Source organism: Argopecten irradians, chromosome 11 (genome assembly GCF_041381155.1).
Source record: "Argopecten irradians isolate NY chromosome 11, Ai_NY, whole genome shotgun sequence".
NCBI classification, from domain to species: domain Eukaryota; kingdom Metazoa; phylum Mollusca; class Bivalvia; order Pectinida; family Pectinidae; genus Argopecten; species Argopecten irradians.
In genome coordinates, this window is record NC_091144.1 from 25,274,929 (window position 1) to 25,384,979 (window position 110,051).

Consider the following 110,051-nt stretch of genomic DNA (forward strand, 5'->3'; position numbering starts at 1 on the left):
CACTGAAGTCAAAAAAATTTTTTGACTTAAGTTGAAATCTTTTTGACTTCAGCTGAAAAAAGTGATAATGTAAATAAACCTTATTCAACTTAAGCTAAAACAAGAGGCCCATGGGCCTTAAGGGTCACCTGAGAGAAACAAATAATGAAACAAATTAAAGACATATAAATATAAACACTATGATTTAAAAATTTGACTTTTTAGACTATGAAGAGTATTTGTTTCCATCAAACCTGTGAACTTAGAGGTATTTTTTTAAATTTTAATCATTTTGACCCTGTTTGGTCCTGCCCCTCTGGTCCCCAGGGGATCATCGAGGACGGATATGGATGTTAAAATGCTATATCTTAGGCAAATAATTCTAATCAAGTCTGACTAATTTCCTACGAAAATTGGGAAAAGTGAGACCCCAGGGTCATATAATTCACAACTTTTGTAAAGGACCATAGGACCTTTCTATCTATGAAGAGTATTTAATTCCATCACATCTGTGAGTGGAGAAGAAGATTTTTGAAATTTTAGTCAATTAAACCCCTTTTGGCCCCTCCCATAGCTCCCTGGGGGGTGGGGACCATATAATTCACAATTTTGACTGGCCTTATGCCTTAGAAGGTTTGTGCAAAATTTCATTGAAATTGCTTCAGCAGTTTTGGAGAAGAAGTACGACGGACGACGCACAACGACGGACAAATGGCGATTAGAATACATATGTAGGTCACTTGAGACTTCGTTTCAGGTGACCTAAAAAGCTTTTCAGCTTAAGTTAAAAAAACTTTTCTACTTAAGTAAAAAAAAACTTTTCAGCTTAAGTTAAAAAAACTTTTCTTCTTAAGTTAAAAAAAACTTTTCAGCTTAAGTTAAACAAGAGGCCCAGAGGGCCTGTATCGCTCACCTGGTTGGTTTTTTTTTTGTTATTATCACTGGTTTAAAGACTCTGACAATTAGAAAAATTAGTAAAATTGACTCCAAAATTTGTTTAATTTTGAAACACAACCATATAATGATGCTTTAGATACCATACAAATATGCTATCCAATACAAAGGTTCAGAGAGGAAGTAATTTATATGAAAATAGTAGCCTAATTGACCTTTTTGGCCCCGCGTCTAAGGCCCCAGGGAGTCAGCCCTATATGCTCCCTTTCAACCCCGCCCCTCAGCCCCCGGGGGGGATCAGTCCCATCATTTGTACAATTTTGAATCCCCACCCTATAAGGATGCTACCATTGCATTATGAGTGCTCTCCCATGCTTAGTTGCAGAGAAGAAGTCGTTTAAATGGAAACAGGCAAATTAATCCCTTTTGACCCCACCCCTCAGCCCCCGGGGGGAGAGGGGGGGGGATAAGTCCTATCATTTGTACAATTTTGAATCCTCACCCTAAAAGGATGCTACGATAGCATTATGAGCGTAATGCCATATTTAGTTGCAGAGAAAAAGTTGTTTATATGGAAATAGCCAAATTGACCCTTTTTGACCCCATCCCTCAGGCCCCCGAAGGATCGGCCCCATCATTTGCACAATTTTGAATCCCCACCTTATCAGGATGCTACCATTGCATTATGAGCGTAATCCCATGATTAGTTACAGAGAAGAAGTCGTTTACACGGAAATAGTCATATTGACCATTTTTGACCCCACCCCTCAGGCCCATGAGGGGTCAGCAATATCATTTGCACAATTTTGAATCTTCAACCTATAAGGATGTTACCATTGCATTATGGGTGCTATATATATATATCCCATGCTTAGTTGCAGAGAAGAAGTCATTTATATAGAAATAGCCAAATTGACCCCTTTTGACCTCGCCCCTCAGGCCCCTACGGGGTCAGCCCCATCATTTGTACAATTTTGAATCCCAACCCTATAACGATGCTACAATTGCATCATGAGTGCTATCTCTTGCTTAGTTTCAGAGAAGTTGTTTATATGGAAAAGCCAAATTGACCCCTTTTGACCCCGCCCCTCAGGCTCCCAGGGGGTCAGTCCCATTATTTGCACCCTATGAGGATGCTACCATTGCATTTTGGGTGCTTTCCCATGCTTATTTTCAGAGAAGAAGTCGTTTATATGGAAAAGCCAAATTGACCCCTTTTGACCCCGCTCCTCAGGCCCCCAGGGGGTCAGCCCATCATTTGTACAATTTTGAATCCCCACCCTATAAGGATGCTACCATTGCATTTTGGGTGCTATCCCATGCTTAGTTTCAGAGAAGAAGTTGTTTAAATGGAAATAGCCAAATTGACCCCTTTTGGCCCCAAATCCAGGCCCCCAGGGGGTCAGCCCCATCATTTGTACAATTTTGAATCTCCACCCTATAAGGATGCTACCATTGCATTTTGGGTGCTATCCCATGCTTAGTTTCAGAGAAGAAGTCGTTTAAATGGAAATAGCCTAATTGACCCTTTTTGGCCCTGCCCCTCAGGCCCCTGTGGGGTCAGCCCTATCATTTGTACAATTTTCAGTAAGTAGTCCATAATAATGCTACCAGTCAAATTTTGTTGAAATCCGACCAGCGGTTAAGGAGAAGAAGTCGATTGTTGATGGACGGACGGACGACGGACGACGGACGCCACAGTATGGCATAAGCTCACCTTGGTCCTTCGGACCAGGTGAGCTAAAAAAACTGTTCAGCGTAAGTTAAAAAACTTTTCTGATTGGTTGTGATTAATTGTAGCTTGTCATCACACGCACAGCAGCAACTGTGACTGTGATTGGCTGTTATGTATGGAGTGTTTTCTTTGAATGAGTATATTGGACCACAGGTGTTCGTAACTTATATAAGTATAAGTATAATATTGGACTAGTCAAAAGGCGATTTCACGGTTGACTTCATTTTTTTGCATGATCACAATTTCGATGGAAGTGCGATCGATATATTTTTACACTTAAAGTTAAAATAAGTCTTAAGCTATTATGTATTAAATATCAAAACGGCTTGCCATAGATACATCGACATGGTTATAGAGGTTCTCTTAGATGCAGCTTCAAGTGAAAGTGTCATAGTTCAATTACTCCTCGGCGCCGAGCACTCGAGGTGCTTCAGTCCTGTCGCATATTCACAGGTACGTTTCTACGATACCATTTTGATTGTTAATCATCTTGTCCAAAATTTCTCGGATTAAGGCGTTGACCAAACTCTCACCAAACCCAAACAGCACTCACATTCTGATGTATTTTAAGACATTTTAGTATGTTTTATCCATGAAATAAGATGGTTCCTAGTTATTTACGTCCGTCCCGTCACATAAAGTTGCACCAGGATTCGTTCTGATTCGGTTGAAGTCATGACCATTAATTATTGCAGTTGTCTAGTTCCATATTATTTTTGTACTTTAGTATGTGACGAGATATCGTGGCCATTATCCGTTCAAAATCTGAATATTTTCAGGGACGTTCACATAAATGCTTAAATTTAAACATGGATATATTTGGGAGTATTTAATTTCGCAATTTGCATGTGTACATATATTTTTTCGAGATAGATCTAAACGTTCTTTTTAGCAACACTATATAAGTTTTTTATATGTATTACAAATACTAAATGTATGAGACAAATTACCTGCATTCCCCAATTCTGTCAAATTTTGAAACCTGATATTTAGTGATTAAATTGTTGAATTTCCAAAATCTAGTACATCCCTGGTACAATTAGTATGATGTTTATGTATCTTTGTAGTTGTAATTGCCATGGTAATCATCCAAAATATATCAAGCTAATGTAAAAAGGTCTTTTTTCGCCTATTAGTTTTTCATCTAAGAATCATAGAGCACATACCTGAACAAACTTTATATTTCTCCTAAAGATGAATCTTAAAGTGAATAGTCGGGCAAAGAAAACCAGTCTAAATGCGTTCATTGGCCTTCCAAAAGTTCTCTCATGTTAATATGACGGCCAAGTTCTGCTTACATTTCCCAGTTCTGACCATTAAAGTAAAGGAAAGTTGAAAGCATTGAAAGCGAGGCTGCGTGTAAATGTAACCACGGACATAGTCAGCCGGGAGGACGTTTTAGGATTCCTATACTTTCAATTAATTTCTTCGCACGGAGACAGATTTTGGCGAGAGATTTTATTTTTCTATTTCATAAGAAATTATACTGGATACATTCACACCATTTTTACCGACTTTAGCCATCCTTGCCCGACTGTTCACTTTAAGTGCCTACGTATTTTCAGTAAATATTAAATTTGTTCAAGGTTACGCTCTATAATGTTCCTTAGAGAAAAACTACCAAACAAGAATTCCACGGAAGTAGATGTGTCGCCTGCACAGCAGTTTAAAACATCACAAAAATAGTAACAATATTTACATTTGAAATTATCGTTAATAATTATCACAATTTTAAAGTTTCGAAACTCTTGCAAATATTGACGGGTTTTGAACAGTATCAAACCCATCCTAGGTCTCATTGATATGAAGCAATATATAAATTTTTGTTAAAATCGGATAATAAATATTCAAGTTATCGCACTGAAACCAAGAAATTATCTGTTTTGACGATTTTTAAGTTCCGTAACTCTTGCAAATACAATGGATTTTGACCAGTATCAAACCCGAGATCTCATTGATATAAAGCAATATACATGTACCAAATTTGGTTGAAATCGGACAATAAATACTAAAATTACCAAGCGGAAACCATGGATTTATCTGTTTTGACGATTTTAAAGTCCCGTAACTCTTGCAAATATTGACAGATTTTAAGCAATATCAAACCCATCGAGATCTCATTGATAAAAAACAATATACTAAATCGGACAACAAATACTAAAGTTATCACATGGAAGCCTTTTCCTGGACGTCGCCAACACAGCGATACCTATATGTTGTCCTTGCGTTGCTGGCGACACAAAAATTGGCAAAAAAAGGATCAATTTCCGCATTCGCATAATTTATGCATATTTTGAATGGTTACCATGGCAACTAATGCAGTAATGATAGATAACTACAATCTTAAATAAAACAGGAATGTACTAGATACTTAAGATACAATAGCTAAATTTCGAAACACTTTGTTGAAAATTTGATGAATTTGGGGGCCAATAAGGGCCAAATCATATATAATCCTTTCTCCCAAACTTATTTCTGCCTTTATATATCCAATCAGCATATAATCCCTATAATCAATGTAACAAGTTTTGTAAAAATAACATGAGATAAAAACATATATAAAAATATAATTTATTGCTTATGAAAATGTCCATTTATATTTTCACCGTTCAACAAAATGAAGGTATTGAGTTTAATCCTTAAATTAAACTTAATATTTTAAATTCATTCTACTTAAAGACTCTCTTAGTGTTCCAGTTGCAAAATATGTTTCTCAGTTGGCCAAAATAACTCTGTATCTTGGAGGTTTTCTTTGTCTATCATTTTCTGGCATTCTAAATTTGTGTTTATGCATGGAAGTATAAACAATTGACCTTGAATTTTAGCCACTCAGAGGTTAACCACCAGTGATGAAGTGGGTCACTGAATTACTGAATTTTAGTCACTTTTTTACCAATAGTCACTGAGTACCTGAATTGATATCCCCAGTTTTATAATCCCCAAGTACTTTTGGTACATTGACAGTCGACCAATAACATCATAGTTTACTTTCTTTGATCACAACACTGACCTTGAGTTACAGAGGGATTTATATTGTATGGTTGACCTTAAGTCACACAATATAATTGACCTTGAAACACTGAGCAAGTTTGCTTTCAATCACTGAATTATTGCACTCATGAATTACAGTAATGCTGACTGCAAGTCATGGAAATGTTCGTAATAAATGACTGATTTATTGACCTTGAGACACTAATTGGTTGACCTTTAATCAATAATTGATGAATTTCATTCCTAATGCAGTCACATATATAATATCAGGATCAAGAACTTGTCTTAGATTTAAAAGTTTTTGTCTGTCTTACACTGTTTTATGATCTTGCAGCCAGAAGGTCTTAATTAATGACCCAATTCTTTTACATCATTCGAAGAAAAAAGAATATAATAATGCTTAGCCTTTACAGTGCCTCTAGGCTCTCCTTCATTCACAAATCCTGTAAGGAAAGGACTGGTCATTACATTCTAGTAAAAGCATTCTTCTATCTGATCTAAAGGATTTTCTAGTAACCTTTAAATCTTATCTTTGTAGTATTCAAATGTGTACCTGCCACCTTGAATCATAAATAACATGTGACCTTGAACTTTGTTTTTATGACCTTGCTGTTATTCTATTGAGTCCGTGTTTGGTAGTTGTGAGAGTTTGTAGAGCTGATCTGCATACTCCAAGGCATCTTTAACGCCCTCACAGCCTAACATCCAGTGTTCAGGCAGCTGATCCTCTCCGTAACATGCTCCCGCTATAGCACCAGCCATTGTGGCAATCGTGTCCGAGTCACCACCCAGGGATGTGGCGAACATCACGGTCTTCTCAAACAGGTTCCTGTTCTAACATCGTACAAAAGAACATCTTACTTCTATACAAAGGAGTATGAGAAGACAAAATTTCAAAAATCACATATACAATGATCCACTTTCAACTCATTCACCCCTGAAAGTTCATAATGAACTATTCCAGCCTTTGAGTTACAAGGGTTCAAAGCTGTCTTCAGGGGTAAATAAGTTAACGCAATGAGCATATTTGTTCTACTCCTCCTTTTTGTGACTTCTCAAGAGACTGTTACACTTCCCTGCTAATAATGACCTCATATGTGAGATTGACCAACTTAATGTGCATGACAGCATTTTAAGTCTTTGAAATTCATTTTTAGAGTAATGTCTTCATTTAAGATTGTTTTAATAAGTTACCTCTAAATCTGGAATTTCTTTTGTTGAATAAAGAAAGGCAAAAATTGCAGCAGGAACCGACTCCAAGGCTGATATCTCAGTTCCTACAAGGTTGGGAGAAAATGAAAAATTATTCAAGAGAGACAATAAATACTCATCCAAGGGAGGCAATACATAATTATCCAAGGGAGATAATAAAGAGTTATCCTAAGTCAATCAAGAATTATCTAAGGGAGGTAATAAAGAATTATCCAAGGGAGGCAATAAAGAATTATCTAAGGGATGTAATAAAGAACTATCTAAGGGATGTAATAACGAACTATCCAAGGAAGACATTGAAGAATTATCCAAGAAAGACAATAAAAAAAATATCCCAAGCAGATAACAAACAATCATACATTGCATAAGGGGTGTAATAATGAATTATCCAAGGGAGGTCATAAAGAATTATCCAAGGGAGAAATTACAGAATTATCTATGGGAGGTCATGAAGAATTATCTAAGGGAGATAATACAAAATTATCTAAGGGAGGTCATAAGGAATTATCCAAAGGAGACAATACAGAATTATCTAAGGTAGGTCATAAAGAATTATCCTAGGGAGATAATACAGAATTCTCTAAGGGAGGTCATAAAGAATTATCCAAGGGAGACAATACATAATTATCTAAGGGAGGTCATAAAGAATTATCCAAGGGAGATAATACAGAATTATCTAAGGGAGGTCATAAAGAATTATCCAAGGAAGACATTGAAGAATTATCCAAGAAAGACAATAAAAAATATCCCAGGCAGATATCAAATAATTATATAAGGGAGATAATAGAGAATTATCCAAGGGAGGTCATGAAGAATAGTCCATGGGAGGTAACAAATAATTATATAAGGGAGATAATAAAGATTTATCCAAGGGAGAAGATAAAGAATTATCCAGTAATCTTGTGTTTAATAATCTTTAGAGGCTTGAAGAGTGAGATTATGAGTGAGTCATTGAATATTAGAGAATATAATATGTTAATTTTCAGTTGTTTTCTGCAAAATTTAGTTCCAATTTATGTACCAGTATGTACAAGGTTATCAGGTTATAGAAATAAAGATTTTTTTTTTTCGCTGATAAAATGCCCTATTTCTTGTACATATAGATAATTGTAAATACAGCATACAGTGGCTTCAGTTCATACATAGATATTCCTCATACAAAAAAAAGAACTTTCACAGCAGTTTAATTTGGTAAAGGTACATAGTATGTAGTAGGTAGTCTAGGGACCAAGAGATATAACTCTAACATGATAAAAGAAACTGTCATTCAAACTTTAATCAACCAAGGGACGAAGCTTGCTATAAATAACAAGAGATCCCAGAGGGATCTTGGCGCCCACCAAAGAATGATTTATGTCTGACAATGGAAAGAGGGATCTTTTCTCTGCTTTTCAAACTTTTACTACCTACTATATATGAAACTTGAGAAACATACTTCATATAAAATTTGAGACAGATCGCATCAGTACCTTCTGAGAAATAGCAGTAACAAACTACAACTATCAAAACCCAAGACGGCTCCTTGGCGGCCATCTTGTTAATCGATCGGTCCCAAATCGAAATATGCACATCTAGGGCCCTAGGGGAACCTATATATGAAATTTGAGACAGATTCATTCAATACTTTCTGAGAAATAGCGATAACAATCTTTAACTATCAAAATCCAAGATGGCTGCCTGGCGGCCATATTGTTGACCGATCGATCCAAAAACGCATTATGCACAACTAGAGCCCTAGGGGAACCTACATATGAAATGTGAGACAGATCCCTTCAGTACTTTCTGAGAAATAGCGATAACAAACTTTAACTATCAAAATCCAAGATGGCTGCCTGGCGGCCATCTTGTTGACCGATTGGTCCCAAAATGCAATATGCACAACTAGGGCCATAGGGGAACCTACATATGAAATGTGAGACAGATCCCTTCAGTACATTCTGAGAAATAGCGATAACAAGAATTGTTAACGGACAGACTGACGGAGGGACAGAAGGACGGACGAAGGACCACGGACAAAAAGCGATTTGAATAGCCCACCATCTGATGATGGTGGGCTAAAAACATTTTAATCTCTATAACCCTAAACTCAGCACTTCTCTATGAACTGATAAAATTCTAATATGGTAAGAGGTAAAGAATTGGTAGATACGCATAATTAATTAGCGTATGAGTCATCTGAATACCTAATTCTTCATTTATTTCATCCGCTGTAGGAGGAACATCCTGTTTTAAAAACTTCCTGATTGTTTCCAGCTTGTCACAGTATGGGTGCTCTGATGCAGTGCTACTGGATAATAAAATAAAAATATCTCATTCACACCTGAAAATTCATAATGGACTGTTCCAGTTTTTTAATGAGAACAGTCTAAATGTGCAATTTGGGGTGAAATAGTTAAGAGCAACAAAAACAAAACAAGTGGTGCATTCATAAAAGACAAAAGATATTAAAATACAATCGACACAAATAACTGGAAAATTTATGAAAATAACGAATACAAATACTTTACATCTCTTGACTTTCAGGTATTGAATAAATATTGAAGGAATCTTAGAAAATCAATGGAAACTACTGGATATGGTTATCACTAAACCAACTCCTTAAAAGAACAATAAAAAAAGAGGCCAATTGGCCTTAACGGTCACCCAAGTTTGGATACAAAATGAAACAAAGACATATAAACACTATATATTGGCCCATTAAGCTCTTGGAAGTGCATCAGTGATTTTATCAATTTGAGCTTTTAATCTATGAACAGTATTTGATTTCATTACATCTGAGAATCAAGAAAGTTTGATATTTGGATCCCTTTTGGTCCAAACCCCCTTGCCACTGAAGGTCACACAGGATATATATGGATATGATGTTAAAATGCTATATCTTCAGCTAATAATTATATAGAATATTTAATTATTTCATATTAAAATTGAGTAAACAATACTCATTCATGTATTTTCCCTATATAAACTATAGTAAAATTAATGTGAGCCCCTCTTCAGGGGAAAATCTGACACCCCAGAACCATGAAATTTACAAGTTCTGTAGGTGGCCTTAAGACCTTTCATCCAATGAAAAGTATTTGGTGCTATTACATCTGTGAGTGGAGAAGATTATTTTAGTTAATTTTACCCCTCCCATAGTTTCCTTGGGGGTGGGGACCATATAATACACAAATCTGATGTCTTATGTCTTAGAAAGTTTATGCAAAACATCATTGAATTTGCTTCAGTAAATTTGGAGAAGATGTCAAAAAAGTAAATTGTTTACGAATATATGACAGGCGATGGACAATGACAAAGAATAGTTCACCTAAGACAAGGTCCCAAGGGTTTATAATATTTCAAAAAGGATTTTTTTAATTGAAAAAGTTAAAGTGAAGAGTATAAAAGAAAAGTTTATAATTTAAAGCTACTATTCTTCAGTATTATTTATATCATTGGCTTCAAGATATTCCTATCACCCAAGTCTACATTTTCTTCAGAAAATGCACATGGATTTCCCTAGGCCCCAGACAAATTCCAGTAACTAGTAAATAAAGGGAATCAACTCTGAATACTTCACAGAACCTTGCAAACCAATCTAAACTTATGTATTTCGCAGATAATTAGATTTTGCAAAAAAGATTAAACTAGAAATGCATTTGAGTATTTTTCCTGTAAATTATGAAAATTAATTGACAAGAAAATATTGTTTGGTACGAAAATGTGAAATTGAATTGACATGAAAATGATCTGGTTAACAGCTTGTTTACTTTGCTTCTCCGTGGTCCTTGGCTTTCGTTTCGTTGTTCTCTCTGGTAATCCTTTCAGTTTCTATTTCCATAGTTTTCATTTGTTTTGTGAGGTTGTCTAGAAAATTGTCTGTATCGACGTGTCCTTCAACCCTAAGTGCAAGGTCAATGGCACAAGCCTGGAGCACGGCGCCTTGAATTGCCTGATAGTGGGAATGTGTGATGCTGGTGATATTCGTCACAAGGTCCTTACAATACAAAGAGAAACAAAAGAAACAATATACAATTCCATGATAAGGTCGCCAGAGTGGACGACTAATACCCCCGCTGCACAAATTTAGTAATAACAGGGGACATTTTAGAACCCTACAGAGTCTACTGAACTACTCTTTTTATCAGGGTTCTGTGTAATAAATTTTATCAATGTCAAGTAGTTAAGGAGGAGTTCACCGGAGAATGTTGTGTCTATAGACAAACAGACAGACAAACAACCCAATTTCTACGAGGGATGTTCCGAAATTAATGTTACTTGCACAATATCTCATGGAAATCGTGCTAAATGAGCTTAAAACTACCTCATGGCGATAGCGTGATATCTGAAGCGTGGTATAGGTAAATATCTCACTCAAAATTACACTGACCTTGGTGCTGTGTACATTGTTTTGTAGCGCACTCGTTACACTCTATACAAATATGGTTGGCAAGAGACTTGAAAACGTAACTGAAATTAGGGCCTATATCAACGGTAGGTCTCTACTTGGCTTAAAGCCGGTGAATATTCATCGTGAGGTGTGTGAGATATATGGGAAGGGTCAAATGTCATATATGACTATTTGTAGGTGGGTTGCTCGATTTTAAGTCGGGACACCAGCAGCTTAAAATTGCTGCCCACACAGGTCGCCCTGCAACAACAACAACAAAGCATAACATTGAACTAATTTGGCAAATCCTTGAAAAAGATTCAAGGTACACTGTCCGGCAGTTAGCTAAAATGACAGGCTTGTCTTTAGCACGTATTCATTGCATTTTAAAGAAACATCTTAAGCTGGGCAAGATCAATGCCAGGTGGATACCTCATTTACTAACTGACAACCAAAAGAGGTCCCGGGTTGACAAGGCCAAATCCTTATTGAAGAAATACCAAAATACAGCAAAAAGGCTTTTGATAATTTGGTCACAGGTGATGAAACATGGGTGTATTTTTTCGAACCCAAAAGAAAATGCTCTTATCGAATCTGGGCAAACAAAAACGCCAGGCGCCCTAGCATTGCTAAAAGAATACGCACTGTGAGGAAGGTTTTGTATGTCATATTCTTTGATAACAAGGGTCCAATCATTCAAATCCCTGTTCCATAAGGCAAAACTGTCACAGCGAAGTATTATAGAGACGTTGTACTTCGAAAACTTAAGAAAGTCTACAAACGCCGCCGCCCACAGACAGGTTTGAAGTACTTCAGGCTCTTACATGATAATGCGCCAGCACACAAGGCGTGCATTGTAACGGAGTTTTTGAAGGCAGAAAAGGTCACTGTCCTCCCCCACCCTGCATAATCACCAGACTTGGCCCCCTGTGACTTTTTCTTGTTCTCCAAACTAAAATTTCACCTGTCTGGAACAAAATATAAATCAAGAAATCCCCTTGGCTCTGCCATTTACCAGTATCTTATGAGTATACCAATTCAAGAGTACGAAAACTGTTTCCAAAAGTGGATCGATCGGTTGAAACGATGCATAAATGCAGAGGGGGAGTACTTCGAGGGACAGGGCAAAGTAAAATGATCAGAATTACTTCTATCAAAGAAAAATCACCAAAGTAACAATAATTTTGGAACACCCTTCGTATAGCTATTATCTATGATGTAAACTTTTTCTTGTAAGTAAATTTTGTAGCTGTTTCTCATGATGCAATTTCCTAAAAAAAATCAAGATCAATTTGGCCCCTATTGAGATAATAATCCATATATACTAATGTACCAATGTAACTTATAATGTTACAGCCAGTCAGATCACTAAACAATATATCTAGAGCAATGTAACTTACGTTACAGATACTCATAGAGTTAGCGAAGCAATGTGACATACATAGACTTACTGTACATTTGATCTGGAGCAATGTGACCTGCATAGACTTACCATACATTTGATCGTGAGCAATGTGACCTACATAGACTTACCATACATTTGATCTGGAGCTATGTGACCTACATAGACTTACCATACATTTGATCTGAAGCAATGTAACCTACATAGACTTACCATACATTTGATCTGGAGCTATGTGACCTACATTGACTTACCACACATTTGATCGTGAGCAATGTAACCTACATAGACTTACCATACATTTGATCTGGAGCAATATGTCCTACATAGACTTACCACATATTTGATCTGGAGCAATTTGACCTACATAGACTTACCATACATTTGATCTGGAGCAATGTGACCTACATAGACTTACTGTACATTTGATCTGGAGCAATGTTTGATCTGGAGCAATGTGACCTACATAGACTTACCACACATTTGATCTGGAGCAATGTGACCTACATAGACTTATTGTACATTTGATCTGGAGCAATGTAACCTACATAGACTAACCGTACATTTGATCTGGAGCAATGTGACCTACATAGACTTACCATAAATTTGATCTGGAGCTATGTGACCTACATAGACTTACCACACATTTGATCTGGAGCAATGTGACCTACATAGACTAACTATACATTTGATCTGGAGCAATGTGACCTACATAGACTTAAAACACATTTGATCTGGAGCAATGTGACCTACATAGAAGACTTACCACACATTTGATCTGGAGCAATGTGACCTACATAGACTTACCATACATTTGATCTGGAGCAATGTGACCTACCTTACAGCCAGTCAATATTATGTATCATACTGGAATAGTAACCATACGTTACAGCCAGTATGACAACTCATTTTTTTCTGTGCTAGATGCTATTCTTATTTTGGAAGGATAATAAAATTTTGTTTAAGATACAATTATTATCAGTTTAAAGGGCCACTACCTTTCTGAAACGGCTTTTAATTTTTAAAATGGGAATGAAAAACGAGATCGATAATTTTGTAGAGTCACAAAAGTTATTAACTTACCGATAATACTACACGTATCATCACCTTCTGAACAATTTTATTAAGATAAATTAAATGTTAATTTTCATAACGCGGGTCGTTTTATGTTTCCTGCCGTCGTCCTAAATACCGCACGGTAGTTGACTATCTCTGCGCCAGACGGCAAAACGGCGAAATGACTCTCCACTGTTATCATATATTACGCAGGAAATCTTGCATATGTTTGGTGTTGTAACCTCATCTTAGGCCATCGGTATATATTTTCTGATGTTATTAATGTTTTTTTAAGAAACCTTTATGTTTTGCTCCGGAAAGGTAGTGGGCCTTTAAACTTAAATATACATGTATCGCAAGAGGTGATTTAACCAATAAGAACAGCATCATTTATGATTCGAAATCACTGGATATCAGGCAGAGCTTATGGGATACCCATCATTTGTACAATTTTCAGTAAGTAGCCCATAAGGATGCTACCAGTCAAATTTTGTTGAAATCCGACCATCGGTTATGGAGAAGAAGTCGATTGTTGACGGACGACGGACGACAGACGACGGACGCCGGACGACGGACGCCGGACGCTGCGGTATCCCATAAGCTCACCTCGGTCCTTCGGACCAGGTGAGCTAAAAATGATTTTAAAATCTACCAAATTTATTTCAACTGAACCTCAAATTAACCTCTTTCAATCAGTACATTGCGATAAAACAAACTGTGAACAGCAGTTTCATACCACATTGACTTACCCGTAGTCTATGAAAATCGTTGTTCTTATATCCAAATAGACTAGCTGGTGCTATTCTCATGGCCCCTCCATTTCCAAAGGAACCCTGCCCCTCAAATTGTTGCTTGGCTGGTCCAAAAGGGTCCTTATATTCAGTCTCTTGTAGCTTTTTGAAAACTGCTGTTACTGACCCCCCATATCCACGGTAGGGGTTCTTGAAGTATTCCTCTGAAAACCTAATTATATTATGTTATAGAGTTTATTATTGCTGTGAGTTTGGTTGTATCTTTTTTTATCCTCTTAAACAGTAAATGATCAATTATCATCTTCATCAATTAAAATCATTCATCATCCTTATCGTATTCGACCCAATAAGCGCCCACATCCCTATAAGCACTCCTCCGCTTTTTCAGACTTCAATTTCACTCACTTTGAAATGAAGGCAGACTGAAAATATGAAAGCTTTGTTGGTTTTCCTACTGATTTCTATTGAAAATTGAAAGGCAAGTCCAAATTTGGTTCTATTTAGCGCCCCCTGATTTGCTACTATTTTCAAATCCCTTCGCGCTTATTGGGTCAAATAAGGTATTCATCATCAAAAGATTCATCTTCACCAATCAAAATCAAAACCGTTAATCATCATCATCATCATCATCACCATTATCATCATCATCAATCAAAATAATACATTGTTATCATCATCAATCAAAATAATTGATCATCATAATTATTATCATCATCATCATAATCATGTACCATTAGTCAAAATCAAATTACACTCTTCATCCTAATTATCATCATAATCAATGTTATCATTATCTTCATCATTCATCACTGATATCATTATATATAACCCACTATACCTTAAAGATGCCCCATCGCCGACGAATTTTTTCTCAAACAAAAACATTGACGATTGAGTAATTTTCTTCAGTTACAAAAGTTACTTACACCACTGATTGTGCATGCACCAAAGGCAAAATACATTATTTTATATGTATTTTTGTGTTAATTTGACATTGATTTGCACAATATAACATCAGTTATTGTTCCAGTGTATCGTTTTCCCTCTGGCGGCAGTGGAGCATCTTTAATCAATTGTTCGAGGTTTAAAATTATCATTTGGTTAAAGTTTACCTTGTAGCCATATCAGTGGCATTCAGTCCATTATTCTCAATCAGTGATTTAGCAACATTTCTAGCCATGGCCGTATCATCTGTAAACGTCCATATTCTTTCAATAGAATATGCCTCTTCAGGAGTCTGGCCTTTCTCTTTTTGTTTTTCCGCCGCTAGATGAAACAAGTACAGTATCAGTAATATTGGTTAATACAGCATTCGCCATTAATTAGCGCCCCTCCCCCTATAAGTGCCCCTCTTTTTTTCTGAAGAACAGATGAAGTTGTATAGACGCCCCCTTTCCAATGTTTTACAACATGTGATGCCTCTAACATCAGCATTGTATCCCATATTACATGAACTTGTGAGTCTTTTACATGTGAATCACGACATAATAATAAGTCTCAAAGGATAAAAGGTATATGCATACACAAAATGATATTGCTGACTTTTTTCGCACACAAATTACATTTCGGTTTATTAAGAAACAACCCCTTTGTTAAAATAATTTAAGCGCCCTGGGAACTAATTACGGCGAATACGGTAAACTTGTGGAGATAAGTATACCAGTGATCATTCTCGATACTCCAGGGGTTACTATCACTGTTGGAATATCCACCCCTGGATGTTGTCATAACCAACTGAAGGCTGTTTGTGCAACAACAAATGAGACAGGTAGTATGGTCCTTTGATTATATCAACAAAATTGTATAACAGTACACTATTGTTGAGTGTATGGCTATAAAGTTGGATATCACTCTCTACTAATTTTCAAAAGAAGACTTTGTAAGCCTGTGATTGGTCAGGGTTTTTTCTGCTTAAATACCTTCAGTTTCAATATGGTTTGGTTTTGTTTAGTTTTACGTCTTATTAACAGTCAGGTTCATGTTACGACGTGCCAGTTTGATAGTGGAAGAAAACCTGGCACAGTACCTAGAGATGGGATTCAAACTTGCCATCTAGAGAAAGACCGCTTGTAGTAACATGTCGGGAAATCTGAACTACTCAGCCAATGCAGCCCTGTTTTAATATGACATAGTGCAGGGCTGGATATCATGACAGTAATTATAGTTACCCCTGGAGTATTAAAGATATAGTAACCCCTGGAGTATCAAAGATATAGTAACCCTGGAGTATCAAAGATATAGTACCCCTGGAGTATCAAAGGTATAGTAACCCTGGAGTATCAAAGATATAGTAACCCCTGGAGTATCAAAGATATAGTAACCCCTGGAGTATCAAAGGTATAGTAACCCTGGAGTATCAAAGATATAGTAACCCCTGGAGTATCAAAGATATAGTAACCCTGGAGTATCAAAGATATAGTAACCCCTGATGTATCAAAGATATAGTAACCCCTGGAGTATCAAAGATATAGTAACCCTGGAGTATCAAAGATATAGTAACCCCTGGAGTATCAAAGATATAGTAACCCCTGATGTATCAAAGATATAGTAACCCTGGAGTATCAAAGGTATAGTAACCCCTGGAGTATCAAAGATATAGTAACCCTGGAGTATCAAAGATATAGTAACCCCCTGGAGTATCAAAGATATAGTAACCCTGGAGTATAGAAGGTACAGTAACCCTGGAGTATCAAAGATATAGTAACCCCTGGGGTATCAAAGGTATAGTAACCCCTGGAGTATCAAAAATATAGTAACCTCTGGAGTAGCAAAGATATAGTAACCCCTGAAGTATCAAAAGTATAGTAACCCCTGGAGTATCAAAGATATAGTAACCCCTGGAGTATCAAAGATATAGTTACCCTGGAATATCAAAAGTATAGAAACCCCTGGAATATCAAAGGTATAGTTAACCCCTGGAGTATCAAAGATGTAGTCACCCTTGGAGTATCAAAGATATAGTAACCCCTGGAGTATCAAAGATATAGTAACCCTGGAGTGCTAAAGATATAGTAACCCCTGGAGTATCAAAGATATAGTTACCCCTGGAGTATCAAAGATATAGTAACCCCTGGAGTATCAAAGATATAGTAACCCTGGAGTATCAAAAGTATAGTAACCCCTGGAGTATCAAAAATATAGTAACCCCTAGAGTATCAAAGATATAGTAACCTTGGAGTATCAAAGATACAGTTACCCCTGGAGTATCAAAGATATAGTAACCCTGGAGTATCAAAGATGTAGTAATCCCTGGAGTAACATAGTATAGTAACCCCTGGAGTATCAAAGATATAGTAACCCCTGCAGTATCAAAGATATAGTAACCCCTGGAGTATCAAAGATATAGTTACCCTAGAGTATCAAAGATAGAGTAACCCCTGGAGTATCAAAGATATAGTAACCTTGGAGTATCAAAGATACAGTTACCCCTGGAGTATCAAAGATATAGTAACCCTGGAGTATCAAAGATGTAGTAACCCCTGGAGTATCATAGTATAGTAACCCCTGGAGTATCAAAGATATAGTAACCCCTGGAGTATCAAAGATATAGTAACCCTGGAGTGCTAAAGATATAGTTACCCCTGGAGTATCAAAGATATGGTAACCCTGGAGTATCAAAGATATAGTAACCCCTGGAGTATCAAAGATATAGTAACCCTGGAGTATCAAAAGTATAGTAACCCCTAGAGTATCAAAGATATAGTAACCCTGGAGTATCAAAGATGTAGTAACCCCTGGAGTATCATAGTATAGTAACCCCTGGAGTATCAAAGATATAGTAACCCCTGGAGTATCAAAGATATAGTAACCCCTGGAGTATCAAAGTATAGTAACCCCTGGAGTATCAAAGATATAGTAACCCCTGGAGTATCAAAAGTATAGTAACCCCTGCAGTATCAAAGATATAGTTACCCTAGAATATCAAAAATATAGTAACCCTGGAGTATCAAAGATATAGTAACCCCTGGAGTATCAAAGATACAGCAACCCCTGGAGTATCAAAGATATGGTAACCTTGGAGTATCAAAGATACAGTTACCCCTGGAGTATCAAAGATATAGTAACCCTGGAGTATCAAAGATGTAGTAACCCCTGGAGTAACATAGTATAGTAACCCCTGGAGTATCAAAGATATAGTAACCCCTGCAGTATCAAAGATATAGTATCAAAGATATAGTAACCCCTGGTGTATCAAAGTATAGTAACCCCTGGAGTATCAAAGATATAGTAACCCCTGGAGTATCAAAAGTATAGTAGCCCCTGGAGTATCAAAGATATAGTAACCTCAGGAGTATCAAAGATACAGTAACCCCTGGAGTATCAAAGATACAGTAACCCCTGGAGTATCAAAGATATAGTAACCCCTGGAGTATCAAAGATACAGTTACCTCTGGAGTATCAAAGATACAGTAACCCCTGGAGTATCAAAGATATAGTAACCCTGGAGTATCAAAGATACAGTAACCCATGGAGTATCAAAAGTATAGTAACCCCTAGAGTATCAAAGATATAGTAACCCCTGGAGTATCAAAGATATAGTAACCCCTGGAGTATCAAAGTATAGTAACCCCTGGAGTATCAAAGATATAGTAACCCCTGGAGTATCAAAAGTATAGTAACCCCTGGAGTATCAAAGATATAGTTACCCTAGAATATCAAAAATATAGTAACCCTGGAGTATCAAAGATATAGTAACCCCTGGAGTATCAAAGATACAGCAACCCCTGGAGTATCAAAGATATGGTAACCTTGGAGTATCAAAGATAAAGTTACCCCTGGAGTATCAAAGATATAGTAACCCTGGAGTATCAAAGATGTAGTAACCCCTGGAGTATCAAAGATAGAGTAACCCCTGGAGTATCAAAGATATAGTAACCCTGGAGTATCAAAGATACAGTAACCCTTGAGTATCAAAAGTATAGTAACCCCTGGAGTATCAAAGATATAGTAACCCTGGAGTATCAAAGATACAGTAACCCCTCAAGTATCAAAGATATAGTATCAAATATATAGTTCCCCCAGGAGTATCAAAAATATAGTAACCCATGGAGTATCAAAAGTATAGTAACCCCTGGAGTATCAAAGATATAGTAACCCCTGGAGTTTCAAAGATACAGTAACCCCTGGAGTATCAAAGATACAGTAACCCCTGGAGTATCAAAGATATAGTAACCTCTGGAGTATCAAAGATACAGTAACCCCTGAAGTATCAAAGATATAGTTACCCATGGAGTATCAAAGATATAGTAACCCCTGGAGTATCAAAGATATAGTAACCCCTGGAGTATCAAAGATATAGTAACCTCTGGATAATCAAAGATACAGTAACCCCTGGAGTATCAAAGATACAGTAACCCCTGAAGTATCAAAGATATAGTTGCCCATGGAGTATCAAAGATATAGTAACCCCTGGAGTATCAAAGATATAGTAACCCCTGGAGTATCAAAGATACAGTAACCTCTGGAGTATCAAAGATACAGTAACCCCTGTAGTATCAAAGATATAGTAACCCTGAAGTATCAAAGATACAGTAACCCCTGGAGTATCAAAGATATAGATACCCTTGAGTATCAAAGATACAGTAACCCCTGGAGTATCAAAGATATAGTAACCCCTCAAGTATCAAAGATATAGTATCAAATATATAGTTCCCCCGGGAGTATCAACAAGAGGCCCATGGGCCTTAACGGTCACCTGAGTTAGAATATATAATGAAACAAATTAAAGACATATAAACACTATATGCTGGTCCTTGAAGTTGGTCAGTGATTTATAAATTTCACTTTTTAGACTATGAAGAGTATTTGCTTCCATCAAACCTGTGAACTTAGAGGTATTTTTTGAAATTTTAATAATTTTGACCCTTTTTGGTCCTGCCCCTCTGGCCCCCCAAGGGGTCCTCGAGGACGGATATGAATGTTAAAATGCTATATCTTAGGCTAATAATTCTTATCAAGTTTGACTAATTTCCTACGAAAATTGGGCAAATAATGTTCACAAATATGTTATTCCTATATAAACTAAAGTAAACTGGCCCCTCCCCAGAGGGTAACGTGAGACCCCAAGGTAATATAATTCACAATTTTTATAAAACACCTTAAGACCTTTCCATCTATAATTATTTGATTCCACTATATCCAGAATTTTAGAAGATTTTTGAAGATTTAGCCTATTTGACCCTTTTTTTGCCTATTTGACCCTTTTTTTGCCCCGCCCTCTGCCCCCAGGGGATCGGCCAGGACCAATGTGGATATGATATTAAAATGCTATCTCAGGCTAATAATTCTATCCAAGTTTGACTCGTTTTCAATGAAAATTGAGCAAACCATGCTCATAAATGTGTTTTCCCTATATAAACTATAGTAAACTTGACCCCCTCCCCAGGGGAAACGCGAGACCTCAGGGTCATATAATTCACAATTTTTGTAAAGGACCTTAAGACCTTTCTATTTATGAAAAGTATTTGATTCTACCATTTCCAGAATTTCAGAAGAAGATTTTTGAAGTTTTAGCCTATTTGACCCTTTTTTAGCCCCACCCCTCTGCCCCCAGGGGGTCGGCCAGGACCAATGTGGATATGATATTAAAATGCTATCTCAGGCTAATAATTCTAACCAAGTTTGACTCGTTTCCAATGAAAATTGAGCAAAACATGCTCATAAATGTGTTTTCCCTATATAAACTATGGTAAACTTGACCCCCTCCCCAGGGGGAAACGCGAGACCCCAGGGTGATATAATTCACAATTTTTGTAAAGGACTTTAAGACCTTTCTATTTATGAAAAGTATTTGATTCTACCATTTCCAGAATTTCAGAAGAAGATTTTTGAAGTTTTAGCCTATTTGACCCATTTTGACCCCGCCCCTAAAGTCTCTGGGGGTCAGTCATAGAAAATTTGTTAATAGGATTAAATGGCCATCTCATACTGATAATTCTGACAACATTTGACTCATTTCCTATTACAAATGACCAAATAATCTGCAAAAATGTGTTTTCCCAATATAAACCATAGTAAACTTAACCCCCTCCCCAGGGGGAAACTAGAGACCCCAGGGTCATATAATTCACAATTTTTGTAAAGGACCTTAAGACCTTTCTATCTATGAAGAGTATTTGATTCTACCACATCTGTGAGTAGAGAAGAAGATTTTTGAAATTTTACTCAATTTTATCCCTTTTGGCCCCTCCCACAGCCCCCTGGGGGGTGGGGACCATATAATTCACAATTTTGATTGGCCTTATGCCTAAGAAGGTTTGTGCAAAATTTCATTGAAATTGCTTCAGCAGTTTTGGAGAAGAAGTTGAAAATGTAAATTGTTTACGGACATACGACGCACGACGGACGACGCACGACGGACGACGCACGACGACGGACAAAAGGCGATTAGAATAGGTCACTTGAGACTTCGTCTCAGGTGACCTAAAAATATAGTAACCTCTGGAGTATCAAAGACATCATTGGTTAGCCATGTAATCAGCCTACTTTAGGTCTGATAACATTAAGTGTAGTTAAGACAGTTTGGATTCCGAGGTTGTATTGAAGATGGCCAGTGATTAATCTTCTACATAAAAAGTGTTTCCTTGTTTAACCATAGAACCTACATGTACAACAGTGTAAATCACATGGACAGACTTATATATACCATATCACACATCCTTGATTATACTGGTCACCAGACCCTAAGTCGTTAATAAGACTTTCTGAAACCCAGCAGAGTTATTTACTAGATTATCTCCCCCTAGTTTGAAACTTCGGAAACTAGAATCATACATGTAGTAATAAAGACAAAAATAATTAAGTCAAATTTTTAAAAAAAATCAATATTTTTCAATATTTTTTCAACAATTTCACTGTTGTCATATCCACCCCTGGACTATGTCATAGCAAATCGAAGGCTAACGTCATTGTATCCAAATTGATACCAATACACGTAGATTTCTCTTATATGACATTTGTTGCTTGGTGTGCTTAATTTTTTTCTGTTTTTTTATCAAAAAGAGCATACAAACTTTATTTTGATGCTTTGTTTTTCTTATTACAGTGCTTATTTTCATTGTGAGAACGATTTATATCATGTCTCGAAATTTCTAGTTTTGTCACATGATGTGTACCAAAATTGATATCCAGCAAGAAAAATGTATAAAATTATGAAAAATCAATTTATATAGATTTTTGTGATTTTACTTTAAAAAGGGGACGTAGTTGTGTTTATTATAACGAGTTATACTGAATACAGTTACACATTTTACTGTAAAAATTGTACAAGTGTTTTCACAACAGTACCTGTGCTAATTTGGTACCCCGTAACACCACGTAATGACTTGTGTGATATTTCAATGATTTAAATTCAGTTTTCTGTGGCATTCACCTAAGCCTATATAGTTCCATTGTGGTGTATATGTCATAAGACCACTATCAATTATTTTTAATGATTGTAAAAAAAATCAATGTAAAAAAAACCTACAAACATAATTATGAATCAATCAAGTTACAAAATACTTTAATCTAGTAACAGTTTTAGTAAAAATTAAGACGGAGAAATAAAGCTATACAAAGAGCAATTTGACTAAATAAAAAAATAATATGTGGCAACTATATTTTATCTATTTCTGTTAAGTGTTTATATCTTAAATTTCATTATTTAAGAAAATTTTCTTTGAGGAGGCCTTATACGCTTTGAAAAAAACACTATTATAGTACAAATAGTAATTGTCGCACGGCCACATTCCTAGGGATTAACACGTTTCAGACAGAGTTATCAATTTCAAAGTTATCTTTCAGAGAAAATAACTGAAATAGTTACATAAAACGAAGCATAATTATCAATAAATAATGCATCTTTGGTATCACCATTAGGAAATGAAGTAAACTTTAACAAGACAAATGTTTAAGGTATTTTTTCAATTTGGGTATCAATTAGGGTACAGTATCAATTTGGGTATCAATTTGGGTACAGTATCAATTTGGGTACAGTATCAATTTGGGTATCAATTTGGGTACAGTATCAATTTGGGTACAGTATCAATTTGGGTATCAATTTGGGTACAGTATCAATTTGGGTATCAATTTGGGTACAGTATCAATTTGGGTACAGTATCAATTTGGGTATCAATTTGGGTACAGTATCAATTTGGGTACAGTATCAATTTGGGTATCAATTTGGGTACAGTATCAATTTGGGTATCAATTTGGGTACAGTATCAATTAGGGTACAGTATCAATTTGGGTATCAATTTGGGTACAGTATCAATTTGGGTACAGTATCAATTTGGGTATCAATTTGGGTACAGTATCAATTTGGGTACAGTATCAATTTGGGTATCAATTTGGGTACAGCATCAATTTGGGTATCAATTTGGGTACAGTATCAATTAGGGTACAGTATCAATTTGGGTATCAATTTTGGTACAGTATCAATTTGGGTACAGTATCAATTTGGGTATCAATTTGGGTACAGTATCAATTTGGGTATCAATTTGGGTACAGTATCAATTTGGGTACAGTATCAATTTGGGTATCAATTTGGGTACAGTATCAATTTGGGTACAGTATCAATTTGGGTATCAATTTGGGTACAGTATCAATTTGGGTATCAATTTGGGTACAGTATCAATTAGGGTACAGTATCAATTTGGGTATCAATTTGGGTACAGTATCAATTTGGGTACAGTATCAATTTGGGTATCAATTTGGGTACAGTATCAATTTGGGTATCAATTTGGGTACAGTATCAATTTGGGTATCAATTTGGGTACAGTATCAATTTGGGTACAGTATCAATTTGGGTACAATGATGTTAATGTTTTATGTAACTCATGAGCAGGAAGGTTGGTCATTTGATGTAAAAAAAAAATCGAATAACAGTACACTGTGGTTGACTGACTGTGGCTTTGAAGTTGTAAGTCACTCTGGTAGTTTCAAAGGAAGTCTCTGCAGGCCTGTGACGGGTCAGTTTATATTTTTTTTTAATCAAAAAAGGTATAAAATATACTGTAGGTACATGTAGGTATACTCACTACACCAAAGCTCCAGATAATTTACAATTTTAAGGGTAACTGACAGATTTTCAATGAGTATTTTACTTGTGTACTCATCTTAACTACATAGTACATGTAGCTATATTATAAAGCACTGCAATACTATTACAGCAACTGAGTTGTTCAACGGTCATATCACACAAGTTACATGCAATTACTACGCATTAAAATTCATGTTTTTCGTGAATTTTGACTCCAAAATGTATGTGCATATCATGATAAGACAATGATAATACCAAATATGATGTTAGCACACTGCCAAACAAAATAAAGAAAAGGTTATTCATAATCATACTAAAAACTTTTCTGAAAAATCATGATGTTTAAAAAATCGAATGTATATCGAATGCTAACTGTGGTTGTGATACCATATGGTGCTTATAATCGCAGAACCGAGCCCCTATATATGTTTTAGATCGTTCTTAATTTCTACTTTCATTTTGACTGCATGTGTACTTTTTACTAATACGTTGTAATGTTATCTATAGTATACCTTCATAAATCCGTTTATCTGTCACAAGAATTTTCGTGATCTCGATTGAGTCTGCCCATAACGTCTCAAAATCGGCTCCGAAGCAGTCTCCTATTACAGCACCCGCTAGACACCCACGGAACCGGGAAAGAAGGCTGCAGGCTTTCGCCATTTTTGGAACAAGGGAAATAACTCTAACTTTGTTTGGTTATACTTATACTGTTGCTGGGGGCTTACTAAATGCAAAATACATGTAGAACCAGGCACAAATTCTCGAGATGTCACGAGGATTTGCTGACTAAAAAAATTTATCTGACAGCATGTCTCGATATAATATACATGTATTACTTAAAGAAATACTACCAAGACATTTATATTGTATAAACAAGAGGCCCAAAGGGCCTGTATCACCCACCTGGTTTGTAATGCAAAGTAATGTTCTGGATACAGGTTCATCGTTTCATTTCTGAAGGAATTTGAATATTTACCCCTGATTCCCCTATTGGGCCCAACCCCTCCGGCCCCGGGGGGTCAGAGCCAAAATTTATACAAGTTCTCTTCCCCTTTTACCAAGGATGTTTGTGGCCAAATTTGGACACAATCCATGCAGAACTCTATGACAAGTAGCGCTTTATAGGATTTACCTCTATTTCCTCTATTGGGCCCCGCCCCTCCTGCTCCCGTGGGCTCAGAGCCAAAATTTATATAAGTTCTGTTCCCCTCCCCCAAGGATGTTTGTGGCCAAATTTGGTTACAATCCATGCAGAACTCTGTGACTAGTAGCGATTTAAAGGAAATTTTGACGGACGGTCGGACGGACGGACGAACGGGCGACGGAGAACAGACGATGGACGCCGCGCCATGACAAAAAATGCGCGCGCCTGTGATCAATAGCCTACCTTCAGCTATCTCTACACCCTGGACTATCACATAGCAAAACGGAAGGCAGCTAAGAGGAAAAAATCTGAACCAAACACACTGGTCAGCAAAATACCCTTTGAAGAGAGAGCGACGCACAACTTCAAAGCCACACAGTCAACCACACGGCTCTTTTGATGCTGTTCTTTTGCCTCCAGTTTTACTATGAAATAGTCCAGGGGTGTAGAGATCGTAAGTGATCGGAACCCCTAAAGTATCGAGGATGTGCCCATCAGCACAGGGATCTGATAAACAGTTACAGATTATAAAATCATGGACCCACCTGTCTACTTTGTCGTTGAGGTTAAAGGCCCATTACCTTTCCGGAGCAAAATATAAAGGTTTCTTAAAAAATATTAATAACATCAGAAAATGCATACCGATGACCTAAAATAAGGTTACGACACCAAACATATGCAAAATTTCCTGCGAAATATATGAAAACAGTGGAGAGTCAATATTCGCTGTTTTGCCGTCTGGCGCAGTGATAGTCAACTACCGCGCAGTATTTAGGACGAAGGCGGGAAACATAATACGACCCGCGTTATGAAAATAAACATTTTATTTAATTTAATCAAATCGTTCAGAAGGTGATGATGAATGTAGTATTAACGGTAAGTTAATAATTCTTAAGACTCTACAAAATTATCGATCTTGTTTTACATTCCCATTTAAAAAAATTAAAAGCCGTTTCGGAAAGGTAGTGGGCCTTTAAAGTGTACACGGAATGGTTTGGTATATAAGGCTTGATAAATGTGTCATTGTATAAAATTTAGAATGGAGAAAGTACGAGTTTCATAGCGAATACGGTATTAGAGATAATGCGACTTTTCTCTAGAACACACCTGAAGCCCCAAGCCATTGACCCCGATTCGGGACCCCTGACCTGTGACGTCACGAGGACAACGGGATCTACTCTACTCGCATAAGTTTCTGTGTCTGCCATCTAATATAAACTATCTGTTCGTTGATTAGCTCACGTCAGGTGTCAAAAGTAAGATCACAGGTAAGTTAGCGATGGACCATCATTTAATTGTCGTATAATGTCATATTTGTTTACACTTGGTTTACAGTAAAATATACCGTTCGAACATAACATATAACAAGTGTATAAATCACTTGATGTATACATAATTGTATATTTCAGAATGACCAATGTATACATTTGTCTCGTATATATGTTTCTAGTTATATGTATATGTATTTTATTAACAGAAACTACAAAATTACTTACAAAAGGCATGTCGAGAAAGAACAAAGCAAATATGATTCACAATGTCAGAATTTTGATATTTCTGGTAGTTGCTAGATTTTGGATATCCAATTCTTTGTGAATTTTGGTCAATATCGATCATTATATAATACTAATAATGATAATCTATATGATAAATAAATGTACTGTTGAATATTGTTAAAATAACACATGTTCTCATACGTGTACATGTACATGTAGCTTTAAAAGGAAGATAGACTCGTTACAGCTATAAATGAATTATGTATTTTAAATTGAATTTCTGGAGTGGTTTATTTTTTTTTTTTTTTTTGATATCTACGTGTATTGAACTATGAAATACATTTAACACCTTTTCTTTTCGTTATGCTGATTCTTGAAATCCATAGGCCTAGTGAATTTTTATTTATACAGAAACATATTCAAATGGATGATTATATGACCATCATTTTTCGAATTCGTCTCTTTTTATATGACATTATGAAAATTGAATATTCCCCAGGTTTGATAATTTAGTAAGCTGTTAAAACAGAGATAAGATCTCTACTTAAAAGTTTTTACACAAGGTACACCTGGCTTATACCAGAAACACAAATAACTTATACATGTTTCCGCTAACCTACTTATGTATTTAGAATGATTTCAGTTGCAATATTTCCTATTTTATATATAATTAAATCGTCATCATAACTGTATACTGTATATATATCTGTAAAATTCTCGTAACCCAATTTTAGGAATACATATATGTCCACCTTTGTGCTATAACCCCACTACCAAACACCTCACTGCCGTTGTCCTCGTGACGTCACATCCGGTTATTCCCCAAATCAGCAGTCGATATACAGGTAAAAATCGAGCACTTCGGAGGGCGGTATCTCGGTACTGAAGCGGCCGATTTTGATGCGGTTTTCAACATTCTTGTCAGGAGATCAAACAGAATAACATATCTAAATATTATTTTCCATTCCGTGTACACTTTAAACGTAGGGTGACTAGACTAGTAACCCTGATGCATGTAGTCTATCTTCAAATTATATGTATACTGATACCAATATATTATTCTTTTCTATTGAAATGAACCTGTAACCATTACTTTCGCGTTATTTATAAAATTTATAACATTTAGCGCGAAAAGCGCCCAGTGAGAAATATATAGTACGATTAAATAATAAGTTTATAAAAGTTGAAAATGTTCAATTTTAAGTTACAACATTATATTTTTTTAATCTTGTTTGTGATCTTTAGATTTGGACATTGTTATGTTCTTTGAATCAGTTTTCTTTGGAACCGAAATTGAGTAGATAGGTATACATGTATATATGTACCGCTGACAAATAGTATTTTTTCACTATCAAAAACAGGAGCAGACGATTTAGTATTTTTTTCTTTCAGTTACAATTTACTTACTTTACAACATTACCACCATTGAAAGGTTGAGCTTCTAATTTTACTGCAAGTTACAAATATGAAAAAATAATTATATATATAATTGCATCTCGAAAAAAATCCGTGGCACTATATACCTGCCCATATGGAATGAAGTACTAATTGCGCATGCACCAAAGGCGAAATATTTTTTTTTTTTTTTTTTTGTCAATAATTAGGCATATTTATATATGATTAAACACCATTTATTGTTCAAATGACGAATATCATTTATGCTCTGTCGGCGGTGGAGCTTTAAAAAATGTATTGGATATCTTAGTGTCATATCGTATAGGGTGCGAAAATAGTTCTTGCCTTCAGTACATGAAATCTTGTTACGAATGAATGCAAAATCACTAATATAGTAATTACAATTAAACATATGTAAAATTAGTAATAATATATATAGAATATAGCAAAATTTTCACTTACGTACTGTATTATGACCACTTACTGTAGACCTCTAAAACGTCTAGAAATGGTCTATGGACACTTTGGTTGGTCAGTAATTATATAAACTGTAACTAATTCTCATATCCCTGTGTGCGTATGGACACTCTGGTACGTAGGTCCATGTAGCTGTAACTAAATTAAAGATCATGTGGTTGTGATAAGTAGTATGAAAACTGTAATATCTAGTAATTGTAGGGAAGAATTCTTAGACTCGTTTAATAAAATCTCATATAAAATGAACACATACCTTTTTTCGATATCTATAGACAGTGACGTCGCTAACATAAAATCATTACCTTACGAGCGCCGTAGTCTCTCTAGTTTAAGGATTTTTTGGGGTCCGGGGTTCACCCGGGAAAAATATTACGATTTAGAATGACTGAGATGTATTGTGATGGTTTTACGAGCGCCGCGGGCGCGAAATTTTTGTGATTGGGGGTTCAGGGGTCTCCCTCGGGAAAAAAATCACAATTTAGGATGGCTTAGATGTCATTAACGATGTATTTTGATGAATTTGTCAGCGCAAAAGGCGTGAGATTTTGTTGTTTGGGGTGTCCGGGGGTCTCCCCAGAAAAAATATAACGATTTAGAATGACTGAGATGAATTTTACGATATATTTTGATGCACTTGCGAGCGCCTTAGGCGTGAGATTTTGTTGTTTGGGGAGTCCGGGGGTCTCCGGCACAGAAAAATATATTAAGATTTAGAATGACTGAGATGAGTTTGACGATGTATTTTGATGATTTTAAAGCGTTCTAAAAACGGTAATTTTTCTATTTAAAGTTACCTGCATTTCGAAATGATAATTGTAAATGTCGTCATAAATTGTACCATTATGCAACCCTGCCCGATCTGAACATACCGGTATCACACCATCGGCACATTGTTGTGTAACTCAAAATAATAATGAATTAATTGTCTTGCTAAGACATAAAAACAAATTAATCTTTTAAGAAACATTTTTTGAAAATTTAATCCCTTGATGGACATTTCAAGTCTAGTTTGTGGGTATTTAATTATGAAAGATTTGAACATTACGTGTTTGATTGTTTTAGGTCAATTGCCTCAGAACTAATGAAAACAGACTGAAACTGTGTGTTCAGGATATTTGCCTTAGTAATGGTATCAGTTTCAAGTCTACCATTTAGTTTAAGTGAAGCTATGCCATTGTGGTCAGTACGTTTGTGCTTTATAAAAGTCCAAAATCTTTTCGTGGGTGAGTATTCTGACTGGTTTTGTTTAAGAGTGATGATGCCTTCAATATAATTCCAGTATGGTTTCCTAAGCATTTTCTGAACATGGTGTTTGAGATCTTTAAACTTTTTTACTGTGTCAGGGTGTTTAGATTTTTTACTTTGTTTATATAATCTATTTCTTTTAATCAAAATAAATTCTTTTAAAGGGTGTGACCCAGGGGCCATCTTTAAAAGTCTGCCAGATATCCTCAACAGAGGATGAGTTACTAATGGTGTTCCTCCGCCCCTGACTACCGTATCTTTTTATTAAGGGTACCGGTTCGTGCGAGCCAATATTCTTGCCAGGTTCCTGTGCTTCAGCAGATAGGGCGTTTTCGATAATAGATATATAAATACGGTTTGACTGGTTGGACCAAGTTGTTCGTTTATGAAAGAAAGACGGACCTGGTGATTTTAAATTGTTTTCAGACGTGCCCTGACAAAGCCCTCACAGACCTGTATCAAATACTGCAGGTCCGTCAGGATTTATACCTGAAATCATGCATGACTAACAAACGGTCGAAACGGTTGTTCCGAATAATCAGATTTCATTGTCTTTATCGTCCTTTGATCTCTAAAGTATCCTAATTTAATTTTTGACATTATAGTAATACACAAAAATAAAACACTAAATATCCAAACACACGTGAACAACCGATAATGCAACACGTGTAGACTTACTACTTTTCGCGGAATACGAAACTAAATTTGACAACTCATTTCGCCGGAAATGAGACATAACTGGTACATTACCTCATCGGATATGACTACGCTGAATTAATAATTAGGTCGCCTTTTTCAACAAAATTATTTTTTGTTTACTGGAAAGAATCAAAATCATAATGTTGCGAAGACATTAACATTTTTAGCCTTTTCATTGTGCCAAAGTGCAACGTTAATAGGTTAATAGTTTCACATTTGACGTCTTAAACCGTATTACTCCGCTAACATAATTGTGTGTAATTCGGTCGCCGGTTTAGGGGCAGTGTCTGAGAGGTTCAATAATCCAAAAAGCGAATTCACTCGAAACTCCAAAGAAAATGGATGAAGAATATGATGTTATTGTTTTAGGGACAGGTTTGAAGGTAATTTCTTTTACTACACAGTGGTCTTTTATAGAGATGTTATTTTGAATACGTTTCACAAACCTTTTTCATCATGAAATACTGCCCGAATATAAAATCGATTTTTATCCGTGGATAATGATTTCGAAATGTTTAGTGGATGCTAAGTCTCATAGACACTAATCATAAGTTTTCTTAAAGCAATGTCCATCGCCACCTGAAACTAAACGATCTTTGACTCGTCTTTGCGTATTGCTTACATTAAATTTCAGAATGGATGATCAAGCTCATTGCTTTAATAATACTATATTCCCTGCATATGGGTAACAGTTAATCATTATCTAGTTACCCAAATGCAGTATTCTGTGAAACGAAAATACATATTGTTGTTTTGAAAATTGCTATAAAAATGTAGTACGAGATACTCTGGTCCTCACACCAGACTTAGACATCATGACACAGATATGTCTGGTTTAGGGCTAATCCAATAATATTAGATCTCGATATTGAGAAACTTCTGATGTGCAATATCGAGATCTAATGCCCGAACCCTATAAGAGTCTTCGCAAGTTCCGCCCTCGAAGAAGAGCGGAACTTTGACGCTTAATTACCAAAAACTTACCAGAATGTCAAAAAACATGTATAGCGTGAATCAGTAGTTATCCATGAACACATCCTGGTATAAGAATAGGTATGACATAACATTAATCCGCGGAATAATCACACATTTAAGAGCTGACCCATAGCATCGCTGTATAATCTACAAATGTAGGTTAATTCCTATTCAAATTTTCGTCACTTCCGGTTTATCAAATTATAGTACGGTGTATCAAATGGAAAGATAATATTAATAGTGGTAACCAAGGTTGTTTGTATGCAAGGAAACAAGTATTTTTGATTAGTTCTGATTGATTCTGTAAATTTTTAAATGAATTGATGCATTTTAGTCGAAATACTGCAAAATATTTCATAGATAATGATACTTTTACTTTCCATCACCATTCCGTAATTTGTAACAACCGAGTAAAAATGGCGACCGGGTAGACTTACAAATAGTGGTGGGGGTATAGAAATGTCTAAATTCGGTATAACAGTGCAATAGTGACATTTTGAATTTTTGATTTAACATGATTTGGGATAATTCTTTCAGGATATAAAAGGTTAGTGTAAACACAACTTGAAATTTTGAATTTATATCGAGCCTATTTCTGCGCCGTGTGAATCCTGCCTCGATTGTTAGAGGTTAGACACGACGTAATGATCAAAAGTGTCTCGTCGTGCTATACCTCTAACATTGTTGGAGTAGTTTAGGGCCAGAGTGCACTGCTATATCAAAAAGTGGAACTCGTCGACACTTCAGGGCTAGATTATCTATGTCTGTAAAAAAGGGCATCATAATTTGTAGAATGCCTTACAACTGATCTAAGACTATGTTTTTGCACATGAACTATATTCAGTTCTGTTGTTTCGCTTTGTTGTTAGATAACAGTTTAGGTGTTATATTGTGTAAATATTTAAGACATCAGGGATATTTTAATGCAAAACAATGTAGGTGATTTAGTTTGCTATTTTTACCAAAATAGAGACAAAGAAGTTTTACCCAATTTGTTTAATAATGTACTCATTTAGTTATGTTAGTAAAGGTGCATTGCAAAAATTATGATGCCCTTTCTTATAATAATGATTTAAACAACTTCATTCATTTTGCTTTCACAAAGTCTTGCATTAGGCTAACCTATTGATTACTCAATAAGAAAAAGGAACAGTAATATATGGGGGGATTGTGTGCAATCTAGATTTAGAATTTTGTTTCTTTTGAGGCACTTTATGCATTCACCACTCCTGCTCAAGTGTACAGTTGTATCTAGGCTGAAACAATAATTATTTTTGTAATTTATTAATTGGTCACAGGGTATCGATTACTAATTAATTCATTACTTGAAATAGAAGGTAACCATAATGTCATTGCATAATTTAACTTGACTATGACTGACACTTGTGAATATAAAACTCTGAATTTCCTCGTTTTTGGGTAGTTTTAACCAACAACTCTGAGTTTTTCAGTGTGTCACGATTATATTCAGAGTGGTGAGGTTATACATATACAAATGTATTCAGGTTATATTCAGAATTGTAACCCAAAACTCAACGTGTTGCATTATATTCAGAGTGAAGACCGAAAACTCAGAGTGTCAGATTAAATTCAGCGTCTCAGATTAAACTCGGCATGTTCGTTATATATTCAGTGTGGAAATCGTAAACTCAGTATAAGAATAAATTTAGCTTCTCAGATTAAACTCTGCATGTTCGGTTATATTCAGTGTGAAAATCGTAAACTCAGCGTGTTCGATGATATTCAGCGTGTTCTGTTAAATTCAGAGTGGACATTTATATGTTTTGGTATCAATCAAACAACAACTACATGACAGAACACCTATCTTATAAATAGCCTAGATTAGAATAAACTTATTAACCCAAAAAACAATTTGCAGATCCTAGATGAACTTTGAATTCCATTCCTGTATCATCTTGAGCACACAGTTTAAATCCCGACTGCTGACCTGCTATTTTGATGTAACTTTCACACGTGCCACTAATCAACCAAATCCGGTTGCTGCGTTTACAGAGCTACATGACCAAGTTTTTGTCAATGAACCTTTTCCTTTCCGGGATCAAAACAATTAAATGTATCAGCAACTCTTATCATCAATTACAATTTAAACAAAACCATTTGTTTCATATATGATAATTGACACAATTACAATGGTAAAATTAAATACTATATATATAGCCACTGACCTCGCTCCCGAGTGTCCCGGCAGTGATTAGGCCGCACCTGAGGTAGCAAAATGGAGCTGATCAGTTGTCACTAGTGAAAATTGGTACACAGCATGTTGCAAGCTTTCTCATTATTTCCCTTTTTTCTATGACTATAACTTCCACAGATATATGAAACAAGTATCTCTCACATGGTATGCAATGTTAAGTTCAAAGTGTATACAGATGAAACTTTACAGTCGGACTCAATTTTTAGCCCACCATCATCAGATGGTGGGCTATTCAAATCGCCTTTCGTCCGTGGTCCGTCGTCCGTCAGTCCTCCGTCCGTCCGTCCGTCCGTCCGTCCGTCCGTCCGTTAACAATTCTTGTTACCGCTATTTCTCTAAAAGTACTGAAGGGATCTTTCTCAAATTTCATATGTAGGTTCCCCTAGGACCCTAGTTGTGCATATTGTATTTTGGGACTGATCGGTCAACAAGATGGCCGCCAGGCAGCCATCTTGGATTTTGATAGTTAAAGTTTGTTACCGCTATTTCTCATAAAGTACTGAAGGGATCTTTCTCAAATTTCATATGTAGGTTCCCCTAGAACCCTAGTTGTGCATATTGCATTTTGGGACTGATCGGTCAACAAGATGGCCGACCAGCCGCCATCTTGGATTTTGATAGTTAAAGTTTGTTACGGCTAATTCTCAGAAAGTACTGAAGGGATCTTTCTCAAATTTCATATGTAGGTTCCCCTAGGACCCTAGAAGTGCATATTGCATTTTGGGACTGATCGGTCAACAAGATGGCCGCCAGGTAGCTATCTTGGATTTTGATAGTTAAAGTTTGTTACCGCTATTTCTCAGAAAGCACTGAAGGGATCTTTCTCAAATTTCATATGTAGGTTCCCCTAGGACCCTTGTTGTGCATATTGCATTTTGGGACTGATCGGTCAACAAGATGGCCGACCAGCCGCCATCTTGGATTTTGATAGTTAAAGTTTGTTACGGCTAAATCTCAGAAAGTACTGAAGGGATCTTTCTCAAATTTCATATGTAGGTTCCCCTAGGACCCTAGTAGTGCATATTGCATTTTGGGACTGATCGGTCAACAAGATGGCCGCCAGGTAGCCATCTTGGATTTTGATAGTTAAAGTTTGTTACCGCTATTTCTCAGAAAGCACTGAAGGGATCTTTCTCAAATTTCATATGTAGGTTCCCCTAGGACCCTAGTTGTGCATATTGTATTTTGGGACTGATCGGTCAACAAGATGGCCACCAGGCAGCCATCTTGGATTTTGATAGTTAAAGTTTGTTACCGCTATTTCTCATAAAGTATTGAAGGGATCTTTCTCAAATTTCATATGTAGGTTCCCGTAGGACCCTAGTTGTGCATATTGCATTTTGGGACTGATCGGTCAACAAGATGGCCGACCAGCCGCCATCTTGGATTTTGATAGTTAAAGTTTGTTACCGCTATTTCTCAGAAAGTATTGAAGGGATTGTTCTCAAATTTCATATGTAGGTTCCTCTTGGACCCTAGTTCTGCATATTACATTTTGGGACTGATCGGTCAACAAGATGGCCGACAAGCAGCCATCTTGGATTTTGATAGTTAAAGTTTGTTACGGCTATTTCTCAGAAAGTATTGAAGGGATTGTTCTCAAATTTCATATGTAGGTTCCCCTAGGACCCTAGTAGTGCATATTGCATTTTGGGACTGATCAGTCAACAAGATGGCCGCCAGGTAGCCATCTTGGATTTTGATAGTTAAAGTTTGTTACCGCTATTTCTCAAAAAGCACTAAAGGGATCTTTCTCAAATTTCATATGTAGGTTCCCCTAGGACCCCAGTTGTGCATATTGCATTTTGGGACTGATCGGTCAACAAGATGGCCGACCGGTGGCCATCTTGGATTTTGATAGTTAAAGTTTGTTACCGCTATTTCTCAGAAAGTATTGAAGGGATTGTTCTCAAATATCATATGTATGTTCCTCTAGGACCCTAGTTCTGCCTATTGCATTTTGCGACCACCATCTTGGATTTTGATAGTTTAAAGTTTGAAAAGCAGAAAAAAGAATTGTAAGTTTGAAAAGCAGAGAAAAGATCCCTCTTTCATTTGTCAGACATAGATCAATCTTTGGTGGGCGCCAAGATCCCTCTGGGATCTCTTGTTCAGAAATGAATCCATGAATTGGGTTAACATGTTTAGTTGGCTAACTTGGCTTTCTACATCTTACGATTAACTATTAGTCAAATCTTAAACAATTATCAGCGATTAGTTTCATTAATTTTATATCACCTCTGATTATTCGACTAACCTTGATAAGACATAATTACGCAACAACAGCAATGTTCAAGCTAACAAGTCATTAAAAAAAACCAAAGCTCTTGCAGACAACGAGACTACGACTCGCACGTGAGATCTTCACTTTTCAAAATGACTTTGTGCTGATCAGATCACAATACCTTGTATTGTTATTATTTCACATCTCAGACGAGAACCCTTCGTATTATTGTGTCGGTATATATAAGTACCTTTCTCTGACAGGTATATTTTACTTAACCATATGGATCCTACAAAGCCCTTCTTTCTAAAAGTGAGGTAATCAGTGATGGCGAGAGAAGTTGTAGCATACCCTGTTCAGAATCTCACAATTTGAGGGAAAGGAAATCCTGATCGTCTGTTGGGAGTCAAAATTATGACTGCAGATCTAGATATAGGGTTTATTACAGTCTAGACAAAACTTGATCTAAACCTATCATTATATATATGATAATTGCAATATTTTAGAAATGGTCTCCTTTCAGAAGTTTTCACATAGCTAATTAAATATAAATTACATACATGGCAGTCTAAGCCAGTTATTACAAATTCCTTGGAGACCCTTCAAATCCTTTCTTATTATGTGGGTTTTGTACTAAGTGAAACAGAAATGAAACAAAGTAATACTTTGGACATGGATGTACTATTGTTTTATTGAAAACTGTCTATCACCTCTACTTCTACAAACTAACCATTGTATTTCCATCATTGAAGTACATGTGTCGACACATGGCAGTGATGGATTGCCAACTCTGGTTTTGTCACTTATATGGGTTAAACAACACAAAAAGTACTCAGGGAATTGAAAATCATTACATATTACCTGAGTTTTGGTATTAACCGATTTGTACTAAATGGTTAATACATACAAGGATATTGAATGCAATTAACAGGGGATTTCAATTCCATTTGTATAAAACAGGTTTTTGTACTATCCAAGTTTGTATTACAAGTGGGTTGTAATGTACATGCGCAATATGGGTTTAGTAATTTTAAGTTCTAGTATAGCAATATGTCAATGTATTTTCATCATCAGGAATGTATCCTCAGTGGTTTGATGTCCCATGATGGGAAAAAAGTGCTGCACATGGATAGGAACAAGTACTATGGTGGAGAAAGTGCGTCACTTACACCTCTGTCCCAGGTGTTTCAGCACTTCAAGCGACCTGTGCCAGCACCTGCTGATAAATATGGCCGGGAAAGAGATTGGAATGTGGACCTTATACCCAAGCTTATAATGGCCAATGGTCAGTAGATTTTATATAAATACACAGACTACAGGAATAGTCCTTGTTACTGGTATTTTCAGATAATCTTATGTAGAATAAACAAGGGCAGAATGAAAAATTGAAAAAATGTCATTGGATATATAATTATATCACTGGATTGAAAAATTCTTTTGTACTTCACATGATACATATCACGATAATAATTAATTGATTCATGACTCCATAGTCATCTTAGGGATCAAGATCATATGAGGGGCAAAAGATCCTCTATTACTCTTTACCAGTTGTGATAAAAACCAGACATTGAGGCAGTACCATGTTAAACTTCTCTTTGTACACCATTTTTGACAGGAAAGCTAGTCAAGCTTCTCATCTACACTGGAGTTACCAGATACTTGGAGTTCAAAACCTTAGATGGAAGTTATGTGAGGAAATCAAATGGAAAACTTGCCAAAGTACCAGCTGATGAAAAAGAAGCTCTAGCTTCATGTAAGTGTACCTACCGTAATTATTTAACTATGAACTACATGTATATCCCATGCATCACTGTGTTTACATATGTGTCTCTTGTCCGCAAATAGACAACTCCTCATTAACAGCTGAATTAATTCAGCGTATGTCGTGGTGCGGCGTTAGTCGTCCGTTAACTTTTCACAAAAATTCCTACTAGTCATGAATGGCGGAATGGATTTTGACCAAATTTGGTCTGAACCTTCCTTTGGTGAAGGGGAACCAATCTTGCATAAATGGTGGGCTTTATTTTCCACCTAGGCTTGCAATTTGGTGGTGAGCATTTCTTCAAAAACAAACAATTCTAACAATTGAAAAAGATTTACTCTCGTTTTATTGTTAATAGGCCTAATTATCCAATGGAAGTCATGCACAAAACTTTGCAATAGTAATGGTTGGCATTTTGGGTAATTGTAATAGTGGATTGGGATTGGTACACAATTTCAGGATTTCACTTATAATCTTGTTTTAAAGAAATGGAAAGGGGATTATTTAAAAAAAAATAAGTGTAATTTTAGAAAATATCTTTTTAAAAAAGGTATAAATTATTCTAAAATTATTATTAAATAACTAATTCAATAATTAAGTGCTTCTGCTATGATGCAAATTAAGTACATAATACATTATTTTGAAACATGCTTAACTATTTGATTAATTCTGTTTGTGGATTTGATCCTTTGGTAACCTGTATATTAAGACACCTGTCTAATAAGACACATTTTTGTGTGTGCCCCTGGGGGTTTATATGTCTCATTACACAGGTTTGATTGTATATAGGAAAGATAGCAAATTTTTTAAAATCCTTCTGTAGAAATAGATAGATTTAAGTTCAGATCAAATCTAAATTCTTCAAGTTGTGAATTGGCATCCTGTGTTCTTGGCCTGGAACAAGTGAGTGATACAGGCCCATTGGGCCTATTATTAAGTTTATACATGACTTCCCTTTTCTTTTGTTTTGCAGCACTAATGGGAATATTTGAAAAGCGTCGCTTTAAGAACCTTCTTATGTGTGCCCAGGAAATCAGGCTTGATGGGGAAAAGGATCCAAAACACTCAAACATTGATTTAGAAAATTGGAATGCTTCACAATTTTATGGTTCATTTGGTGTAGATAAAAATACACAAGACTTTATAGGCCATGCTATAGCTCTATACTTGAATGACGAGTAAGTATCTTACGAGTAAAAATCAATTTCATTTTATATTCATTTTTTTGTCGCCTGCAAAAAGCTAGTCATATATATTTACACATCACATTATATTTTGTGTCTTCTGTACAGTTTGAAGTTCCCATTTGTCAACCAGACTTGAGCTAAATATACAATTCTGCCTTACCAAAAGGAAAGCACGTCTTTTTAGCTTGCTTTTCAAGTTTTCTGGTTGCTTGATAAAAAGTTAAGGTTACTGAAAATGAAAAAAAAATGTTTTCATATCGAAGCTCGTTTCATAGGACCCATTTATTGCCTTCTTAGTTCTAAATTTAAGATCATTGTTCCTGAAAACAGAACAAATAAGTGTTTCTGATATTTCAAATTTCACACAACACTTTCTACTTCTGTGAATTTCTTGTTTTAAATGTGAAATGCAGACGCGATTTGTTGGTAACATCGGTTATGTAGGATAGATTACAATTGTCTAAGAAGTATATAAGCTATGAAATGAGTCTCCCAGTCATCTACCTGCTGTTTCCTCCCCAGTTATAGAATGTGTATAATTGACCGATCACTAGATGTAATATAGCCACACCTCGTGCTCGCAAACTCGCATGTACCTATTCAATGTCGGAGCAAATTTTGTAGCATACAGTATTCGGGTGGTGTAGTGGTTAAGCCACTCGCCTTTCACTTAGCCGGCCGAGGTTTGATCCCCAGCACGGTGGTGATGAAGTCAGGAGTCGCCTACCCAATCACATGGGTTTTCTCCTGGCACTCCGGTTTCCTCCCACTCTAAGACCCCTTGCACGCTTTCATCCGGGCCATTAAAATTTTAAGTGATTTGTATAAGTTGCATAACTTGTTTGGCAATAGATTTAAAATAAAGTTAATATTTTATACGCAATCCAAAATGCAAAGTTACACACGGTTTGATAGACAGCTGGCGATACATCAATAATGCAATATCTAATATATTAAAAATACCAAAAAATGACTTTTGCAACAATCCCTTCCCAAGAACCTGTTCACCTGATGCTAAGTCTATGTAGAATACCCTTAAATCTTATTTTTTAGTTATGTGAAGGAAAATTGCAAGGACCTGATTCAGCGCATGAAACTGTACTCAGACTCTCTAGCTAGATATGGAAAATCCCCGTATTTATATCCACTGTACGGCCTTGGAGAACTTCCACAGGGATTTGCAAGGTAAAGTATAGATACGAGATATATTTTCGTGTATTCATGTATTACATTTTGGGACAGACATTTTAATAATTTGGAAATTGTACTGCCAAAATAAACCTGGATTTTGATATGTTAAGTTTGTTAATAAAAGAATATTTCTCAAATCTAATTTTATACATTTTTGTTTTGAACCCTTTAATTTTTGGCCCCCAAATCCATCAATGTTTTTAAACAAGTAAGAAATTCATTTGTTGTATTTGAAATATTTAAAAGTGCACCCATTATTCAATGGTATGGGATGTTTTTGCAGGTTTAGTTGCCTTGGTAACCATACAAAATTTGCATAAACTAAGTGTATTTGACAATTTTGACATCTTTTGCCAATAGAGTGCAATCTTGAACAAACTAAAGTTAACAAAGTTACGGGGGTTGGTATACAGGAATCAAGTTGTCTGTCCGTCCATCTGTCTATCTGTAGACACAAACTACCGGACAGATTTTGATAACATTTGGTACACACTGTCACAGAACCCTGACATAAAGGGGAGTTGTGTAAACTACACAGGGTTCTGCAATGTCCCCTATTAATGGAGTTATTACTAACTAAAGGCCTAATTAACCTGAGCGGGGGTATTAGTCTGCCACACAATATTAAGTTTGTCCAAGGATGCGCTCTATGGGTTCTAGACGAAAAACTAAGCCAACAAAATTTTAAAAAAATGGCAGAAATTGACAAAGTTTCCACAATTTCATAATAATGCACATTTTGGATGGTTACCTTATAATTTCTAAATAATTGTTTGAAAATTGTGACAAAATTTGTGGGTCAAAAAGGGGCACCTTGATATTCTATTCATAGTGATAGTCCTTTCAATGGGACTAATTCATGTACCACGTGATATCCGATAATGTTTGTGCGGGACTAGTATCTCTAGTGATAATAGAACGTAAGTATTTGTAATCCTCCCGCTCAAATGACGTTAGCGAGGGATATCATCTTTTGACACCATTCTATCACTAATATAAACATTAGTCCTGCACAAATGGTATCGGATATCACGGGGTACATTAATTATTCCCATTAAATGGTACAAAGAGTTCAATGACTACTATCACTCGGATCTCTCTGGGATCATGTTTAGCACAAATAGTCTATATACCGGAAAGGTCTGTAAAAGTTTGTTTCTTGTTATTTGCTAAAATGATTCTTTCCTCCTGACTTTTCAGACTGAGTGCAATTTATGGTGGTACCTACATGCTTGACAAGACTGTAGATGAAATTGTGATGGAAGACGGCAAAGTTGTTGGAGTTCGCAGCGGTGATGAAACAGCCCGAACCAAGATGGTCATCTGTGACCCATCCTACGTACCAAATAAAGTTAAAAGGGTTGGCCAGGTCAGTGTTGGACAATTATAACTGTAGTTGATGTTTTTGTCACAATGTACATACCATATTCACCGTAGTTAGTGTCCACATGTGAAAGACTCACAAGTTTGTGTAGTATGGAATAATACAATGCTGATGTTATAAGCATCACATAGTTGTAAAACATCTTTAAAGCCATGGGATGGTGGGGGTACATTTTTTTTTAGCTTTCAACTCCTAGAGGAGAGAGGCACTTATAGGGCGAGGTTGCTTATTATGGCGAATACATGATATTTTGTAGAAGGGCGTGTACTTGGGGGCTGTATCAAAATTAAATCACATGCCATTAATCAAATAAGCAAAGAACTGTAACGTTATTGGATTACAGGATTTTTGTTATTTGTAAAACCTGCCATATTGTAATTCATCAGAAATTTTACCACTATTGGATTGCTTAACATACACAGGTAAATTGGCAGTACATTTTGGTATGTCGATAATGTGTATAGATTTGAGGTGTATACCGAGTACATGTACGTGTATGTAGTGCGTCTGCGGTCAAAACTTGAGATGTCTAATAGTCCCCCCAACGGGAAACAGTTGGCATTATGTCCCAAAGGGTTATGTATATTTAGCAGTGACGAAGTTAAGGTGTTATGGTTACCCAAGTAATCTTTTGTTTGACATAACAGGTAGCGAGAGCCATCTGTATCCTGAATGGACCATTGGAAGGAGTAAACAAGTGTCAGTCCCTTCAGATCATTATTCCACAGAACCAGGTCAACAGGAAAAATGGTAAGTGGGCAGCATTTCCTACCAGGCTACTACAATATCGAACCCAAACATGCTGCTGGTGTATATTATATACAATCAAACCTGTCAACAATGACCACTGAAGGGAAGACGGACTTTCATGCCAACCAGCTGGCCAGTATATATATTGAAAACATAAATATATACTAATGTTAAATAGACCTGTTATTGGATATTTATATATTTCTGTGACTTTTTTTTTTTTTTTAAATGTTCGGATAGGATAAAATGCATGAAATCAGAAATTTTGATCATATATCAAATTCAACTCATGTTTTAATTTGTAGTAGAAATTTTATGTTATGACATTATCATTATCTAAATACTGACTTGACATGGCCTAGAATTATTTGTGCAAGGTTAATTTCAGACAATGTACCTGTGTAATATAAATTTCTTGCTGGCAAGTTGTACGGCGTATGCAATATGGCCGTATAACCAGTTTTGACGGATTAATCTTGGGACATGAATAAGAAAGATCAATTTAAAGACGCTTTTCTCAATATATTGATTCAAAACTATTTAATTCACAATGCAGATAAAAACATATTAACTTTCAGTAGCATTTCTATCAAGCGATGGGATCATGTTTTATTGATAAACAAATCGAGAATACCCAGATACATCAGGTGATAATCCAACAAGTACTTACTCTAATCGAGATTGTTATATTACTAAGAAATGTCTGGTACTTTACCTATTTCAAATTATAAATTTACGTTCTTTAACGTAAATTTATAATTTGAAATAGATAAAGTACAGAACATTTCACAGTAATTCACTGTTATAGATATCTATATATGTGTGCTATAATTCACTGTTATAGATATCTACATGTGTGTGCTATTATTCACTGTTATAGATATCTACATGTGTGTGCTGTAACTCACTGTTATAGATATCTACATGTGTGTGCTATAATTCACTGTTATAGATATCTACATGTGTGTGCTATTATTCACTGTTATAGATATCTACATGTGTGTGCTGTAACTCACTGTTATAGATATCTACATGTGTGTGCTATTATTCACTGTTATAGATATCTACATGTGTGTGCTGTAACTCACTGTTATAGATATCTACATGTGTGTGCTATAATTCACTGTTATAGATATCTACATGTGTGCGCTGTAATTCACTGTTATAGATATCTACATTATTGTGCTGTCCAACTCACTGTTATAGATATTTACATGTGTGTGCTGTAATTCACTGTTATAGAATCTACATTTGTGTGCGTAATTCACTGTTATAGATATCTTGTCGTAATTCACTGTTATAGAATCTACATTTGTGTGCTGTAACTCACTGTTATAGATATCTACATTTGTGTGCTGTAACTCACTGTTATAGATATCTACATGTGTGTGCAGTAATTCACTGTTATAGATATCTACTTGTGTGTAATTACATTTGTGTGCTGTAACTCACTGTTATAGATATCTACATGTGTGTGCTGTAACTCACTGTTATAGATATCTACATGTGTGTGCTATAATTCACTGTTATAGATATCTACATGTGTGTGCTGTAACTCACTGTTATAGATATCTACATGTGTGTGCTGTAACTCACTGTTATAGATATCTACATGTGTGTGCTATAATTCACTGTTATAGATATCTACATGTGTGTGCTATTATTCACTGTTATAGATATCTACATGTGTGTGCTATAATTCACTGTTATAGATATCTACATGTGTGCGCTGTAATTCACTGTTATAGATATCTACATTATTGTGCTGTCCAACCAGCTGAATGTGACGAGTAAAGAAAACTACCTTGGAATTGTCAGTACGAATGTGGAAACCGGAAATCCAGAGGCGGAGTTACAGCCAGGCATTGATATCCTTAATGGCAGTAATGGCAATATTGCTGAAAAGTAAGTTCAATACATTGAAATTACAAATACCATATTTAACCCAATACCGGTAGGCACCTCCATCCCTATAAATACCCCTCCCCCTTTTTGCGGCCTCAATCTCAGTTACCTTGACTGAAATACTGACTGAAACTATAAAAACTGTGGAGTACCTTTTCATATTTTCATTTTTTTTTTAAAGTGCCCTGGGTGCCTATTGGGTTAAATATGGGTCAATTATGGTATCTGTCAGTAAACGCCATGGAATGCTCATATAATAGACATGTACATAGATGTACATTTGTATTTCTATTTGTAATTCTATTTCAGTCTGAGGTTGTATAAAGGGATGAAAGACATAACCCAGCCAAGATTTAAAACAACATACATGTTTTAATAAGGAAATGTATTACCTTGTTACATTATTCAACAACTTCCTTTCATACTATGTACTGATTACAAACAGGATAACAAAGATTCACTTGACCTTTTGTGATATTTAAAGAATTAGTTATGCTCAGAAATTTAGGCAATCTTGTGTCAAAGGGACATTAGTGTTATTCAAAATCTACCGTGACATATTTCAGATTTGTTACAAAATTTTGTTTGCTTCCTGTAAACTATGTCTTTGTTGTACAAGAAAGTACATTTTTTAGTGTGTTTCACTCTAAAATGATTGCCTGAACTGGAGTCGAGGATCCAAATCCTGACTTTTAAATAAAATTCGTAGAAAAGTGGAAAAAAATTAGGGTCGGGGTTAAAAAATTAGGGTCGGTGTACATTGTCGGGTAACCCTAAACAGACATATTTTTTTATGGCCTTATTGTAAAATATATCCCAAGAAGTATAGCCAACGCCATCGTTGCTCAACTGGTGGATAAATGGGGCCTCTTCTGTCTGCCTGGATACTCAGAGGTATGAAGGGGATCGAAAAAGTAGGGGATTGTATGATTTAGACCGCTACCTTATTAAATCTCAAAAACACTCGCCTCCTGCCTGTTGAGATTATCTCTTCCTTATCATCATTATTGTAAAGTTATTTCTGCAAGTATGTTCCCATGTAAACATACATAAGGCATTAAATTTAAGAATTCTACTGTGGATAAATTAGGTGTTATAAGTACCGTTTTTATGGCATCATACATGTTTGTCTGTCCATTTGAACGATTTCACAGCTTTTTTTTCACCCAGTTACGGCAGATATAACTGTACATATATGTTCCCCTTAATGGGTTTTTGTTTAGGGACAGAGTGGTTAAGATGTCCTGAAATATTACCAGAAGCCCTCCTCCTCTGGGTTACCAGTTTGAAGCCCATGTGGGGTAGTTGACTGGTCAATGGTTTTTCTCCAGGTACAGCCGGCTCCTCCTCCAACGAACCTGGTATGTCCTTACAGTACCCTGGCTGTCAATAGGATGTTAAACTAATAAATCCTTGTCATTTACAATTATAATTGAATGTTTTATATTTCAGATTTTTTACCGTTGCTGACCTTCTAGAACCAGTTGATGATGGGACCCCAGACAATGTAAGTTTACCATGCTGTAGATATTTGGTTTAGCTACACAAATCATCATCTTTCCTTGATATATCTAAAACAATGTGGTTGCTTTTCTTTTGGAAAAAGTTAGTGTAAATTGACTGTTTTTTGCGTGCGATTAAATTTCACATATTTTGTGACCAAAAAGATATCTAACTTAATTGCTGCAGATTACTTAAATAATTAGGTTTTGGATATATGTTTTATCCATAAATACACCTTTTCTACTTGATTTGATGAATAAATGTGGTATTATTTTGGGTTTCATTCAAACTTGACCTTATTCTAGGACTTTTTTGCATGTAAACTCACTTAAAAAAATATTCAAGGCTTACAGGGCTAAGTATTTAGTATACTAAGAATGTCACATTCACTGATTCAATAAATATATCTATGAGAGGTCTGCTGTATCTATGGAATACAGTCTTAATGTGATATGATGAGCTTAGCAATCAGGGGTTTATACAAGTGTGTGGAAGTTGGGTTATTAATGTAAAAATGATTCCCAACAAGTGACTGAGGAAAAAGTGGTTTAGGTCAAAGTTCACCATATCAGCCAATTAGAATGCTTAAAGAGTTAAAGGCCCATTACCTTTCCGGAGCAAAATATAAAAGTTTCTTAAAAAACATTAATAACATCAGAAAATGCATACCGATGACCTAAAATCAGGTTGCGACACCAAACATATGCAAGATTTCCTGCGTAATATATGAAAACAGTGGAGAGTCAATTCGCTGTTTTGCCATCTGGCGCAGTGATAGTCAACTACCGCGCGGTATTTAGGACGAAGGCGGGAAACATAATACGACCCGCGTTATGAAAATAAACATTTTATTTATTTTAATCAAAACGTTCAGAAGGTGATGATGAATGTAGTATTAACGGTAAGTTAATAATTCCTAAGACTCTACAAAATTATCGATCTTGTTTTACATTCCCATTTTAAAAATTAAAAGCCGTTTCGGAAAGGTAGTGGGCCTTTAAGAACAAATTGATAATTAACAGCTGCAATTGTTTATTTGATACCCTGCAAGAGAGTTGACTAACACTCACCTATGGTGGTAGAGAGTTAGACCCTTCTCTTGTGTTTAAAATAAATATAGCTATCCTGTAACCAATTAAAATTTATACCAATGCTTTATATAAAAAAAACCATTTTATCAATATCACTGTCACTGAACATTTATTGCAGATTTATGTGTCAACATCATACGATGCTACTTCACATTTCCAAACAACCTGCGAAGATGTCGTCGATATTTATCGACGAGCTACGGGTAAAGAAATGGACTTCTCAAAGATGACCCACACAATGGAGGAGGAACAGCAATGTGCACAGTAACTAGGTCTGTGATGATTACTACTGTGAAACAGCAGACTCAGATGGTTGTCGGACATGCACGCTGCAGGGTATCTCTCCCATAATTACTTTATTTTTGAGATTTGAGGAATGCAGGTCGAATTTTGTTTCCTCGGAATATGGGTTTGACCCATGAAAAGTAGAACAAACTTGTTAAGATTTTAGAGCGGAAGGAAAGATTTTAGAGCGGAAGGAAAGTGTGCAGATAATGTGGACGTCTACTGCTATGTTGACACTAAGAATTCAGCAGTTTTCACAGGTGGAGATAATACCTGGAGTAGAAAGTTCATCTTCTACAAGTCAATATCTTTAACATTATTTATTATGCATCATGTAATGAATTATATCTGTGCATCATGGGCCTCATTCATGTGTTAGTTTTATGCCTATTTTCCCTTGGTATATATGGTGCATGTTGGATTGCCAAGAGGTATTTCTTAATTATTATTCAAATTGATACAGGCACAAAGATATCTTTCCAATTAAGTAGACTGTACTTCAATCCTTTACGCATGGTCACATAAGGAAATCTGCCATAGTCTTTGAATCGTTAAGTTAAGTCTTGTTTAATTAAGTTTACATGAGAATGTACAATATATAGATAATTTAACCAAACTTTTGTCGGATGATATCACGATGGTATTAAAGGACTGTTTGACATTGCGCTCTTCTCCCAGTAGCATGAAAACATTTATTGACATAAGCTTTTTCCCATATCAATCTGAGATCAGTTAAATAGGAGTATTTGAAATGTATGCTATCATTACAAAATATGAGAAAACGAAATGACAATCATTTTTGTTTTGATATAATATTACTAAATTTCATAATATCTCCTTTATAATGATGAGAGGGTTAAGAACAAACATTTTAGTAATTAAATTTCATTAATTTTTCATTTAATTATTTTTTATGTATGATTAAGCATTAGTCTACCTGGGAAACTTTTCGATCATTAATTTTAAATAAGAAACTCTGTAGCAAGCGATTGAAAGATACAGTTAAACTTTTTATTGTGCTGTTTTAGTTGTACAATGACACTTGTATATATGTGTATATATATGTAACATATAGATATTATCTTCGTGTTGTTATTGTGGCTCGATATATAAGAGGGAGGGTGCATTTCTCGATAGAAAACAACGTGATTATTAAACTCGTGTTTTGAGGAAGTTTTAAGATTTACACTTATAGATACGGATATTTGTGTCGAATTGTTTGCAGTTCCAAATTATATCATTTACAAATAAAAGCAATTTCCTGGTATTTTATCATGGGAATTACCAAGTGAAATGTACTGTAGATTAAATTTTCTCTGAAAAATGACATTAATCTGGAGAACCTAAAATTACATATTCATTATCGAGAAATTCATGTCTCTCTTTGGCTATTGATATTGCGTAAGTCATGAATGACTGTTTCCATGGTTTTCACTGGTGTGAGATTGAGTCCATGCTCAGCAAGGCAATACAATACAGCATATGAGAGAGCGGCTACCTCAGCTAGCTTCAGCATTTCTTACCAACCCGATACAAGATCACCATTTAATCAAGAATATTCAGAAAATTATTAAAAGCACAAAATTGAACCACCATTCCTTTCTTCTAGATCACCATAACATTAGATTAAAGGTGTATTTATTTATAAAAAAAAGAAACATTTGTGGTAAATGAACTATGAAAAGGACTTATTTTTCCAATACACAATATGGTTCACATGTGTGTTCCCATGTGTGTCTATTATGCGGTATGTACACTGTATTCTTAATGAAATTATAAAAAATGTTCCATGTTCCTTAAGAACATTAAAGGAAGGATCAACCAGGGAAAACTAGCCTTGTTAGTGGAATTAAAATGGTAAATACATTGAAGACCTTTTAATAATTTTAAGTTGTTATCTTTCTTGAAGTCTGTTGAGTGTGTGTAGAGAGTAGCTGTCCAAAATGTTTTCTTCGTTAAGCATGAACACATTGGCAGGCCCATACATATTCATTTTCTGCTGTGAATTTTTGATAAGAAGCAAATCTTTATTAGGCTCTTGGGGGAAAAAAAATAGTGATGCTTTTAATAGCAGTTCTGCTTTGTGGATTGATTGTGATTGCTCTTTTCACATAGATAAATAGCTTAAAATTCTTCAAAAAAAAAATTTGTGTGAAAATATGCTTCGTGTATCTGTCAAATCAAGAAAATAATTCCTTTTCATTAAGAGATTTCTGTTGAACTTCTTGCATTTAGATGCAGTTACGTGCGATGTTTGTCAGAGTGGTAGGGATGAATGGGAGAGTGTTTGAAGGGTTGTGGGTGAAATTTATTTTTTTTTCTTGCCTATTGTCCAATATTTTGGGAAGTCTATGTACCAAGCTTTCATTATAACGTATAGATGTATTCCTGTAAAGCAAATCTAAGATGTCACCCTCTTGTCAAATACCATGCTTATGATAAGTAAATAAAGGTACAGAACAAGTGACATGTTCCCTAGTTAATTAATGCGAAGACTTCTTCCAGTGAAACATGTGTTGAATATGAGAAATTCTGAAACAACATACGGATACTTTAGAGGGATGCAGATGAAGCTATTTGTTACTAATCCAATAGTCCCACTACCTTTTCGAAAGAAAAAATTAAATTTCTTAAAAATCAATAACAACGTGTAAAAAAATTAGATCAATGGCTTAAGATAAGGTTACAACACCAAACAAATGCAAAATTTCCTGCATTATCTGTAACAGTAAAGATTCCTTTCTCTGTTTGGCACAGTGATAGTCATCTAACGCACAGTAAATAGGATGATGGCAGGAAACAGATGACTCGTGTCAGACATTTAAAATTTTATTTATTTAATTAAGCTGTTCAGAAAGTGATGTCAGGTGTAGTATTAACATATTATAAGTATTAAGTATTCTTTATCTCATCCTAGAACATTGATGGAAAATAAGCATATTTGCTGTATTCACCATAGCGCCCCTCCAATTTTCTGGAGTTGAAGGGTATGTTCTAGATCAGCTTCTCTGGAATGATTGTTCTGTAACAGGAACAAGAGGCCCAGAGGGCCTGTATCGCTCACCTGGTTTTTTAGCCCACCATCATCAGATGGTGGGCTATTCAAATCGCCTTTCGTCCGTTGTCCGTCGTTTGTCCATCCGTTAACAATTCTTGTTACCGCTATTTCTCAGAAAGTACTGAAGGGATCTTTTTCAAATTTCATGTGTAGGTTGCCCTAGGGCCCTAGTTATGCATAACGCATTTTGGGGTAAGTCAGTCAAAAAGATGGCCGCCAGGCAGCCATCTTGGATTTTGATAGTTAAAGTTTGTTACCTCTATTTCTCAGAAAGTACTGAAGGGATCATTCTCAAATTTCATATGTAGGTTCCCCTACGGTCCTAGTTGTGCAGGTTGCATTTTGTGACCGATCAGTCAAAATGATGGCCGCCAGGCAGACATCTTGGATTTTGATAGTTAGAGTTTGTTACCGCTATTTATCAGAAAGTACTGAAGGGATCTTCAGACCGGATGAGCTAAAAATGTAGTGACCAGCAACCCAGGATTTCTCGACTGTCAACACTAATTTGGTACTGATTGAGCTATATGTGCCTGGTCACTGATGATCTACTCTGTCCGATCCCTGTATGTCATCCTCGATACTCTAGGGGTTTCCGATCACATACAATCTTTACAACCCTGGACTATCTCATAGCAAAACTGGAGGCAACAGAACAAAACAAGTAATTTAGTCCTTTGATGTACATCAAAAGAGCAATATAACGATACACAGTGGTTAACTGTGTGGCATTGAAATAGGGCATAGCTCTCTCTATAGTCTTCAAAGAAAATTGTGCAGGCCTGAGATTGGTTCAGATTTGTTCCCCTGAGCTGCCTTCAGTTTTGCTGAGATTTGTCCAGGGGTGTAGAGATCGTAAATGATCCCTGTGTGTATGCACAGCAATACAAATCTCCATGGTTCAGCTACAGACTACCGAGGCCAAGTATAGGCGATAGAGATAATTTAATATGTTGATTAAAAAAGCAACAAATGTATCCCATAGTTTCTTCCTTATATCTTGATATATTTTAATCTCAAGCTGGAGACTTTTGAGCCAAGTATTCTGCATTTGCATATTACAAAGTTATCTGCCCTTGCAGGTAGGAAAAGAATAATGTTACAATGGATAGCTACCCGCCAAGAGGCAAACTCTGTAATATGCAAAGATAGAATAAAAGGAGATAATCCAATAAACTGACTAATGTACAAACTGGAGACTTTTCAGACAAGTGTGAAGGGAGATAATCCATTATATTGTCATATCTCGAGCTGGTGGCTTATGAGCCAAGTATATGAAGGAAGATGATCCATTTCTTTTGAACCAACCATAAAGGAAAATAATCCAATTGTTGTTAACACATATTTCAAGCTGTAGACTTTGGAGCAAAGTTTAAAAGGAGATAATTCAATTTGTATTGATTAATATCTTGAGCTGGAGACTTTTCAATCTAATTAAAATTAGACTTGTAATTCGGCTCCCAATACAATACTCATGTTACGCTTCAACCGTAAAGTAAAATATTGTAGTGTGTATTGTAGTAATTTTAATTAGATTGGAGACCTTTGAGCCAAGTATATAGGAAGACGTTCGAGTCAAATATAAAGGGAGATAATCTGGTTATAGACTAAGAGTTTTATTCCTGGTAAATCACAACAAACACTTCAACATCTAATTTAACTTTTATTAGAACTTTTAAGTGCTGAGTATCATTAGACAGCAGCTATGATAAATTTTCTGTAAGACAAAGACTTTTCTGATTATTTTGCATTTTAATTTTTCAAATCACAATTTTGTTCAATATTCTCAAAGAAAATATAGGCTTTCTCAGAAAAGAAATGTGATTTCTATGATGATTTTGCATACAATTTTGTCCAACGTTCTTATGGAAAATGTAAGCTTTCTCCAAGAAGAAACTCTTTTAATTATTACCTTTTGAAACATTGTATTTGAGGATAAGAGTCAAGAACATCAATCTAAATTATTTCCAAGCATGTTTGTTTGGGAATTTTTTAAAATGCATATTTGTCAATATTGAAAATATTGAACAAGAACTCCTGTAATTTCTTTCAACATCTCTCAGATATTTATCGCATATTGTTATATTTGAAAACAGCAATAATTTGGAGGAATATTTCAATCAAACCAGGGTTTCAAAGTAACAAGAAAATCAATTTTCCTACTAGGAGGAATGATACCCACTTCAGGATGTTATAACTAAATGACTGTTTGGATTAATTTCAATTGAAAGCTCATTCATAAATTTATAAAATATTGAACTGAACTGGAAGAAAATCTTCTGATAGCAGTTTGTTTCAATTAGTTAAGAGTGAAAACCATATTTGGAGTTGGTGGAACTGTTCATTTCTTTCTAAAAGCATGATATATAAGAAAGACGAATGAACATGAAACGTTTCTTAAAGTTGCACATGTATATAGAGAATATTTTAAAATGGACAAAATTTAAAAAGAAATATTAAAAGCTGATGTCTGAAAGGCAGATTAAAGGTTTATATGAAACAATGAGAAGGCTATGGATCATATGATATTATAGGAGTCATGTGATGATCATATGATGGTCATGTGATCAATAATGACTGGCACAATATATTAAGGTCACATGATAACTCATATCCAGTTTAACAATTGCAAGCTATGAGATAACAACCTACATCCAATGGTAAAATCTGACTGAGTGGGTGATCAAGTTATATATATCTAATAGCATATACACAAATCAATTAGGCATGTGCATTATATATATACATACATACAATATTTCTCAATAAAATTATTCCATTGAAATGAATATAAAATTACAAGGGGGTATATATAATAGGACTGGCAGTATGTACATTAAATAAATTCCATTCTCTAACTTCCTCACACTCCTACAAAGTCTTGGCAATAGTAAATAAAAAACATTTAGAAACTACATGTAATTAAAATATCCCTCTCCATGTAAACAATCCATCATATGTTATAGCAGTAACTTATGTTTTATTCATTTTTATGTTTTATTTTATTAATGCAATAAAATTTCAAGATTTTAATACTTAAATGAACAAATCTGTTTAAAATTCCTCGACATTATACAATAAACAAACAATAACTGCAAACTTGAATCATTATAAAAACAGAAAATTTAAAACACTTTTTTCCCCAAAAATGTTACTGCTAAATAAACTCTTATAATAGAAGCAGGTGTTAAATGTCTTCATACTTCAAAAATACTAACTTAAATAATTGTTTAATCTGAACAATATCCTATTTCTTTTAAACCTAATGAAAGATTCTTATATCAAAACAATATCTCCAATATATTCCCTTTTAATGTGATGGCAACATCAAATGAATTAATCTCTTCACATGGTGAATATTGGTTCTTCATTTAGATGCAGTAAAACATGTCTAAGTGACCACTGCTATATGTAGACCACTTCCTTGCATTGGAGTTCCAAATGGCCAATTTCAACACAATTTGACCTGGGTGTAAAGACTGCTTGGCTATAAAGACCATTTTGTCTTTATCCCTTGAGGATATTAATTGATAGTTATGACTGTATACAAAACATAGAGCTAGCTTTAATATACAGCAAGTTGGTTTTTAACTTAATTTAATTTTATCTGTTTATTAATTGTGTACAGCTGGTGTTGCCAAATAATCAGTAACTGACAATATTTCCCGGTTGAACTTTTTTGACACCAAGATCAATTCTGTCTTTGAATGTGATGGCTCCCTTGCAGGTAGGTATCGATTGTTATGTCTTCATTTTGTGAGTGCAAGTCACACAGTTTTCTTCTAAAAGTATGTGTGATGTTGCGGTCGCAAACATATGACTTCACAATCATTACCTCCCCGTATGTAATTTGCAAATACAGAATAGTTGATCAGAAACGACTGAAAACTTGGTTAAAGTATGGAGACAGACTTTGTACTACACAAAACGATATGTGACGCTCAAATAACTAAAAACTACGAAAGACTTAAAAGTCGTACATCATTTACTCTTCTACATACATACTTACTATCATACTAGGTCAACATGTGACCTTCAACTTACAAGGTCTTGGTTCAACATGTGACCTTCAACTTACAAGGTTAAGGGTCAGCAAGTGACTTTACCGGTAAGCTCTACAAGAACCTGGCATAACATTTTGACATTCAACTTAAAAAGGTCAAATATCATGTGTAACTATAATAAAATATAATAAACATTTAATCCAACTAATCACAGAAACTTGTAAGCATACAAACTGTTAATAACTGTTCATCTCTTCCTTTATAAATTATGGTAACTTTGATAAAACTGCAGCATGAATATTAAGAAAATATTTAAAAAATAGAAAGCATCTTATAAACTATTGTTTCCTTTAGGTCAAAGAAAAGCTTTTCATAAAGTATGATTTATTTAGCTCCGGTTACAGGAAAAGACAAAAGTCAAATCAGATGTACTCAAGTATATGTTACCATGGATACAAGAAGGATTTTATGAAACATGACAACAATGAAGTGTTTCTGAACCACAAAGACAAATTGATATCAATTGAGACATGCCTCTTATCGACAACTGCAAATGTTGCCATGGATACCAAGCATTTCCCAATCACCATGGTAATGTAATGTACACTGCAGGATGAAGCCTCCATAGGAACACTTTCTTTATCAATGGAACACGATGGAAGCACAAAATCCTGGAAATTACTTCATATTGGTTGGATTTATTTTCATCATATTTCGAGTAAATTACTGTCAAACTCTTGCTAGTGCATAGTACAGAAATGCCTGCTATTACTTACAGTAGTTGAGATCCACAAAGCAGCACTATGAACCCAATTATCTCCAGAATACACAAGATTCACAGCAATAGGATCATAACACAGAAACTAAATAAAATTTCCTAAATTCCTTTTGAAATGTTGGCATTCCGGCACGTGCAAAGCAATAGGGTTGAACAGACCTGTCGTTTAAACATTCCGAATATTTGAAAAAAGATTATGATGTTTTGCGTAAATATAACGATCACGAAAAATACATTTGCACCAAAACTTTCATTCAAGTTAGCTTTCAACACAAAACACTCTATCATCAAAATAATGTCAACAAGAAGGACATATTTTCAAACATCAGAGGCAGCATCGTAGAATATTTTGTTGTGAGCTTTTCTCGTGATATCCATATAAGGTAATGTTAGGTCAGTTTTAGTCTCTAGTCTCTAGTCTGACCCCACCTTTGCTATGAGTTCATCACATATTGCTGTTAATTCTTGATTCTCCTGGACCTGTATGGAAGAAAACACAAATCAAATTAATTTTTTTTTTCTAATTTTTAGTTGTTTATATATTTACAGGTACAGCCTTTAAATCCTGAATATACTACAAACAAACTCATTTTTGCAGTGACTAAAGTACACCTTTTCATGACACAAACAATTTTTCCATGCATTTGGTTCTACGGTACATATGGAAAGTTCCCTTAACTTTTTCATTAATTTCTGCAATGCTTTTAAATGAAGAATTAAGTAATTTACTAACTTAGGAATATTCATGAATCTGGGGCCTGGATAATTTCAAGTGATTGCACGTTTCTGGCAGTAATTCTCCGACAGTATTTCAAGGCCTAGAGATTCTTTGGACCTCATCACAGCAAAATCACCACACATTTGACCTCAATAGATACTATATTTTTCGGATTATGAGTCACACATGAGGATAAGCCACAAAGACAATTTTTATAATTTATTTCAGTTTTTGTACATATATAAGTATCCTCATATAAATACCGATTTCCTGGAAACAAAGTAGCAGCTTATACTCCGGAAAATACAGTATAAATAGGCTAAAACTATGTAGCAGCTTATACTCCGGACAATACAGTATAAATAGGTTAAACCTATGTAGCAGCTTATACTTGGGAAATACAGTATAAATAGGCTAAAACTATGTAGCAGCTTATACTCCAGAAAATACAGTATAAATAGGCTAAAACTATGTAGCAGCTTATACTCCGGAAAATACAGTATAAATAGGCTAAAACTATGTAGCAGCTTATACTCCGGAAAATACAGTATAAATAGGCTAAAACTATGTAGCAGCTTATACTCCAGAAAATACAGTATAAATAGGCTAAAACTATGTAGCAGCTTATACTCCGGAAAATACAGTATAAATAGGCTAAAACTATGTAGCAGCTTATACTCCAGAAAATACAGTATAAATAGGCTAAAACTATGTAGCAGCTTATACTCCGGAAAATACAGTATAAATAGGCTAAAACTATGTAGCAGCTTATACTCCAGAAAATACAGTATAAATAGGCTAAAACTATGTAGCAGCTTATACTCCGGAAAATACAGTATAAATAGGCTAAAACTATGTAGCAGCTTATACTCCGGAAAATACAGTATAAATAGGCTAAAACTATGTAGCAGCTTATACTCCGGAAAATACAGAATAAATAGGCTAAAACTATGTAGCAGCTTATACTCCGGAAAATACAGTATAAATAGACTAAAACTATGTAGCAGCTTATACTCCAGAAAATACAGTAAAAATAGACTTAAACTATGTAGCAGCTTATACTCCAGAAAATACAGTATAAATAGACTAAAACTATGTGGCAGCTTATACTCCGGAAAATACAGTATAAATAGACTAAATCTATGTAGCAGCTTATACTCCAGAAAATACTGTATAAATAGACTTAAACTATGTAGCAGCTTATACTCCAGAAAATACTGTATAAATAGACTAAAACTATGTAGCAGCTTATACTCCGGAAAATACAGTATAAATAGGCTAAAACTATGTAGCAGCTTACACTCCGAAAAATACAGTATAAATAGGCTAAAAATATGTAGCAGCTTACACTCTGGAAAATACAGTATAAATAGGCTAAAACTATGTAGCGGCTTATACTCCGGAAAATACAGTATAAATAGGCTAAACCTATGTAGCAGCTTATACTCCGCAAAATACAGTATAAATAGGCTGAAACTATGTAGCAGCTTAATACTCCGGAAAATACAGTATAAATAGACTAAAACTATGTAGCAGCTTATACTCCGCAAAATACAGTATAAACTATGTAGCAGCTTATACTCCGGAAAATACTGTATAAATAGGCTTACACTATGTAGCAGCTTATACTCCAGAAAATACAGTACTCCGCAAAATACAGTATAAATAGGCTGAAACTATGTAGCAGCTTATACTCCGGAAAATACAGTATAAATAGGCTAAAACTATGTAGCAGCTTATACTCCGCAAAATACAGTATAAATAGGCTAAAACTATATAGCAGCATATACTCCGGAAAATACTGTATAAATACGCTAAAACTATGTAGCAGCTTATACTCCGCAAAATACAGTATAAACTATGTAGCAGCTTATACTCCGGAAAATACAGTATAAATAGGCTAAAACTATGTAGCAGCTTATACTCCGGAAAATACAGTATAAATAGGCTAAAACTATGTAGCAGCTTATACTCTGGAAAATACTGTATAAATAGGCTAAAACTATATAGCAGCATATACTCCGGAAAATACTGTATAAATAGGCTAAAACTATGTGGCAGCTTATACTCCGGAAAATACAGTATAAATATAAATAGAAAATACTTAAACTATGTAGCAGCTTATACTCCGGAAAATACAGTATAAATAGGCTAAAACTATGTAGCAGCTTATACTCCGGAAAATACAGTATAAATAGGCTAAAACTATGTAGCAGCTTATACTCCGGAAAATACAGTATAAATAGGCTTAAACTATGTAGCAGCTTATACTCCGGAAAATACAGTATAAATAGGCTAAAAATATGTAGCAGCTTACTACTCCGGAAAATACAGTATAAATAGGCTAAAACTATGTAGCAGCTTATACTCCAGAAAATACTGTATAAATAGACTAAAACTATGTAGCAGCTTATACTCCGGAAAATACAGTATAAATAGGCTAAAACTATGTAGCAGCTTACACTCCGGAAAAATACAGTATAAATAGGCTAAAAATATGTAGCAGCTTACACTCTGGAAAATACAGTATAAATAGGCTAAAACTATGTAGCAGCTTATACTCCGGAAAATACAGTATAAATAGGCTAAACCTATGTAGCAGCTTATACTCCGAAAATACAGTATAAAATAGGCTAAAACTATGTAGCAGCTTAATACTCCGGAAAATACAGTATAAATAGGACTAAAACTATGTAGCAGCTTATACTCCGGCAAAATACAGTATAAAACTACTATGTAGCAGCTTATACTCCGGAAAATACAGTATAAACTATGTAGGCTTAACGAAACTATGTTAAACAGTATACTCCAAAAAATGTAGCAGCTTACTACTCCCGGAAAATACAGTATAAATAGGCTAAAACTATGTAGCAGCTTATACTCCGGAAAATACAGTATAAATAGGCTAAAACTATATAGCAGCATATACTCCGGAAAATACTGTATAAATACGCTAAAACTATGTAGCAGCTTATACTCCGCAAAATACAGTATAAAAGGCTATGTAGCAGCTTATACTCCGGAAAATACAGTATAAATAGGCTAAAACTATGTAGCAGCTTATACTCCGGAAAATACAGTATAAATAGGTTAAACCTATGTAGCAGCTTATACTCTGGAAAATACTGTATAAATAGGCTAAAACTATATAGCAGCATATACTCCGGAAAATACTGTATAAATAGGCTAAAACTATGTGGCAGCTTATACTCCGGAAAATACAGTATAAATAGGCTTAAACTATGTAGCAGCTTATACTCCGGAAAATACAGTATAAATAGACTAAAACTATGTAGCAGCTTATACTCCGGAAAATACAGTATAAATAGGCTAAAACTATGTAGCAGCTTATACTCCGGAAAATACAGTATAAATAGGCTGAAACAATGTATCAGCTTACACTCCGGAAAATACAGTATAAATAGGCTAAAAATATGTAGCAGCTTACTCTCCGGAAAATACAGTATAAATAGGCTAAAACTATGTAGCAGCTTATACTCCGGAAAATACAGTATAAATAGGCTAAAACTATGTAGCAGCTTATACTCCGGAAAATACAGTATAAATAGGCTGAAACTATGTAGCAGCTTATACTCCGGAAAATACAGTATAATATAAAACTATGTAGCAGCTTATACTCCGGAAAATACAGTATAAATAGGCTAAAACTATGTAGCAGCTTAATACTCCGGAAAATACAGTAAAATATAAAACTATGTAGCAGCTTATACTCCGCAAAATACAGTATAAAACTATGTAGCAGCTTATACTCCGGAAAATACAGTATAAATAGGTAAACTATGTAGCAGCTTATACTCGGAAAATACTGTATAAATAGGCTAAAACTATGTAGCAGCATATACTCCGGAAAATACTGTATAAATAGGCTAAAACTATGTGGCAGCTTATACTCCGGAAAATACAGTATAAATAGGCTTAAAACTATGTAGCAGCTTATACTCCGGAAAATACAGTATAAATAGACTAAAACTATGTAGCAGCTTATACTCCAGAAAATACAGTAAAAATAGACTTAAACTATGTAGCAGCTTATACTCCAGAAAATACAGTATAAATAGACTAAAACTATGTAGCAGCTTATACTCCGGAAAATACAGTATAAATAGGCTAAAACTATGTAGCAGCTTATACTCCGGAAAATACAGTATAAATAGGCTGAAACTATGTAGCAGCTTATACTCCGGAAAATACAGTATAAATAGGCTAAAACTATGTAGCAGCTTATACTCCGGAAAATACAGTATAAATAGGCTAAAACTATGTAGCAGCTTATACTCCGGAAAATACAGTATAAATAGGCTAAAACTATGTAGCAGCTTATACTCCGGAAAATACAGTATAAATAGGCTAAAACTATGTAGCAGCTTATACTCCGGAAAATACAGTATAAATAGGCTGAAACTATGTAGCAGCTTACACTCCGGAAAATACAGTATAAATAGGCTAAAACTATGTAGCAGCTTATACTCCGCAAAATACAGTATAAACTATGTAGCAGCTTATACTCCGGAAAATACAGTATAAATAGGCTAAAACTATGTAGCAGCTTATACTCCGGAAAATACAGTATAAATAGGCTAAAACTATGTAGCAGCTTATACTCCGGAAAATACAGTATAAACTATGTAGCAGCTTATACTCCGCAAAATACAGTATAAACTATGTAGCAGCTTATACTACGGAAAATACAGTATAAACTATGTAGCAGCTTATACTACGGAAAATACAGTATAAATAGACTAAAACTATGACATCATCCTTTCCATGAACAATGAGTCATTTCACCTTTAGTTTTTACCCACTAACCTTTTGTTCTAGTGTCTTCTCCAGCCCTTGTACACGAAGATCAGATTTTCGCATGGCTGCTTCAAGTCGTGCTACATCTGCTGTCGTCGTCTTTTTCACCTTTTCAATTTCTTGATTTGCACTACAAAAATAAAATGGACATCATCAATAATAATTTCCTATTCAAATATGATGAATATTAATTTCAGACCTTAAAATCACCTGATATACTGGCATTCTATCTTACTTTGACTTTTTAAACTTCAATCAATTATTAAAAGAAGGAAAATTCAGCATGGCGTAGTGCATGTGTGGTAGATGTATCACCGTATGTTTAGGGCTGGGTTTTATTAGTTTAACGTCCCATTAACAGCCAGGGTCATGTAACAACGTGCCAGATTTGTTATTGGAGGAAAGCCGGAGTACCCGAAGAAAAACCACAGAGCAGTGGTCAGTACCTGGCAACTGCTCCACTTGGGATTCTAACCCAGAGGTGGACGACTTGTGGTAATATGTCGAGACATCTTAACCACTTGGCCACCGCGGCCTGACACTGTGTGTGTAAATTTGGGAGGCTGTGTAACATTATCAAAAGCATCTTTTTTTTTATCATACCAAATTGTTCCTGTTAGATAGAGTAATCTTTACTTACAGGTCTAATTTTTCTTCGGCCTGCTGAAGAACATCCTGAAGTTTCTCTTCTGATTTCTTCAGCTTGGACTGGTAATCCTGAACACATTTCTTCAAAACTTCTTCATTCTGAAACAGAAACAAAGCATATAAGATATCATTAAAAACAATTGGATTTGAAATGAAAATATCTTTGTGTTGTAATTTACTATTTACTGTTTTGTTGAATTATTCGCATTTTGGAAATATTAGTTTGTTTCACTTTCATTAAATCTCTGCCAATATATTCACGCACAAATATATCTGCAAGAGCAATTTTTGTAAATAATTATACTTTAGATGAACATTGTGATAATTTTCACATTGTGAACAGTTTGAAAGCTGGATTAGTGAAAATATCCACATTTACCGTATCAATGAACAATATTTTTCTGACTTGTTCAATTTTAGAAGTTTTATGAAATCTTGGCTAAGGATATGACAGTGATAAAAGGAAATATAGACAACACTGTATCACACTTTTAATGGTTTATAATCTGTGTTTTCTTCAAACTAAATTTCAGCTTCAATAGCTTCAAGTAATGGAAAAATACAATTTCTCTCTTTTTTTTCTATGACAAATAAGATGTAGAATTTATTTCCATAAATGTAAATGCTTGTGTAGCTCCATCACCAGAGTCAAAGAGACAGAGACAGCATTAAGTGTGTAACTGTAATACACCCGGTTATTTTACATTGATGTAAGAATCTAACCTTTTTAAAGCCCTCCACGACACCTTTGGTTTTTTCGTAGCGTCTGTGGAGGTCGGAGAAGGCCATCTCTACTGACTGTAGATCCTCTAGGGCCTGAAAATATACACAAGATTACACATACTCTAGTCTATATATGTTATCTACCTCAAGGTTGTAACTGTAAACTGGCCATGGTACAAAAGTCCAGATAGAAAGAATAATTATGAAAGTAATAAAATAAACTACAAGATATTGGCTAAAATAAATAACTTCAATGAAAATTCATTGTCATGACATTGACTTCAATCAAAATTCAGTATCATTATCTTAACTTCAAACAAAATTCAGTCTTGTGACTTTTTGTGACTTTGACTTCAAACAAAATCCAGTGTCATGACTTTGAACTTTGCCAAAATCCAGTATCACTACCTTGACCATGAACTTCCATCCAGTGTGATGACCTTGAACTCACCTGATCTCTCTCCTTCACTACATCTTCCATGGACTGCTGAGATTCTGAACATGTTTTTTCTTTCTCCGCTGTCAACGTAAATCAATGTTATCAATATCAGGACTTCATTGTTAAAATTTCTTAAAACATCATTGTATAATATGTTGAATGTTATATAACAAAGGTATCAGAATTAAACTATGCATTATAAGTCACCAGTTTCTACAGTGTAAACTCAATGTGAAGTTCTTTTATGTAGTAATGGTATCCCAAATGTCCTTTCTAATCTTTATTCTTAGATATTCTTGACCCTTGAGATTTCAGCATTAAGGTGGCAACTCCTTCTGTATTTATTAGACCAAACTACAGCAATATGATTTGCTTTACACTGGTCACCTGGATTTTTATTGATACCATGCTACTGATGATACATACCCTGAAGTTGGGCGATGGTTTTTTCAAACTCAGCAACAACACACCTGTAAATCAAAAATAGATCTTGTATATTTCCACGTTGAAACATGCACAGAGATCTGTTTGTGGATTTCACTCACATACTCCCACTCCATTCATCAAATTAATGATCCAACATGATTGACTAGAGTTTCTTAATGTTTTTGGTTGGGGTTTAGTTTAATGTGCTATGGTCATTGGTCATGTACATTTTGTATAAAGACGTGGCAGGTTTATTGGTGGAGGAAAGCCAGAGTACCAGGAGAAAAACCACTGACCAGCGGTCAGTACCTGGCAACTGCCCCACTTGGGATTCAAACTTGCGATCCAGAGGTGGATGGCTTGTGGTCATTCATATCACTTCATACTATATTTGACCAATTAAGCCACCTCTGTACCTATACATGCCCTCCCCCTTTTTGAGGCCTTAATTCTACTTACCGTGACTTAAATACAGATACTTTTCACTATCTAAATTCTTTTGCAAACTGATAACTCTTCTCCAGAAAAGAGGAAGGGTGCTAATTACAGCAAATATGACAATGATAATCTGTGCAGTATTTGTATTTATTATGAAAGACATATCTTATACCTCATGTCCTGGTTGGCTTGTTTATAGCTCTTGCATTGCTCTTCAAAGTGAGATAAATTTTTCTCTCGGTCGGCAAGTTTTCGACTCCATTCCCTTTCTTTATTGAGTAGTTTGGCCTGGAACTCTAGGTCCAGGTCTTGTTTTAATTTGTTCCACTCGGACTGAGAGTATTTCAGGACCTGTGTCAAAACAGACAAAACATGAGATTTTAAATACTTTTGAGTGAGAAGAAATTAAATTAATCACTAATACATACAGTTGGCCGTTTCATACCAGATCCAGTCTACCTAGCTTTATAAACAAAGACTGTACTACACATGTTGATAATCAGAAACACCAGTAAAGGCCACAAAATAAACCAGAGATAAAAACTTTAACCAATTGTATTCATTATGATGATAGAACAGGGGATCATTATACAAATGTGAGGGTGATGTGCTTAACCCCTAATGGTCTAATAATAGCTTATTGAAAGGGCATTATTTGGTCATAGTATCGTCTCATGGTGGGAAAGTGCTCTCACAGTCTCGACAAATATGACTTCGATTTTGAAATTATATTTTCTTACTATAACACACTGGCTACAAGCAGTGGATGAATTGTAATTAGGGATAAGGTTTATCTTAGCATATTTGCAAGGTTTTGATATGATCTAATGTACTAAATCAGCTAGGATATACTTTTATTCGTTGTCGAAGGCCTATGACATTGTCTTAATTCAAATATATGACCTGATGGCCAAACTAGCAGCCTTACATGGGAAAATTTGATGACAAAGAGAAACAGAACATGAAAAAAAAATTATTGAATGTGCTCCTTCTGTGTTAAGTTAACTAAGTTAATACTGTGAACCCACGATATTGCTAAAAACTGACAATCTGAATGGTAGCTTCAGGGAAAGGGCTTGATAACTAAGAAAACAAGAGGCCCATGGGCCTTAACGCTCATCTGACTCATGGTACAAAACAACAAAGTCACAGTATAAAGTAGTAGTTAACGATTAATATAAACAATATAAGGAACTCCTTAGTTGAATATTTAAGTTTCTGAAATAGGTAAATGTCATTTGTTGAACAAACTTGGTAGCCCTTCATCCATATATGGTTGTAACCCATTCAAGGATTAATATAAGGAGGAGTCAGATTTTAAAGCCAAATTTCAGCAAAGCTCCCATTTTGGACCTCCGCCGTACTATCCCAATGGGTCTTAGCTTGGTCCTTTATAAAATATGATCGTCCTCACCTAAAGTTACCCCTTCTAAATCAATTAAAACCCCTATAGATTAATTTTCATTGAGATTGGAGACTGAAACCTGAAAACAGGAAGTGGGCCAGCAGCCATCTTGGAATACCGAAATCTTAACGAAAAATGTTTGCATGTTGTTCAGCATCAATTAAAACCCCTATATACCAATTTAATTTTCATTGAGATCGGAGACTGAAACCTTAAAACAGGAAGTGGGCCAGCGGCCATCTTGGCATACCAAAATCTTTACGAAAATGTTTGCATGTTGTTCGGCATCAATTAAAACCCCTATAGACCAATTTTGATTGAGATCGGAGACCAAAACCTGAAAACAGGAAGTGGGCCAGCTAAAATTAAGAAAATTTGCCCTTTTGGGACCCCACCCTTCTGTCAATAGAGGTCGGACAAGACTCATTCATAGAAAATATTATTGTCCTTCCCCAATGATGTTTCACACCAAATATGGATGAAATTCATCCAAGGATGAAGGAGGAGTAGGATTTTAAAGCTAAAATTAAGAACATTTCCCCATTTGGGGCCTCAGCCCCTAGGGGTCGGACCAGGCTCATTTATATAAAATATAATTGTCCTACCCCAATGATGTTTTACACCAAATATAGATGAAATCCATCCAAGGATGAAGGAGGAGTAGGATTTTAAAGCTAAAATTAAGAAAATTTGCCCTTTTGGGGCCCCACCCCTCAGCCCCTAGGGGTCTGACCAGCCTCATTTATATAAAATATGATTGTCCTTCCCCAATGATGTTTCACACCAAATATAGATGTAATCTATTCAAGGATGAAGGAGGAGTAGGATTTTAAAGCTAAAATTAAGAAAATTTGCCCTTTTGGGGCCCCGCCAATCTGCCCCTAGGGGTCGGACCTATCTCATTTATATGAAATATGATTGTCCTTCCCCAAGGATGTTTCATGCCAAATATGGATGTAATTCACTCAAGGGTTTAGGAGGAGTAGGCTTTTGTATAAATAGTTTTACGCACGACGGACGGTGGACGACGGACGGCGCACGACGACAGACAAAACACGATGACAATAGGTCATCCTGACCTTCGGTCAAATGACCTAACAATTACAGCAGTTCAGAAAATTCACAATCTGAGAGTCTGGGCAGGGGACGTAAGTGTTTAGATTATCAAGGGTTCACTGTTAACAACAATATTACAAACAATCACTAGTGAATTCTACCATGCATTTAAAACACATTTTTATTTTCATCCAGGATTTAAATCTGTAAATTAAAGAAAGTACATTGTAACAGCACTAGGTGGTTTTCTATGGCACTTGTATTACCCTTCCGAGGTAAGACTTTTTCTGCTTCAAGCTCTACCAAGCATCTCTGGTCTGAAATCAAGTCACACCATCTAGCTCTTGTGGCCAAAGCTTGTAAACAATGATATCACTCTCTTTATATTGTTAATGTATTATTGTTAAGAATCTGGAAGAAATTTACATAGGTTTCATACCCCAATATTTATAATGTTAAAGGATTATTTTTTTTAAATATCTGTATCTGTTTATACTTATGATAATCCGTTTGTTAAGACACTGAATACAAAGGTTATTTGTTATAATTAGACATAAATAATATCACTTTCTGGCTTACATATAAATCAATTAAAACTTTCTGGCTCACATGTAAATTAATTATCCTTCATCATATGTATATTTGTTTAATCTTTAATAAAGTTATGATACCTCATACATGATTACATAACAGTTGAGTTAATTGTACAAACATTTCCACCATAAATTCTTCATATTTGATATGTGGATAGTATATTGATGAGTATTGATTCCATATATCACTAAAGATCTTGTTTGCACCAAAGTAGTGGTCAGGAATACTTATCATTTATTTTATTTTACATTTATTTTGGCAAGTGAACATTTTATGCAGGGAAAAGTCAACAAATTGTGAGTGAATTGTGATAAAACACTGGGTTTCTCATTGTTACACAGAGTTATCCCCCTTACCAGCATATATTTATTGTCATACAATTACGAGAAAATTATGTAGTTTTCTCGCTCCTTTATGACATTTCTCATACAAAATGAAGTGCTAATCCAAAACTGCTCACAAGGGCAGATAAATCTGTGTAACAAAAAGATGGAATGGAAAACCAACTTGTGATGCATTAGGACCTTAACCTTGTGTTATGTAAGTGAAATTCTTAAACGATTTGTCTGTCTGTATACTAAATTCATTTAGAAGGTTTTATGAAGTTTTTTCTGCATATTATATACACCAAATTCTATATTTCAGAATTATTTAAATAGTTCAGCCTCTAACCTAGCCATGTTATCAATACTTTATATCTCTATGTTTACAAAAACTTCATAATTTATCTAATCAATAGAAATTTTACAAGAAATTAATCAAATTCAAGTTATTCAACAAAACAGCAAAGCAATTTAACAGCAAACAAGATTCAGAAAACATGATTATATCTTTACTATTAAAGTTTTATAATGGTATTTATAAAACAAAATCAGTTGTGACCTAATATCAATTCTTAAAATACCAGTAATTCACACCCTTCACCAGTCAATACAGAGACTCAATATTAGCAGTCAATCCAGGGTCTGAACATTAGCAGTCAATCCAGGGTCTAAACATTAGCAGTCAATCCAGGGTCTAAATATTAGCAGTCAATCCAGGGTCTAAACATTAGCAATTAATTCAGGGTCTGAACATTAGCAGTCAATCCAGGCTCTAAACATTAGCAGTCAATCCAGGGTCTAAACATTAGCAGTCAATCCAGGGTCTAAACATTAGCAGTCAATCCAGGGTCTAAACATTAGCAATTAATTCAGGGTCTGAACATTAGCAGTCAATCCAGGCTCTAAACATTAGCAGTCAATCCAGGCTCTAAACATTAGCTATCATTCTAGGGTCTGAAAATTAGCATGTCGGTTGTAGAATTTATATGTTAATATTGATAGAGCCAAGATCACAATCCCACATGGGCATACAGTCAGCAGTAAAATAACCATGCACATCACATTCACTATCAACAAAATATAGATATATACATATGTATAGTACATTGTATACAGTAGATCTGGTCAGGTAAAATAAATAACTCAGTTACCCCTGAAATTTCACAATGCACTCTCAGCCTTAGAAATAGGACCGTCCATTTGTGTCTTCAGGGTTGAATGAGTTAATGCATATATAAAATTGTTGATGTTGACGTTGAAGTTTTTATTTAGATTTGATGGTTTTATTGCCATAAGAATTCCTATGTAATATATGTCATCATGGTTTAGAGTTTAAATTAATCAATTGCAATTTGAAGACTTGCATATCTAATTTGATAACAATTGTTCAATTATGACACTGATGACATCACATTCTAACGATCATGACCTTGAACCAAGTTTAACAAAACCTCTAACCAACCATCAACTTTGTAATGTTATAGACCATGCCAACGACCTTGACCCAATTCAACAACACACTGTACTGTTATGTATCCAATTTTAATCCAGATGACCTTGACCTTATTATCATTTTGAAGGAAAAGAACAAAATCATGCTATATATATCATTTTACACAATAACTTAATTGTTTTTAAACTGCTTTTGAAGACATGCTAGGAGGATATTGTTCATAAAACATAGACATGATAATGATTCATACATTCTTTTGATCTCAGAATTTCACAGAATTATTGTGACTGGTGTATGTTAGGGGAGTTTGAAGGGAAAATATGAGTGGACATTGAATAGGAAGCTTTCCAGATACTAAAACGATGTTGGTATATTATATTTACTGTCAATTATTCCCACCACCTAGTGATGGTGACATCACAAAAACCACATCAAAATATGACATCACAATTAGTGGAAGATGAGACTAATCAACAATAAATTGTACTTCACTTGCACCATTCTGGTATCTCAAAATCAACGTATTAGTGTGAACTGCCATCAAGGGAATGGAGATAACAAAATTCATAAAGTCAGATCCTGTAGGGCTCAAACTAGAGCTAAATCCCATGGGTCTCAACTAGGGCGTGATCCAAGAGGTCTCCAACTAGAGTTGGGTCCCGTGGAGCTTCAACAGATTGCAGTTAGAAGCATTATCACACAGAATGTAGGGGTATACTCTACCTGTGAACTCTTCTCCTGCGGAACAACGATGAAAGCACATTGAAATTAATCTGATATACAATGTATATATATATATATCAGTAGACGAAAAAACCCTTTTGTAATGCACTTTTAGTGAAGAATCAAAGTTTGCCATAGAAACTAAAAGCTTGGATATTCTTTTAATGCATCAAATATTTTATCTGTTTATTTTTATTTAACCATAATTTAAGGGGAAAACTCTTTACTCCTGATTATGTGTGCAATGTTTTCAGTATTATTTTTGAGTGATATTCACTTTAAATTATGGTTTAAACACATCTGTGATATCATTCATTGTAATTTGAGTTCATATACTGTAAGCCAACTTTTTTGATATGTGATTTACTTTCGTGATATTTACAATTCATTTTAAATCCCAAAAGTTTGCCTCCACAAATTATTATTTACTTTGATACTATTGAAAGATATTTCAGTTCAGATTTTGAATCTGCAAAAAATTAATCTCCACAAATTTGAATTGATATGTAAATCCCGAAAGTTAGTACCACAAAAGAAAGTTGGTATACAGAATCCACCAGAAATCACAAACAATACAAATCACAATCCAACACTTATTATAATACTGTGTGGCAAGCATTGTTGACACTCTATCACAATGGCATTATAAAACAGTCAAGCTTTGTGAGGAATTAATATCTCTATGGGTGGGATTGTGTTGAAGATGTCAGTATTACTGGAAGTTTATTGTTCTATCCAACAAACTAATTGTTATTCTAATATTAAAGATGCTCCACCTCTGACAGCACATAAATGATATTCATTATATGAACAATAATTGGTGTTTAATCGTGTATATATATGTCTAATTAACACAAAAAAATAATACAAAATAATTTATTTGCCTTAGGTACATGCGCAATCAGTACCTTATTCCATTTAGGATATAGTGCCAAGGAATTTTTTCGGGATGCAATTAATTATTTTTCATATTTTTAACTTGAAGAAAAAATAAGAAGCTCAAACTTTTCCATGGTGGTAATGGTGTAAAGTAAGTAACTTTTGTAACTGAAGAAAAATACTAAATCATCTGCTCCTGTTTTTGATAGTGAAAAAAGACCATTTGTCGGCGGTGGAGCATCTTTAAATATAAAGAAATAGCACAAAATAATAAGTACTAAGATAACGAACGAAACAATACCTGAAGCATATGGCTTAATATTAATTCAGACTCAGAATTATTTACATTTTTTCAATGGAGTTAATTTTAATTAGTAACAATATAAGATATTTATCGTGAGAGTTTAAAATGATCTAGACATGCACAAGTCACATCTTCAAAAATTAATAATTATAAATTTGTGTGAAGAATTCACGTTCATTAAGAATCAAAAATGAATGTTCAGAATGTAAACAAAGTTGTAATATCAACTGAATACCTAAATATTCAAAAATTTTCAATTAACCCCCAATCTGAAAGATAAATGTATACACAAAAAACGTATAAATGAGACAAAAGTTCCATTTCCCCTCCTAATTTAGTTTAATTATTACCGAGATATCTACAAGTATGATGACTTACTTGGACGAGTTGTACTACCGACTCCTGGTTTTCCATCTTGTAACCACTTCGATCCCCATCCCCATCACTCTACAAAAATAAACAAGAGAAAAATGTCAGCAAAAAGGATTATTTTCAAGCTTTAAGTTTTTCTCCCCCTATACCCTTAATTCTATCAAAACATGAACATGTTCTGCTACAATTAAAAACATCTTGATGATATTTATGTAGATATATTAAACTACTAAGTGATTGATTGATGAAGAAATGAAGGAAAACAAAACATTACTTGATTCCTTCATCAACACAAATAAGGATGTACTTTAAACATGGATATTTTCAGGTATCAATATTCTCACTTAGTCAGATCTAAACTATATTTGGTGTGATCATTTTTGTGCTGTACAACTATTCAGTCTTTGCACATTACAAGTTATCTCCATTGCAGATAGGTATCTATTGTGACGTCAATCTCTCCCAGGGTGCATTTCGGTCCCCACAATTTCACCTCTGTATTCTTCAAGAATCCTCAAAAATCTTGAAAAACGTATTTCGGACGCATACCAAATTCTTTAATACATATTGCAAGTTTCCTTTTGTATCATTCTCTGTATCATTCCCTGTAAACGACTGTCAGTTCTGACATGATATAATTTGATCATTCAATATCAAACCAAACAATAATGGATTCTTTTGCAGATACACTAGATTTACTTGTAAGTAAATAGTCAAAATTTGTATACGACGTCCGCCATTTGTATACGACGTCCGCCATTTCAAAAACAATCACTGTTAAGTCAAATATAAAGTGGGCACAATGTATAAAACAATCGTCATGACATGATATTTTGTGACCCGAGGTCAACAGACGGTCAATTAGTGAGCCTTTGACAGAGGTGAAAGTGGGGACCGCTATGAACCCTGGGAGAGATTGTTGTGATGTCATTTTTTGTGAGCAAAATTCACATATGTTACTCCCACAAACACATGACATCGCAATCAATACCTACCCATAAGTGCAGATAATTCTGTAATATGCAAATACAGAAAAACCTTTGAATTATTAACATGTCAAAAATTCCACAAGTTGATATGTTTACTTAGATTTAATTAAGGTGATATTTCCATGCCATGATAATTTCACTCTTATTTGAGGCTCTTTCCAATGGTCTCTTCCCATAAATTCCTCCATCCCTCGCATAAAACCAAAACGTTGACCTTTCACCTTTATGATACCTTGAGCGTGTTATAACTTAAAACTTGACCTTTCGCCTCTTGATGATACCTTGAGAGCGTTAAATAACTCTATCACAGATAAAGTACTATTTTTAATGACCAATTAACATGGAGCACAAAGGTAACAGAGACTGTATAATGTATCTTTAGAAAATAATACATTAATACAAACTACAAGCTAAATCTACAATATAGATACATGTTTTGATGGATATAGAGTGAAGATTAACACTATGCAAGTAGCTTAATACTTGATTTTGATTATATCAGTAAATCTATAGAGACCAATACATTACATTTCACAGGTCTGCAGTTAGATCTTAATCTGTTTACAAAAATTTGAATTGTTCTCCCCATTCCTACATTATTTTATTGTCATAAGCCTGACACATGATCACTCATTTGTAAGTTTTTTTTGTTGTTTTTTTTTTTATCACTTTACCATCTAGAATCATTTTAGCAGGTGGAAGAAAGCCATAGTACTAGAAGAAGAGTACTGGAGCAAGACCATTGAACTACTGTCAGTACCTGGTAACTGCCCCTCATAGAATTCAAACTCAATTTTGTATTTATAAGTATTCTGGGCTGGTGGTAATATGGATCCAGAGCAAATAACAAGACAATGTCATCATGTAAAGGTGATCTCAAAATCATCTATTGATAAAGATTATAATCTACAGTTCCATCTTTGCATATTACAGAGTTAGCTCCCTTGCGGGTAGGTATCCATTGTGACGTCATTGTTTTGTGAGTGCAATTCATGTCATTTTCTCCGAAAATTATAACATTGCACTCACAAACACATGACGTCACAATCAATACCTACCCACAAATGCAGATAACTCTGTAATATGCATATACAGATTTGTACCCTGACACACTCTCCGGTACACTTACAGCGTCCTCACGCGGCGCTGTTGATGCAGACCCTCCCATTATATACTACTCCATAATATCATCATTATCCACCTTGTTAGAATCCTATCTATGTCCATATTAATTCACATACAAATCCTTAAAATCTTTTCTTCATGATTAAAATCGACACTCTAACACTTGGTATCCAATTTGTCAAAAGATCTTGTTCGCAATGACGCAGAAACAGTAATTCAAAAGTAAAATAACAGTTGTTCCATAATTAAATGTGACAATCTATCACTTCTAATAATGACACAAAAAGCTACATCCTAGCTGTTATCCATGGTAAAGAGAATTGGATACATCTTGATTGTAACACGTCGGTTTTAGCTACATCAGAAACGACTGTATAAATCTAATATGAAATATATCCTAGTATAGTCACTAACGACAGGAAGTTACAAAGTACAAGCATATTTATACACCAATATAAAAATAGAATAATTTGACGACTCGACATTGAACACATGTGTACAGCATTTAAGTACCGAGCCCTCCGTATAAACACGTGTACAGCCACAGTACACACATATGTAGATCAGCCAATGTTTAAGATACAATAAGCCAATGCATGCAGCCAAGTATGGGAAACATAAAAAAAAACCTCGTCATGCCTGTTTTCTTCGTTTCTCAAATTTAATCTTCTTGTCAGCTGGTGTAGAGTGATGCATAATGGCCGAGATTTCACAGTGTACCGTTCAGACACATGTAACACATTGCAGCAATTGATTTTCTACTGGATGTTTTTTTTCCCTTAATCCTACACAGTTACTGTTCAGGTGATACGTGCACATGTTTATCAATCCAGTGGTACAATCTGAGTAAATATATTATGAGGGATTGCCTAAGGCATTTTTTCCTCTATTTCTGCTGGAGACGAATATTGATCACAAGAGTATCAAACACACTAGTCTGCTGTAGCGTAATTTATACAGATTACAATCGCGAAGACCTTACACATCAGAAATATCCATCAGTCAGAAATCAATATATAGGCGTCTTCATATCTGTGTATCTGTTATTATCTAGGTAAAACAAATCACCTTTGTTTAAGAGTGATATCTTCATTAAGGAGTCACAATACAGTTCTGTAAAAATAACACAGTCACAGAGTCACTATCAACGACTTATTGTCTATTATAGATTTAATTTTTTTAGGATGCGAGACAAAAAACGTCATGGTGAGTTCTAGAGTAAATATCACAATCCACCAGTAAACATCACAATCCACGTGTCAATGCCACAATCAGCAAGTCAATGCCACAATCCATGAGTCAATGTCACAATCCATGAGTCAATGTCACAATCCATGAGTCAATGTCACAATCCATGAGTCAATGTCACAATCCATGAGTCAATGTCACAATCCATGAGTCAATGTCACAATCCATGAGTCAATGTCATAGTCAATGAGTTGATATCATGGAATCAATAAGTCATGAGTTGTGAATGAAGATTCATGTATCTCTGTCCTCAGACACAGAGTCAATATCACAGCCATCGGTCAATGTCATAGTAACAGAGTCTGTCAATGTCATACATCATGAGTCAATACATGTACCAAATCTCAGTTATAAAGCCAATGTCACAGTTTGAGAGTGATTGTTGCAGTCCAAGAGTCACTGTCTCTGCTCTGGAGTCAATAACTCAGTTTTGGAGTCAATATTAGTTTCAAATTGAACAGCACAGTAACAGAATTATCATCACCGTCACAAAGTCAAATAATATATTCAGTGACAAAGAGTGGAAACCTGGAGCAAACAAGTCTTTGTTGGGGTAAACATTAAACCTATTGGTCAATTTAGTGTCATTGTATTCTTATCATGACAATCCCATTGACTGCATCAAGGGAGGGACTTTTTGCTGTCTTTAAATGAATCCTTTATTTAAGAAATAAATTAATTTAAATCATGTGATCTCTGAACATGTATTTCTATTTTGTTGTGTGATTACAATTAGGTCAGTAATTCTTCTAATTATTCTATCTATTGATAGTGCTAGCATAAGCAATATTTTCATCTAAATGTCAGGTTCTACTCATGTTGTTTAAATATTCTATTATAGGTCATAAACCCAAGAACATTTTTTTGCAGATTTTTACATCACATTCAAACATTGACTTTAAAATGTTTAAATTATTTATCAGTAAATATATTTAATTGATAATTAAATAATCCATTTTTTATATGAAAAAAAGGTAAACCAACCAAAAAAAAGGTAAAAAAAGAATAAAGAAAAAATAACTCACACCTGCAAAAAATGAAAGAAAAAAAGAATAATAAATAAAATGCACCGATTCTTACAAACACATACATGTACAATGTATATCTACAGACAGGTGAATACATTTATATACGATAAGGCACATGCAGTAGAGCTAGCATGCAATGCAGTAGATATGCAGATAGATGTCATACTAGAAACTAGAGAGAAACAGCAGACAAAGATTGACCTTCATTATTACTAATCCTGAAAACCTTAATGTGTGTTGTTATACAGATTTCTATGGATTCTATCTTACACTAACATCTTTTTCCTCTATGATGAATTGTATTTTTTTTTTTTTTTCGTTGGTTCTATTATTTTATTTTACTTTGTTTTATTTTATTTGAAAATCAGTGAAAGTCTTAGATCTTCAGATTGATTTCAGGTTGTCAATTTTCTTCTATCTTCAGATGACATATGCCGTCTTTGCATATTACAGAGTTAGCTCCCTTGCGGGTATGTATCCATTGTGACGTCATTATTTTGTGAGTGCAATTCACGTCTTTTTCTCCAAAAATAATGAGTCACAAACACATGACGTCACAATCAATACCTACCCGCAAGTGCAGATAACTCTATAATATGCAAATGTAGAATATTAAAGTTCCAAATAAGCTCTATCTAAGTAAATAATCATTAAAGTATTTAATAATTCCAAATAATATAAACATGCTGTAAAAAATTATACAAAACTTAAAAAAAAAAAAAAAACTGAAGAGGGGCCAGGTCATCACAACGGAGATTCTTTCTGTGGCCAACACCTATATAAATACAATTTGTGGTATTAGTGAGAGCAGAAGCAGGCATATAGGATATAAGAATTAGGATACATTAAGGCATGAGACACCGGACTTGTAAACTCTCCAATACCTTTGAGCCTCTAGAGTTACGGCCCCTGGCAGTGGGTGGAAAGTCATAAGCATCATAATATCTGGTACCGTCAATTTCATCGGGTGGTGACTGCGGCTACAGGTAAAGAACAAGGTCAAGAGAAATGACATCGCAGTCGTCGTAAATAGAGTCAACCATTACATAAAACTGGGTTTTCTTCTATAACAGATTAGCTCTTGTTCAAATTTATCTTGTTTTCTATCACACAAAGCAGCTATGAAGCAAATCTACCAAAGAATCAAGCTCAAGCATTGCTTCTGATTAAGCTTGAATATTCTCTCACTCAGAATGTCTGGATGCAGGAAAAAATTATTAATATTCAATAGCTGAATATTTTTAGACCTCTCTCAAGTTTAATAAGGAAATACACATTTGATAAAAACAAAATCAAATTAATCTATTATCCCATTTTTTTTTCGAAAGGAAATTCAAAAGTCTGCAATTGAAATCCAATTAAACTTGTCTTTAAGATATCACAATTATTATTTTTAAAGAAAACATGCACCTAAAATGAAAATAAATTGTATTTACACTTCCAGAATATAACTGTATACATATTTTTGTATCTTAAAGCTCATTTTATTAAACAAAGTTTTTGTTTTTTGTTGAAGTTGTAACTCAAAATACTATCAAAGGGAGACAACTTTGAGTTCCCTAATGGAGAGTCTGGCCAAGAGGTGTAAGGCAAAATTGAAAAAAACAAGTTTGTGATACAAAACAACATAATCAAAAGAGTGATTATTGAGATAAATAACTGTATATATGTATAGCATTACATAACACTGTTTAGTTTAGATTTGATCATTTTGTTAATTGTGTTGGACTAGTATTAAATATGAGGAATACGGAATATTAATGAAGTAATAAAGTACCATTCTATAGCAAATAAGAAAGAAATTTAAAACGAAAAAAAAATCTATAATGAAAGGCACTTATAATTATCTTGAATTTCCTAATAAATTTCATTAATTTCCTTATGACAATCAATTAGTGTTCTGTAGCTGGTGTAGGCTACAGTAATATATCCCGAAGTGTTACATAGGAAAAAATTGTGAAACAACATACCACTACCCAGTACACAGAGTACAAAAAATATAACAATAGAAGAAAAAAACAAAGAAAAATTATTCTAAACATTTTTATAATCATAATTTAACATTTTAAGTATGAGTTTCACATTTTGTAACTAGGATTCACATTCTATATCTAGGATTCACATTCTATATCTAGGATTCACATTTTGTATCTTTGATTCACATTTTTTGTGAAGTATCTAAGATTCACATTTCAATCTAGGACTCAGATTTTGCATCAAGGATTCACATGTTATAATTAGGATTCACATTTTATTTTCAGGATTCACATTAAGTATCTAAGATTCACATTTTAATCTAAGATTCATATTTGGTATCTAGGATTCACATTTTATATTTGAGATTTTTGTTTAATAATGTATCTGAGATTCAGTTTCATTTGCTGTGTGATTCTTATTTATATCTGGTATGATATGTACTGTTATGTACTGAAGGCTTCAATCTATTTCTTGTGTAAGTGATTACCACATTTTATCCTTTTACCTCAGAATCACACAATATTTCATATCATGGATTGTATCTGATATTCACATTATTTTCAATTCACATTCTATTCTACATCTGAGATTCACATATCGCATTGTATCTTGAATTCCATCCTTAACAAGGTTTCATCCTTCATTTTTTTTGCATCTCTACTACAAGGCATTGATAAACTTATATTATCATTTTAATTTCTTTTGTAGCCAGAAATCAATGTTAAAATGTGCCAGAAGAAATTTATAAGCATTAATTCCACTTTATCATTATTGCCTATGTTAAGATTTCAATAAAGTCAAATATTCATAGAGATTTTATATAATACATTTTGAACCAAAAACCTGCTTCAGTCTTTTAAAACTAGCAACAACATCAAAACGTATTGTACAGTACATGTATATCATATATTACTTAGACATACTCATGGGGCCCACATGCAATTTCAATCTCAAATTGGAGTTTCCAACACGTTTCCTTGGATTTTTAAATAAATTTGAATAAGAGACTTAGTTAAGTGGGTTACCTGCCCTTGGTTTATTACTACTGGGGTAGGATTATATTTTCAGGTAGTGTATATGACTCAAACAAAATGGCTTCATCAATCACATCATGTATGTCTAAAGCTTGAGCAAACATTTCCTTTTTTTGCAAAATTTCCATGTAATTGTCAAGATACCTTAGATGATGCAATTACTCTCATAACAAACGATATACATAATGTAATATAATTCTGAACATTTGAAATGAATTGGATGAATGATCCAAATGAATTTGCAATATCAGGTTCTTTTAAAGTTTTAAAGGATTGAGCAAAAAATCTAATATATTTTACTGTTTCAATGCACATATAAAAAGAAAATTTCATTTAAAATACAACTATAGATTTATGGAATCATGAATTTACATTTAACTGTAGGAGGAATAGATTGATTTTTGACTTACAAATAAAAGTAACACGATGATAGACATTGAAGATAGAAGCATGCTGCTGTTGCAATAACAGCCTTTGTTTTAATACAACAGCTCTTTATATATCAATAGTCTCACACAGACGTTTAAATCAAGTATCAAACAAATTTTACAGACGGTAAATCAAAGCATTTTACTCCTTCGCGAATTCACCCTGAAATTTCATAATGGATTGGTCTAGTCTTTGATTTAGAAGAGCCTAAGTGTTTCTTCAGGGGTGAAAAAGAATTTGTCAATATTTAAACACCTCTTCTTTTTTTTTGGTTTTTTGTAACAATAAGGTAGAAACTATAAATTTTGTTGAATACTTGATTATCAACGATCATAAAGCTGTATTGCTACAAACAGTAACAACATTGCATACAATCTAATTATAAACATGTAAATTATATAGAAATATATAGATATATACAACATCAATATCCAATCCCTGTATTGTGCAATAGCAAATGGTACGCTATGCATACATTATCAGTATAAGTCAATGCTTTGAGTTACTAACACCATACAAGCTTCACCTGAAGCTGATCATATTCTTCCCCATCACAATACATTTTTGAGCAACTTTTAAAACAAATTTTGACAATTTCAAATTCAAATTTTATTTATCTAATATATATTTATCTTGATGAAATCACAGTAGTGATAAATGATTTCCATTCTCTAAAGTGTTAGTGGCTCCAAATTTAAAACTATTTCGAAAGTGATCTTTTTATTGTCTCCTTCAGTTTAATGAATTAATAAGTATAAAATTAAAACTGCTTTACGCAAAAGCACTGCAACCACACAGCATTTAATACTAGATGGAGTTATCTCCCCTAGAAGTCTATCACCACCTGAAACGCTGAGAGTAATCTCCCATATATGAACTCACCTTTACATTGTTAGTTGGACTGAAGAGTATTTTGTCGACAGATCGAGGACTGGCATCGTGCTGTGCGTTTCCATTTTCCTCTACCTGATCCTCTAGCACGCGGGCTGCGGGATGTTTGGGGACGCGGGACGTCTTACTAGGTGCAGGTGGGGTCGTCATCGACAACAAATCCACACTGTCGAATGAAGATATTTATACACATATCAATAAAACAATAAATTTCATAAATAAATTGAATTACTATCTTATAGAATCACTTTATCATAAAAATATATCCATGGTTTTTTTTTAATTTTTCACATCAGATACACAAATATTGTGTGTAATTATCATCATTAACATCATGTTGTGTCTTTAAATCAAGCTGACAACTGGTAAAACCCCTTTAATGGGGGTATTCGAGGAATGCGAGAGCTTTTACTGTAATACATCTTTTAGGACAATATTAAAGAGCTGAAAGTAATATGTGACGGCATCCTCATTTACTTTTATACTGCTCAACTACGGAAGCTGGATGTGGGAATGTTTTCCAATGTAACAGTCTAGCCTCTTAGTCTGATACCAACAATTAACAGACAATCCTGTATTAACCATTTTGTCTTAAGAGTGGATAATTATGGTATGCAGGACCAACGTTATTCTGTCTTTGCATATTACAGAGTTGCCTCCCTTGGGGATGGGTATCTATTGTGACGTCATTATGTTGTGAGTTATATCCCCTGAAATATTACTTTCACAAACACATGACGCCACAATCAATACCTGCCCGCAAGGGCAAATAACTCTGTAATATACAAATACAAAACAGATTGTGTTAAGGCATATTGGTGAGCAATTATGGTATACAAAGTTGTGTTACCTCTGGTCAGCTTCAATTTGTGTGTTGTCATTCCTAATCAGACTGGCATCAGCAACTACAAAGACAGAAAACAGACATTATTCCGGGTTAACGCCTAGGAAACAGAGGTAAATAATGTATACATCAGTTAAACGAAGGAAAGAGGAGACATCACAGCGCTAGAACACCAAACACAGAATAAACAGTTATATAGTAACATCCCATTTTTATCTAGGAATACTCAGCTCTAAACCATGCTCGCAAACTACTGTACACCAAACAGATGGTGCATAAATGTTTGATTAAATAACTGTAAATTAAGCTCCCTTCACTCCAGGTTGTTATGTTGATCTTCCTCTACCTTTCTCAGAATTCTAGTCTTTGATGTACATAATGATAGACCCCTAACACTCTGTCTCTCTATCTCATCTGTGCACAGTCCAACATCATTGGAAAGCCAAAATTGGATTATATAAATGCAGAGTGATATACTAAATGCAGAGTGATATACTTACAATAGGAATGTTTATATAAGTGACCCATCACGGACTCACATATACCTATTTACCATTAGAATGGGGAATTATTATATATATATATATGACCCTCCCCTACCACAGACTCACATATACATATTTACCGTTAGAATAAGGAATTTTTACAAAAAACATGACCCTCCCCTATCACGGACTCACATATACCTATTTACCATTAGAATGGGGAATTATTATATATATATATATGACCCTCCCCTATCACAGACTCACATATACATATTTACCGTTAGAATAAGGAATTTTTACAAAAAACATGACCCTCCCCTATCACAGACTCACACATGCATATTTACCATTAGAATAAGGAATTTTTACAAAAATATGACCCTCCCCTATCACAGACTCACACATACATATTTACCATTAGATTAAGGAATTTTTACAAAAATATGACCCTCCACTATCACAGCTTCACAGATACATATTTACAATTAGAATGGAAAATTTCTATACATATATGACCATAATAAGCCCTTCCCTCATGCTCCCCCTCCAACACACATGCATATGAACATGTGATTTTGAATAATGAAAGAGAATATTATCATCATTCATTGTTTACTATATAATGACCATAAGGCTGAACTTATATCTAATTGCATCAAATTTTGTTCCAATGATCATAAAAACTTAAGATTTTAACCTTGTAAAACAATTAAATCCTAGTGCTTATTGAGTTAGACATGGTAAAACCATCATACCATACAACCTAATCTTATAACCAATATAATATGTAATGGCACATGTAGGAAAAGTTCTCACTATAGCCTTGGAATGAATGACTGATGCACATTGAAAAGCTGTTGTTGTGCAGTAAAATCTGCAGTGGAGTTCCATCTGCCTGACATTTATATAAATACCATAAGTAAACCTGTGCTTGTCTGTAGTGACACACCATTACACCAAGTTATCAATCACTAATCTCCTTATGTATTTTCCACACATGTGTGTGTGTGTGTCAAAATCCTGTGGTAATTAAACCAGCATTACAGTCTGAAGTGTAAACAGAAGTTTACAGCTGTATGTGAAATACAATTATTATTCAACCTTTATTTATTTATTGCAGATTAACTTAGTTGGTGACCTCGATGTCCAGGGGAATCATGCAAAGCCTACATTATTATTTTTTACATATGATATTAAATGAGAGAATATTGTGTAATTTATAAAATATGCAACAGCCCTCCCCCCTCCCCCTTTTTTCTTTCCTTGTTATCAATGTGCATGGACATTTGAAATTCTATTTCACCAACCTCCCCACCCCACCCCATTTCCACTCCACAATTAATATTTTTAATATTCACATTTATTTATAATACACTGTATACAATTTGTTTGAAAGGGGCATTTCAAAATTGTGACACTTCGGTCGATACTTTGAACAAGAAGATTGTTTAAATCAACAGAAGATAGCAATCAACAAAAGATAGATGTCTTTTTTTTATATATGTTCATTTTGGTATACCTAAGGGATAGTTGAATTATTAAAAGGTAAGGATAATTAGAAACGATATTTACATAATGTATTCAGATTTAGCATTTTGTTGGTTCCAAAACATTGTTACTAACTGCCAAAAATCACTTGAATATAAAATTATACAGACATATGAGTATATTGTTATTGAATTGTTTTGTAAAAAAGGCACATCTTTGCACCTTTCATTTCCAGAAAATGGTCATATAAGGACAGCACATACGTTACCACAAGAAATATGTATTAAAATAAAATTATTTTTCTGTGTGTTTAAATATAAACCTTTTTTATTTCTCGTTTATTTATAATCACAATATGTACAAAAGATTATTTCTTGAAAATATGATGATAATTGCATAATCTGAAAAAAATTGCATTCAAATTCAACAGATAATAAATAAATCTTATCAAATTTAATGTTAATTTGTTTAAGAAGAACAGGGAGATAACTCTGTGTGGACATTCACTGAGTGTATTGATAATAAGTGTGACTACATTGACTATGGTACATTTGTGTATCAGAAATTTTAAAAAATGTCAAGATTAATATATTTTACAATGTTACAATACATGCAGAAATTCATGACTGATTTTAAATGAAAATTCTGACAGAATTTGCAGTTTATTTTCATATAGCTGCAATATTGTTGCTAAAAAGACTTTTAGACAGAAAATGGTGTCGTCTTTAGAGCTACATTGGTGCCTATTACTGCTAATGGAGCAAAGTAATGATTATGCAAATAATTATTACAACGTTTGTATACATTTCATCATGCTTGTTTTATGTCGCTGACCTACTAGGCAATTAAACTGAACCGTATAAAACATTAAATTCCTTGCAATACATTATTACTTTACATATACAATGGGGACAACCTACGTCACCGGAAGTGATATCGGGCACACAAAAACAATGGAAAAACGCCTGCTTCAAGATGAAAATCGGCTGAAATTATGACATAAAAGCAATGCATCTTCTAAATCTATCGTGCGTCAAAGACAGTGTATTGTTAGAGACTCTGTGAAATTATTAGATATCGTCAAACTAGCTCAGATTATGCAAACACCTCGACACAATATTTTTCGACAGCAGGGATATCGGTCACATTTTAATCACTAAAACGTTATAAATTGCAAATAAATAAATTTTGCTGCCACAAAACTGTTCCGTTTACTAATATGTATTATGTGACTGTTGAAAGAAAATATTTCATTCATTATATCTAATAGTGGAGAATCATATACGATGCTTAATTAGAAATTATGAAAGACATCACTTAGAACTGTAGGGGTAACGGTCACATCCAAAGTTACGAAAACTGTGGATAAGACGCCAAAATACTTTTGTTGAATTTATCTGATCTTGGTAGACGATATTTTAACCCCCTATCAGCAAATGGTAAAGCGAGCTATTGAAATCGCTTTTCGTCTATTGCTCTCCATCCGTCCGTCTTTTTTTCCACTGCGTGGCTATTGGTCACATTTTATTCACCGAAAATATGTCAAGATTTTGAAATGGTTTGTCGCTTCGTAAAGATTGCTGAAATATTGCAGCGTTGTTTTCCCTAACTAATCATTCAGGTAAAGAGGAAATACTACCGAGATACATGATACATCATTGACTATTATCGTAACTATTTTTTTTTTAATACTTTGGTTATTCGTACACTGTATATTGTTTCGTTTTTGTCTGTACATGTATTTGTACACACCCTTTGTTCTTGCATTGTCTTTGCGTGGAACGTTTGCTGAAGCAAAGTAGAACTGAGGCAACCCTTACCAAGCAGACAAACTACATCTCCATGGAGTACCATTGTACTCATTTGAAGTACGTTTCTGTGTTAAAGTAATTATAATCTAATAACTCCGCAGTGACAATATACAAGAAACTACATAAAACTTAAGATGTAAAGGCATCCGATGTAAACAAAAGGAAAACCACACTGATCTATAAGCTAAAGAAATACGTGAATACATGATAGACAGGATCACTGAGGGTTTTAACTGTTTAGCTGATAGCGTTAGTTCAGTTCTACATGTCAGTTCACTAATAACTTCTCCACAGATTTAACACACAGTAACGATTGAAAATGTACTTAAAATATATCTTAAAAACAATAGCACAAATGATCATATGCAAACAAATTAATAAAGCAAATCAAATGCGCTTGGTGAGTATACATATAAGGGTTGCAGTGAAAAAGTAATTATATGTATATGAATGCTTTAAAGCATCGTGGTCGTCAAATAATTTCAAGATAGCCAAATATTCATTATTTTGTAATCTTATCTGTCTCAAAAATGAGCATTAATAAATACAATCCTATGTTAAAAATTATTATCAAAATATCTATATCGAACAAGATATTTGATAATTGTATGTTTACATGGTAACGAGCTTCAAGTTATCGACTACCGCGTTTTCCCATTGGTGCATTATGCACAATAAGAGAGAGAGATATATGTAGTACTTATAAAATTCCAGAAAGGTTCATTAAGTATTAAGCTCACATGTTGAATTTGAACCATAGCAACAAGTCCATCTATAAGAATCAAGAAAGATGACTTTCTAAACATGAAATTTAAAAAAGAGCCTTTATACTCTCTGGCAAATACATGTAGCGGTATCGAAATAAATCGATTTCGGATTGATTCCGAAATCTGTTATACCTAACTGGATTATGAAACCCCTCCAGTACTTTCAGAGAAATAACATATGTAAAAGACGGACGGATGACGAGCAATGAGGGGAAGGCTATTTTTATAGCTTGCCAACCATTTGCTGATGGTGGGTTAGAAAAATCAATTAAATAAAAGTATTTTGGCGGGGTATCCATTGGAGTTGCATGAATGCGTAAATAAAGACTACATGTACAATGCTGTAATATTCAGTTTTCGTAACTTTGGATGTGACCGTTACCCCTAAAGTTCTAAGTGTGACCGATATCACTTTCATAATTTCTAATTAAGCACCGTCTATGTTTCTCCACTAGCAGACGTAATGAATGAAATATTTTCTTTCAACAGTCATATATTACATATTAGTAAACGGGAAGGTTTTGTGACAGCAAAATTTATTTATTTACAACTTTTAACGTTTTATTGAATAAAATGTGACCGATATCCCTGCTGTCGAAAAATATTGTGTTGAGGTGTTTGCATTATCTGAGCTAGTTTGACGATATTTAATAGCTTCATAGAATCTCTAACAATACACTGTCTTTGACGCGCGATAGGTTTAGAAGATGCATTGCTTTTATGTCATAATTTCAGCCGATTTTTATCTTGAAGCGGGCGTTTTTTCATTGTTTTTGTGTGTCCGATATCACTTCCGGTGACGTAGGTTGTCCCGATTGTATACATATCAAGGTCTTTTCGAAAGACAAGTCTACGAATTGTGAACTTGGTATCATGTGAGCGGTACCACAGATATTAAGAATAGTTGTTATGTTTGTTCTGGGTAAAACTAATATATAAATGCATGTATACCTATAAAATAATTGGAAACCTACAGAAAAGTATAGAAAAGTGTGCCCGAGTGATTTTCGGAGGCAGTGCTCCACTAGCACAGATAGGGACCATTTTGTACCCCGCCGAAAGGTATAGTAGGCCAGGTGCATATATTCGTTCTAATTTTCATAATGTCTATTAGCTGGCCAACATGAGTTTAATGCAGAATTTAGTACATGCTCTATATGACCCTGTAATACAGGTTCAGTGCTAAAAGTATCATAATTACTTAATGGATGAATGAATCTATCACACACTAGATGACCTCTGAGCTGTCCTATATAGCAGTAGTACTAAGAGCTAACATGATGTGCAGCAAATAATGTAACTGAGTTATGGATTAGGCTCTATTAGACCCCAGCCGCATCAATCAATAACCCACGAATATACACAATCATGAATATTTCAGGAGCACAACAAACTCTCCCTTGTACATATACTACATACACAAGCTGTAGAAATTACTCTCTCCTTTCCCTTACAATGTCTATTTTTTTCTGCAAACTTCAATTAACCCTCATCTAACCCCCTCCCACATATACATGTCTAGTGCTAAATGTACCCTGATGACACCTTGCCTGAGTGACCTATACATATTCCAGAAATTGCATTCTCTTTCCACTTCAACTTCAATAAACCCTATTTCTCCCCCTGAAAATGGCATTCTCTCTGCCCCACGCAACTTCCCCTGAAATGACATTCTTAATTATTCCACTTCTAAACCATGCTCACCCTCCATTCTGTAATCAGTCAGATCACCAAACACGAAGTTAGTCTTTTATAGAAGGTATAAAGCAACAAATATAGACTGTATTGCATAAAGAAACTGACGAGCACCTCAGATCAATCAAAATAATTTCCAAAACCTTGCATGGATTCACTTCTCTAGAAACACTCTAAACAACAACCATTAGCTCTTATGGATTTCTTAAATGCAGATACTCAATCAGATCCTGAACAAGATTTATTCAAATAAGCCGCATTTCAACTGCAGAGCATTGGTTATATTCACACACATTCAATTAAATGGCCTCTAGAAGTTTTAATGATAGAGGAATATCTATATTTTTGGGTTGGCTAGCAGAACGTGTACGCTACATGCATGCCCTTCCATTTATCTTTTTATTCCCAAACCATTGACATCTGTACAACAACCCCTCTTTTTAACCACCTTCACTTTAACTTACCTTGAGTTTTATATCTGCCCCCCCCCCCAGTTATCTACCCCCACCCCCTCTCTTTATCCTCATACCCCTATATTTCTATCCAACCCCACTATCTTCCTATCCTCACCCCTCTTCCTACCAAACTCCTATCTACCTACTCCTACCTCTCATCTATTTTCCCCACCATTCCACCCCTCTATCTACCTACCCCACCCCTCTATCTACCTACCCCACCCCTCTATCTACCTACCCTACCCCTCTATCTACATAACCCAACCCCTCTATCTACCTACCCCATCATCTACCACCCCACCCCTCTATCTACCTACCCCACCCCTCTATCTACCTACCTCACCCCTCTATCTACCTACCCCCACCCCTCTATCTACCTACCCCACCCTCTATCTACCTACCCCCACCCCTCTATCTACCTACCCCACCCCTCTATCTACCTACCCCCACCCCTCTATCTACCTACCCCCCACCCTCTATCTACCTACCCCCACCCCTCTATCTACCTACCCCCCCCTCTATCTACCTACCCCACCCCTCTATCTACCTACCCCACCCTCTATCTACCTACCCCACCCTCTATCTACCTACCCCACCCCTCTATCTACCTCCCACCCCTCTATCTACCTACCCACCCCTCTATCTACCTACCCCACCCCTCTATCTACCTACCCCACCCCTCTATCTACCTACCCCACCCCTCTATCTACCTACCCCACCCCTCTATCTACCTACCCACCCCTCTATCTACCTACCCACCCCTCTATCTACCTAACCTCACACCTCTATCTACCTACCCCACCCCTCTATCTACCTACCCCACCCCTCTATCTACCTACCCCACCCCTCTATCTACCTACCCCACCCTCTATCTACCTACCCACCCCTCTATCTACCTACCCCACCCCTCTATCTACCTACCCCACCCCTCTATCTACCTAACCCCACCCCTCTATCTACCTACCCCACCCCTCTATCTACCTAACCTCACCCCTCTATCTACCTACCCCACCCCTCTATCTACCTACCCCACCCCTCTATCTACCTACCCCACCCCTCTATCTACCTAACCTCACCCCTCTATCTACCTAACCCCACCCTCTCTATCTACCTACCCCACCCCTCTATCTACCTACCCCACCCCTCTATCTACCTACCCCACCCCTCTATCTACCTACCCCACCCCTCTATCTACCTACCCCACCCCTCTATCTACCTACCCCACCCCTCTATCTACCTACCCCACCCCTCTATCTACCTACCCCACCCCTCTATCTACCTACCCCACCCCTCTATCTACCTACCTACCCCTCTATATACCTACCCCCACCCCTCTATCTACCTACCCCACCCCTCTATCTACCTACCCCACCCCTCTATCTACCTACCCCCCCCCTCTATCTACCCTACCCACCCCTCTATCTACCTACCCCACCCCTCTATCTACCTACCCCACCCCCTCTATCTACCTACCCCCACCCCTCTATCTACCTACCCACCCCTCTTCTACCTACCCCCACCCTCTATCTACCTACCCTACCCCTCTATCTACCTACCCCCACCCCTCTATCTACCTACCCCACCCCTCTATCTACCTACCCCACCCCTCTATCTACCTACCCCACCCCTCTATCTACCTAACCTCACCCCTCTATCTACCTACCCCACCCCTCTATCTACCTACCCCACCCCTCTATCTACCTACCCCCCCCCTCTATCTACCTACCCCACCCCTCTATCTACCTACCCCACCCCTCTATCTACCTACCCCACCCCTCTATCTACCTACCCCCACCCCTCTATCTACCTACCCCACCCCTCTACTCTACCTACCCCCCACCCCTCTATCTACCTACCCCACCCCTCTATCTACCTACCCCACCCCTCTATCTACCTACCCCACCCCTCTATCTACCTACCCCACCCCTCTATCTACCTACCCCACCCCTCTATCTACCTACCCCACCCCTCTATCTACCTAACCTCACCCCTCTATCTACCTACCCCACCCCTCTATCTACCTACCCCCACCCCTCTATCTACCTACCCCACCCCTCTATCTACCTACCCCACCCCTCTATCTACCTACCCCACCCCTCTATCTACCTACCCCACCCCTCTATCTACCTACCCCACCCCTCTATCTACCTAACCTCACCCCTCTATCTACCTAACCTCACACCTCTATCTACCTACCCCACACCTCTATCTACCTACCCCACCCCTCTATCTACCTACCCCACCCCTCTATCTACCCCCCACCCTCTATCTACCTACCCCACCCTCTTACTACACCCCACCCCTCTATCTACCTACCCCACCCCTCTATCTACCTACCCCACCCCTCTATCTACCTACCCCCACCCTCTATCTACCTACCCCACCCCTCTATCTACCTACCCCACCCCTCTATCTACCTACCCCCACCCCTCTATCTACCTACCCCACCCCTCTATCTACCTACCCCACCCCTCTATCTACCTACCCACCCCTCTATCTACCTAACCTCCCCCCTCTATCTACCTACCCCACCCTCTATCTACCTACCCCACCCCTATCTATCTACCTACCACCCCCTCTATCTACCTACCCCACCCCTCTATCTACCTACCCACCCCTCTATCTACCTACCCCACCCTCTATCTACCTACCCCACCCCTCTATCTACCTACCCCACACCTCTATCTACCTACCCCACCCCTCTATCTACCTACCCCACCCCTCTATCTACCTACCCCCACCCTCTATCTACCTACCCCCACCCCTCTATCTACCTACCCCACCCCTCTATCTACCTACCCCCACCCCTCTATCTACCTACCCCACCCCTCTATCTACCTACCCCACCCCTCTATCTACCTACCCCCACCCTCTATCTACCTACCCCACACCTCTATCTACCTAACCTCCACCCCTCTATCTACCTACCCCACCCCTCTATCTACCTACCCCACCCCCTCTATCTACCTACCCCCCACCCCTCTATCTACCTACCCCACCCCACAATCTAACTACCTACCCCACCCCTCTATCTACCTACCCCCACCCCTCTATCTACCTAACCTCACCCCTCTATCTACCTAACCTCACCCTCTCTATCTACATAATCCCATCCCTCTATCTACCTTCTCCACAATTCTATCTATTTCCCTACCTTTCCATCTAATATCTACCTTCCCCACCCCTCTATCTACCTACCCCCACCCCTCTATCTATTTCCCTACCCACTCTATCTACCTTCCCCACACCTCTATCAATTTCCCTACCCTCCCTATCTACCTACCCCATCTCTCTATCAATTTCCGTACCCTCTCTATCTACCTACCCCCACCCCTCTTTCTATTTCCTTACCATCTCTATCTACCTCCCCCACACCTCTATCAATTTCCGTACCCTCTCTATCTACCTCCCTACCTCTCTATCTATTTCCCTACCCTCTTTATCTACCTACCCCATCCCTCTATCTAATTACTCCTACTCCCTCTTTCTATATATCCCTATCCCTTAATCCCTATACCAAAATATGATGGATATAAAAATATGCATACACATATAAAGTTACAATTGATTAAATTAGTAATAAATCGTTATGCTGATTCCAATGTATAACTATCCTATGTTTAATAATATACAATTTACGAATGGAATTTGCTGCTGAAACAATAGCATACAAACCATCCCTCAACCCCACCCCCTACCCCCATCCCTCATTTTCTTATGTATCCCCCATCCAGCAACCCCTTACCCCCACCCCTCAGCCCCTACCCCCCCCCCCCCCCCCCCCATTCAGCAACCCCTTACCCCCACCCCTCAGCTCCGTACATATATATTTCTATATTCAGGATTCTATAATTAATGCTACAGAATAATTAAGATATATCTTTGAGGCAGCAATGATTATATATATAGAAAGCAACATTATATATGACATTATAGCAATTACATACCACAAGCCTTAGTATACTTAGTATGTGTATATTTCAATGGTCAATGTAAACCTCTGTATTGTTAATATTCTGTGTGTGTAGTATAGAGTCCATACAAAATAAATGACCAATATTTATATAGAAAGGTTGAATCAAAAATATTAATACACACCTTTGAGTGTTATGTATCAGTGTCAATAAATATACTCCAGTACAATTCACAATTTTCAATTTCTGATACCAAAGTAAAGAAAAAATCACCATATACCTTTCAGAAAATATAAATTCCAAAATACATTGTACTTTTTTGACCCAAGTAATCTGCATACCTCTTCATTACAGTGGTAAAAGGTCTCACATCCGTCCTTACATGTCAAGTGATTAGCATATCAGTGGCAAAATACTCTCGTTATACCAAACAAAAATGGCTGAATGGGAAATGGAATTCCTTCGATCAGTTGACTAGCAACAAATAAAACGTCAATAGCGAGTGGTATGTACGTTGGATCAATGCTGATGGCTGTACATGTCAACAAGCGTTTATAAGACCTGCTTATCATTAATGTATGCAGGCGATCCAAACCCTGTAGAAATTACGGCATTGTGAGGGAGATACTGGACAAACATCACACTGTAGAAATGACTGTTGATCCCGGCACAACAAATACCTTACGTGTCAATCTGTGTCACCCCAAATCGTGTTTATGTGTCGATCCAATATGGGTAGGTGTACCGTTATACAGAGATCGATTTTAAACAGGATGACCCGACGGCCCGTTAAGATCGATATATGAAGGTCTGACTACACCAGTACAACCTATAGCCTGGTGTTTGTTGTTTTATGAATCATGTAACTGACTGATCCAAAATGATTACAGGACGAAGGATTCATCGAACCAACCGAGGAGATCTCTACTACATCAGAAATTGGTTAAAGGTAAGACTATAATGGATGATAATGTATACTCTACACTGTGTCATTACAAACCTGTTCTACACTCTTACCTATGGTTATACCTATCGAAAGGAAACAAAAAGTCAACTGTTTACAAAACAGGCTTTTTAAAGATAGTGTTACATTTTACCGTCAAAGTCTGTAAAAGTCATGGCAGGGCTAGATAGTAGATTACCAATGTTAAGAATTAAAGGACTTGAACATCTGGCTAATAATACCATATATACCATAAACACCATCTGATGGTGCCCACATATACAGTTGTATTATAGATCTGTTGAAAATAATACAAAAATAAGTCATATTACAGTTTATATTAGACTTATGAGAGAAAATCAAACTATTTTAGTAACTTTATTGCTTGAACATTAATACCTATTGACTCAAATATTTCACACCTGGTTTTACTCCTATTCTTAAAGGTCTTGAACCGATATGTAAATCAATGTGAATGTATCTAGATTGAAAATTATCTTCAGTTTACACTCTTATTTTTATTTTCAATAAGATTTTATTTCATTCTTGGATAATTGCCTATTCCTGAACTGACATAATTAAAGAGGTCATGTTTCAATTAATAATCCAGAAAATTAGTTTTAACAATTTTACCCTTCTAAATCCATTTTTAAAATGCTTGTACTAACAAGATTCCAACTAGCATAATTAGCTCTTCTCAATAATTAATAATCAGGCAGATGGTGTGTACATTAAATGATTTGATTGTACTCCCACGTTAAAACCATTTAACAACATTAAATACATATACATGCCAGAAATTTGTGTATCATCATCAATGCTACCATTATCATACAAAAATATATATGATATGCATTAAAACTCACCTTCTAATAATAGTTTAAGAATCCGACCTGAGTTACAAAACTTACATCTACGTTACAACAGCTATTACCCTGGTCTATAAGTAACACAGCCCCACAAAGTCATGCTCTAGGCCTATAGAAATGTATACAGACTTCCCAATCCATTCAAACGCATTGACTCAACAAGCTTACCAGAGATAAGTAAATAACTGGCCGTCAATACAAAAGGTCTGTGTTGTAGGAAAGCTCAGTCATCTTACAAACAACACATTATTAACAAACATACCAGTGAATTAGGACATTTTACAATGTAATGTCAATATGAGAGATGCCATACAGAATTTTAAAATTGTAATATCATAAATGTAGAACACTTTTATCATATATGTACGCAGTCTTCTTAGTGAAGTGTTCTTGAATGTAAAAGGAGAATTAAAGTATTAACAAATAAATACATCCAAATATTGCAAAGAAAAATGTTCATTATTTTTTCTCAATTTTGAATGATGATGTATTTGAAATTTGGTCAGATACCGGTATGAATTATTTGTTTTCATTTTTCTTTAAATTGGGTTGAAATTCAGTGAAGAGAAATAGAAAGCACACAAAGAATATCAAACTTTGGTCTTGTCCCCTGATACAGGTAGAAAATCCCTGCTATATAAATCTGTACAGGTACTAAGTAGGTACATGTTAGGACAAGCACACGCCTGATCAGGTGAAAACAATTGTTATTTTTAGGAAATTAACTAAGTGAAACAGACATAGGTGTGTGTAAAACATACAGGTGACCTTATCAAGGTAAACAAACAATATCATTTTCAACCTTTAAATGGCTCCTGCTCAACAAGATCTTTGTAAAACAGCTGAAAAAATTTCAAGAATAATGTTCAGCTTGTATTACATGTGCTAAGAACAAGCATATTGGAGAACTAGACCACTGCGCATGCAGTCACGAAACTCTAGTTTATATAAAATCTATCTGATAATATAAACTATAATACCAGAGTACATGAAGAATAACCATTAACCAATATAGCTATGACCTAAACCTGCATGGCTAGTATGCATGCTGCACTATATATGCATGGTCCTAAAACCCACAACCCAACAGGTTCTATGCATGCAGTTTCACAAACATTCCCTATAGGAATTCTTTAACTTAAAATTTTCCATAGGAAAGCATTACAAATTTTAAAGAAGGCTCATTAACTTCAGACTTTTTCCCTGAACTCCCCAATGCTTTCTTTTGGATAATTTTAAGTTAAGAAATTCTTTAATGTCAAGGAAAGTTTGTGAAACTGGGTCCTGATTGAGCCAAGGGTGGACGACTGGAGATAGAAGTTCAGACACCAAAGTTCAGCACTCATGAGGCTGTTCACATATTAAGCTTACCTATCTTCATACCTACAAATGGACTATGACAGGAATTTGTAATTGATTTGCTTTATACTTGATTTAATTACAAATTATTTGATCAAATCATGCCTATTTAATCTTATGGTTATCAGTAAATTTTAATAAAATCTAAATGCATTTAAATGTCAGTCATGTCAGTAAAGCGGGAAACCCACACCCCTCATGATTACCTGTCACATACAGAGAGGGGTGCATACAAATAAAGCACCTTAAAATAAAGATAACTTTAAGAGAAGTAGCAAACAAGATACAAGAGTAATTATATACTTGGCAAGAAAATTATCGGGGAATCAAAATCAAAACCAGCTGACACGATGATTATATAACAATATTAACATGTAAAATAATAAACAAATACAGTGAACAGATAATTTTTGTAGAAAAATATTAAAGTTGTATTGGATATGATCCTAATATTAAAGACTGTTTGACATTAACCTTATGTATATGAACAACATACCTTACTTTGAGACTCCTTCACTTACATGATTACAGACTTCCTGTAGTTGGTACACAAACCCATTTTTTATCACACTTCTACCTTGAAAATTCTTTGATTTCATAAATATTGTTTGGATTAAAAGCTATATTTACTTTTTTTCTTTCTCTCTTTTGCTTTCTTTCTTACCTTTGTGTAAGTGAGGTGAATGTAAGATAGAATACATTGTTTCTCCCTGAATTTTAAGTTAACTCCAACAAAAACACATCTAGGCCTTCTCACATGTTATTAGATCTACAGACGGATGCGTAGATATTAAAGATGCAAATGAAATTGCTTGAGTCTGAGGCCATCCACTAGAAAACCCAGCTGATACCAACAGTGAATATATCCACAATTCAATATAAAATTCAACTATCATCAACTATACACAATATTCCAGTCTGTTCAAAGACAAAAACTTTTGTTCCAGGTAAGAGTTAATTACTTTTCGTATGATGTTATCGCCTGCATGTGTTACCTCAGACCTTGCCCTACATATTGTCCCGGGTATATATAAACAAGGTCAAATGTCCTAGTTTACCTCCAGGAACACTTGATATATAATTAATCATAAACAACCATACATCTGTTTGACACCTGGTGTAATTATACCTCTATTGTACTTACCTGATGTTATTACCTGTATTTACCTGTAATTGTTCATATCTGTGTAATACCAATATATAAACAGACTGACTAAGAGTAAATTACTATAAGATTAGCGATCAACCTTACTGGAAATGAAATTAATTAATGTTTTTGTACACACTTTCATTTCATAAATTAATTGTGTGCCATCCATTCACTCATTCATCCCTGATATTTCATAATGAACTGCACCAACCATAGCATTGGAAGAGTTCAAGTATCTTTGAGGATGAATGGCTTTAATAAATGGTTCATAATAAATTTAAGATATTAGTGATAATTTATCAATGTATATTTTATCCTAGGGTTCGGCCATATACATGTTCGTCTACAACCTATATGGCATTGAAACATTTGATATCACAAATAGAACGTTGGCCATCCTTTTCAATTCCATTTCAAGAGAAGAAGAATATAAGTGGTTAGCCTTTGGTTTATAAATTGCTTTATTTCCTACAACAGCAAGGGTAAGTTAAAACATCTGCCAGGATAAGGAGGTAGAGAAAAGCCAGAGTATCTGGAGAAAAACCTCTGATCATGACCTATTGCCGATACCAGGTAACTACCTGGTACCCCACGTGGGCTTACAACTTAGACGTGGAGGGTTTATGGTAATGTCGGCACATCTTAACACCTCGACCATGCACCGCCATCCCAAAATACAATAGTAAATAGGGCACACCAAATTTGCGTTTTATTATTTACATGGCATATAATTAAGACATCTAAACTTGGCCATTCCTTAAATGACCCTAGATGACTTTTAATAGGATGATAAAGTTATCAAACCAATCATGATCCAAGACCCTGTGCTCCTAATTAGAGTGTGAAGGGTAGGTTAATAGTATAACTATGGTATATAGCACTACACATACATATACACTGTCAATTTTTCCCCACCAAATACAACAGCCTGAAGTTAATCTATGCTCAAGTCTTTCAGTGTGACCTCTACAATGTCCTTGTACATGCAGCGACATACCCAACAGTACTTATCATGGGTAATATACAACAGGTAACACACACAGGTAAATTACAGGTAGATTAAAGGTATACAGCCTAATGGATAAAGGTTTTATTGTGCCGACTTTGACCAACATTGATTTGTTCATTTAAATCTACCAAACAAAGTCTCTCTCACAACTACGTACAGCACTGCCAGGACCACAAAGTCCGATCTAGTATTTCCTGAATTATTGATCACAGCTAGCCAAGAAAGTCTGTTAAAATGTCTGTGCTCTAGCTTGCAGATATCTGCCCAGACTGAATACTAAAACATGAGGCTGCCTGGCCATGATAGCGTGAAGATGGAAGCCTCGTTTATGAGCAGCAAAAGAGGTTTCCAAGAATTATTTCAACCGCCGTGAGAATATTCTTACAACAATGGTAAAGGAACCGAAGGTGACCTCTATCATGGTAAGAAGCTGTAGTACATTTGTCTGTATAATTCTTCTGTAGACCTTCAGCCGATGAACATCAGGCCCAGATTTCTCAAAACAACAGCAACGCCCTAAGTCAAAACTTAGTTATTTCTATTATGTAACCTTTGTTTTATATTTTGACTTGAGTTTGTGTTGAGAGATCATGGCCTGAACTCCATATAAATATAGGAAATAAGGGATTGACACATGGATTCATCGCGGCATTGAAATAACGTTTATGAACATGGGAAGTCAAAATTTCATTTTATACACATAACACATATGCATGGAAAGATCTGTTAATACCCTACACTGGTTATATTCAATAGTTACTATATCTCAAAACTTAAAACAATATTGGATGCAAGAAATTTACAGTGAAAATAACGTTAGAATGGGTAAAAATTTGGGTAACTTTCAGGTATGTCTTCCATATCAGTTAATATCATATTGTCAATTACGGTAATTATATAATTTTAAAGGCCAATTTGTTCACTATACTAACTTTAAAATGAGAATATTGAATTTTAGTTAATTAAAATTTCTCTATCAGACAGATTATCAATTACAACATCAGTCACATTACTATCCAAACTTTGCCATTAACCCCCCGGCCCCACTCCCTCCTATGGATCCATTTATTGCTTTTTCCTTTCCTTTTCCCTCTCAATATCTAAAACCATGCTCTTCTCCACTTTTTGATACCATGTCCCTCACCCTACCTTCACCATTCCCTCGATAATCCATGTTGATATTTCATGCTCTACCTTTAATCCCCCCACCCGCTCTTCTTTCTCTTGCTGATCAAGACTCATCAACATTCTTGCCGTCCTCTACTTTCCATATCCCCTCCATAAGAAGCAACACCAATCTACCATAACGTAATCAGAAGCCTTGACTAGGGAAGATGTCCTTACAATGAAATTAGCAAATGTACTTGAAGGGCTATGAGCAAGGCAGTCAAAGGGAAAGCACTCTTAATGTATTTTAATTACCACAATAATAAGTTTTAGTACAGAAATAACTACCATCATATCCCATCAATGACAACATTAATTCTTACCTCATATAAACATATTTAGGCTAGGGGATCTTATATAAGTGGCTATGTAATGTGAAATTTATTAAACAAATTTAATAATTAGATATGTCAGGTGATAGTGGTGAAATCAGGCTTAGATTAAACGTTTTCATGATAACATATTTTAACGTTATTATGATCTGTGACTATCATAATTCAAAGGTGTTATCAATGGTCTTAAAATATTTAAAACTGTATGGCATGTATCAATAATCAAAACACATTTGTTGGCAAAATCTCCCATAAAGTTCTTAAATTTTAAACGTTTTTTATTGAGATTTCAAACTTGATGTTAATGAAACTTAATTTGTTAGGATAAAAAGATTAATGGAAAATATAGATAAACAAGAGGCCCAATAGACATTAATGGTCATCTGACTACTAATACAATACAACATGAAGTAGAACTGAAGAATGCTGTAAATTGTTTGAAGATTTTAGTCCATTTGACTCCTGTGACCTTGAATGATAGTCAAAGTCATTCATTCTAACAAACTTGGTAGCCCTTCATCAAAGCCTGCAACAAGCCCAATACATCAGGTCTCTAGGGCTCGAAGTTATTCACTATAAGTCATTTAAAGATTTTAGCCTATTTGACCCATGTGACCTTGAATGATAGTTAAGGTCATTCAGATGACCTTAAAAAGAACTTACATAACCATGATTTAGACATAAATATCTTACCTTTATTAGCAGAACTGTCTTGTACAAGTGGGTCAAACTTTGTATACAAAGAATCTCGACCAAGATCACCCTGAAAATAAATAACCAGGTAATATCAATGTATATTATAGCAATAAATGTATCTGTCAATCCAACCATTAGGACCACTTAATCCACTGTATGTTACAAATTATCGTATTCACCGTAATTATTGCCTACGGCACTTAAACATGCAAAATACTGTTGAATACATGGGATGGGAGGTGGGCGTTTATATTACTTAAAACTCCTCCAGGAGAATGGAGGGACGGTAATTACGGTATATTGAACATGGTTTGTTTGCAGATTTTGCTTGTATTTTAAATCAATACAAGCTATAAAATAAACAGAATTGGACATTTGTGGCAATGAAATAATAAAAATTAATGCCAATCTTACCTGGCCTTTACTGCCAAATTTCTCCAACATTTCCCAGTCAGCCGTATCAGTGAAAACTGGAAGGAGAATAATTCAAACATTATTTAAAAGAATTAGTAGTTTTAGTGTAACTCATACCTTTGATTTATGATTAGAGCAATTTCATTTTGATGACAAAACTTTATATAAAAATCAATTTACATACAAATTTTGGATTTAATTACCTTCATTTGCAGGTACAAATCCTTCATTTTCATCTGAATCAGGCATTTCAGCAGCTCCAAAGTCATGCATCATCTCCAAACTCTGTGCCATCTGATTGGGTGGTTCCATGTCAGCTGACTCTGTTGCAACTTCCTCATTGGTTGATGTCTGTTTTGATTGTGGCTCCTCATTGGCTGTAATTGCCTCCTCAGGTTCCTTGATGGGTTCTTCTTCTTTTGGAGGAGATGGACTACTCTCCTTCTTTGGAACAAAAATTTGGATCTCATCGTCACCCTATGGAAAAGGCATAAAGGTATGATTATACAAGTATACAATAATGGTAAGAGTTCAGTTAAGTATTTTAATATATCTGCGAATGATTCTAACAAGAGGCCCAGAGGGCCTGTATCGCTCATCTGGTTTGTAATGCCTAGTAATGTTCTGAATACAGGTTCATTGTTTCTTTTCTGAAGGAATTTGAATATTTACCTCTAATTCCCCTATTGGGCCCCACTCTTTCTGCTCCAGGGGGGTCAAAGCCAAAATTTATACAAATTCTGTTACCCCCAGGGATGTTTCTGGGCCAAATTTTGTTAAAATCCAAGCAGAACTATATGAAAAGTAGCGATTTATAGGATTTACCTTTATTTCCCATTTTGGGCCCAGCCCCTCCTGCCCCCGGGGGGTCAGAGTCAAAATTATACAAGTTTTGTTCCCCTTCCCCCCAAGGATGTTTCTGGCCAAATTTGGTTACAATCCATGCATAACTCTAGGACAAGTAGCGATTTATAGGATTTACCTCTATTTAACCTATTGGACCCCTCCCCTCGTGCCCCCGGGGTCAGAGCCAAAATTTAAACAAGGTCTGTTCCCCTTCCCCAAAGGATGTTTATGGCGAAATTTGGCTACAATTCATGCAGAACTCTAGAACAAGTAGCGATTTATAGAATTTACCTTTATTTAACCTATTGGGCCCCGCCCCTCCTGCCCCCGGGGGGTCAGAGCCAAAATTCATACAAGTTCTGTTCCCCTTCCCCCAAGGATATTTCTGGCCAAATTTGGTTACAATCCATGCAGAACTCTATGACTAGTAGTGATTTAAAGGAAATGTTGACAGACGGACGGACGGCGGACGGACGCCGCGCCATGACAAAATTGGTTGAATGTATATGTTAAGATCATACACAGTAAGTGTTTTGAACATTAACTTATCATTTTTTATTACAGGTAGCCATTTTAACCAGATAATCCAACATATCCTGATAAACAATGTAAATCCTTATATGGAAAAAATAACAGGAGGATACAATAAAATCCCAGTCAAACATAATAGGCTAAGGTTAATTGGTTCATTTGGTTGTTTAGATTAATGTCCTATTAACAACCAGGTTCATCAGGTTCATTTAAGGATGGGCCCCCCCCCCCCCCCCATGTATGAGGCATGTTGCGTGGGTGAAGTGTGTGTATGTTTTGGGAGATTAGATTCATGTTGTGCCTCTTTGTAATATTGGCTGTGATAATTGAACATTGACAATCCGCAAACAAGTTGTCCCACTCCCTTTATGCTGATCGAGCACAAAACAGGAGCAGAAACCAAACTAACATAAGGTCAGATACAGATAGCTTGTGCAAATATAAATCTGAATATAAATAGAGTGTATGATCATTGTTATTCTATTAAAATGGCAGACAAAGGACAGATAACTCATGGAATGTGATAGGAACTCTGGATAGAGGTATCCAATATCATCATTCCTGAAAATTAGGTTAGGGCAAGTATCACATACAGAAATATGTTACATATAAAAATTCATAACATATGGCGTTGTGAATCAATTGTAAAATCACAACCTCCTAAATATCAATTTTATGCTCGTTTACCATTTACTTCCCAATATTTATAACTAAAGCTTTTAATTTCTCTGAAGAATTTTAGAAAGATGAACCAGCAGTTTCAAGAAAAAATTGAAAATCTTTCGTTTCATTTGATGTATTGAGGACTATGGCATTTGAAATGTGATTTTGGCATAATTCAACATGATAAATATTCAGAATAGTATAAAGCATCACGTCCCATTTCATAATCAATTATTACCTTTCATAAGCGATAGTCTTCAGCAAGATCATGATCGATTAAAATAAAAACCAATTATCCAACACTACTGATAGATGGTGCTATTACTGTCACTCCATCATAGGGAAGGGGAGATAACTCATGAAGATGGGACAAAGTATTTAACATAACAGGTTGACTAAGAGCAGATAACTCATGGAAATGTTGCATAGATCAGCTGTAAATTTTATGGGAGACAACTCATGAAGATGTGGCATTTTACAATTCGGAATAATGGGTACAATTTTTATTATGAGTGCAACAAAAGCTTGGGGAGTTTCATGTATTAACTCAAAGACATGTAACAAAGAGATAAAATATCACCTAATGTTTTCTGTAAAACTTTTCTTACATATTAAAATTCAGGTTATATCAACTCACCTGTGGCTGTACTCCAAAGTTCTCAGGAGGTTTAAACTTGGATCTTATCTTCGGTTTTTTAATCCCTTTCTTACCACCAGGCTTTTTACTGAAATGTTTGGACAAAATTTTATCACAAGACGTATATTTAAATATTTGTAACTCTAACTAATTAAAGAAAATAATTATATAATAGGTAGATGATAAGATCAATTAACTTTTAGTTACCATGCTAAAATCTAATTTGCTTATAACAAAACTCCAAGTGTCCTAAAAATTGAATACACTACATAAGAATTTTGTTGTATACAATAGAGCTTCTATTCAAGGTTTATTTTAGTGAATGTTTTTTTTTTTTTTTTTTTTTTTTGAAAGAATGTACATAGGCTTTGCTTGCTGCCCAATCTGAATTCAATCTTTTAGTTTAATAAACAATTTATCTGAAACGAAAAAAACATCTTTTCTAAGATATTAATAAGTTAGGTCACTAAACTTGAAACTCTTAAAACAACTATTCACCTAGGTGGTTTCATTTTTGTTTTGTCAACTTGCGATTCACATTCAGGAGTTTTAGATTCCTCTTTGATACTAGTGGACTTGTTGTCCTCTTCATTATAGACACTTTGTTCTTCTGTACATGAGACAGACTCCTTGGGTTCATCCTTTGACCGAGGTATTTTATTACTCTGTTTCAACGGTTCCTGCTCCAACGCTACAGGATCTGGAGAAGACTCCTCCAAAGTTTGCACAGGTTGAGGGTCTTGTGGCGTTGAAGGAGGAGACGACGAAATCTTACTTTTACTTTTAAACGGATCCTCTACATCATAAATATTATTATTAGAGTTTGTTGGGGGTGAATGTCCCATTTTTGATTCAGTCTGGAAAGGGTCTATGTTTCCTCCAACTGGAGGAGACTGTCCTACAATTGACTTAGTCTGAAATGGATTAGTGTTTTCATCAAGCTCATCAAAGTTTAAATTATATGAACCCCTAGGAATAGGGATTGGAGAATGTCTGTCATCATCCATGGTGGAAGCTGTATATTATCTGTATAGGGCTCGACTATCCCTTTACCTACAACAGAATCAGTCATTGATTTAAGATTTAAGTCAATACAGTAAAACATGTTTATAACAAATATGCTCATATCAAATCTATGGTAAATATTAATTTAAATTCCCTGCCAATTCACAATGTTACTATGATATATATGTAATGTGCATATAACGAACTATGCTGAAGTTAATTAACAAAATGATTTTCTTGGTCCCCAGAGGTTTGTTATAACCGTATTATACAGTAATCAAAATTTTCTCAAAATTGATGAATCTCAATACAATGAGATACAAAGGGTTCTCAGAAAAAAAATTAGTCCAGGCTCAAAGGGCAAGTTCAAAGATCACTGAGAATAACTATTAGATATATATATATATAAACCTACATTATTCACCAAATAAATTTGTTTTGATAAATTATAAGATGTCATCAAAATCTTCCTTCCTTTACCAACATTTTATTAGAGAATATTGAATCTTGAGTCAGAGCTTTTAAAATGTTAAAAAAATCCAAGATTCCAAGGAAAATTCATTGAGAGAAACTCAGTGAGACCCTGTTCTATCTTGTGACACAATACATTTTGTATTGAAGAACATGATTATTAGGTCTTGTGGCATGGGTTTCAAAAGATGTAGAAACATATATTTATTATTATACAGTGTAACTTGTCTGAACTGGACCAACACATTTGGCTGGTATAGCCAAGATTCCAGATTATACAGGTTTTAATTACAATAAATTAAAACATAAAAAGGAGAAAATGTCATACAATTATGCCAGAACACAGAGAGATCCAAATTAGAAGTTATTCTGTATATATATACATCTACATATTATCAAGATTATGTACATATTGTAGTACATTATATGATACAATAGACTTTTATCATTAATTTAATACACAGTACATTTTTATCACTATCACCTCTATGATAAAACATTTTCTATTTTTTTTTGTAGAATCCACCAGTGAGATGTGAGACAATTCAAAGAAGCTAGCGAATGCATCGAATATAGTGTCCAAGAACTTTTTAACAAATTATTGCTGACCATGAGTTTTATAGATATCTGTTCAGATTCTTAAATATATTTACAGTGAAACTTGGTTGATACGAACTCGGATAATTCGACAACCAAGCTTAATACAAAGTACTTTGGCGGTCCCGGCCGAATTCCCTCTTTATCTTTGTTTAAAGAACTCGGATAATTCGAATTCGGAAAACTCGAAGAACTCAGATAATACGAAGTAAACTTTGGGTCTGAATGACAAAAATGTTCTTATAACACGAAATGATATTTTTTGGACACTGAAAATGCCAATTTCTTTTTCATAAATCTGCCATAAAACGGCATTTCAAAATATATATCTAGGTTTTCTTGTTATAATTTTGCAACTACCATCGGCTATTTTGACATTTCTCTTGTCCACATCGTTTTACGACATGGAACTAGGCTATACATACCAAGTAAAGAGATAGTCAGTAGACATGAGAACTTGCTTAATTGGAACTCTCGGATAACTCAAAGTTTTATCTCGGTCCCTTCGAGTTCGTATTAACTGAGTTCCACTGTAAATGAATTATTCAATTGTTTTAATGGAGCTATATATTCTGCATTTGCATATTACAGAGTTATCTGCCCTTGCAGCTAGGTATTGGTTGTGACCTCATGTGTTTGCATGGGTAACATCATACTTATCGTAGAAAACAACATGAATTATGTGCTCACAAAAAAAATATGTAACAACCAATACCTACCCGCAAGGGAGCTTACTCTGTAATATATATATGCAAAGATGGAATAGTCTATATACAAACAATCCCTGGCCAGCCCCCAATTCAAATGTACACTATCCAAAGTTCTCTATACAGTCATTATGGCGTTTTAGCAATGACTGCTACTGGCATTTTCATCAAAACATTGGAATATATATGTAGACTAATATTAATAGAATTACATTTATTCTTTGAGTTTGTAACAACTAACTACATATGTAACCATCAACTTTCTACAAATAATACTTTTTACTCAAGTGAATGAAGAATAGATAAATGAGCTGTCCTGGTTGTATTTGGACGTGAACATAACCTGGTAGTAGATAGCTGGTACATCTATTAAACTCAAAGTTCATTATCATAAATCATCACTTGGAACCGACTGTTTAATAATGTTTAGAAAAGCAATAATTCAAATTGTAAACCTTTATTTTCATTGGTTTAATAACATGTTTTCTACGGTTACTATTTATTATTTTGAGATTAAAATTATCTTATCATATCACTTTTAGTCTAGTATATATGAGTTCTTGACATTTTTTTTTTTTTTTTTTTTATCTGCATAAGCTGCATATGGCAAATACATAAATATTGAATAAAATTGACACAAGTTGCCAACAGTTTAAAACATTGATTTTAATGCATGCACTTTTTAAGTTTGATTGGCAGGGTCGAACTACCTAATTATATAACAATCCTGGTTGATTAAGTTCAATGGTCATTTTTTCTGTGTCTTTTTCCAATGCTGAAGAATAAGTAAAAATGTTCATGGAAAATTTGATATTTCTTAATTGTAGATCCTACATTCCTCAGTAAATTAAAGCTTATGCTTTCAGATAATTTGAGATGATGAAAAGGACTAGGAGGATATTCGCAGAAAAAAATGTAGGGTCAGTAGGCCTAGTATAGGTGAGAAAACATGTTTGTGTTGTTTTCTTTTTCTTCTGATGTGTTAGTGTCAGATAATTTACCTAATACAGCTCGTATGTGACGATATATAATTTAATGTAGAGTATTGCTGCACAAAAAAACATACTGGTCTAATCATAGTAATATTTTCAAAATTAAAAACAACGAGTCAAATACAAGATTTCACTTGAGGTTATTCCACGTCATTAAAGATAAAGAAACAAACCATATGACAGCCGGGAGCCATCATTCTGTCTGATTCAGACGAAGTCAACACACCCATCTAACAAAGTTTGTAAAAGTTGTTTCGTTAAGTATATACGGCCTGAATTTATCATACGTACATCAAAAGTGTCTTAGGAAACATCCATGCATATTCCATAAACCACCTGTTTACTGGATTCAGTCAAAAATTAATCTTCGTACTGAAATTAACATTTTCCCTCTCGCGGTCCCATCCTCTGTACAATAACAACACGTACTTTTGTCACAAGAGTTCCGATCTAAGGGAAGTAACTGGGAGTTCTAGACTTCACTAACTCACGTCGGCTGCAATCTATTAAAATATTCACACATGATGTGTCTTAGTACGGATGAATTCGTGTACGAAGTTTAAATTACTACATAAATTTCTGTAACAAATCAGGTTAAACATTACAGTACATGGTCTTATTGATAAATGGTAAATAGATTCTATATGATCTACATATTGTAGAACTAACAAGTACTTGTATGTATCTCAAATGAGCCATTAGGAAGAGGAAAGTCGGTTTTATGTAGGAAGAATAGAGAAGAGCATCCTCGATATTTTGAAATTGTACAAACATCACAGTACTAAATTATTGGTTCATTCGGAGTTTTAAATAGTAAATTATCTTTGTTTCTGGTAGGAATGGCCCGCGGATATAGGCCTAACGCCTCAAATACGGAGGATGAGAAGTATAGGCCTATTAGAATCTATCATGCATTGGGGACAGCAGGTCTTACCTGCAGGCAGAAACTACGGTGGCTGATTTATGCCATTTCGTCGTCTTTTCGCCCCGAAAAGACGAAAAATAAATAGCCCCGAAAAGACGAAAATTAACAAATTTAAATTTCGTCTTTTCGCCAGCGCCTTTAATTTTCGTCTTTTCGCCTTCAAAAATCTCGTCTTTTCGCCCCGAAAAGACGAAAATTAACAAACCTTAATTTTCGTCTTTTCGTCTTTTCGCCTCGAAAAAATACAAATTACAGATATACTTTGTCATCTATCATATGTACGACGAAGATTATAATGTAATTTCTAATGTATAATTATGATGAAGACCATGTCATGTATGTAGTCAAAATGTCTTTTCAAATAATGCACAGTACATTGTACCTGCTGATTGACTGTTCTAATTACACTGTATTTGAGCAATTTCTTGGCACAAGTCCTTCCTTTAAACTCGGGGCGAAAATACGAAAAGACGAAAATTAAAGTTTGTTAATTTTCGTCTTTTCGGGGCGAAAAGACGAAATTCAAGGTTTGTTAATTTTCCGAAAAGACGAAATTTAAGGTTTGTTAATTTTCGTCTTTTCGGGGCGAAAAGACGAAAAGACGATAATTAAGGTTTGTTAAATTTCGTCTTTTCGGGGCGAAAAGACGAAAAGACGAAAATTAAGGTTTGTTAAATTTCGTGTTTTCGGGGCGAAAAGACGAATAGACGAGAATTTTGAAGGCGAAAAGACGAGAATCAAAGTCGCTAATTAGCATGTATCACTTTCGTCTTTTCGTGTTTGACTTTTCGTCTTTTCGTCTTTTCGCTGCGAAAAGGTCTTTTCGCCGCGAAAAGACGAGATTTAAATTTGTTAAATTTCGTCTTTTCGGGGCGAAAAGACGAAAATTAAGGTTTCTTAATTCTCGTCTTTTCGGGGCGAAAAGACGAAAAGACGAAATGGCACAAATCAGCCACCGTAAGAAACAGATATACATAGAGATTGGAAACTCCTTCTTTTATCTTTGTTGACAGGCAGAGGGACCTCCGGTTTATAGGCATTTTGCCTCGGCTAACTACTTTTAAGTGTCTTTTAAACATGATATTTTTGCTTCAACACAAAGTTTAAACATTATATCATGGTTTGATGTGATCAGCTTTCCCGATTGATGTTTTTAATACGATTTTTGAAAGCACGAAAATAAGCAATTTTACATGGTTTTTCGAAAATCAGGCATTCAAAACCGGAAGTGTGATTTGTTTAACTATTTGGTTTGTTTAGTTTTACGTCCTATTAACAGCCAGGGTCATGTAAGGACGTGCCAGGTTTGTTGGTGGAGGAAAGCCGGAGTACCCGGAGAAAAACCACCGGCCAGCGGTCACTACCTGGCAACTGCCCCACATGGGATTCGAACCCGCATCCCAGAGGTGGAGGACTTGTGGTAATATGTCGGGACATCTTAACCACTCGGCCACCGCGGCCTGTTTAACTAATAAATAAGTTAAAATATTATTTTTTCTATCCAAAATCGTACTGAAACCATCTGAAAATTACTGAACTTTTAAAACATATCAAAGGTATTCTTTTATTTTCAACTATTAATAGTTTATCTAAAAAAAAACTAAGCAAAAATTGGAGGAGTTGCTAATCTCTATGTATTTATGTTTCTGCTGCAGGGAACGAGGAAAGGCAATATAAGGGATGGAAATTGTAACCAACTGAAGCATATATTATATCACCCTCGATACTCAGCAAGGGGTCAGCCTATTAGCCTATCACTGACGTTCCACCCCTAAACTATCTCAAAGTAAAACCGATAGCAGTTCATGAGAAAAAATTGACCAAACACAGGCCTGAAGAGACTTCTTTTGAAGATTACAGAGAGAGCGACGCCCAACTTCAAAGCAACACAGTCTACCAGTGTAGGAGTGTTTCTCAATTCCTTTGATCAGAAACATATACCTGTGTCTCCTGAACTGTCTCCAATTTTTCTATAAGATAGTCTGGAGTGGATTTAACGTCAGTGATAGTTACCCCTGGATTATCGAGGATGGTACCACACATGAGCATGTGCACTACACATCGAGATTTTGAAAGTTGAAATCGTGAACAATTCAAACCCGTCCATCCCCAAACAATCACGGGGACAGATTATATCTACATCTATACTCCAGGGGTTACTATCACTGACGTTATTAACTGGAGGTACATGTAGTTCAATAGAAAAAAAAAAACCCTGACCAATCACAGGCCTGCAGAGATAGAGAACGACGCCCATCTTCAACGCCACACATTCAACTACAGTGTACCGTTATTCGATTCTTTTGGTGTACATCAAACGACCAAATTACCTGTGTCTTCCGTTGCCTTCGGTTTTACTATGAGGTAGTACGAGGGTGGACAGTGATAGTAACCAATGGAATGTCGAGGATGACACGGAGTAAGAACTGTAAGAGCACATAGCTATTACACAAGTTTTGTCGAGGACGTCGAGACAAATGCCTTGCTTTTCGGCGGTGACAGTTTCAACATTTGCGTTTAAAGTTCAATTTTGACAATGTCACATACAACTGATTCAGTAATTGAAACGACAATTTTGCTAAGTTGCTTTACAGATGGGTTTCTAACTAAAAGTTGATCAATTAAGTTATGCACCAAACAGAACACGTATTTGATAAATTGTTTTAAATTATAATAGCGTGTTCGTGTATATTCGGGTTCAAAAATTCTTTTCTTTTTTTTTTAGTTTTTTTTTAAACATTACAAGCTTTTTATGAAATTCGACACGAAATATCAACTTAAAATTACAACCCTTTTAGAATATTAATAAATTAGTCCTATAATCAGTTCCGTATATAAACGAGTCCCCAGGGCCCAGTTTCACGAACTTCCTTTAACTTAAACAAAAAACTTATATTTCCCCATAAAAAACATTACAAAAGTTAAGGAAACAATATCATAATATTTCGGGGCGAAAAGACGAAAATTAAGGTTTGTTAATTCTCGTCTATTCGTGGCGAAAAGACGAATTGGCACAAATCAGCTACCGCACGTTTATGAGAAGGATAAGTCACACTGGATTTTGGGGAAGCACACTGACCATGACGTTGGGCGACGACTGCTTGTCCTTTGATATCCGCCGGCGCAGCTTTTGATGTAGCTTGCGGGTGCGAGGGTTACCGTCTTACTTTCTGAAGAGGGCCGTCATTTCATGAGCTGCCGTATTTTTTTAACGAAAATTTAAGATATGTCCTCTAAATCTTCCGCCCTTAAAGCAAGTGATAAACGTTGTGAAATTTAATAAACTTTACATTGGTTTTTCGTTTGATTCGATAAGACAAGTATTTGTTGAGAAAATGGGTTTTCTTCCCGGTCCATAGGCGTCTCGCGTGGTGTTTAGTAATGTAAAGAGACAGTCACGAATCCTTCTCACTTATGAATACTTGTTTTGATCGAAAGACATCTGCTGTTCCTATACAAAAATTTCAGCCGCTGGTTTACTTTTAATTTCCGGCTAATGTTATACATCTCAAAGCACACGAAGACATTTTACTACAGGCTTTGGGTCTATCAGTAGATAGGGCCTAGTAAAATCCTTGCAGACTATCAGTAGATAGGGCCTAGTAAAATCCTTGCAGACTGAGACTATGTGCAGCAAGGCAGTTGTCATGGAGGCTTCTAATTTTCCGTTTAGTCCAAAAAGGATGATCTCAGTTTTACCCAAGTGAAGTGATAATTTATTGTCTACGAGCCAATCCAAATAAGATTCTAGTGCTTTAGATAATATTTGAGATGTAACTAGAGGATCTCTGTGTGAAAATAATATTGCACTGTCATCGGAATATGTAAAAAAAAAATCAACTTAATTTTGGTGTTGACCTATTTTTACCATGTACCTTTTATTCATTCGGATTGTATACTTACTTTGAATTATCAGATTCTGAACAATAAACAAGATCACCTGGTTTATAATGCCAAGCGTTCTAGATACAGCTTCATTGTTTCTTTTCTGAAGGAATTTGAATATTTACCTCTAATTCCCCTATTGGGCCCCACCCATCCTTCAACCAGG

At 35.3% G+C, this 110,051-nt stretch overlaps 3 protein-coding genes and 1 long non-coding RNA gene across 10 annotated transcripts; 2 read left to right on the forward strand and 2 right to left on the reverse strand.

Annotated features, from left to right (window-relative positions):
* Positions 1 to 5,161: 5,161 nt before the first annotated feature.
* On the reverse strand, positions 5,162 to 25,096 carry LOC138335105 (ADP-ribosylhydrolase ARH3-like). Of its 2 annotated transcripts, none has more exons than XM_069284030.1 (7): positions 24,924 to 25,096; positions 15,503 to 15,656; positions 14,388 to 14,601; positions 10,561 to 10,787; positions 8,995 to 9,095; positions 6,794 to 6,876; positions 5,162 to 6,433 (listed from the first exon to the last, which is right to left on the reverse strand). In XM_069284030.1, the coding sequence occupies exons 1-7, from the start codon at positions 25,072 to 25,074 to the stop codon at positions 6,212 to 6,214; spliced, it is 1,152 nt and encodes a 383-aa protein (XP_069140131.1). In that variant the 5' UTR covers positions 25,075 to 25,096; the 3' UTR covers positions 5,162 to 6,211. The 2 variants fall into 2 exon arrangements, with proteins under 2 accessions (XP_069140131.1, XP_069140130.1); XM_069284029.1 differs by having other exon boundaries at positions 8,995 to 9,098; positions 24,924 to 25,095.
* A 6,000-nt stretch (positions 25,097 to 31,096) lies between these two features.
* On the forward strand, positions 31,097 to 49,809 carry LOC138335108 (rab GDP dissociation inhibitor beta-like). The gene is made up of 10 exons (XM_069284035.1): positions 31,097 to 31,253; positions 37,359 to 37,569; positions 37,903 to 38,040; positions 39,023 to 39,227; positions 40,290 to 40,421; positions 41,628 to 41,796; positions 42,459 to 42,561; positions 44,310 to 44,466; positions 45,919 to 45,973; positions 47,179 to 49,809. The coding sequence occupies exons 1-10, from the start codon at positions 31,209 to 31,211 to the stop codon at positions 47,326 to 47,328; spliced, it is 1,365 nt and encodes a 454-aa protein (XP_069140136.1). The 5' UTR covers positions 31,097 to 31,208; the 3' UTR covers positions 47,329 to 49,809.
* Positions 49,810 to 52,053: 2,244 nt separating this feature from the next.
* LOC138335107 (transforming acidic coiled-coil-containing protein 3-like) lies at positions 52,054 to 105,518 on the reverse strand. Of its 4 annotated transcripts, XM_069284031.1 has the most exons (18): positions 105,367 to 105,518; positions 101,802 to 102,356; positions 101,304 to 101,391; positions 98,830 to 99,103; positions 98,627 to 98,682; positions 98,210 to 98,279; positions 80,076 to 80,130; positions 79,217 to 79,391; positions 75,779 to 75,874; positions 70,511 to 70,579; positions 68,950 to 68,964; positions 63,568 to 63,746; positions 62,958 to 63,001; positions 62,544 to 62,611; positions 62,093 to 62,185; positions 61,362 to 61,468; positions 60,731 to 60,851; positions 52,054 to 55,665 (listed from the first exon to the last, which is right to left on the reverse strand). In XM_069284031.1, the coding sequence occupies exons 2-18, from the start codon at positions 102,308 to 102,310 to the stop codon at positions 55,600 to 55,602; spliced, it is 2,085 nt and encodes a 694-aa protein (XP_069140132.1). In that variant the 5' UTR covers positions 102,311 to 102,356; positions 105,367 to 105,518; the 3' UTR covers positions 52,054 to 55,599. The 4 variants fall into 4 exon arrangements, with proteins under 4 accessions (XP_069140132.1, XP_069140134.1, XP_069140133.1 ...); XM_069284033.1 differs by lacking the exon at positions 75,779 to 75,874; XM_069284032.1 differs by lacking the exon at positions 68,950 to 68,964.
* On the forward strand, positions 91,080 to 104,892 carry LOC138335109 (uncharacterized). 3 transcript variants are annotated; one of them, XR_011210240.1, is made up of 4 exons: positions 91,080 to 91,636; positions 96,267 to 96,439; positions 98,842 to 99,122; positions 103,299 to 104,892. It is a non-coding gene; the product is annotated as an uncharacterized lncRNA (long non-coding RNA). The 3 variants fall into 3 exon arrangements; XR_011210241.1 differs by lacking the exon at positions 91,080 to 91,636 and adding an exon at positions 95,264 to 96,051; XR_011210239.1 differs by lacking the exon at positions 91,080 to 91,636 and having other exon boundaries at positions 96,058 to 96,439.
* Positions 105,519 to 110,051: the final 4,533 nt, after the last annotated feature.

Bases quoted from the DNA above. Each gene is read 5' to 3' on its own strand.
- LOC138335105 (XM_069284029.1), bottom strand. From the start codon at position 25,074: ATGGCGAAAGCCTGCAGCCTTCTTTCCCGGTTCCGTGGGTGTCTAGCG. The intron at 15,657-24,923 runs GTATACTATAGA...TGTTTCATCTAG, and splicing joins AGATAAACGGATTTATGAAG to CGGCGGAAAAACAAAAAGAG. The intron at 6,434-6,793 runs GTAACTTATTAA...GTACGATGTTAG, and splicing joins AAGAAATTCCAGATTTAGAG to AACAGGAACCTGTTTGAGAA.
- LOC138335108 (XM_069284035.1), top strand. From the start codon at position 31,209: ATGGATGAAGAATATGATGTTATTGTTTTAGGGACAGGTTTGAAG. The intron at 41,797-42,458 runs GTCAGTGTTGGA...TTGACATAACAG, and splicing joins AAGTTAAAAGGGTTGGCCAG to GTAGCGAGAGCCATCTGTAT. The intron at 45,974-47,178 runs GTAAGTTTACCA...CATTTATTGCAG, and splicing joins ATGATGGGACCCCAGACAAT to ATTTATGTGTCAACATCATA.
- LOC138335107 (XM_069284031.1), bottom strand. From the start codon at position 102,310: ATGGATGATGACAGACATTCTCCAATCCCTATTCCTAGGGGTTCATAT. The intron at 101,392-101,801 runs GTGAATAGTTGT...CAAACATTTCAG, and splicing joins ACAAAAATGAAACCACCTAG to TAAAAAGCCTGGTGGTAAGA. The intron at 80,131-98,209 runs GTAAGATATTTA...CTGTCTTTGTAG, and splicing joins AGACAGTTCTGCTAATAAAG to TTGCTGATGCCAGTCTGATT.